General features: G+C 39.7%; 3 protein-coding genes and 1 pseudogene across 7 annotated transcripts; 2 read left to right on the forward strand and 2 right to left on the reverse strand.

Annotated features, from left to right (window-relative positions):
- Positions 1-12,062: 12,062 nt before the first annotated feature.
- Positions 12,063-14,790, forward strand: LOC306851277 (NXPE family member 3-like; the record flags this gene model as incomplete). Its single annotated transcript, XM_079387437.1, has 7 exons — positions 12,063-12,071; positions 12,229-12,633; positions 12,737-13,152; positions 13,243-13,319; positions 13,860-14,063; positions 14,161-14,498; positions 14,596-14,790. The coding sequence occupies 7 exons, from the start codon at positions 12,063-12,065 to the stop codon at positions 14,788-14,790; spliced, it is 1,644 nt and encodes a 547-aa protein (XP_079243563.1).
- A 19,542-nt stretch (positions 14,791-34,332) lies between these two features.
- LOC306851278 (NXPE family member 3-like) lies at positions 34,333-43,551 on the reverse strand (annotated as a pseudogene). Its single transcript has 8 exons — positions 43,463-43,551; positions 42,857-42,999; positions 36,191-36,540; positions 35,666-36,083; positions 35,502-35,575; positions 35,100-35,322; positions 34,631-34,968; positions 34,333-34,533 (listed from the first exon to the last, which is right to left on the reverse strand). The product of its transcript is annotated as an NXPE family member 3-like (transcript).
- A 15,244-nt stretch (positions 43,552-58,795) lies between these two features.
- On the forward strand, positions 58,796-72,221 carry LOC306851556 (ankyrin repeat domain-containing protein 13B-like; the record flags this gene model as incomplete). Its single annotated transcript, XM_079387876.1, has 13 exons — positions 58,796-58,900; positions 59,320-59,365; positions 60,108-60,251; positions 60,478-60,700; positions 60,914-60,980; positions 66,522-66,603; positions 67,745-67,809; positions 67,938-68,068; positions 69,063-69,220; positions 70,164-70,340; positions 70,624-70,787; positions 71,244-71,320; positions 72,026-72,221. Exons 1-13 carry the CDS (start codon positions 58,811-58,813, stop codon positions 72,219-72,221), a joined length of 1,620 nt encoding a protein of 539 aa, XP_079244002.1. The 5' UTR covers positions 58,796-58,810.
- Positions 72,222-75,778: 3,557 nt separating this feature from the next.
- On the reverse strand, positions 75,779-102,934 carry LOC306851547 (protein phosphatase Slingshot homolog 2-like). 4 transcript variants are annotated; one of them, XM_079387852.1, is made up of 16 exons: positions 102,742-102,931; positions 98,802-98,843; positions 98,651-98,694; positions 84,278-84,390; positions 83,102-83,166; positions 82,909-83,030; positions 82,588-82,653; positions 82,426-82,491; positions 82,146-82,340; positions 80,642-80,735; positions 80,380-80,508; positions 80,030-80,076; positions 79,786-79,932; positions 79,504-79,704; positions 78,151-79,021; positions 75,779-77,462 (listed from the first exon to the last, which is right to left on the reverse strand). In XM_079387852.1, exons 1-16 carry the CDS (start codon positions 102,802-102,804, stop codon positions 76,188-76,190), a joined length of 3,540 nt encoding a protein of 1,179 aa, XP_079243978.1. In that variant the 5' UTR covers positions 102,805-102,931; the 3' UTR covers positions 75,779-76,187. The 4 variants fall into 4 exon arrangements, with proteins under 4 accessions (XP_079243978.1, XP_079243980.1, XP_079243981.1 ...); XM_079387854.1 differs by lacking the exon at positions 98,802-98,843 and having other exon boundaries at positions 102,742-102,934; XM_079387855.1 differs by lacking the exons at positions 98,651-98,694; positions 98,802-98,843; positions 102,742-102,931 and adding exons at positions 85,055-85,179; positions 91,913-92,411.
- Between the last annotated feature and the right edge of the window lie 1,609 nt (positions 102,935-104,543).

Genomic DNA, 104,543 nt, shown 5'->3' on the forward strand with positions numbered 1-104,543 from the left:
AACAATCGTATATAGGCTATAGCCTACAACCTAAAAAATGCTGGGTTAAATACAACCCATGTCTGATATGAACAAACCCAGCGATTGGGTTGTTTTGACCCAGCAGTTGGGTTATTGCCCAGAAGGTTGGGTTAAACATTTAACCCAACTGTTGGTTGAAAACTACGACGGCGTTTTAGTGCCACGTAAGTAAAAAATAAATAAATCTAAGATTAGGCTGCGAGATTAAAGTCGTACACTGTAAAAAAATTTAAGCCAGTACAACAAAAAAAATCTTAGTACCAATTTCCTTCTGCTTTTTTTTGTTCACTCAACTTTTGTAAATAACAGTTATACTGACTAAAATTAATTTGTCAGTCATACAAAAAATATTTAATTGGGTCAACTTAAGATTGTTAGTTTTGTGGAGAGGTGCAATTATTTTTTACCAAACCTTTTTAAGTTGCGCCAATTCAACATTTTTGTAGAACTCAATGTCTGAAGTTGAGTGAACAAAAAAATCCTATTGGAAATTGGTACTAAGTAATAATATGTTACGACTGGAAACTACAATAACATTGCCCAAGTCAAAAACTGAAAACAGTGAGTCAATGTTAACAAAACATTTATTTTTGTTGGAGGCAAAAGTTGGTTGGTAAGTGTAATTTGCAACACTGCAAATTGAAATACTGCAATACAGTAAAACAGTTTTACAAAACACTGCCAATGCACATGAGAAACAAACTTTATAAATACTTATCAAATTTAAAAGAGCATCCATCTACAAAGTAATGGCGCACCTAAACATGAAACATTTAAATATCAATTGAATTAAAATATATCAAGTAAACGAATAAGCATTTGGCTTTTTACATAATTCAACCCAGTACAAGTCTTAAAAATTCAAAATATTTAAGCCAAAGCGATCAACAATGAAAATTGAAATACTGCAATACTGCAAGTAAAACTCAACACTGCTGTTAAAACAGTATTACAAAGCACTAACACTATGTTATATGTATATGAAATCTTGATAAACAGTAGCAAATGTAAACATAAGCATTTTACTTTTAGAGAATTCAAGGCTAACTTTTAAACAACACTAAAAGCATCTTAAACTGCCTATACAGTAAGTAGCTTATTCTTCAGGGACTAAACTCTGTTGGTGCACTTTTCACCCAATCCCACAAAGATGTTCTGCACTGCCTCAAATGTGTATTTTAGTCCTTTTGAATACTCAATGTTCAGTGCATAGAGAAGTCCCAAAGAGTACCATGAAAGCAGTAGGAAAGTCAGGTAGGTCCTGCATGACCACAGTTTCCTCCAGAATGATGCCGAAGTTTAGACATGTCTTTGTTGTCTGTGAGATATCGTCCTCCATGACTTCAAGGATGCAGTTTCACTCCTCTTGTGTAGGTCTCCTCCAAATCACTGTCCTAAGAATTATATAAATTTAATGAAAAATTGTTGTGCATATGTACAAATATAAAAAAATAAATCAAAGCTCAAATTCTAGCAAAAAAAAAAACATGGCACTGTGACAAGCAGGACAAGGATAAGAACCATGGGAAAAAACGCACCCTGGCTCGTGACTCACAAAAGAGGCCCGGATCACTAAAAGGATCAGCGACAACAATGCAAGACGAGTGAAGACCAGGCCTGGACTATTTTTTGGTATGTTTTATTTATGTGTGTGTTGCTGTCGTCCGTGAGGCGCTGCTGTTTCAATTTTATATGAACAAAGTTTCGTTTAAACGATCGCTGGTTTCTGACTTCTCCTTCCCTGATCCTTTAACTGTGTTGGAGCTGAACCCCAGGCAGGAGGAGGCAGGAACCCGGCAAATGTTCACAACTTTAATCAACATAATCAAAACATAATGTAAATAGTCCAAGCCTTTATCCTTCACTGTCGTCGCTCCTCCTTTTATCAATCCAAAGCTCTTCTGTGAGACAATCGAAACCGGTGCTGCACGCAGGTGAATTGCCTTATCAATCACGCCACCGGCCTTGCACCATTCTCACGGCTCTCAGCCTCGTACTGCTTGCCACAGGCACAGTACGTGTTAACCTGATGTAAATACTTGATGAAAACAAGCCACATGGAAACTGTCAGCACCTTTATTAAATATAACCACACATTTCATAAAATAACAGTGATCAATGAAAATATGACATGACCAGTCTTTGATATTGCATCGTGCTCCCTGAGGTACAAGGGGAGACCCCGTAAAGCTGTAGCGTGTCTGTGTGATAGGATGTCTGTTGTCTAGAGGGAGATAAATCATTTTAATTATGATTTACTTCTGCATGAATCCTTAAAGATCGTTTAAAGAGACTTAAAGGGATACTCCACTTTAAAATGAAAATTCTGTCATTATACTCACCCTCATGTTTCAAATCTGTATGAATTTCTTTCTTCTGCTGAACAGAAAGGAAGATATTTAAAAGAATGTCAGTAACTAGACAGTTTTTGGTACCATTGACTTCCATAGTAGGAAAAAAAATATACTATGGAAGTCAATGGTACCAAAAACTGTCTGGTTTGAAAGACTTCAGTTCAATTTTGCCTTCATTTCCTGTGTGTGTGTGTGTGTGTGTGTGTGTGTGTGTGTGTGTGTGTGTGTGTGTGTGTGTGTGTGTGTGTGTGTGTGTGTGATGAAACTAGTATTTATCAGAATTACAATAGCACGTTAAGGCAGCATAATTTCTTGAGTTCACAATATACTGCTGTGCACAATATACTATACAATATATTATAATTTATACAGTGGGCATGATTTAATTTATTAATACTATTATTCACTAATACTTTATTACCAGACTCAATAAAAAAATTATATATATATATATATATATATATATATATATATATATATATATAACTATTATTAACACTATTACATTTGGCACAATGAAGTTATTAAAAAAAATAACCAAACAACCAGTTTTCTTCAATGTCCCATAAACAAATGGTATTAGTATTTGCTGGGAGGGCAGTTCCTAACTTAACTTAATAAGTTGGCCAAATTTGTTTTGGATGAACTTGCAAAACCTTGTTCACAAAACTAAACGTTTTAAGTTTATGGAAAGAAACTTGGTTTAGGTTGAATAAATGTATTAAACATAGTTTTACTGACTTTTTCATAGAAATTTGCTGAGCCAACAAAAAAAAAAAACAGTAATTTGAACCTTTTTCGAGTTTTACAGTGTATATTTCAAGATTAAAGTTTAAATACTACGAGAATAAAGTCAAAATATTACGAGAATAAAGTTGAAATACTACGAGAATAAAGTTGAAATACTACGAGAATATTAATAATTTAAATCATAGAAATTAAAGTTACAATATTTTGAGAGTATCTTATATTGCGCATGCAAATGGCCTGGATTGGGAGCACTGGCAGAAATTGCCAGGTCACTGGAATTGATTTGAATATTGTTACATCCAAACGGCCACATTATCTTACTGGGATGAGGAAGTGTCAATTTTAAGGACTCGCAAAAACAGCTTAATATCAAGAACTTGATATTTATTAACTGACTGAACAGGAACAATTTTTTTATCTTAACACCAGCTCACACACCCAGTCGACATTCGGGCTCTCTCATTTAACCGTTTTTTTTTTTAATATACTATAAGTATATTTGGGATTATTGGCAGAAATCAAACCATAAGGGCAGGGACAGTATGCTTGCACATAATATTTCATGTCTTCCATTGCATTCGTTATTTGTAGTGCGCCAGCCACCCAATAGCAATAAGCTTTGTGCTTTTGGTGGCCTGCTTTTAATATAAAATAAATCTCTCAGCTTTCAAAATCAGTTTTATAGCGAAACACAAGCTTATGTGTTTTACAATAATGTGTTTTTCAAGCTCTTTAATGTGGTGTGACAGATCTGTATTTATGTGAATCAGTTCATTAAATTATACTGTATTCTTTGTGAAGATTCCACCACCTAATCCGCGAAAACGTCTGTGGCATCCAAACTTTCATTCCTCAAACGTAGCCTATTTAATTAAACAGCAATACAACGTTCTAAAGTTTGAAGTGGACAACTCGTTAACATAAATTATATTGTTGTCATTTCTGAGGTAGCGTTAAGTGACAAGCTGTTTTATTCATGGTATAATACAGTAAATGATTGGACATAATATTTAACGTTTTGGGTCATTCTATGGAAATGTCAATTTTTCTGTCACTAGCCTTTACAGAAATATTTCACTTGAAAAACACATTAGGGTTACAATTTCTTTAAATTTTAAAATTAAACAATATGTTATTCGAACAATTACTCCTTCTTGAGTCATCAATTTAGCAATATTTGTTTTTTAATTAATTATAAAAAATTCCAAGCACCACAAAACTGCTTGTCTCCACAGCCATGTACAGCGGGAAAGTGCTTTATTTTGAAGTCACAAACTTGATTTTCTACCATTTAAAATACAATAATGTATTCATAACTATCACATATATGATATAAATGGTATAATAAAACAAAATGCTGAATAAATATTATAAAATATATAATGAAAACAATGGTCCCCTTGAGTTGTGTCACTGGTGTTACCTTTTAACAAAACTCATTTATTTTGAAATAAAAAAAAAATCACACTGATGACATCACTTGACTTCCTCCTTAATATTTTCTAAACATCCATGAAAAAGGCCCATGTTATGTACACTGTTTCTTTTCAGTTATGAGAAATTTTCTAATTTCTCTCATGATTTCATATGAAGCTTTTAGCTGACGTCACTGGTATTACCTATTTATTATTAGGAAATTATATATATAAAAAAAAAAACAACAACTATAATATAAATAGATTAAACTACTTAATTTAGTGAGCATAACAAGATTTACAAAATGTCTGCTGCAAGGTATCAAACCACATGTTGTCAAAGGCATTTTTAGAGATGAGATGAATTAGAGAAATATTAATGTTCAAAATGAAAAGGCCCTGCAGGGCATAGAGTAGTTCAACCATGACAACCTGTCACACCTTGTAGGATCATTTGAGGGAATGCGAGCTAGCCTGCTAGACCAGTTGGCTCACCAAAAAAAATATAAGGCAACGTTTGAGGTAAATGACACTCACTTATTCAGAAAATGTCTTACATGGTCCTACAACTAAATTTAAAATACAATGGAACAAGATTTTGCTTCCGTTTCATGAACGAAGCTGGCTTCATCGTCTTGCCTGTACAAAATATACATCATCAATAAGGTGGTTACTGAATTTCGCCTTTTAATATCTGAGTTTTACTACACAATTACTTGATTCAATGTGTAAAAATAACTGGCGGTCAGTGGAGCAAAGGTAAGTTTTGCCGTCCAGGTGGATGTTCCTATAAGGGTGCGACGTCACGTGAAAACTATCGGTGCCGAAACACGGAAGAGCGCCACGAGAGCGCTAGCGGCCGAAAGAATATTGCATCCGTAGTGGTTTAGCACTACCATTGAAAATGAATGGGAAACGGTTTAAGGCCGCCGCCTATAAGCTTCCTGATCATTACAGGATGATGAACCATTCCCTTCTTTCAGCAAATCAGAGGAGTCATGTAACTAATTAATATTCATAAGCCGAGGCTTCTTAAACTCGGACAGACACAAAGAGTTCATAAGAAGCATTTAATGAAAAGACTCTTGGAATATTACTTTTACAATTAGGTGTCTTCAAAAGTATGCCTTCAAAAAATAAACCGGAGCTTGAACATCGGGAACAACACTGTAAGTTATTTATGAACACTTTAAGTCATTTTGTTAGCATAGGCTAATCTAATTATATAGAACATAGCTTATAACTTTAATTTAGCCTAATACATCTGGCCTGCCAAATTATATAAAAAATATTTATTAAATAAATATTTATTAAATAACAATCACATTGTAGAGACATTCTATTAAACGCTTAACGTGATGTTATTCACTTTATACGCTGAATGAGAGCTTGTTCTTTTGACAGCAGAAAGTATTTATCATAAGTAAAATTTGACAGAAGTTTGGTTTTTCCCCGGTCGTTGTTAAACCACGTTAAACTGTTTCCTTATAATGGACTTCTATGGGGGAGAAAGCGCTTAACATGAAATTATTCACTTTATCTGTGGAATAACAGCTCGTTCTTTTGACAGTAGTTAGTGTTTATTACAAGTAAGGTTTGACAGAAATGTGGGCTTCCCTGGTCGATGTTTAAGTAGCCTACGTTAAGCCACGTTAAGCGTTTTGAATGTCCCACAATGTAGGCTACCACGAAATATTGGACATATAGGCTATAAGGACACGATGCGCAGAAAGCACAGGATCGTAACACATTGCTGCATTAAACTGTAATTGCCTCACTAAAAAAAAAAAAAAAAAGAGAAAATAAAGACAATTATAAATCGTTTTATTGTGTCCCTTTTGGCAACATTTTCCACATTCAGCATGTTGTTGTTGTTTTCAGTTCACAAGGAAAGATCATGTTTACGGAGGTTTTTTACTGGGCTGTGTCTGCTGGTAATCATGTGTTTTCTGGTAAGTTCTTTAAAAGAAGTGTTTGTCACAGTAAATCTTTTAATATGGCAGTAGCCTAGAGTGGCGGCAGGTTGCAAATGTTCTAGGTGGGGGGCCACATCCAAAAAATTTAAGCATACAACCCGATATGATTTATCCCAGTATAACACATAGAAAAGGATTAAGACATGAAACATTTTAAATAAAGAAAATTGTTTTACCAAATTCAAGATTGACGATGATTTTCACAAAACTATATTTTCTGCAAGCTTTTCTGAAAACATTTTGTTCTTAATTTTAGCAATAAAAACATGAATTTGTTGAGTGTGGTGATCTGAAGGCAGCTCAGCATGACTGACCAGTGAACAGTTCCTCTGTCAGAGTGAATGTTGATGCCAATACACCACTGTACATAGCAAACTTCTATAAAAACACGCTTCTTCAGCGAGTGTCCATTATAAAACTATTGCCAGACATGCGATTATACCGAAATGTGCTGATAAAGCTATCAGAGAGCATGCACGGTTTGTTTATTTGCACACTGATAATAATGGACTCGCGCGCGTCTAATAATGTAAGCTACGATTCATGTATGTCACTGACTGTAATCGTCTTTACCTCCATTACAATCGTCATCCATTAAAACTTCACTGGATACTGGTTTGCTTTATTCAGCCCATACAGACTAGTCCACTCCTGACTACATATTTCTTCTTTAGCGGTTATGTAAGTAACCGAGAGCGTTCCCCTTCAATTCGGTCACTTCTACATTGCTATGGGAACGTATAAAATCCCACCGTGTGTCACAGCAATGGAGCCTGGCTCGACTAAGGATGTCAAGTTTCACATTCGGAGCCGTAATGACGATTTCCAGCCCAAAAGCTCACCAAAACCCGCCCACTTCAACAAAAACCAGCCCAAAATTTTAACTGGCAAAATTATGTGATACAATTTTATTGCCATGCCAATCAAGGTTGATAAGGACTATTTTGTATCTCCTTAAAATAAAATAATGATGACAAAATAAAATAAAAATAAATATCAATGTCACAGGAATATGAATCAAAACAGTGCAAATGCTAAAGGGAGACAGAAAATATGCTTAAAATGTCCAGAAATCTTTTCAAAGTGGCAATCAAGAAAGTAACCGATTACTTAACCCTTGGAAAAAACACATGCATCATTTTCAATGCCCAATCTGGCAACACTGAGAGCGGCAATGAACACAGCTCAGGTCTACAGGACCTAGTCGAAACCATGTAAAAGTCAGGGGATGCGCGGCAACTAGAGGATGTCGCATCACACCAGGGGCGGAGTTAACTCCGGTGAAACAGATTAGTTGAAATTGTTTAATTTCAATGAAATCATGTGTTATGATGCACGGCCCTAGCGGTGCTCAATAAGCAGAGTATGATGGTGATCAAGTTCTAAAAGACGTGGTGAACTATTGTGATAAACTGTTAGGGACAGTGGTGCGTCAATACAGGGTGTATACGACCTAGTTGAAACCACTGATACACATCTCAGATCATAGCTGAGGCTGAGTAGGCATGTGTGCTGCTCGCACTGACAGCATATGCTAGGCAAGCGATGACACATCTAGGTTATAAAACCTCGCGAAAGTGCTGGGTGACGATCAGCCTGCCGACATACAAATGTCCTGAATAGACATGCCATTTGCCCAGGCCCAGGATGACACGAGTCCGCGGGTTGAGTGGGCCCAAACCCCTATTGGACATTATTATGCCCTTAGAGCTGTAAGCCAGAGCAATTGCGTCGACGATCCAGTGTGACAGCCTTTGCTTGGATGCAGGCAGTCCTTTTGTGCGTCCACCAAAGCATACAAATAGCTGCTCCGAGAGTCTGAACTGTCTAGAGTGCTCGATATAAGTGCGCACCACACGTACAGGGCACAGCAGGAGTGTATTAAGCGGCTCCGTCCCGGTCGGTGTTTTGGGGTGGAAAGCAAATAGTGTTATGACCTGCGCATTAAATGGAGTCGAAAGCACTTTAGGCACATAACCTTTTCTAGGCTTCAAAGGGCGAGGAGGGTTCAGCCTTTTTGCTCCTTTCAAAAAACGTATGATCAGGTAATTTCTGCCGATAGGGCGATTTTCGACGTGCGCGTGAAAGGCTGCTATAGCGGCCACATACACTTTCAATGTGGATGGCATACGACCACTATCAAATCACTCTTGGAGGAAGGCAAGAATTATTGGTATTGGGCAGTTGATTGGGTCTTCGCCCCACAATACGCACCAACTTGAAAAAGTTTTAATTTACGTGCATAAAGACGCCTCGTGGAAGGAGCCCTAGCCTCAGACATATAGTGTTCAACATGTGCTGAGGAAGTGCATCGGTTACTGGCAAGTGCCTTCGAGCGGCCAGACATGAAGTCTCCATGACTCCGGATTTGGGTGCCATATCGTTCCTTGTGCTTGAGAGAGGAGGTCTCTCTTCAGTGGGATAGTCCACAGGGGGGGCTACCAGCATCTCCACCAGTTCTGGGAACCACAGCTGATTGGGCCATTTCGGTGTCACTAACAGAACAGATTACTTTTCCTCTCTGATTTTGCAAAGCACAAGAGGCAGAAGTTTCACTGGAGGAAAGGCATACTTGCGTACTTTCGGCCAGCTGTGAGCTAGTGCATCCACTCCCAGGGGAGAGTGTGTCAGAGAATAAAACAGCGGGCAGTGAGTGTTCTCCACTGATGCGAAGAGGTCAACCTCCGCCCTACCGAATACACTCCCAAATCATTTTGACTGTCAGAGGGTATAATCTCCATTCCCTGTGGATAACTCTGCCCCTCGACAGTAAATCCACGCCGTAGTTCAGGAATCCAGGGACATGTACTTGTACTGCCCGGATGGAGAGGAGGTGTTGATCTGCCCACAGAAGGAGGTCTCTTGCCAGCCGCAGCAGTGGCCGTGAGTTCACACCGACTTGGTGATTTATAAACGCTACCACTGTCATGCTGTCCGTCCTGATAAGAACGTGACGTTGAAGAATGTCTGGGAGAAAGCACTTGAGTGCTAGATGTATAGCACGGAGCTCCAGACAGATTATGTGCCATGACTTCTCCATTTTGACCATGTCCCGAAGGCTGGTCTACCATCGCATACGGCTCCCCAGCCCGTGCTCGGTGCATCTGTCGTAACATTCTTTCTCCTGATCGCTTGGCCAATACGAACAGCGATACAGAGTCATATTGCGCCAAGGGGTCAGCGTATGCAAACAGTCGCACGTCACTTGCCCGTGCGCCATGCGTTCTGTGGCACCCGGCTCTATTTTTTCCGTTCACATATGTAGGAGCCCTAGATTGCACACTGTCGAGGCAGCAGCCATCTGGCCGAGCGTCCTCTGAAAGCATTTTAGCGGGGAAGAGCGCCCTAGTTTGAAGACTTCGAGAGAGCTGATCAGTTTTTAAGAGCGCTCCTCCGACAGACGTGCTCGCATATTGATTGAGTTCAGCTCTACTCCTAAAAAGGAGAGGTTCTGGCTCGGTACCAGCATGCTCTTTTCCATATTTACAGTCAGCCCTAAGCTCTGAATATGAGCGAGGAGTCTGAGTTTGTCGCTGAGCAGCGCGCTCTCTGATTGGGCTAAGACTAGCCAGTCGTCTAAATAGTTCAGGATGCGCATTCTGCTCTGCTTCAGAGGAGAGAGAGCAGCGTCCATGCATTTCGTAAATGTACGAGGGGCCAGACATAAGCCGAAGGGGAGGACCGTGAATTGGTACGCAATCCCCTCGAATGCAAATCTCAGGAAGCGCCTGTGGCGGGGGGCTACTTGAATGTGAAAATAAGCATCCTTTAAATCCACGGAGATAAACCAATCTCCCGTTCTGATTTGTGAGAGGATTTGTCTCAGCGTAATCATTTTGAACGAGCGATTTGAAAGTGCGCGATTCAGCGGTCTCAGGTCCAAGATTGGGCGGAGTCCGCCGTCTTTCTTTGGCACTAGAAAATAACGACCGTAGAAGCCCTCTCGAGTTTTGTATGTTTTTCGACTTTATTGCACTGCATAGTGGAACAGTCAAAACACAAACATGACAATTGTTCTCGCCACCAGCAACAGGCATGGGGGCATGAGCACACACAGCGGAGCGAGCGGACTTCTTCAGTGGCTCGTCTTCGGCGCTGGATGAAGCTTTCCTCCTCCGAGAGACAGCATCAGGAACGCAGCTTTGATTCCGGTGCCAGTAGTCCGCCATTCCCGTCAGGGCGGGGTCTCTCACCCTTCGATACCTGATGGCACTTCTGCCATCAGATGGGCAGCGACGGCTTCTTCCCCGGGGGTGGGGGGAGTTTGACATACCCCACTTGGTCAGCTCCGTCCACAGAAGACAGGAGGGAGGATCCCGGATTATGCACCTGACTGGTGAGCGGTGCGTTCCATGACTTTTTTATTTTGTCGTGCACCTCGGGGAAAAAGGGGCCGGGTCTCCGTGGGGTGTCTTTTTCGGCCACGATCCGACTGGAGGTACCACTCATCCAGACGGCTTCTGGCCGGCTCGTCGGGAGGCGCCCACTCCAAACCGAGCTCATCCACTGCTTTGGACAGGACGCTTAGGAGCTCAACATCACTGTGATGGAGTTCCTCTCTCGCAGATGCTGCCACCGAAATGGCATCATCCTGCTCGTCAGCACCCACCATGGCACCGAAAGACACCACATCTTGAGTGTTGGGGGAGGGGCGGAGATCAGCGGTCATGAAGCGCACTGGAAGGGGACCTGCAGAAGGGGGGTGAGGAGCGCGTGGGCACTGATCCGGCGTGGGCTCATCACCTGATCCTTACAGATCCGCATCAGAAACTCGTGGCACTTCCTCCTTGGCTCGAAAGAGGCTGCAGAGGAAGAGCGCGACAGAGTTAGTTGGGCGAGTTCAACACCTTGGACGATGGCCACACGGAGCCTGAGAGTCCGGAGACTCATATCCCCGCAGTGGGGGCAATCCGAGTTCCTAAGCGCCGCCTCTGCGTGGGCGCAACCCAGGCAGAAGACGCACAATTCGTAGCCATCAGAGAGTTCGATTGGCTCCGCGCAGGAGAGGCAATCGCGAGTCATCCTTGATTCCGAAGCTCACCGGAACACAGCAGGGGAAGAGAAGGCATGTCCGCTGCAGCGTGTAGATCACGGTAAGTAGTCTTGTTGATAGGCTTCTTGCTTCTCGTAAAAGGTTGGCTGAAGAAAAAGATTCTGAATGGATGACGTACAAGCACTGCCTTATATAGAGTGGGATTCCCGCTCATCTTTCGCGCTTGAACGCCATTGGCCAGTTTCACTGGCGTGATTCAATAAGGCTTCAGTAGTATTCAAGGAATATGTATTTCCCATAGCAATGTACGAGTGACCGAATTGAAGGGGAACAGTATTGAAGGGTGAAAGCTATAGCGTAACACTGATTGAATGTGAAAGAAAAAAAATCCCTCATCCCTTTTAAAATAAAACTTTTTTTTATTATAATATAAAAGTAGGCTCTGTTAAAATAATTACAAATTAATAACTTGTAGCAATTGTAGGCTATGTGTAGCAAATAATTGTTATGTAGTATAGGTTGTTTGCACATGACGTCATTAATGGTATCGATAATGGCGATGGTAATGGTATCATTTTCAAAAACTTGCACTTTGAAACATGTTTTCAAAAGTTTGCAGTTTCAGGCCCCCAAATACCTCTATGGGTCTGAGAGCAATTTGAACCAAGGGGAACAAAGACAGAACTTTTGATTAATAACCATTTATTATGTATTTGTAGGTTGTATGGTCTTCTATGGGTTATGAAAGGAAGAAAAATCCTCTACCAAGCTTTCTGTCTCAGCACTCTGCAGAACTCTCTAACTCTCCGAACTCCACTTCTCCTTCAGGATTCAGTTCAGAACAGTCACCTGTAAGCTCATTTTACTCTGAATTTGGAGTCAGTTTAGATGCCTACTCCAGGTTACAGCAGGCAGTTTACTGGGCAGAGCCTGACAGATCAATCACAAAAGTGACCATGAGTACTAGTCCAGCTCACACCACATTCATCATAGAGAACCTGAAAAAAAGCTACCAAATTGGAGAGGAGCTTTTTGTTACAGTGCATGCAAAGGATTTTGATAATAAATCTAAGCGTTATGGAGGCGACTTTTTTCAAGCTAAGCTGTTCTGGTCTAAAACTAAGGTCAGTGATTGTACAAATAGTTTTAATAGAACTACTAATTGTTGTATTTAAACTCTGCACCTGGGTCAGAGAGAGTTGTACTGAGAATGTTCCTCTGTCACAGGCCAGTGTGTTTGGGGAGGTGGTGGACCTGCTCAATGGCTCCTACTCTGTGCGTTTCCTCCTGCCGTGGGTCGGTGAGGCTCAGGTGGCTGTGCGGCTAATTCACTCTAGTGAAGCTGTGCAGGTCCTGAAGCGTCACAGAAATGCTGACTCTGACAGAGTGTACTTTAATGGATTTTATGAGGGACCAGGACCAAATATGACCAGGTTGAGTGAAACAGTGATGTGTAATGTGAAGTGGGACAAGAATGGACTACAGCATATGGGAACTGGAGACTGTTGCTGTGAATACAACGATCCCCGTTCCGGAGAAACATGGCGCTGCCAGAGACCCAAATCACTGCCATGCAGTGCCCTTGTGTACCACTCTATGGGCGGTTATACAAACCGTCTGACTAATAAAGAGAAGATGCTTATGTGAGATTAAAAGATTTTTGACTTTATACTTGATTTATTCAATGCATTGCTGGAAGGCAGTATGACAGACAAACATTTTCTCTTTGGCAGGAAACAAAGTAACAAAGTTATCAATGGAGATAAGAGCATCATCAAAATTTTTCGTTTCCATGGAAATAAAACTATTGGTATGTTGGTTAATATATTAACCCAGAAGAATAGTACAGTACAGAGATGCAGGGAAATGTTTTGCACAAAAAGAGTAATTAATTTCAAAATAAAAATACAGTTTAGGCAAACTCAAACCTTTCTTAAAGAACCTTCGGCCACACTTTATATTAGGTGTCCTTATCTACTGTGTACTTACGTCAAAAAATAAGTACAATGTACTTATTGTGGTCATATTGTATTGAAAAAAACTTTTGCTGCTATTGAGGTAATGGTAAGGTTAGGGACAGGTTTGGTGGTATGGTTAGGTTTAAGGGTGGTTTAAGGTGTAAGGGATTGATCAACAGTGTAATTATGAATGTAATTACAGAAATTAATTACAGATGTAACTACATATAGGTATTTGTAAAATATAAGTACAATGTAAAAACATTATGAACAATAAATGCATTGTATCAAATGATTAATTTAAATGTAAGTACATAGTAGTTAAGGCCACCTAATATAAAGTGGGACTGAACCTTCAGTTTGCTCATCTTTTATATTTACTCATCTTCCAGATGTAAAAGAGAAATGTCGTCCAGGTTTACACACTCCAGTTCCAGCCGGCTTTTACCTGAATGATGTGTGGATGTCTTTTATCTGTAGCACCCACCATTTTACAACCCAAACGACAACAGAGTGCCTGAAAGACAAACACATCTACATGATGGGAGACTCTACTATGAGACAGTGGTTTGATTTCTTTGTGAAAGCAGTACCAAGTAAGAAAGGAGCTGCTTATTGGTTAATCATATATTATATATAATGTATGCAGTAATTGTGGGGTCATATTTATTGGTGTCACTGACTGTTTTTCAGCCCTGAAGCAGATGAACCTGCATGTCCAATATCAGTCAGGGCCGCTCCTAGCAGTGGATGTGAATAACAACATTGACTTACACTGGAGGGCTCACGGCGTTCCTCTGCGCAGTCGAAAATCAGCAGTTGCTAATCTGCACTACATCAGTAATGAGATTGATGACCTGGCTGGAGGACCCCACACAGTCATTATATTCAATCTGGGGCCCCATTTCACCACGTACCCCCTGGATTTCTTCACCCATAGAGTGTTGAGAATCCGCAAAGCTGTTCTAGCATTGTTACAGCGGGCGCCTGACACTACCGTTATAATCAAGACTGTAAACACTGGCTATAAGGTAAGCTTATATACAGTACCATGTGTTCAAATACAAAGAGGCCACACTGTGATGGCAAATTTAGAGTTGATGTTGGGTTTCTCTGTCTTTATAATAGGATATTTTTGGCAGTGACTGGTATTCTCTACAGTTGGACAAAATTCTGCGATGGGCTTTTCAGGATGTTGGTGTTTATATTCTGGATGTGTGGCAAATGACAGCCTGTCACTACAACAAAGAGAACATTCATCCAGGCCCTGTAATCATCAAAAATGAGATTGACATTTTACTCTCTTTTATTTGTCCTGAATGAATTTAATTGATCTTGACAAGTGAACATTCAGGTTACTATAATTATTCAATTATAATATTATAATTATTATTAAATTATAATAATGGTCATAGTTGATTTACCAATTTAGGTTATCACAAACACAAATAAAGTGGACCATAATTTGATTAGCTTTCCCTGCATAAGTACTTAAGTATTTAAACTGAATTAGCTCAAAATTAAATCACATAAAAAAATAAAAGCAATGCCATGGCCAGCTAGAAGTGGTTAATTCAGTCAAAATCTTTTGAATGCAGTTCAAAACTATAGCAACGGTTAACGGTTAATAAATAAATATACAAAATAATTATAATAATAATAACAGTCTAATGGAGAGGCAAGGTATCCAAGTCATAATATCTAACTTCTGGGGTGCCTCAGGGTTCAGTTCTTGGACCAATTCTCTTCTCTGTCTACATGGCATCACTAGGTTCTGTCATTCAAAAACATGGCTTTTCATATCACTGCTATGCTGATGACACTCAACTCTACCTCTCATTCCATCCCGATGATCCGATTATAGCTGCTTATTTATTATACAATTAAAAAAAGCAAAAAAAGGCCATGTGGGCAACACTATACCTTGCTCTATTCTTTTTCTGTTCTATCTGTTTTCTTTATTATATAATAAAAAAAACTAAAAAAAAACTTGCTATGTGTACTGCGTTAAGCGGAGACTTGTTACTTGTTTTCACTTGCATATCATTGCTCTTTTGTTGATTTTGATTGCTTCTATTGTCCTCATTTGTAAGTCGCTTTGGAAAAAAGCGTCTGCTGAATGACTAAATGTAAATGTAATGTAATGTAAATGTTAACCTTGTTAGTTGCTTGTGTATATCAGGGGCGTAGATTACGTGGGGGACGTGCCCCCCCCCCCCCCCCCACTTTTTATAAAAAGTAAATTCGTCCCGCACTTTTTCATTGGACAGTTGTGTTCTCGACATGTTGAGGTTTAAATGGAGCAATGTATATAAATGCAGAATGATTTAAAATTCAGAGACAAGACGTTTACGTTTCCATGGCAATCAGTCACTCAGTTTGTGACGTCACGACATGCCCAGGCTCGCGACCGCGGTCCCGCGCTGTATCCATCATTCATTAGAGGTCGAGATGAGTTCAAAGCGGCAAGAAACTCTTCACTCCTTTTTTACGAAGAAGTCAAGCAGCGTAAGTTGTCATGTGGGATCCGAATAGTTTTGCACAATGTTGAGTGACTCTGCCTATTGCTCTTGTTGAATAATTAGCAAGTTTTGATGTTCATTATATGGAGAAATAAAAAGCTGCCTGGACAAACATGTACTTATTTTCAGTGTATTTTTCCGTAACTCTTTTGTGACGTCTTTTATTTTAACACGTATGTATGTTATCAGAACCCTTCAAATAAGAATAAAGATAATGTTGAACTGAGATTTTACAGCGTTTGCAGCATTGTGACATGTTTAACTCAAATCTACATGATGTATTTCAATCAAGTATGCAAGCACTGATCTGATACAGGATCGATCTTCATTTAGGGGTGCTCTGTCATTATTGCACTAATTTGACGTTTTTATGTGTTGTCAAGAATGAACAAGAAACAGTCAGCCTAGGTTTGTTAGGGCAGAATCAGGACGACACGCAAGAAATACAAACTTCACAGCTGAGAAGAACTGATAGAGTGGCTTTTAACACCTGGCTGTTTTTATATTGTATAAAATCTATTAATACACAATCGTTTGTAGGATTATATATGGACCAATCATAGAAAACACATAATTAGTCAAATATAGAAAAATAAAAAATAACATTAGTATGATGAACAACTTCCCAGACAGCAAGCAGTGTCGGCCCAGATCCGGCCCACATCTGGCCCGCATGGATTTCACACCTGCCAGATGTGGACCGGATCTGGGCCAACACTATGTTGCTGTCTGGGTTCTCAGCTATCATTTTTAAATACAGTAGGTAATTATTAGCTTGCATATTGGTTGTTTATTAGCACTTAAGCACATATTAATTCTGTATTCTTCATGACCATATTCTGCATCCCATAATCCTAAACTTAACAACTACAACGACTACCTTACAAGCTATTAATAAGCAGTAAATGAAGAGTTTATTGAGGCACAAGTCATAGTTAATAGTGAATATGTGTTCCCCATTCTAAAGTGTTAAAAAATAATTTAGGATACAAATGACTGGTTATTGTCCAGCAGTGTACTTAATTAGTTATTTTCTTCTGTATGTCACTATTCCCTGTTTGTACATGTTTCAAACACTACTTTATTTGCTGTAGACAGAGGCAGAAGTGAATTCAGAGTTGAGAGTGAATGAGGCAGAAAGTTTCAGTGAGGCTTCAGAGGTAAAGATTATTTACAGCATTGTCTATTGTAGCAGGGTGGTTGAATCCATCTATGGGAATGTCATACACCTGCGCTTAGTTTAATTCCCCTCCCCTTTTTCGTTGGATATAAGGGATATGTTATGGCCACTTGGCACGCGTCTCGGTACTGCCCTTGTGACGTCATCCGTAGTTGCTGCAGGTATGTGACTCGTTCGGGGGTGAACCGGTGCTTCTCGGGCTGTACAGGCGGTTGATGAGAATTTCTTTCGCTGTTAGGTTTAGACGGTAAGCTGGTTTCCCCGCGCCTGCTGCGTGCTGGCTCCCGACTCCTCACAGGTATGAGTATCCGTTTTTTTATATAACCAGGAGAAATTGACCACGGTTGGTTATTTACTATTTGTTTCGTTTTGGTGGCATTGATAGTATGTCACTTATGTTCCTGACTGAGCTGCTGTATTGCAATATGGTGCGCGACTATGAAGTGGTTTGTGTGCAGTGAGCATCCCGCGGTATGTAGGATCGTAATTTTGTGTGTTAGTAACTTGTTTTCTCTTTTTAACACATTATCTTTGTGCTCGGCAGGTTCCCCTGCATAACTGAGGGTCTCTTGGGCTATTTGTGGGAATTGAGCGTCAACATTGAACTGTGACTGTGTATAATTGCGACTATGTCGTTGTTTTGCCTCGACTTTTATTATGACCGCAACCATTAACTGCTATGGTTTTGTCGCACGTTGCTATCGAGGATTGTGCCTTCGTCTGACTGTACGGGCTGGCAGACTAACGTTACCTTCTTTGGCCGCCGCCTGTTTGAATGCCGTTGGTCCGTAAGCATCTTGTATGTTTAATTTTGGGTAACGTTTTGTTTGATTATTTGGTTTTCTTTTGTTCATTTTCTGTTTAATGTTTTGTCACTGCAAACCTGAGTGAAGTTGGTTTATTTCAATGTTAACTTGTCTTCATGTGGTATTGAGAGTCCTAATTTTGTTAAGTAGTTTAGATCCTTAAATTATTTAATATTATTTCTGCTTCGATTTAGATTTATGTGTTTTGTGTTCTTTTTTCCCTTTCTTTTGTTGCAGGAGCTGTGGGGGTTTCTGGAGGGTGAAGGCAACGCTGCCATTCGTGTGGTGTTCACACCTAGTGCTGTGTGTCTTCTGGCATCTAACCTTCACGTGTGTGTTTTAGTAGTTGTAGTGGTTTATTCAGGGGGGGGTTTTCCAATGTGGCAGCTGGCCCGTCCCTCCAGATACCTCTGCTCTTGGATGATTTGTTTCCTTTAAATTTGAGTTTGTTATTCACTGTTTCCTTTAATTTTGAGTTTGTTTACTTATTGTGTGTATGAATAGATGCAAATTGATGGTGTTCCCCATTACTAAAATGTTAATGTAGGAGGTTTTAACTTTGAATCTTTTTTTAGTTATATATTTGACATTGATTAAAATAACCTTTTTTTTCTATTTATACGTATACGACTCATGTTTCCTCACCCACTCACTCACAACGAATCTGTGTGCCCTTAGGGCTATCATTTCCCTGTTTTTCCAGGGTGGCGTAGTCGATCATATATTGCCATTTCTGGCGTCTCTAGTTGAGAATGAGGTATCCACCCCTCAATTTCCTCTACTCTTTGGTACCACAACGCTACATTTTGGCGTAGTCGGCAGGGTCCTTTGTTTTGTGTGTGTTTGGGTGAGGACGTGGGTATGTATGTTTAGAAAAAAAAAAAAAACGTTGTTGCACAATCCAGTATAGGTGTTTGTCTGTATTTTGTTTTTTGTTTGAGGCAAAACAGCGACGTAGCTGGTGTGTGTCGGATCTCCCCTGTCAGTTGGCTTCCCTCTACGATTGGTAAGTGCACTTATTATGGAGGAGGAATTGCAACAGTTAAGGGAGTTGGTGGCGCAGCTAAAGGCTGATAATGAGAAATTGCATCAGGAGCGTACTGCTGAATTGCCGGGCCCAAGTACAGCATTTAGTGCTCCAGTAATAACTGTAGGGGCACCTGTACCTTTGGGTACGGGGGCCGCTCAGCCTGAAAGATTTGTTTTCGTACCTCGGGATCGAAAATGCTCAAAGTTTAATGGCCGGACTGGCATCAGCATTGAGGATTGGATCGAGGAAGTACAGGCGTGTATGCAATTGCGTCACCTCTCTGTGACTGATAGAGCATTTTTTTTGTTTGATCATTTGGAGGGGGAAGCACGGGAAGAGATTCGGCACCGTTCTACGGTTGAAAAAGGGGACCCGGATAAAATTATTTCTGCATTGCGAGAGTTATATGGGTGCTCACAGTCATATGTGGCCTTGCAGGAGGCCTTTTTCTCACGAAAGCAGCGGGAAGGAGAGACTCTGCTAGAGTTTTCCCTTGCGCTACTGAGCCTCCTTGAGGGCGTTAAGCAACAGGCACCATATGTCATGTCGAATTCTGAGACCCTTTTACGCGATCAATTTGTGGAACATGTAGTGGATAGTTCTTTGCGTCGTGAACTTAAGCAGCTAGTTCGCCGCCAACCTACTTTTAGTTTGCTAGAGGTTCGTAGAGAGGCAATACGATGGGAGCGGGAGGGAATGCCAGGTGGTGTACGTGGGCGGAGTCAGTCCGTTCCATTAGCTCCTTTGATTCAATATGGGGTGCAGGGGGGACCGTCGTTGAGTACTGCTAGTGTAATGCCAAGCTCTGAATTAAGTGAGTTGAGAGAGATGTTAAAATCTCAACAGGTACAGCTGGACAAGCTTACTAAGGGTTTGGCATTACTACAGGGTCATGCTCCTGCTGCTCGGAGTCAATCTCCTCATTCACATGGTTATCCTGCATACCCACGGAATAAATTTTCTCATACTAGTCCGGTAATATGTAGAAGATGTCAACAGCCTGGTCATTTTGCCAGGGATTGTGATGGGGAACGTATTCCCCTTCACCCTCAATCTCCTTTTGCGGCTCCTCGTGCAGGGGGGAGTGGGCAGCCTCGTCTCCAGCGGCCGGCGGAAAACTAGTTCCCACCGAGCTGCAGAGCCACAGCTCGGTTGGGAAAAAGAATGGCTTAGACGTTTGTCAGAATATTAGTCCGGTATCTCGTTTGATGTCGTCATGTCCGCACTTGGTTGTTCTTATTGGTGGGGTTCAGGTGCCCTGCCTGTTAGACACTGGCTCTATGGTGTCCACCATTACTGAGAGTTGCTTTGTACAGCATTTCGAGCCATGGGGTCAAGATCGCCTTCGTTCGTGCCAATGGTTGCAGTTGCGGGCTGCCAATGGTCTGGACATCCCTTATATCGGTTATGTAGAGTTGGATGTCGAGCTCTGTGGCAGGTTGGTGTCAAATTGTGGGGTGCTTGTTGTCAGAGATCCCCCTGGCGGCTTATGCACTAAAGTACCAGGGATTGTGGGAATGAATATCCTTAGCCGTTGTTACCGGGAGCTCTTTGGGCAGCATGGCCCTGCTCTTTTTGAACTGCCCTCATTACTGCAGGCCCCCAATTTTGTAACTCAGGCATTTCAGCACTGTCACGAGGTGGGTGCTCGTTTAGGTGCCGATCGGGTGAGTCAGGTTAGAATACGAGGCCGTCGAGCATGGCGTATTCCAGGCGGTACATTAAAATTAGTGCTGGCAACGTGTTCTGAGCAATTCTCAAAGGAGACTGTGCTATTTGAGCCCACAGAGTTGGGCTTACCAGCTGGACTATTAGCTTCATCATCGTTGGTGCGGGTGACCCGGGGAACGGTCTCCGTACCAGTGGTAAACGTAGGGACTACGGATGTAATGTTATATCCTCGGACCCTCCTGGGCACTCTCACAAGCGTTTATGTGGTGAGTCTGCCCAGGGGGGTTACTGAGGTTAATTCGGTCATTGCTGCTATTGGTTCCCATAGTGCGCAGGATGCCTCCCCGGTGGAGGAACAAATTAATTCTATTGACCTGTCTGTTTTGTCCGCACAAGATCAGGATCATGTTAGGGCCTTATTACAGGAGTATCGGTGTGTGTTCTCTGCTCATGAGGGAGACTTGGGGTGCACTGGTCTACTGTCGCATGACATCCCTTTATTGGATGACACCCCTGTCCGGCAGCGTTATCGCCGTATACCACCCTCAGAGTATGAGCTAGTGAAGGCCCACATTGATGCACTGTTGGAGTCACAGGTTATACGGGAAAGTTGCAGTCCTTATGCATCCCCAATAGTCTTGGTTAAAAAGAAGGACGGTAGTCTACGCATGTGTGTGGACTACCGCCAACTGAATTCCAAGACTAGGAAGGATGCTTTCCCCCTTCCAAGAATCGAGGAGTCCTTGGATGCACTGACAGGTGCCCGCTGGTTTTCCACCATGGATTTAGCCAGCGGGTATAACCAGGTTCCTGTTAGTGAAAGCGATAAATCCAAGACTGCTTTTTGCACCCCATTCGGGCTGTTCGAGTGGAACAGGATGCCGTTTGGGCTGTGTAATGCCCCGGGTACATTTCAACGCCTAATGCAGCGATTGTTCGGTGATCAACAGTGCCAGTCATTACTACTGTATTTAGATGACATTGTCATCTTTTCTTCCTCAGTGATACAGCACCTGGAGCGCTTGGAGGTTGTCCTGGGTAGGCTGAAGCGTGAGGGCCTTAAAGCAAGGTTGGAAAAGTGTTCATTTTTTCGCCCAGAGGTAGTATATCTTGGTCACGTAATATCAGCTGATGGGGTGTCGACTGACCCAAGAAAGATTGAGGCGGTGGCTCGGTGGCCAAGGCCCACCAGTGTTTCCGAGCTCCGCTCCTTTTTGGGCTTCGCCAGTTATTACCGCCGCTTTGTGGAGGGGTTTGCGAAGATAGCGGCCCCTCTGCATAGGCTGGTTGCGGAGTGTGGAGGTGTGAAGCCCAGGAAGCGAGCGGAGCAGAGTTTTGCTGACGTTTGGACCATTCAGTGCCAAAATAGCTTTGATGAGTTAAAGGGAATGTTTATCAGGGCCCCGGTGCTTGCCTACGCGGACTTCTCCCTTCCATTCATCTTGGATGTAGATGCCAGCCTGAGTGGGTTGGGGGCGGTCCTCTCACAGGAGCAAGGTGGGAAGGTGAGGCCGGTTGCGTATGCGAGTCGTGGTCTTAGGCCCACTGAGCGGAACATGCTAAATTATAGTTCTATGAAACTTGAGTTCTTAGCGCTCAAGTGGGCCATGACCGAAAAATTCAGGGAGTACTTGTTGGGAAATAAATGTGTGGTTTTCACGGATAATAATCCTCTCAGCCACCTTATGACGGCAAAGCTTGGCGCCACTGAGCAACGATGGGCGGCACAGTTGGCATGTTTCGATTTCGAGGTCAAGTATCGACCAGGCAGGGTCAACAAAAATGCTGACGCCTTATCGAGATGCCAGCCACCAGTCTCAGGGGTGACTGATGGCATGCTGCCAGGAATGGCAGTCCCAAACTCTATACAGCATGCTGAGAAATCAAGGTCAGTCCCTTTGGTTAGTCAAGCTGCTGTGGCTGCCTTGCCGGGGCATTCCTCCGCTGATTTGAGTTTGCTACAAGAGGCCGACCCTGTAATCGGGGAGGTTTTATGGTTTTTCAGGGAGGGTAAGTTCCCTGGGCCTCATGAGCGTCGGCAGCTTTCTAGGGATGCACTAACTTTACTCCGTCAGTGGGATCGATTGATGGAGTCACAGGGGGTATTATACCGCCGTATTTTTCGCTCTGATGGTGGCGAAGAGATTTTGCAATTGGTACTACCTTCTGCTTTGCAGGTGGAGGTTTTAACCGGGTTGCACCAAGAGCATGGGCACCAGGGTATCGAACGCACCACGGAGTTGGTACGCCAGCGCTGTTATTGGCCAGGCATGTCAGCCATGGTGGCGAAATGGTGTCAGGCCAAGGACTTACAGCCAGGTGCCCGTAGCTTTATGGGTCATTTGTTGGCTTCTCGACCAAATGAAATTGTGGCCATTGATTTCACCCAGCTCGAAGCATCTTGTTCAGGGTTGGAAAACGTTTTAGTAATGACGGATGTCTTTACAAAGTACACCTTGGCGGTTCCTACCCGAGATCAACGAGCCGAGACGGTAGCTCAGGTGTTGGTCACTGAGTGGTTCTACAGGTTTGGGGTGCCTGGGCGAATCCATTCCGACCAGGGCCGTAGTTTTGAATCATTCTTGATCCAGCAACTTTGTAAATTGTACGGGGTTGAGAAATCTCGCACGACTCCTTACCACCCTGCTGGTAACGGGCAGTGTGAGAGGTTCAATAGAACATTGCACAACTTATTGCGCACCTTACCGGTTTCACGTAAGCGGGACTGGGCGTCCTGTCTTCCTCAGGTGCTCTTTTCCTACAATACCACCCCGCATCAAGCCACTGGTGAGTCTCCCTATTTTTTAATGTTTGGCCAGGAGCCACGACTCCCCATTGACTTTTTGCTCGGTAGAGTTCAAGAGCCTGTGGCTGGGGAAGTACATGAATGGGTGGTGGAACATCAGACAAGGTTGCACGTGGCGTTTGAGGGAGCACGAGAACGGCTGAGACTGACTGCTGATCGACGTAAAACACAGTTTGATCAACATGTTCGAGACACACCACTGGAAGAGGGGCAGTTGGTTTACCTCCGCGATTATGGCGTTAGAGGGCGCCACAAAATCCAGGACCTGTGGAGTCCAGTGGTGTATAAGGTGGTAGAGGCTCCTAGATCTGGGGGTGCAGTGTATAGCATTGCACCAATACATGAGGAGGGCAAAGTGAAGCGAGTTCATCGGTCTCTATTAAAGGCTAGGATCCAAAGGGACCCTGCTCCTGCTCTTTCTGATGGGCCGGTGGTGGAGCTCGAACGGGAACCGGAGGAGGGGGTGGATGAGGTGGACGAGGTGGACTTGTGGGTAGTGAGGCCTGAAGGTCCTCAACTCGTATCGGATCTTGTCGATTCCGCTCCTCCAGTACCCGAGCTTCGATTGCCAGGTGAGCAAAATCAATCTGGTAGTATAGGGCTTGGCCCGGTGGTATCACCAGGTACCTCAGCCGTGGAGCAGCCTCCTGTTGTTGAGGTTGTCCCAGGGAGATCGAGGCGGGCCACAGCTGGCCAGCATTCTAATATTCACCGTTTGCCCAGGGCTGCGGGTGAAATGGCAGCTGTTGCTGTACCCCCGAGCCTAATGTCTAATGCAATGCTTGCGTTTTTCAGACCTTGGGACTAATGGCGGGGTAAGTGAGTTCATCGTCGGGGCGACGATGTGTAACTGGGGGGTAGACTGTAGCAGGGTGGTTGAATCCATCTATGGGAATGTCATACACCTGCGCTTAGTTTAATTCCCCTCCCCTTTTTCGTTGGATATAAGGGATATGTTATGGCCACTTGGCACGCGTCTCGGTACTGCCCTTGTGACGTCATCCGTAGTTGCTGCAGGTATGTGACTCGTTCGGGGGTGAACCGGTGCTTCTCGGGCTGTACAGGCGGTTGATGAGAATTTCTTTCGCTGTTAGGTTTAGACGGTAAGCTGGTTTCCCCGCGCCTGCTGCGTGCTGGCTCCCGACTCCTCACAGGTATGAGTATCCGTTTTTTTATATAACCAGGAGAAATTGACCACGGTTGGTTATTTACTATTTGTTTCGTTTTGGTGGCATTGATAGTATGTCACTTATGTTCCTGACTGAGCTGCTGTATTGCAATATGGTGCGCGACTATGAAGTGGTTTGTGTGCAGTGAGCATCCCGCGGTATGTAGGATCGTAATTTTGTGTGTTAGTAACTTGTTTTCTCTTTTTAACACATTATCTTTGTGCTCGGCAGGTTCCCCTGCATAACTGAGGGTCTCTTGGGCTATTTGTGGGAATTGAGCGTCAACATTGAACTGTGACTGTGTATAATTGCGACTATGTCGTTGTTTTGCCTCGACTTTTATTATGACCGCAACCATTAACTGCTATGGTTTTGTCGCACGTTGCTATCGAGGATTGTGCCTTCGTCTGACTGTACGGGCTGGCAGACTAACGTTACCTTCTTTGGCCGCCGCCTGTTTGAATGCCGTTGGTCCGTAAGCATCTTGTATGTTTAATTTTGGGTAACGTTTTGTTTGATTATTTGGTTTTCTTTTGTTCATTTTCTGTTTAATGTTTTGTCACTGCAAACCTGAGTGAAGTTGGTTTATTTCAATGTTAACTTGTCTTCATGTGGTATTGAGAGTCCTAATTTTGTTAAGTAGTTTAGATCCTTAAATTATTTAATATTATTTCTGCTTCGATTTAGATTTATGTGTTTTGTGCTCTTTTTTCCCTTTCTTTTGTTGCAGGAGCTGTGGGGGTTTCTGGAGGGTGAAGGCAACGCTGCCATTCGTGTGGTGTTCACACCTAGTGCTGTGTGTCTTCTGGCATCTAACCTTCACGTGTGTGTTTTGGTAGTTGTAGTGGTTTATTCAGGGGGGGGTTTTCCAATGTGGCAGCTGGCCCGTCCCTCCAGATACCTCTGCTCTTGGATAATTTGTTTCCTTTAATTTTGAGTTTGTTTACTTATTGTGTGTATGAATAGATGCAAATTGATGGTGTTCCCCATTACTAAAATGTTAATGTAGGAGGTTTTAACTTTGAATCTTTTTTTAGTTATATATTTGACATTGATTAAAATAACCTTTTTTTTCTATTTATACGTATACGACTCATGTTTCCTCACCCACTCACTCACAACGAATCTGTGTGCCCTTAGGGCTATCATTTCCCTGGTTTTCCAGGGTGGCGTAGTCGATCATATATTGCCATTTCTGGCGTCTCTAGTTGAGAATGAGGTATCCACCCCTCAATTTCCTCTACTCTTTGGTACCACAACGCTACATCTATGATAAGATATTTATTTTAACATAGACTAATCAGACTAATGTATAATAGAACAGAACAGAATAAAGATGTATGTGAATGTGCAAGTATCCATTACTGTGTGCCATGTACTGTACATACAATACACACAAAATACAATTTGAAATATGTAAATGTGGCAGTTTGCTCTCTTAGGCGCAATACAATACCAATTATGGCACAAAATAGACTACGCCACCCCGGAAAATGTGCCGGGGACCCGCTTGTACATCAAGTTCAAAGCACACAGATACGCGGTGGCTGGGTCAGATAACAGACAACAAGGAACGTTCGAATCGTTTTTTAAATACAAATAGGAAAAATACCAAACGGCATAATACAAACACACAGTAGAATAAATGTCAACCATAGCACTTATCCATTTCATAATTGGGGATTCAACTCGCCTGCCCAGTAAACGCTGCAACTATTAGTGCTCTCACCGCACAGCACCCAATCACCCTCTGTGAACACTGCAAGGGATAAGCACACCACCACCACACCAGAGGACGTGGGCGTTGAGCTGGCACCCCAACTCTGGATAAAGGGAAGAGAGGACAAATTAAGACATAAACAACCCTACACATACACACACACAACGCACTTTCCACGGAATAGTCTTTTGGTTGAACCCTTATCACATGTGGACAGATGGAATCAGTTGTTTACACAAAAAAAAGATAAAAGCAACCACTCACTGGCCAACGCTCATTAATAGCTTTCCAACACTGCGTCGCCGGATGATTACAGTATTTTCAAAAGTATACCCTTCTCCGGTCAGATTTAGAAATACATATAAAACATTCAAAAAACAGACAATAACCATTTTACAAACGTAACTATACTTTAAGTGACAATGTTTCTGCTAAAAGAGCGAGTAGAAATGACAACCCAGTTATTCGCCGCTGTACTCCAGCCCAAGGATCAGCACTGAATTTGCTAGATTCGAAATGCGTCACTACGGCCGAAAATGCGCCATTGTTCCGGCCGTCTCAAGACGGATGAGAGATAAGAGAAAGTATTAGTCAGATGATCACAACAAATACGTGGTTCCAGTAATAGTCTTTTAAGAAATGGTCGAGGAGTTTCTGGCAAGGGGGAGACACAATCCAATCGGTCGTCACTAAGCCCAGCTACTCCCACCAAGCCGGTAAATAGTGAATCACACCGCTCAGTGCACTCAATAGGGTGCAAATTACGGGCTTGCCGTAACAGATACGTTATCAATGAGTTTACAGTCTTCCTCAGTCGCACTCCCGAACGTAAACACTGGCGTGCCAGGATCGCCAGGAACGCTCGCTTAGGCACCATTCCCATCCCTTTTTATATCTGCCGCGCATACCCGGTCTGCCCCTAATCATTATCATGATGGAGCGCATCACCACAACACACCCCCCCATTGATCATCGTAGTCCCGACGATGGACACTCTACTGATCCCAAGGCCTAAACCAGAGACACAGAATTTTGATTAGCCGCACCACCTATGGTTCGTGGTAAGTGATGTCTGTTGGAATGCTGACCTGCCCAGACCCGTCCAGTTCGCCTGGGGGCCCTTTCAGATCGAGTGGGTGATTCAAAACCGACTAATCCCGGCCCTGCCTGTGAGCTCGTACCATCCCTACTCCCTCTCGCTAAGGACCTACTGGCCGACCCCACAAATCCTGAAGCCGGACTAGCCCTTACCTCGGAAGGGGGTCTACTCCCCTCTGCACCTCCTTGCTGGGCCTGGGGGCCCTCTACCACTACATAGGCTAAGTCCCCTTCCTCAATCTCATCCTCCATCACCAGTGGTGGTGGCCGCTCAGCCTGACTCCCATAAGACTCCGTTAGTACCGTATTATCTTGAATACGGGGTTTTATGGATGTCCGATGCACTTGACGGACCTTCCCCAGGTCATGTACTGGTGCCACAGTGTACACCGACCCACCATTTTGCGGAGCCCGAACTACCTGGTATACCGTGGAGCTCCATAGGTCTTGGATCTTATGCCGTCCCACAGACCCATGTTCTCGCAGGTAGACCAATTGGCCCTCAGTCAGGGGCTTCTCCCTTACCCCTTGATCATGTTTGGCCTTTCGATATTGGGCTGCTACCTGCAGCCGCTCCCGGGCACCATCAAAAGCCACTTGGAGCCGAGCTTGATGCTCTTCCATCCAGTGATGGATTCTACCAGCCACTGGCTCCTGCACCCGACCAAGCAGGAAATCCACTGGCAGCCTAGGTTCTTGCCCAAACATCAAGTAATAAGGGGCTTCCCCGGTAGCTTGATGAGGGGTAGTGTTATAGCAAAATAACACCTGAGACAAACAAGAGGCCCAGTCCCTCTTCCTCCCAGTGGGCAATGTCCGCAGCAAATTGTGCAAGGTCCGGTTAAATCGCTCGCACTGGCCATTACCGGCTGGATGGTACGGAGTGGTGCGGGATTTACCCACCTGGTAAAAGCTACACAACTGCTGAATAAGACGGGATTTTAAATTATGGCCCTGGTCGGAATGAATCCGTCCAGGGACCCCAAACTTAAAGAACCACTCTTCTACCAAGACACGGGCTACCGTTTCTGCCTGTTGGTCCCGAGTAGGGATTGCCACAGTGAATTTACTAAAGACATCTGTCAGTACCAGCACATTTTCTTGCCCAGAATGAGAAGGCTCCAAGATTGTAAAGTCAATGACCACTATCTCATTCGGGCGAGAGGCCAGCAGATGAGCCATATAACTTCGAGCAACTGGTGCAGCCCCCTTAGCCTGCTGGCACCGCTCACATTGCTGTACCCAATGGGCTACATTGGCTGACATCCCTGGCCAGTAGCACCGTTGTCACACCAACTCCAGGGTGCGTTCAGTGCCTTGATGCCCATGGTACTGATGCAATTGGGTCAGCACCTCAGGCTGTAAAACCGCAGGCAGCACCAGCTGTAACACCCCCTCGCCCCCATCGGGACGACAGACCCTTCGATATAGCAACCCCTCCCGTTCCTCCAGCCGGTCCCACTGCCGAAGCAAAACCAACCCGAGCTTGGGCAGTAATTGTCGCTCCTGAGGCCCTGGACCTCGCCCTTGGCGCCAATATTTAAGGACTGCACAGATAATGGGATCTTCCTCCTGCAGCACCACCAGTTCTGGCCCAGATCGACTTGGCATGGCCTGTATTGCTCTCACAGTAGTGGGTTCCATCAGATCTCCCACAGGCACCCGCCTCAGTAGTTCAGGCACAACCGTTCCAGACTGACCATTCTCCTCCCTGGGTGGTCCCGCAGAAAACGCATCCGCATTCTGGTTAGACCTGCCGGACCGATACTGAACCTCGAAATCGAAGGCGGCCGCTGTTCTGTGGCACCCAATTTTGCTGTAGCCAAATGACTCAGTGGATTATTATCTGTGCGCACAATGCATCGATGCCCCAGCAGGTACTCGCGAAATTTTTCGGCCATGGCCCACTTTAAGGCCGGAAACTCAAGCCGCATTGAACTGTATGTGGCAGTATTACGCTCTGCCGGCCGAAGACCTCGGCTAGCGTAAGCCACTGGCCTACGACCACTTGAGAGAGCACTGCCCCTAGCCCTACGTGGCTGGCATCAATTTCCAAAATAAATGGAAGCTTAAAGTCAGCATAGGCAAGGACAGGCGCCGTAGTCAGTTTTTGCTTCAGAACCTGAAAGGCTTGTTCGCACTGCTCAGACCACAGCGCCGCCAATTCTGGTCTCCGGCTGTTCACCTTTCCCCCACCTGCCTTGGTCACTAACTGATGTAAGGGAGCTGCTATCTGGGCAAACCCCTCTACAAAACGCCTGTAGTAGCTAACGAAGCCCAGAAAAGTCCGCAGCTCTGACACGGTCTTAGGGCATGGCCACTGGGCTACAGTCTCGACCTTACCCGGATCTGTCGCCACCCCCTGGGAAGATATTACATGCCCCAGGTACTGCACTTTCTCCCTAAAAAATGCACATTTTTCTAACTTCACCTTGAGACCAGCGGCTTGTAGGCGACCCAGTACCATTCTCAGTCTCTGTAGATGGTGCTGCACCGATGAGAAATGCACGATAATGTCGTCCAGATACAACAGGACAGACTGGTGTCGCTGGTCACCGAAGAGCCGCTCCATCAGCCGTTGGAAAGTGCCTGGTGCATTGCACAGCCCGAAGGGCATACGATTCCACTCGTATAGCCCAAAGGGGGTACAAAAAGCTGTTCTATGACGATCAGACTCAACTACTGGGACTTGATTGTACCCGCTGGCCAAATCTAACGTGGTAAACCAGCGGGCCCCCGTTAGGGAATCCAATGTCTCCTCAATGCGGGGCAACGGGAACGAATCTCTTCGGGTCTTTGCGTTAAGCTGACGGTAGTCTACGCACATGCGGAGGCTACCGTCCTTCTTCTTAACCAATACCAGTGGGGAAGCGTATGGGCTACAACTTTACCGAATCACCTGGGCATCTAAGAGCTGACTAATGTGAGTCTTGACTAACTCATATTCAGATGGGGGGATACGTCTATAACGCTGACGAACTGGAGTCTCATCCATTAAGGGAATTTCATGAGACAGAATGTCAGTGCAACCCAGATCTCCCTCACCAGTAGAAAACACGCTCTGGAATTCCCTAAGGAGAGCCCTTACCTGCTCCTGCTCCTCGTCAGACAACCCTTCGAGTTCTACACTTTCGACGTGCCCTACCCCCGATGCAACAATCCCCTCGCAGACTGCCATTCGAGTATTTGCGACCGGACCCTCGGTCAGTCCGGAAGGGGAATCTACCAGAAACACCTCCCGCAGTTTCCCGAGAATCGTTGTAGGGTATAAGACAGCGTCGAGCACACCAACGTTAACGATGGGCACACGGACAGTACCGCTACCCACATGCACTAGAGACGGGGAGGCTAATAAGCCAACAGGTAAACCCGTCTCAAGGGGCTCGAATAATACGGTCTTACCACTAAAAATGGATGAACACGTTACGGTCACGAATTTCAAAGAGCCACCTGGAACACGGCACACTCGACGCCCACAGACTTTTACATTACCTCCGCGTGTAAGGACACCATCCACCCTTTGACAGGTTTGAAAGGCCTGAGACAATTCCGCCTCCTGCGTCATGAGTGGTAGCTCGAATAAGGTGGACCCATACTGACCGAAAAGCTCACGGTAACAGCGACTAAGAACGTTCATTCCAAGGATGCCAGGAGTTCTGGAAGTGACGTCACTTCCAGAACGAGAATGACGCGCTCGCTTAGGCTCCATTCCCGTCCCTTTTTTTATATCTGCCGTGCATACCCAGTCCGCCCCTAATCATTATCATGATGGAGCGCATCACCACATAAACAATAGTACCCTTATAAAGACATCTTTATAACTTATACTCAAAAAGGTGCACATATAGAGTTACCTATATGTACCGTAATGTACAACTATGAAACTTTTTGGGGTAAATAAGGTACAAAGATATCCTTTTAATGGTTGTTGTATTTCTTTCTTTCTTTTTCTTCCCTTACAGAAAAAACACATGAATTTCACGTTATCACATGTTTTGAACATGTGATCACGTGTGACCTCATGTCACCACATGTGAACAACATGTCACATGTGAACATAATGGAGCACATGGCACATGTGGAAAACATGTTACTATAGGTTATAATATGGAGCACATGTGAAATATATTTGAACATGTTTTAATAGGTTTTAAAAAGAACCGGTATAACATTAGACATTCCGTCCCCCCCACTTTTAAAATGATGGCTACGCCCCTGATAAAGCCCTCCCTACTACACCTACCCTAACCCTACCCAATACTTTTATTTTCAACTTTTGATTATTTCCTTAATTGTTATTGAAAATAAATGCTTTTCCGATGCGATATGAGATATGGAAAGGGAGAAAAAAAAGTTCGACAAAAGGTAGCTTCGAACTCCTGAATTGAACTGAAACTGATATTGGCCATGTCCCAAACGGAAGGCTGCATCCTTCGGAGGTTGCATTTGTAGGCTGCATACGTCATAAAGAAGATCTCATTTTAGAATATTAACAGTTATAAATTTGACCATTATTCTTAGTTAAGCGTAAATTGTTGTATTATGCTATGACTCACGAATATAATGCTCAGTTAACTGAAATAAACCAGGCTTGATGATGTATGCAGCCTGCAAATGTGACCTCCGGAGGATGCAGCCTTCCATTTGAGAAATGGCCATTAGGTGTGTTCAACTTGAAGCAGTGTTCTGTCGATTTGTGCTACCCTGTCAGATTTTCCTACCTCCCATTAAAACAAAAAATGCTACCTGTTAAATTATGATTTATTAATGTCTACACCTACCACAACCCTAAACCTACCCTTACAGTAATGCAAATACAGTAATTATATTTTATATTCGCGGTTGTGGCTAGAAGGGATACAGCTACTGGAAACCAACAATAAATAATTTTTTCTACCTATTAGATTGTGTTTTATTAACGTCTACACCTACCCCAACCCTAAACCTACCTCTTACAGCAATGCAGATGCATTAAATATTGTTGTTGAGCATGAGAAAGAGGACGAAATATGGATGTTCGCATGTGCAGTAAGCCCAGGTAGGAAAATCTGACGGGTAGGATAAAATATCAGGACACCGGCACTGCGCAGAATGATCAGTGTATGACATCAAAGTACTGCGAGAGTGATTCGAAAGCATAAGGATCCACCTGCTCTCTTATCTGCTCTCTTAACGCAGTCACAGGTTGGTGGGCAGAGTTAGTGTAAATAGCCTTTGCAAACAAGACGGACTATTTGCACTTAGTATAGATGCACGATATTGGATTTTTGCCGATATCCGATATGTCGATATTTTTCAACTCATTTTGGCCAATACCTATATATTTCCTTTTGTTTGGAAACAACACCAAGTCTCTCCTGTGCAGAAATGATCAACAACATTTTAATTTTGGTTAGTTTTTAACAAGAACTTATTTGTTAGAATTAAATAAAAAATAATACATATTTGTTTTTTTTACAGTACATTGAAGCTTTGAAAATAACTATAAGTAAACTATATATCAATTGCTGCATTTTTTCCCCAAAAAGATGCAGTTAACCCTAACATTTTATTTTAAGATTTAACATTTGTAGATGGTCTAAAGCAAAAGTTGTAAACATTCTGAAAATCTTTTAGAGCTTATGATTTGTGAAACGTATCACACATGAATAAAATAAATCAGAATATATCAAATTATTTAATTTCCAGGTGTTATGTTTGTGATTAATTTTTTCATGTAAGCTATAGCTTCTGACCATTAAATCAAAACATACTCATTATTTTATGACAACAATTGCTGCTTTATTTAATCAGAAACACAGTCTAAATGTTATTTGTGTAGGCTATTTTACTTTTAATTTAATTAGAAGCAGGCCAACAGCGCCCCCTACAGATTAAAACGTCTTATTGAACGGGCGTTAGGACCCGGGGCTGTAAATGCAGAGATCCAAAAGAGTCAATCTAATCATCATTCAGGCAAAACTTTGCTTCAAGAATGAGCCACACTGCTGACATGGTCTAATCTCTAGCATACCCTGAGCACATGTGAGTTAATGTATTCCTCTTATCGGCAAGACATATCAGCATAATTTTTCATATCGGGCCGATGCCGACATTTACATGTAAAGCCTTTATCGACCGATTCCGATATCACTTCGATAATATCGTGCATCCCTAGCACTTAGTGTAAATAGACACTCCGTTTTTTAAATACCTTACTTATCCAATTTCTGGTCCACTTTACTTAAAGATATTTGAGTATGCACTGTATGTGTTTTTGAAAACCTAAAGTATACCTATAGTAGACAAGCATCAGGACTGACAAATCCATGTGGGTGCAGGAAAACTACTGCAATTAATCTTAGTGTGTATGTAACCCGTTTATATTAAACATTTACATTTAGTCATTTAGCAGCCATAAAAATTCTAATGTAAATAAATGGGATTGAAATATGAACAAACCTCTCTGTAAAAAATGGGAACGAGAAAAAAAAAGAATTAAAAACAGCCTTTATAGAAACGTACTGTAATTGTTACTTTTCTTCCCACTAGTTGTGTTATGGAAGCAAAATAGCCCAAAATCTCCAAATTGACCAGTGCATGTAAGAAGCATAATATTTAATTTGGCTTAAAAAAGAGGTTTTTCTTTAGGTGGTGCTGCCTAAGGAAATGCTCTGAAATTTAAATATTGTTTACAAGTGATATTACAGTTGTGTGGGAGGACAAAATGGTCAACTCTATTCACACTGGGGTTGATGACAGTGAAGACTCCATCACCCACTTTTAAAACATGTACACATTTGTTTTAAACACTGTCACACAGGAAGGGTAGGGTAGTTTTTAACATATGATCTGAATTTTCATCTTTAGTAAAAAAAAAATATTTAAATTAATTCAGGGCAAATAAAAGAGAGTAAAATGTCAATCTCATTTTTGATGATTACAAGGCCTGGATGAATGTTCTCTTTGTTGTAGTGACAGGCTGTCATTTGCCACACATCCAGAATATAAACACCAACATCCTGAAAAGCCCATCGCAGAATTTTGTCCAACTGTAGAGAATACCAGTCACTGCCAAAAATATCCTATTATAAAGACAGAGAAACCCAACATCAACTCTAAATTTGCCATCACAGTGTGGCCTCTTTGTATTTGAACACATGGTACTGTATATAAGCTTACCTTACAGCCAGTGTTTACAGTCTTGATTATAACGGTAGTGTCAGGCGCCCGCTGTAACAATGCTAGAACAGCTTTGCGGATTCTCAACACTCTATGGGTGAAGAAATCCAGGGGGTACTTGGTGAAATGGGGCTCCAGATTGAACATAACGACCGTGTGAGGTCCTCCAGCCAGGTCATCAATCTCATTACTGATGTAGTGCAGATTAGCAACTGCTGTTTTCAGACTGCGCAGAGGAACACCATGAGCCCTCCAGTGTAAGTCAATGTTGTTATTCACATCCACTGCTAGGAGCGGCCCTGACTGATATTCGACGTGCAGGTTCATCTGCTTCAAGGCTGAAAAAAAGTAACACCAACAAATATGATTCCATTTATTCCACATATAACAATTTTATATGCATATATATATATATATATATATATATATATATATATATAAACAAACAATAAGCAGCCATTCTTCTCACTTGGTACTGCTTTCACAAAGAACTCAAACCACTGTCTCATAGTAGAGTCTCCCATCATGTAGATGTGTTTGTCTTTCAGGCACTCTGTTGTCGTTTGGGTTATAAAATGTAACAGATGTAACAGAGAAATGTCGTCCACAGACAAAAGACGTCCACACATCATTCAGGTAAAAGCCTGCTGGAACTGGAGCGTGTAAACCTAGACGACATTTCTCTGTTACATCTGCAGGACGAGTAAAGGAAACAGTAAGTTGTGTTACAACGTTTTCCCAAAATTGATCTAAACTGGTTATTTTAACTTGCAGTGTTAGAATACTAATTCCTGCTTTTTTAAACACATTTCCCAGCATCTGGTGCATGCCTGTACTGTACTATTCTGGGTTAAACTATTGACCAACATACCAATAGTTTCATTTTGATAAGGAAAAATGTTGATGATGATCTTATCTCCATTGATATCTTTATTAGTTTGTGTCCTGCCAAAGAGAACATGTTTGTCTGTCATACTGCCTCCCATCAGTGCATTAAATAAAGTATAAAGTTAATCGAGAATCTTTTAATCTCACATAAGCATCTTCTCTTTATCAGTCAGACGGTTTGTATAACCGCACATAGAGTGGTACACAAGGGCACTGCATGGCAGTGATTTGGGTCTCTGGCAGTGCCATGTTTCTCCGGAACGGGGATCGTTGTATTCACAGCCATTTAGTCTCCGGTTCCCATACTCTCTAGTCCATTATTGTCCCACTTCACATTACAGGTCACCATTTCACTCAACCTGGTCTTATTTGGTCCTGGTCCCTGATAATATCCATTAAAGTACACTCTGTCAGAGTCAGTATGTCTGTGATGCTTCAGGACCTCCACAGCTTCACTAGAGTGAATTAGACGCACAGCCACCTGAGCCTCACCGACCCACGGCAGGAGGAAACGCACAGAGTAGGAGCCGTTGAGCAGGTCCACCACCTCCCCAAACACACTGGCCTGTGACAGAGGAACATTCTCAGTACAACGCTCTCTTGGACCCAGATACACAGTTGATATACAGCAGGTTAGTAGTTCTAGTAAAATCAATGTTTACAGTCACTGACCTTAGTTTTAGACCAGAACAGCTTGGCTTGAAAAAAGTCACCTCCATAACTCTTAGATTTATTATAAGAATCCTTGGCATGCACTGTAATAAAAAGCTCCTCTCCAATTTGGTAGCTCTCTTTCCAGTTCTCTATGATGAATGTGGTGTGAGCTGGACTAGTACTGGACACATTTGTGATTGAGCTGTCAGGCTCTGCCCAGTAAACTGCCTGCTGTAACCTGGAGTAGGCATCTAAACTGACTCCAAATTCAGAGTAAAAAGAGCTTATCTGAGACTGAGACTTATTAGTTACTGAGACCTCTGAATTGATTGCTGTAGGAGAGCCGGAGTTTGAAGATTTATGGCGTTCTGCACAGTGCGGAGACAAAAAGCTGGGTGAAGGGCGTTTCTTTCTTTCATTTCCGATATAAGACCATATAACCTACGAATACACAATAGTCAGTTATTTTTTTTTTATTACTAATTTTACTATTATTAAACAGCCAGTCATTATTTGATTCTAGATAAAATTTACATAGGGCATTTTGTAAGGAATCTGTTTTTTTTAGACAAAGACTTCAGACACTTATCTAATCATGCAAAGACCTACATGCATTTTTCAATATAAAAGCTCATTAATCAAAATGTCATCTAGCTATGACTGTGTGGGTGGACCTGAACCTCACAGACAGCTTGAACCCCAGGCAACCGTTCACACAACTTTATAGTGAAATCAAAAGACAGTAAAAGCTGCACAATTATATTTTTTGATAAAATGGTGAATTGGCCCCTTGCATTCATATTTCTAAAGAACTGAAACAGTAGCACAAATTAAATGTGATATAAACGATAAGAGAAATAACACTTATCAGCATACTAAATAATAATAATAACACTAATGAAACGTATTAAATGCATGTAATAATCAGTGGCGGCTGGTGGCAAATTTTATAGGTGGGGCACCACATCCAAACATTTTAGCATACATCCCGATATGATTTATCCCAGTATAACAAAAGGAAAAGTATTAAGACATGAAACATTTTAAATAAAGAAAATTGTTTTACCAAATTCAAGATTGAGGAAGATTGAACTATATGAACTATATATCCTGAACTATATTTTCTGTAAGCTTTTTCAAGAAAAATGAAAACTTTTTTAAAAATTTTAATAATAATTCACAATTTATGTATACAGTGCAACAGCAAAATCTGTGAGAAAAATAAATATGTGTTATATAATGTTAATAACTACAAGTCAAGCTGCAGTGCCAAGCAGGACCACACGGAGACGCCAACAGACCGCTATACCAGTTGCTTTAAAGTTATATAAATATAAACGGATCTTTTTTCAGAATTATTAAACAGAGTAAAACACAAATTAAAAATAAATAAATAAAAACATTATGAATTTCTTGTGAGTTTATTGAGTGATCTGAAGGCAGCTCAGCATGACTGACCAGTGAACAGTTCCTCTGTCAGAGTGAATGTTGATGCCAATACACCACTGTACATAGCAAACTTCTATAAAAACACGCTTCTTCAGCGAGTGTCCATTATAAAACTATTGCCAGATGCGATTATACCGAAATGTGCTGATAAAGCTATCAGAGAGCACATACACATTTTGTTTATTTGCACACTGATAATAATGGACTCGCGCGCGTCTAATAATGTAAGCTACGATTCATGTATGTCACTGACTGTAATCGTCTTTATCTCCATTACAATCGTCATCCACCAAAACTTCACTGGATACTGGTTTGCTTTATTCAGCCCATACAGACTAGTCCTGACTTCATATTTCTTCTTATTAGCGGTATGTTTGTTCTGACCAATTGCTGCACAAGTTAAGGTCACGCATGATGACGAAAGCACGTTAGTGCTAGCCAGTCTAGTTTTAGTAGTGAGTACACTGTGGGTGCTTCTCAATATCCCTCATCGTCTCCTCTCTCCTCCGTCCTCCATCCTATGACCCGGAAACCGATCGAGCTCAGCCATCTTGAAGGACATCTCAATTCTCTAATTGCACCGCGAGGAGGCGAGGATCGAGGAGGAAGGAGGCTTCATGAGGAGCGATCAGCGGCTGTGTCCAAATTCAGGGTCTGCATCCTCCTTAGGATCCTTCCTACCCGGTTAAGGAGGAGGGATCCTCCGACGTCCGCAAAACCCGGAAGTCGGTGTTTGTGAATTTGGACAGCCTACCCTTCTTTCAGTTCCCTCCCTTACCCGTTGCTCATATCCTGTCGCCTAGCAACCGTGACAGCACCAAGCAAGAAGCGGGAAAATGGACAAACAGAGTTATTCTCCTCATTTTAATTCTTTTGGAAGAAATAAAGCAATTAAATAAATTAAATACGTTCTTTGCTCGTTGTCGGAGAGTTTTTTATATCAGACTACAAGACAGTCACATCCAGGTAAGCCATTATAGCCTATTTTTATTTGTTTTTAAGTATTCTACTAATTTCTCCTACAAATTCATTGAGCCGAAGCATAAACTTTAGCTTGTTTTGTCAGAGAAACTCCTCTCCCACTCCGCTACCGCTCGCTTCGTCCGCCATTACGCTCTGCCGAAAAGAATTATGGGATAGGTAGGACGGGAAAGGATCCACCACACCCATCCTTCCAATTCGGGGAAAAGGAGGACGTATTTGTGGGCCGCATTTGAAGGATACTACGAATTTGGACAGCCTTCGTCGCGGCGCTGTGACGTAACATCCTTCAAATGAGTACTCCGAAGGATGCAGACCCTGAATTTGGACACAGCCAGCGAGGATACACAGGTGTATCCTATGCGGAAGTCTTTTATCGACTTAACGTGACGCACGTATAAATTCTCCTCCCCCAGCTGTCAATCTAGAACTAGTCAAGTCAAGTCAAGTCACCTTTATTTATATAGCGCTTTTTACAATGCAAATTGTGTCAAAGCACTGCACAATATCAAAAAAGGAAAATAATGTGTCAATAAGTTTAAATAGTGTCTTGCAATCAGGTCGACGATATCGCTGGAAATGAAGCGTCCCCAACTAAGCAAGCCAGAGGCGACAGCGGCAAGGAACCAAAACTCCATCGGTGACAGAATGGAGAAAAAACCTTGGGAGAAACCAGGCTCAGTCGGGGGGCCAATTCTCCTCTGGCCAAACAAACCAGCAGTTCAGTTCCAAACTGCAGCAAGTCAGATTGAATGGGCTCAGCTGGTTCCAGTGGTCTTTTCCGATGGCTGTCTAAGTGGCGGGGTCCTCAATGGGGATCTGTCTCTGGCGTTCATCCAGGTGTCTGGCCTCTGCCTACGATCAGGGACACATACGTCATCTCCCGGCGCTGATCCTCCATCTCAGGTGTTCGGTCATCTCAGATCATGTAATGTTTGGATCCAGACTGAAGTTCTGTAATTCCTAGCTACGGAACTCCTAGAAACGGAGAGACAAGCAGAGACATGATTAGCGTAGCTGCTGTTCCATCTAAGCAAAAATAAATTGTTCAACCCAAGCTAAGGAATAATAATAATGTACATCTGATCAGATATAACTGCAGTACAAGATTATAACTAGTGGACCAATGGTGACGCTGAAGCCCGCCCTGATTTACATGAAACTCTAACTGCAACATTTGGAAACGCAAGGGCAGAACATGGAAATAAGAGCGAAGGGGAAAAGACCATAAGCACACAAAAAATAAAAATATGAGCGGGAAACCTGATTTTGTTTTCGATTTGGAAAACTTTGAATTCATGTTTCAGTTTTGTGCAATATATTTTTTAATGTGTTTACATTTTTTATTCACGCTTATTATTTTTCGATACGTGACCGCGTTGTTTGCTATTCTGAAAAACTTTGCATTTGTTTTTCGATTTTGTGCGGTATTATTTTACACCTGTTTTAAAATTTTTGATTTACGCTTATTATTTTTTTATCCGTGACCGCAATACTTTAGGCGGGAATCTGATCCCATACCTGCCTCAGCCTCCGCGAGCGGGCGTGCGTGAGCGCGTTTGAGTGTGTGAGGAGAGAGGAGAGGGAGATGAGACTATGAGGAGTGGAGAACAGAACGGAGAGCATTCGGCACACAGCTTTAAAATTGCCTTCAACACAGCCACACTGAATGCCAAGCTACTATGCAAAAGGCGATGTTGGATACGAAAAGGGAGAGAATGCCCTTAGCGGTCGTTTCAGCAATAATAATAATAATATAGTACACGCCCTTTATAAAAGTAACTGATTTCGTACAAAAGCAGGGAAACGGAACGGGAGAGAGAGCAGCGGCGAACTATGCACCGAGGATGATTTCTGCCAGAAAAACTCCGGAGAAGAGTCGTTACCATCTGCATTATCTGGTGTGGCATAACAAACACCGGCCGCTGGAGAAAGAGCTCTCAGCGCGCGAGCAGGTAAGATTTCCGCGTCTCGCGGTGGATGATGCTGTGGAGCAGCGGGCCGTGCGTTTGTCTGAGGAAACTCATTTGGGTACTTCATTCGGCTTGTAATCTGTGCTGAATGGGCGAAAAGTGATTCTTCATCGTCTGCTGGTTCACTAATAACACATCTATGCAGTTAATTAAGTGCTTATTTACTTGCTAATATGTTTACTACAAACAGAAATGCGTGTCAAAAAACCCTCACACCCTGGCTGTGTCTTAAAACCTAGTGAGTTGCCTACCTAGTCCGCATTTTTGGGCGTATAACGTTCGAACGCGTAAAAATACTGTCTTTTTAGGTAGCTCACTAGGTTTCGACACACAGTCTCTATTCTCCAAACCTGCTCATGTTCCGCGTCTGGCGGAAACATGATCACAAATGCATTTTTATTTCGAACTGAGATGTAAAACACAGAGAGGCTGCAGAATAAAGTGGCATTGCATACAAAGGCTGTGGGTGAATGATGCTTACAGATCAGCCGTTCACCACTCACAGTTCCTGAGGATAGATGGTGTGTCAGGAGAGGAGGGTGTGTTTGTCTTTCAGATCAGCTTTCTTCAAAAGAATTATTAATGCAGTACATTATTCCATGAATCATTGTGGAATTAGTCTGTAATTAATTAGAATGTGAGATTACTGTGCAGCACCATATATAGGCCAAATACATTGAATGGTTGATTTGAATGCGTGGGAAGTAAATTAATAAATAAATTGCAAATACACCAAGCAAACAGACAGATTACAACATGGCTGGTTTAGTTGTTTTATTCAGCTCCTCAAAGCATAAGTTCAACTGATTTGATCATATTGCAATCATAGTATAAGGAACACATTGTACAGTATCATATAATTTAAAAAATCTGTTCTGTTCTATTATCTGTTTAATAGAATATAATTATAATATAATAGAATTTATATTCTGTTCATAAACCAGTTTCAACATCCTATTTTATCATATTTTATGTGAGAAATGTACAAACATGAATAAAACTCCACTTTATTCATTTTATTGCAATGTCTATGAGATATTAAGTAATATTAAGACACAGATGGCAGCATTAGATGCTCTCTCTCCCATGGCGCTGTGAGCAGCATCAGCATGTATGACAAAATCACTGATTACACACTGAAGTTCAGCTCATATATAGGTTGATTTTGTCAGGGAAGAAGACTGGTTCTTTATGATCAACCCTCAAAGAATTATTGTTTATTGAAGTTGGCATGACATGGAAAATCACTCTATTTATTTCCTAAATGCATGTTACTGATCTTATTGAGAACGATTCATCCATGCATACATTTTTTTTTTTTTTTAAACTAGTTTTTAATTAAGATGCCATAATTCAGTCATCCTAGTGATACAACAGACTTTTCTCTGATGATGTATGCCAAACTTCTTCAATCATTAAGTTCGCGAAAAACCACCAATTTCTTTCAAGCTCCCATTCAGATCTACCTCCATCAACAAACAATGGATAGAACCAAGTCCCACTCTACATATTTAGTTTTTTTCAATAATCCATTTTACTCTGATGTACGTCACAATACAGAAGAAAAGATCTGTTGCTACTTCCATTACATCACAATTTTAATGCAACATTAATTTACAGGTTCGTAGTCCAAATTATTGTGACATCGTCAGAAATTATAGACAAAATAAACCAGCAGACACATAATAAAAAAAGCAGTGGAAAAATAAACAAAGAAAAAAGAAAAAAATAGACGTATTAAAACATTGCTTTTTAATGTAATCCCGGTTTAATTTAAAATATTTTATATTATACGATAGTTTCATTAAATAATACTAATTTTTTTGTTGACACACGTCAGGTTACTTATATTATAAAGTTAAAGAGCTACATCATAATGGAAGAAAGCCAGATGAAACTGAATGCGTTTTTCTGTAACAAACTGAGGTTTATGTAAGAAGAATAATTGAGTCGAATCAAATGCCCATTTCAGGTAACTTCAAGGCCTGTGTGCTCTAGTTCACTATTCTGATTTAACTCTCTGCTTTATGAGTAAATAATTTCAACTCATTTGAGCGAAGTCTTCCATCTCAGTTACAGCAGCCATTCTTGATTCCATCTCTGCAAACCCCAAACAAACTAACTCATTCCAAAACCAGCCATCTTGTTCCTGTGCCGGGTTTTATTTCTGAGGCTGATGGTAATAATTCAGACCCCTAACCCTCTCGATGATCACTGCGATATAAAGCACTTCCAGTTTAGTTGATTTACAGGCCGCTGACAGGATAATCTAGCTACGTACGTTTGGCACGGTAGGGTGTCGCTCGATGAGTCAAACCGGGTCCCTCCGGGGATGGCACTAGGCATGAAGGGAGGTCAATGCTGTCTCGATCATTCCTCTCCAGTGAATGAGGCACGTAGCCACCCTGACAAGGGGAAAAGTTGCTGCACCAGCACACAAGATTATGGGATAGCTGTTAGGTGTCAGTGAAAGAACAAAGGGGGGAAACTTAAGCTATTAGGACAGAGGAGAGCAAGGGACGGGAATAGCAAAGAGATCGGGTGCTGGTGGAGGAGGAAGAGGAGGGCTAAGGAAGTTATCGAAGGGAAAAGAAGCTCAATTTGCAGTTTGCCTTGACAGTGCCATAAAACAGTCACGGGAGAGGAAGTGGACTGATGACAGCTTGGAGGAGAGAGGCAGGAAATTGAAAAAGAGCGAATGGGTGATTGAATGAGCAAACCAGAGGGAAGAGCCATTGCCGGCTGATGCATCTACAGAACCGAGTCCAAAAATAAGAGAAATTGTCGAGCGGCATGTGGATTTGTGTTTCTTTGAGTGAAGTCAGCAGTGCCTCAGCAAATACGCAATAACACGGCAATTTCTTTACTCGCGGCCCTCCATCAGCACATTTGCTGTTGTCCACACATCTGTTCAGTTTTCCCATTTGATATACTGCCTCTCTTCTTCAACACTCGCCCCTCCTGCTCTCCACCCATAACCCAACACTAATTGCGACAGAGCGTTGTCACAGGGGACGAGCGTTGGGCGGCTGGGAGGGGGTTGCTGAGATTTAGTTAACTTATGGGAAGCTTTTAACAGACTGACAAGGACAGTGGCAGACAGAGCTCGTAAAAGGCCAGCGAATTTGGTTGTTGAATTGAAAATATGGAAATGATAGGTGCAATTGTTTGTAATTTGATTAGAGTTTATGATCTGAATTTACCGTAAAATTAATAAGTAGCAACAACAGTCGCACACACATATAAATCTATCAATTGTACAAGACCTGAGTAGGTGAGCTGTGCTGCATTTGCCTACTGGAGAATACTACAAGGCTCTATTTCATAAGCACTACTCATCGCTATGATTTACATAGACGTATGTTTTTCCAGTAAACATTCCCCTATTCTAATTTGGATATGCAAATGTAACCTCAAGCCATAATGCGTGAGAACCGTAGGAAGTATAACATCTACGTCAGTATTCTCCTTTTAAAGGGATGGTTCACAAAAAAAATAATTTTCGATAATTTAAAGGAAGCTGAAATAAAATATAATTATTAGATGGAAAACCTCAATAAAAAAAATGAAAATGAGAAACTGAAATCAAATAAATTCAAGTTGACGCAGTACAGGTACATCTCAAAAAATTAGAATATCGTGAAAAAGTTAATTTTTTTCTTGTAACTTATTATTCTTATTCTTAATATATAAGATTCATTACATGTAAAGTAAAACATTTCAAAAAAAATTTTGTTTTAATTTTGATGATTAGAGCTTACAGCTCATGAAAGTCAAAAATCAGTATCTCAAAATATTAGAATATTTACATTTGCGTTTCAATTAATGACCATCCCTCCAGTATAAATTTGGGGTATCTTTTGTTCAGTGGTCCAAAGTCCTCTTTTCAGATGAAAGTAAATTTTGCATTTCATTTGGAAATCAAGGTCCCAGAGTCTGGAGAAAGAGTGGAGAGGCACAGAATCCATGTTGCTTGAAGTCCAGTGTGAAGTTTCCACAGTCAGTGATGATTTGGGCTGCCATGTCATCTGCTGGTGTTGGTCCACTGTTTTCTGAAGTCCACAGTCAACGCAGCCATCTACCAGGAAATTTTAGAACACTTCATGCTTCCTTCTGCTGACAAGCTTTATGGAGATGCTGATTTCATTTTCCAGCAGGACTTGGCACCTGCCCACACTGCCAAAGGTACCAAAAGCTGGTTCAATGACCATGGTGTTACTGAGCTTGATTGGCCAGCAAACTCGCCTAACCTGAACCCCATAGAGAATCTGAGATGTACCTGTAAATGTACTAAAAATAAAAATGAAATAGAAATATAGCCTATCAACACAAGAACTATAATAAAAATCACAAAGGTAAATAATTAAATTACATTATTTTTAACTAAAAATATAATAAAAACTGAAATTTAATTCAAAGTATTTATAAATGCTTGAAACAAAAAAAATTATTTAAAATAACACTTGTATCTCCAAACTAGAATGGCATTCTTTCTGAATAACACAAAAGATAACATTTTGAAACAGTTTGTGTTTTTGGATCCCAATGACTTTCATTGAATGGACAAAAGCAGTCGAAATATTCTTCAATATATAATATAAATATAAAAAATATGAAATATAGTCAAATATTATCTAAAACAAAATATGACATAAAATATTGTATTTAAAAATATATAATATTTTAATATTATTTTTGAGTGAACTATCACTTTTAACTTCGAAAGGGTTCCAGTATGACCTCTCTCACTTCGTCTTCCTCTTATCCCAACCCAGCAGCTCTGTGGCATTTACCGGAGTAAAGCAAAGGACATGTCATCACCGGCACAGTCAGATTGCTTGGATTTCCAGAATGGACTCTAAACTGGCCATATCCGAAACATTTTTGAATGTGAAATGGAGCTGAATGTCTTTTATACAGTCTTGTTGTCCCATTGTGACGTTCCTGTATATTTTTACATTGACGTTTAGTTAAAAAGTGATGGCTGTAGTATTGTGTTTTGGTGAAGCTCTGTTGGTTTCTGCCTCCCACACTGTGAGGCGGTTGCCTCAGCCCTTATCCCTGAGCCCTGGATGTCGATCTTGAGAATATGAACCGCACCGTGGGTGTGTGTCAACCTTCTGTGACACAATAGTGCATAAAAAGTCGAACAAGGGCCCATATTTCTCCCTCTCTCCCTTCCTCGCAATATGTCTGTCTGCCTAGACTTATTTAAAGAATCTGTAAGTTCTTGTTCACCTCTCTCCCAGGTTGCATCCTTGTCAATGCAATTCATTCTTCTGCCATATCACAGCCTTTAAGTGCTTCTGTGCGTTGATGTTCTCTCTTCAAATAAAAGCCGATTTAAGTGTAAATCTATGCATGTATGCACATTTTTATGCATAAGGCCACACAAGAGAGCCTGTGCAAAGTCTTCAGCTGAATCTATCACATGCTGTGATATGCACCCCACACACACACATATGATTTTCTTCTGCCTGCCTCCCACATGCACAGTTTGGACTTCCAATGAAAGATTGATGTTGGTTTAAGTAGCTGCCAGAGAACATTAGCCAAGGCAGAATGAGTGCAAGAGCAGATGCACCAGCCAGAGATGACTATCAATAATGCATATAATTCCTCTATCTCACAACTGAGATAGAGGAAGAAGAGATGGGATGGACAGCTATGTGGGAGAGCATCCATGTAAAAATATGAGGTTGGACCCTAGATGATTGTCACTTTCAGTGTAGTGGGGATTAGTAATTAACATGAATTTGAGTTAGTGCACTTGTGTCTGATGCAGTGCATGCATGTCAGCAGGAAAGTGTGCTTGCTTGTTACAGGGCTGTCAGAAAGATGCAGTGTAGGTGGGTTAGACGAGTTCTGGTCAGAGCAGGAGAACTGTAACGTGTAGGTGTTTCAGGTAGGATTTCTATTATTTTTATTATTCTGTATGCCGACCCTCACCGCTTAAGAAGCCTTACAAAGATTTACCATGGTAACTGTAGTTTCCACCAAATGCCACAGTTATGTCAAAAAACAAATGTTCTTTTTCAGTTATACATATGAAGACAAGACAGACAAACAGATAGATAGATAGATAGATAGATAGATAGATAGATAGATAGATAGATAGATAGACAGATAGATAGATAGATAGATAGATAGATAGATAGATAGATAGATAGATAGATAGATAGATAGATAGATAGATAGATAGATAGATAGATAGATAGATATAGATATGCAAACACTATTGTTCAAATGTCTTTAACTTAAATGAAAAAAAATATACAGTGGTGTGAAAAAGTGTTGGCCCCCTTCCTGATTTTTTATTTTTTTGCATGTTTGTCACACTTTAATGTTTCAGATCAAACAAATTTAAATATTAATCAAAGATAACACAAGTAAACACAACATGCAGTTTTTGAATGAAGGTTTTTTTTTATGAAGGGAAAACAAAATCCAAACCCACATGGCCCTGTGTGAAAGAGTGTTTGCCCCCCCCCCCCCCCGTTAAAACATAACTGTGATTTATCATACCTGAGTTCAGTTTCTCTAGCCACACCCAGGCCTGATTACTGCCACTACCTGACAAAGTAAAGTAGACCAAAAGATCCTCAAAAGCTACACATCATGTTGAGATCCAAAGAAATTCAGGAACAAATGAGAAAGTAAGTAATTGAGATCTATCAGTCTGGATAAGGTTATAAAGCCATTTCTAAAGCTTTGGGACTCCAGCGAACCACAGTGAGAGCCATTATCCACAAATGGCGAAAACATGGAACAGTGGTGAACCTTCCCAGGAGTGGCCGGTCGACCAAAATTAATCCAAGAGCGCAGCGACGACTCATCCAAGAGGTCACAAAAGACCCCACAACAACATCTAAAGAACTGCAGGCCTCACTTGCCTCAGTTAAGGTCAGTGTTCATGACTCCACCATAAGAAAGAGACTGGGCAAAAATGGCCTGCATGGCAGAGTTCCAAGACGAAAACCACTGCTGAGCAAAAGAGCATAAAGGGTCGTCTCAGTTTTGCCAGAAAACATCTTGATGATCCCCAAGACTTTTGGGAAAATACTCTGTGGACGGACGAGACAAAAGTTGAACTTTTTGGAAGGTGTGTGTCCCATTACATCTGGCGTAAAAGTAACAGCATTTCAGAAAAAGAACATCATACCAACAGTAAAATATGGTGGTGGTAGTGTGATGGTCTGGGGCTGTTTTGCTGCTTCAGGACCTGGAAGACTTGCTGTGATAAATGGAACCACAGGGCTCCAAACTGCGACTAAAATGGTCGCATTTGCGACCAAAAATATTAATTTGCGAGTGAAGTTTTTGCTGAGGTCGCCACTGGCGACTATATATAATTTGCATGAAAGGACTTTTTTCCAGATTGTTTTGCGCTCACATCTTTTGTTATGTTCACGTATTAAACTTACATAAGACGATGCGCATCAAAGTTTTACTGGAAAAGAGTTTCAAACAGTCCTCGTCTCTGCCGCACACAGTCTGCTGAACGCAGTGAGAGAGACCTGAAAGGTGATAATATAAACACCAGTACCCCGCGTCCACACGGTCCGTGTATGCGTCCGGATCGCGCGAGCGGAGAGTATCGCACTTAATGCTCAGGCGCGATCTCTTTAGCACCTCAGTTAAAGCAGCAAGTGAACCCATTATATATTTCGATTTACTACTATAGTATGCAACAGGGACGTGCACAGGGGGGTTGCTCAGGTTGCCCTGGCAACTGCCCATATGCCCTTTTCGACTCACGTTGCCCTTCCGAGGAAAAAAAACAACAACATCGTACAATGGATGCAGATTTTCACGTAGGCCTAGATTAATAATAATAATAATTAAAAAAAAAATCGAAAAGCCTCATTCACTTCTATTCGGGCACCGAAAGTGAAAGTCAGTAGGGGAAGGGCAAACTCTGTTTATGTGACTGCTGCAGCGCTGCACGTGACCGGCACCTGAGCTGAGCCTGCATGAGCGGGCGCGAGATTGTCGCGGTTGTCGGGTGAGGCGTCTCATATGGAGCGATTTTTGTGCCGATATTTATCAAACAAATCCAGTGTTTTGCAAATAAACACAATCTGCTTTGCAAAGAAAAACTCAACTTTCAAACAAACGCAAAGTGATTTTCAAATACAAAACTCTATTTGAGAGAAAATGCAGAGGTGTGGACAAATATATGTATTGTGTGTTACAACTGTGAGACTCATTTGCCTTTTTATGAGGAAACTTGGCTTGATTTTCTCACAAATGCGACAGGCTGATTTTCTCACACGTGTGCCGGCAGATTTTCTCACATGTGCAATTGAGCAAATTTCTTTTCCAAAACAGCAGATGGCGCTGTCGGTCAATTTACGCTAGTCTCCCGAGACCTGAAACAACTCTTTACCTTTTCAGACCAATATGAGTTTCTGTCTTACTAGATCTATAATTAACCATTTAGATTTAGATTTTCACAAAGTGACCCTACTACAGTGTCAGTGAAATTCACAACAAGTGCTGTAAAGTTGTTAACATGATTGATTAGCTCAAAAATCAGAGGAGGCACATAGGGCAGGTAGGCCTAAGTGATGATCACCAAATATGAGATGAGAGGACCATGCTAGAAAGTATAGGGTTAAAGAGCTGCATGCTAAATAATTGTAATCTAAAAAAACAATGGCTATTTTAGAGGTCATTTCAAAGATCTTGCCTGAGCAGAACATAATGACTTGATAGGATATTGATAGGGATATTGATGTAGGGATTTTCATGACTCAAGTCATGTTTTTCTGTGTTATTATTAGTAGTAGTTAAGGTGATTGAGTGCTGTATTTCAGTGTTTTACTTCTTTGTGTATATATATTTTAATAAAGACCCTGTTATTCTCAGTCCTTCATATAGCCCGCGAGTTGTTTTTTTTGGTGGGGGGGGGGGGGGGCTTTTTTCAGGTCAGAGCAACCGCCCCTCAAAATTCCTGTGCACGTCCCTGGTATGCAATGAACATGATCAAAAGGTAGGCAATAAGAAAGCCTATAGTACAACTTACTGAAATGTTTTATGTAAAAGCTCATTCAGTGTTTCAAACTGAGGAAATGTATAAAGCTTGTAAACATTGCATTGTAATACATTTACCTCAGAATAACCACTCAGTGTCCATAAACTCATCAGTCAGCTAGAAAAATAACTATAAAGGGGAGCGTTTTGCTATATTTATGCGCATTTGCATATTAATATTTTTACTTATTGCGTTGTACATGATTCAACTCCTCCTATAAAATTGCATTTTACTAATGAAGAAAAACAGACTGAATGTGTGAAAGACGTGACAACATTTATAGGATGCACTGCACTCAGTTGCCAAGTCATGCTTATGGTCCATGATATTGGTACAGATTCTGTGTAACGAACAATTCTTTGTGACTGTATATTTCAAGTTGTAAAAGACATTTAATTCACACTTTAAGTGAACCTTAGTTCCCCGGTCGACCTGATCATCTACAAGATGGATTAAAATGCTGATAAAGCCTAGAAAAGATAAGACATAAACACATGACAAAATGATTGAAATGTTAAAATAGAGGGGAAAAATAAAATGATAATAATAAAATAAACCACTTTTATTCTGTGGCACCTAAAAAAATAATTTGGCGCCTAAGTTTTTCTTTTATAGGAGCCAATGGCTCCTTACTTGATTTTTTTGTCTGGAGCCCTGAACCATGAATTCAGCTGTCTACCAAAAAATCCTGAAGGACAATGTCCAGCCATCTGTTCGTGACCTCAAGCTGAAGCGAACTTGGGTTCAGCAGCAGGACAATGATCCAAAACACACCAGCAAATCCACCTCTGAATGGCTGAAGAAAAACAAAATGAAGACTTTGGAGTGGCCTAGTCAAAGTCCTGACCTGAATCCTATTGAGATGCTGTGGCATGACCTTAAAAAGTTCATGCTTGAAAACCCTCCAATGTAGCTGAATTACAACAATTCTGCCAAGATGAGTGGGCCAAAATTCCTCCACAGCGCTGTAACAGACTCATTGCAAGTTATCACAAACGCTTGATTGCAGTTGTTGCTGCTAAGGGTGGCCCAACCAGTTATTAGGTTTAGGGGGCAAGCACTTTTTCACACAGGGCCATGTGGGTTTGCATTTTGTTTCCCCTTCATAATAAAAAACTGCATGTTGTGTTTACTTGTGTTATCTTTGATTAATATTTAAATTTGTTTGATCTGAAACATTAAAGTGTGACAAACATGCAAAAAAATAAAAAATCAGGAAGGGGGCCAACACTTTTTCACACCACTGTATATATATATAATACAAATTTTAACATGATAGATAACTCATATATACATATATCAAATATTAGTAAGTACAAAACAACCTTTACAAAAAAAACTTTTGTAACATTATAAATGTCTTTACTGCCACAAAAAGACTTACAGTTTTTCTCGATTGCTTAAACATTTCTTGAAACAATGCCTCGCATTCTCAAAACAGTAAACACGAATCCATAACTTCTAACTCAATTCCCCAAACTTCCTATATTCAGGTCAAAATGAAGCTGTCCACTCAAAACAACTCAATCCTGCTGAAAAACCAAACTTTGCTCTCAGACATGACACACAAACAGTCAAAAACACACACACTACAACACAGTTTTACACACTGAGGAGATAAATTCAAAACAATACTACAAAAACCGGTAATAAGTGTTGCTTGTGGTACTCCCCAAATGTTTTATTCCTCAATTTAATGTACTGTAGAGTACAGTACAATACAGCAAACAACAAAAATAATTATTCTGCCCCAGTATCCCGTCTTTGGTCTGGGACAGGCCAAAGAACCTCTTCAACATCACAGGCTATACTGGCTCTGGCCAGGCAGCGGGGGTAAAATCCTCTGGCATGCCTTATGTCCTTGTGTCATTGTTCACAAACGAGCTAGGCAAAATGCTTAGTCATGTTGTCAATATAACAGTGCACTCTGTTAGTATTACCGTAAACTATGGCAACAGTTTGGATGACAGTTACTGTACTGAAATACAAAAGGCTGCACTTCTTCTGTATGTCATATTTCCTTTCAAAAGAACAAATGTACACATTACTGTATGAGGGATATTGATTGAAGAAGACCGGATATAATTCACAGTTACACTTTTACTAGTGGTCTGACCACTACATGACTACATTACTATTGTGAATAGAATAGAAAAAGAAATATGTGCACAAAGGCGAAAATAAAAATGAGAAAATCCACTGTCAGAATTTGTAAGTCTTGTGTTGTCCTCGTTCTATATATGCTTTCCAATTGATGGTTCATGAGATGCACCTTTCAGCTATTTCAGAGAACTGGTTTTTCATTGGTTGATCTATATTCTCTTCATTAGTGAAAGTCAAGATTAATTTGAACAATTCATGGCAAATTTATAAAAATTCTAATAGAAATGTGTAGAAAATATGCTTGACAGTTTGACAATTAGATCAACTATTTTGCATTTACCGTAATGATTTATACGATGAACTAATGACTTGAGGTTTTGAGGGGTAAGTCTATAGCACAGAGAACTATACATTTTGAGCAACGTGACATTAGCAACTGATAATGTAGGAAACCACGGACAAATGTACATAACCAGTTGCATGAATGTACCAAAGCAATCGCAACTCGTTCAAAAGAATGATAAACATTTTATGAAGTGCACAAGTGACTAGATGATGTGGAGGTTGAACGAGTAGTTTTGAGAATTTAATTTCTGATTCGAGAAATGCACCAAAGCCTCTGAGAAACACTGTAAGATGACTTTGGCCCTTTTATCTATCCATCGAATGTTCTGATTGGTGTGTGATACATTTTCACTAGTACTAGTAGCCTATAGTATAGTAGTATTAGTTTTATTAAGGAATACAATTTTTATTAACAGTTTTATTAATGAAAACAAAAATGATCAAATATATTATTAATGAATTAATTAAGCCATATTAACTTTGTTTTTACAGTGTTAACAGTAGAAATAGAAAATAAGAAAATATGAGTTTCCCCATGCAAACCTTACCACCATCATGCTGAGGTGTTGTGGATGGTTACTGGAATGTTGCTATGTGGTTAGCAAGAAAAAACTCCTAAGTGTATATTCTGATTCCTAAATATGGCTTTTCACTTAAAGTCTGCAGGTGTTCATGCTCGTTTTATTGTGCGTCCATTCGCATAAAAATTGCTTGCTTTGAAGGTAAAAGCACAGCTCCAGTCGAAGAAAAAAACAACAAAAAAAACAGCTTTGCACCAGCCATTTGCTTACTGATGTAAAACTACAATAAATTAACATTTATTTAATTAATTAATTAATGCAATTTATATAAATTTAGTTATTTAACATTTTAAAATCCATAAAAAGTTAATCAAACCAATGTAAATGAATACTGTAGTAAATTAGCTCCAAAAAATGATCTGCATAGTTTAAAATGTCATTTATGTCCCTCACCACAAATAATGAGACAAAATTCAAAAGTGTTAAATTTAATAGAGGTTTGTTTTGGTGGATACCGTGGTAAATCTTTGTTGTTTGTCTATTTGTATGTGGCTGTGTGATCAGATGAGATAAGGGACTGTTTGTGTTTGTGCTATTGTGTGTGTGTGTTGTCTAGTGTGTCTCAGAGGGGTATATATAGCAGTATTTCAGGTCACCAGACGGCCAGTCTGTAACAACTGATGTTTCCCGAACCCTCCTTTGTTCAGTCCTCCTCTCACAGCTGCTAATCTGTCTAACCGAGTTACACGTTTCTCTCCATCTCTCCCTGAAGCTCTCAGAACCAGTTCTCAATCTCATTCAGCCCCTCACTCACCGGCTCAAGCATGTACACCTCCTGACAGTTATCCTTCTCTTTTTCCCTCTCTGTCAGTCATCTGAGCTATCTCTAGTGTCAGGGTTGATCGGAGATCCCCAGAGGACCGATGCGAGAGCCATCATTCACTCAAAACTGTAGTTTTCACTTGCGTCTCCTATTTGTACTCCTCATCCAGGGTTACCATAGCAACTGATCCACACCCTTTTTCTCGTGGCACTCATCTCACTCCGGGGACCAGGCTGCTGTTTTTCTAGCTAGAGGCTCCCACGGGCCGCCGGGGCTCTGTTGTTGCTGGTAAGTGCCGTCATGATGTTGCGAAAGGGGCCGGCTAATTATGGAGCATATTTTAGCATGTTGCAAGGCAGTTTCAAGTAGGGTTTCTTTTATTGGTCAAAGTTAAAAGAGCCCACCCTCAAATCTCTGGCTCTGTGGGAATTCTTTACCTATTTTATGACTGACCAGGGAAAAATCACAAATCTGAACACTTAGAGAAGTTAGCTGAGCTATGTGCTTAAGTTTAATACTTAAAATAATTTAGGTTTAATCATGAGCAACTGTAATAGCCATACTAGCAATAACTATCAATAAATAATGCACTATACACACATAGGCACAGAAAAAAAAAACCACAAGAACTCAAACATGCACCTTGAGCGAAGTGTGCATAAGTGCACCAAGCTAATCAGTACAGTACAGAACTCCAAAGCAGCTCTCGCAGCACGAGTTAAGACCTTGGGTTATAATATGTTTCTATTGCCACTAGGGCTGGGTATCGAGTTCCATACTTTTTAGGCACCGACCGAATTGCCTCGATACCACCGAGTATCGAAAAACGTCTTGTCGTTCGGTACCAAATTTCGATACCTAAGGGGTTAATCTCATTAACGTCAGTGAGCCAATAAGCCTGCAGCACTAGGTGTGTTTGACTAGAAGTGACGCGGTGCTGATTGATCAGTGTTTGACATCCGCGAGAGCAATTCGAAAGCGTAGGGAGCAGTCTGCTCTCTATATCGCGCAGTTTCGCTTACTTGACACAGACTGAAGCTCGCGTGACATTTCAGCGTCTGCCGTCTCACTAAATGATGACATCAACACATGAACAGCTCTAGAACTGCTCTGAGAGTCACTTCATGAGCATTTTACCATTTGATTTGAGTAAAACTTTCGTCATATCATATACACACAGAACTGTAAAGGTATTCCCGGAAACCCGTCAAAATAAAAGTTCGGTTTAACTTGGAAGACACTGCGGCAGAAATAAATGAATATTGTTCAGCAGAGTCTACATACTGCTACTACTAGGCTACTATTAAAATTATTAAAACTCTTATTTTTTAATTAATGATCACACAACATTTCTTCCATGTTTTAATTTTAATAGTAAAATTTTGTTTGCCAAAATAAATAAATAAAGTTTTATTTTCAATAATTTAAAAGAAAAATGAAATGAATGTTTTATGCCTTCATTTGAAAACCAGATACAGAACACAGAATTTCTGAGGAAAAAGAGAACATTTCATAAGGCTGTTTTAAGAATAAATTTGAATAAACTAAGTAGTTTTTATGCATTCAAATAATTAGACATACTACAACATAGAATTTAATAACAATAAAACATATGGTGAAAGAAAATAAAACATCCACTTATGAAAGTGGATAAAGATTTTACATTTCTTGAAGTCTTTAACAACCTAGAATAAATGAATAGAAATGATGATTCTGTCTGAGCTATGCGTTTTAAAACGAGCACGCACTAGTGTAAACTGAAAACTATTTGAGCTTTATTAAAATTATTTGTACTGATTTATTGTGTTGGCTATATTTTGTTCCTTTGTGCAGTGGCTCAGGAGATGAGTCTTTGAGTCTGTATACATGTCAACAAGCTGAAAAAAATAAAACCAAAGTTTTTTTAGATAATGTAATCTTGTTAAAACTGTTTTCATAAAATTGGTATCGAAAAAAGTGTCATTCAGGAACCGGTATCGAACTCAAGGTATCGGCATCGGTATCGATATCGAACATTTTTGAACGATACCCAGCCCTAATTGCCACACAGCCAATCCAAATGCTTCATTAAAAACAGCAAACATGGTTCACATACAAGTCTCTAAATAAAGCTGTCCTGACTCTCATTTCTGCTCCACATACACGATTCAACATGTACCGTCTGTCATGACCTTGCTTTCGGAGGGTACGCTTATAAATATGGCCAATACAACCACGGCCAACCAACTCATCAAATAATGATTAATGGGTCATCCTGCATCTATAAACATAAGCATATTTACTGAAATGTGTGGTAGTGCGTGGAGGTGAATGAATTGTGTTTACGTTTAGATGACAGTGAGCGATAAACTCTTTTGAAACTCTCAAGACTGTCAGTGACATAGTTGACTGGCTCAAAGGGGCCGAGAGACTGAGAGGGATCACTCGGATGAGAAGCTGGAGGAACAGTATGGCACGCCGCTGCATTTCACAAGAGCGGAATCACAGTTTGCTTAGTGCGGATCTCAGTTTGAGTGTGGAAGTATTTCTCACCGTGGCTGTCGGGTGTCATGTGAGCGCGCTCTGTGTCATGTTTGGGTGTGATGCCTTATTATCGCCTGTCACTTCTCTTTTCCATTGCACTCTTTCACTTCTGCCTTCTTTTCCTTTTACTTGTGATTCTTTCTGCATAGCAGGTGGCCAGAATGATGCCCGTTCTTTCCTTCTTTCTGAAGGCTTTCTCAGGATACTCATATACTGCAAGATTATCATTTACTTCAAGATATTCTCATATCTCCAAAATCTTCATGACTTTCTTTTTCAGTAGAACACAAACTAGGATATTTTGAAAGCAAATGGGGTCCAAAACAGCACTGGACCCCACTGAATTTAACTGTGTAGACAATGACGCATAGACATTCTTCTAAATATATTTATGATCCACAAAGGAAATTCATACAACATGAAGGTGAGAAAATAACATAATTGTCATTTTTTGTTGAACTATACTTTAAAGACCTTATTTTTTAATCTTATCTGCATGTCTTTCCCTTTCCAGTTGTTTAGAATAGCATACTAGTCATTCGTTTCATAATCGATGAACTCTGCAGCATCAACACTGTTATTAAACTGAACTGAATCAACACTGACTTGAGCTGAATAACAACGCTATTACCTTCTGTAGAGCTTCATATAGCTGAATTAAGCTCATAATTTGATGAACTTTGCCCTATTGTTGAATTGAACTGAATCAACACTGAACTGACTTGAGCTGAATAATGCATTATTATCTTAGAACTGTTTTATAGTTGAACTGAATTCATTCAACATTCATTGAACACACTGTGAACCAAACTGAATCAACACTGAACTAAAATGAGCTGAGAAAGACACTGTCTTTTAAGAGCTGCTTCATAGCTGCAATTGAATTCTTTTCATAATTGAAAAGATTTGCAACATTAATACTGTTATTTTCTTGCTTATTACTGTGAAGCTCCTTTGAAACAATCTGTATTGTATAAAGTGCTATATAAATGAATATGACTTAATTTGACTACAGTTTGCAGTATATTGCAACAAAATGGTAATAAATCAGAATGAAGTGTCACGATCTGACACATACATTTAAAGAAACAAACATGACAGCACCGATGAAAATAATGCAGTAAACAGTAAACAAGTGAGGTGGTAATTTGCATAATTGATTCATGTTGTGGTGCATGCTGGGAATCCAGAATCCAGCACTAATGAAGTTACAACTTTAATGAGGCACAGCGAGGAAAATTAAATAAGTGGGGGGGGGGGGGGGGGGGGAGTAAAATAAATACAATTAAAATAAAAAATATAAACTGTTTTTAACTGAACTTCTAAACATTGATTAACAGAATGGCAGAAATGAATAGTTTTGAGGTCATAGAGGGGGAATGCAATGGGACACAATTCAGATGTTTTTCAAACCTGCATTTGAGCACACTATTTGGCATCTCTGGAGAACGTGTCAACTACTGGGCCACAGCTCTGACAGATCTCTGTTTCAGGGCAGAAACAGAAAATTGTGTTTGTGAAATATTTTACTGCATGAAAGTTCTCAATAAAACAAATCTCTCTGTGTTTTTCAGGTTGATTTAGAAGTGTTGGACCCACGGGGTCGGACTCCTTTGCACCTGGCCGTGACGCTGGGCCATTTAGAGTGCGCCCGTCTGTTAGTCCAGCATGGAGCCGATGTTAGCAAAGAAAACAGAAATGGCTGGACAGGTAATACAACGAAAAAGCCTTTGCATTTTGGGAAGGGATGCAGTAATTCTGGCCAATATGATAAACTGTTAATTATTAACTGATAGTTATTAAGCGATTAACTGATAATTAATGTTTGGGGTCGGTACGATTTGTTTATTTATGAAAAGATGCATTAAACTGATCAAAAGTGACAGTGAGAACATTTAAATGATACTAGGAATCGTAAAGAAATATTACAGTTTCTTTGAATATTGATAATAATAATAAATGTTTCTTGGGCAGCAAATCAGTATATTAGAATGAATTCTGAAGGATTATGTGACACTGAAGACTGGCGTAATGATGCTGAAAATTCAGCTTTGCCATTACAGAAATAAATTGCATTTTAAAATATATTAACACAGAGAACAGTTCTTTTAATTGGCAATAATATTTCAATATTGACAGTTGATAACTGATAATTAAAGTTCTATTATTTTGTCTAAATAAATTCCAAAAACTAAAATCAGTCATTTTACTACACTGAATTTGTCACGGTTGCTGTCCAGGAAGACAGGAGAATGAGGAGTTCCAAAATATAGTATCCTTTAATAAAGTGAACTGAATGAAACAGCGGATATACAGCTTAAAAACGTAACTTTAAGACAAGACAGGGATAAAGACTAAACTGAATGCTTATAAAGGAAACGGAAACAATGGAGCAAACTAGATAATTAATTAACACAGGTGACAGGACTAAAATGATGATTACGAATTAACTAAATCAGAACAGGAACTACCAAATAAGGTCAAAACGGAACTGAACAGAAACAGACACGTAACAGAATTGTTGTAGAAATTATTTTCACTCAGAAATTGTTAGTAAATTTCACAAATTCATTGATTAAATGTGAAATAAAATGCAGAAATAGTATTTTCTTGTAAAACATACTCCAATTATCTTTTTTATTTACAACGTAGTTACAGTATGCAGGTAAATTTCAGCATCCTAACATTATAGTGCATTGTATGAAATTATTATTATTTTTTTCATTTATTCATTTATCGGTATTTAGCTCTTTAAGTGAGCATTAGATGACGACAAAGCAATTCTAAATGTAAATATATCACACATCCCTAATTTCAGTATCAATTTAACCTTTACCTTCTGTTCCAGTGTTGCAGGAGGCCATCAGCTCACGTAACCCAGAAATGGTGCGGCTGGTGCTGCGTTACCGTGACTACCAGCGCACCACCAAGCGACTGGCAGGGATTCCACGCCTGCTAGAGAGACTCCGACAGGTCAGCCCCAGATGTGCCTTAATAAACCCCGAACCTGCTAATGACAAAACAACAAGTCACCAGCTTAACAAACAGCATCTTAACAACCACCTGCTGCCTGCACACCTGAGCCCTTCATTCCAGTAGATTCATGCATACACATACACAAGCAAACAGGTTTACAGGAAACTGCTGGGTCTACGGCATTGCTTGTTTTGCGAGACCCCTCTTTTCCCAGGTTTCTTAAACCCTGGGCACCCTGTAGCTCTTTTCCTTTTGTTTATGATGGATGTGTGAGCTCTCTTGTTCTCCCCGTTCCTCATCTCTCAGGGAGTTTTATTATTCATGTGTTTCGCTGCAGAGCGATCTGTCTTGCGCTTTCGGCCTCCCGCTATACACTCACATTCATTCTAACCTTCTCTGTCCCTCTTGTCTTTCAGGCACAGGACTTTTACGTGGAAATGAAATGGGAGTTTACGAGTTGGGGTAGGTGCCGCATGTACGCATATGATGGTATCAAATTTTCATGTTGCGATAATTGCTGAAGCTTTTATCGTGGTATACAGTCTTATTACGATATTGGAAAAAAGTTACAAAAAGTGTTGTCATAACAGGTTTAATAACTTTTTTTAATATAACAAAATTAACTGCACTTTTAAATTATGTATATATAAACACACACACATACAATATATATTTTGAAAATATTTACATGTATATATTTATATTCATATAATTTATATTATATATAAATATTTAATATATATAAACGTAACATATATTCCTAAATATATACATGCATGGGTGTGTATTTATATGTACATAATAAATATACACAGTACACACACAGTTACTATTCTTACAGATGTTCATGTTAGTTCAGGTTCATTAAATAGTACATTTACAACTTTTGATTTTAATAACGTTATTACATGTTGAAATGAACTAAGATTAATAAAGGCTATAGAAGAATCTTTCATTGGCAGTTTATGTTAACTAATGAATTAACTAATGTTAAATAATGGAGACTTAATGTAAAGTGTGACTGAACAATAAAGAATCAAAACAATTTAAAAAAATATCAAGGGCATTGTGTCGTGATATATCGTATTACTGAATATTGGCACATGTCTAGCCATAACGATGTGTAAATGGCATGTTTGGACAGTGACTTCCTCTGTCCACATCCTCATGTCCTGCTATTGTTGAACTCTCCCTCAATTTCCAGTTCCGCTCGTGTCTCGTATCTGTCCGAGTGACACATATCGGGTATGGAAGAGCGGCCAGTGTGTGCGGGTGGACACGACGCTCATGGGATTTGAGCAAATGACCTGGCAAAGAGGCAATCGCAGCTTCATATTCAGGGGTCAAGGTGCGTGCGATGGCTTTTTCCCTGCACTGAACGACCTTTATTTTTCTCCGCCTGCTGCCTTCATATCAGATTTGGGTTTGATCTCTGCTTTTGTTCTCGATGCCACTTCTCGCTTAGTGTTCTTTCAAACAAGCAGTCATTGGCATGGAAACAACCTCAGTCTCTCTTTGCCACAGTCTCTAATTGGCTTCCACCCGTTCGGTCTCTCTCTCCACCTGTCATTCAGACTCTAGCGCCATGGTAATGGAAGTCGATCATGACAGACAGCTGGTGTTTTGTGAGACGCTGCCGTGCCTCTCTTCCTCTCCTGCCTCGCCCTCCACCAGGCCGTGCACAAACGCTTTGAGCGTTCTGGGGGCGCTGCAGCCCAGCGACGAACAGGTGGCGGCCCGTCTATCCGCTCCCGTGGTGGCGACACAGCTGGACACAAGGAACATCTCCTTTGAGAGGTGAGCACTTAATAACAATTGGCAAGTCATTGTCGCAAATTAAAATGTTTAAGAGCAAGGGCATCGTAACCCTTTATTGATGCTTTACTGTGAAGCCGAGAGTGTGAGCAAGCATGTTTGGGCTAAGCATCATCATAAAATGTGTGATATTGTACTCACCTCCGTTTGTACGGCATGTTGGCAACCTGGTTACGTGCCCGAATGTCTCTGCAGGAATAAAACGGGCATTCTTGGCTGGCGTAGTGAGAAAACGGAGGTGGTGAATGGGTACGAAGCAAAGGTACGGCTTATGTCACAATACAACAGTCAGTAGAGTCCAAACGTCTGAGACCATATTGAAAATTTGGGTTTAAAACTTTTCACTAAAAGTTATGCAGATAATACAATTTATAATGAGATATATTAAATAAGAAGAATGCAAAATAGATGGATTTTCAGACTTTTTAATGGTTTAAAATCGCTTTAATGTTCAAATTGGCAAGGTGTACAGTCGTGGTCAGAATTATTGGCACCCTTGGTAAATATGATCAAAGAAGGATGTGAAAATTAATCTGCATTGTTAATCCTTTTGATCTTTTATTTAAAAAATTCACAAAAATCTAACTTTTCATTGGAGAATAAGAATTTAAAATGGGAGGAAATATCATTATGAAATAAATGTTTTTCTCTAATACACATTGGCCACAATTAACGGCACCCTTTTATTCAATACTTTTTGAAACCTCCATTTGCCAGTTTAACAGCTCTAAATTTTCTCCTATTATGCCTGATGAGGTTAGAGAACACCTGACAAGAGATCAGGGACCGTTCCTTTATCCAGAATCACTCCAGATCCTTCAGTTTCACAGCTCCATGACGGTGCTTCTTCTCTTCAGTTCACCTCACTCATTTTCTACAGGGTTCAGGTCAGAGGACTGCAAATGGCCATAGCAGAAGCTTGGTTTTGTGCCCAGTGACCCATTTTTGTGTTGTTTTTGAGGTTTGTGTTTGGATTATTGTCCGGTTGGAAGATCCAAACATGGCCCATTATAAGATTTCTAACAGAGTCAGTCACTTGTTGATTTTTTATATTTGATAGAATCCATGATGCCATGTGTCTAAACAAGATGTCCAGGACCTCCAGCAGAAATATAGGCCCACAACATAAAAAATACAGCAGTATATTTCATTGTACACATGGGGTACTTTTTTATCCCTGTGTGCACCGAACCCATTTTGAGTGTTTGCTGCTAAAAAGCAAATTTTTTTTGTTTCATCTGAACATAGAAGCTAGTCCCATTTGAAGTTCCAGTCGTGTCTGATAACTGAATATGCTGGAGTTTGTTTTTGGATGAGAGAGGAGAATTTTTCTTGAAACCATCCCGAACAACATGTGGTGATGTAAGGGCTGTTTGACAATTTTTTTTTAAGGTTTTCTGACCCCGAAACTCAAACTTTCTCTACAATTCTCCAGCTGTGGTCCTTGAAGTGTCTTTGGCCACTCAAGTTCTCCTCCTCACCATGCATTAGGACGATATAGACAAACGTCCTCTTCCAGGCAGATTCATAACATTTTCTGTTGATTTGAAAATATTAATGATTGCCCTGATGGTGGAAATGGGAATTTTCACTGCTCTAGCTCTTTTCTTAACGCCACTTCACTAATTTGTGAAGCTCAATTATCTTTTTCCCTCCTATTTGTATTTTTGTGAAACAGGAAGCCATGGCTGGATAATTTCATGTTCATAATCCCCCTGGAGTGCTCAAAATTGTAAATATGAATGGGAATATACTTCAGAGATGTTTTACTCATAAGAATTTCTAGGGGTACCAATAATTGTGTCCAATGTGTATTTGAGAAAAACATTTATTTCATAACGAGATTTTCCCCCATTTTCAATTGTTTTAATTCAATGAAAGGTTAGATTTTTTGTGATTTTTTTAAATAATAGATCAAAAGGATTAATAATGCAGGTTTATTTTCAGAGCCTTCTTTGATCATATTTACCAAGGGTCCCAATAATTCAGACCAGGACTGTATTTGTCTGTTCAAGAGCAAGAAGAAGCAAAATAGAACTTAATTCTGGGCTTGCGTGTTATATACACAGAACCTAGCTTGTGAGTACTGAACTGAGTTCTTTTGCGTCTTCTTGCACTTGAAAGCTTTAAAATCGCTTGAATGTTTAAACTGGACAGGACTTTAATACATGTGCAAATGATAAACATTTGTCACAACATGCAGCAATGACCGATCGGGCAGTCCATCAACTGTCCCATGCATATTTCATGCTGGCCCCGTTCAGCAGGTTAAAATCGCTGCGGCCCCCCAACAGCCTTGGACCCCCATAATCGTCACCACCTTTCACCCCACTATCTACGGCCCTGCCTACTTTACCTGCATACATACAGCACACTCACGTAAGGCAATATATAATATTTAGCAAATCTCTGTTGTGTGATTCTTTAGGCCTATATCGGCGCAAAATGTAAGCTGTATTATCACACAGCTTTATATATAAAGTTGGATTTATATTACATTCAACTTTATCCACATATACACCGTGCACTCATGTAAAGTGATATAGTATATATATAGCAAATATCAACTGCTTATTTTTTTGTCTCAATATGTAACTACACTCACCTAAAGGATTATTAGGAACACCATACTAATACTGTGTTTGACCCCCTTTCGCCTTCAGAACTGCCTTAATTCTACGTGGCATTGATTCAACAAGGTGCTGAAAGCATTCTTTAGAAATGTTGGCCCATATTGATAGGATAGCATCTTGCAGTTGATGGAGATTTGTGGGATGCACATCCAGGGCACGAAGCTCCCGTTTCACCACATCCCAAAGATGCTCTATTGGGTTGAGATCTGGTGACTGTGGGGGCCATTTTAGTACAGTGAACTCATTGTCATGTTCAAGAAACCAATTTGAAATGATTCGAGCTTTGTGACATGGTGCATTATCCTGCTGGAAGTAGCCATCAAAGGATGGGTACATGGTGGTCATAAAGGGATGGACATGGTCAGAAACAATGCTCAGGTAGGCCGTGGCATTTAAACGATGCCCAATTGGCACTAAGGGGCCTAAAGTGTGCCAAGAAAACATCCCCCACACCATTACACCACCACCACCAGCCTGCACAGTGGTAACAAGGCATGATGGATCCATGTTCTCATTCTGTTTACGCCAAATTCTGACTCTACCATCTGAATGTCTCAACAGAAATCGAGACTCATCAGACCAGGCAACATTTTTCCAGTCTTCAACCGTCCAATTTTGGTGAGCTCGTGCAAATTGTAGCCTCTTTTTCCTATTTGTAGTGGAGATGAGTGGTACCCAGTGGGGTCTTCTGCTGTTGTAGCCCATCCGCCTCAAGGTTGTGCGTGTTGTGGCTTCACAAATGCTTTGCTGCATACCTCGGTTGTAACGAGTGGTTATTTCAGTCAAAGTTGCTCTTCTATCAGCTTGAATCAGTCGGCCCATTCTCCTCTGACCTCTAGCATCAACAAGGCATTTTCGCCCACAGGACTGCCGCATACTGGATGTTTTTCCCTTTTCACACCATTCTTTGTAAACCCTAGAAATGGTTGTGCGTGAAAATCCCAGTAACTGAGCAGATTGTGAAATACTCAGACCGGCCCGTCTGGCACCAACAACCATGCCACGCTCAAAATTGCTTAAATCCTTTCTTTCCCATTCTGACATTCAGTTTGGAGTTCAGGAGATTGTCTTGACCAGGACCACACCCCTAAATGCATTGAAGCAACTGCCATGTGATTGGTTGATTAGATAATTGCATTAATGAGAAATTGAACAGGTGTTCCTAATAATCCTTTAGGTGAGTGTATGTTATCGCACAGCTCTTTATATAATGTTGGATATATGTCCATCCTTATCCTCATACTTGCATGGAGCGATATATACTATATAGCATATCTCAACTGCTTGATATCTTGCATTATTGCAAAATGTAAACTATATTATCACCCAGCTCTAATCTATAAGGCATTGAGATATTAAAGGGGTCATATGATGCGATTTCAAGTTTTCCTTTCTCTTTGGAGTGTTACAAGCTGATTGTGCATAGATAAGATCCATGAAGTTGCAAAGACTAAAGTCTCAAAACCAAAGAGATATTCTTTATCAAAGTTAAGACTCTGCCACGCCCCCCTAAAATGGCTCGTTCAAACACGCCCCCACATCTTGACGTCAAGATGTGGAAATATTTGCATAATGCAGCCCAAATGTTCACGCAAAGAAAGAAGGCGTGGTTTCAGTAACCGCAGTAGTGTTGATGAAGTCATGACAGGGAGACACAGTGTGTTTCTAGGTGAAAGCAAAAGCACTTTATTTGTAGATGCATTTAGGAATCATTAAGATTACTTACAACAGAACAGCAACACATTTTATGGACGACCGTTTCGTGAACCTAAGAAAGGAGGTAATTCTGACTTTGCTATGACAATCTGGCGCTTCTGAATCAGCGCCATAATCTGTTTTGTTATTAGTTTAAGTATTTACTATTGACTGTTTAAATGCGGAATTTTGCGCGTCGTGTGTGTGTGTGTGTGTGAGAGAGGGAGAAATGGTCACACAATCGTGGCTTGTGTGCAAACACATACGAGCATCATCACTGTGTCTGTCACGCGACTCTGTTCTCCTCATGGGCTTGAACTGATGGTAAAACTAAGGACATTATTTACTGTCTTTACTATAATTTTGAAAGCTGAAGCTCGCGATTATGGAAAGGGGTGTTACATTTCCGACACGGCTTGTGATGTTTGGCCAATCACAATGCACTGTGTCAACTGGCCAATCAAAGCAGACTGCACTTGTCGGAAGGAGGAACTTTGTAGAAAATGATGCGTTTGAGAGAGGCGGGGCATAGAGGACCTACAATAATGTACAGTATTTGAAAAATAATGTTTTTTGAACATTAAAACATGTCAACATATTCTATTACACCAAATACACAAAATAATGATATTTAAAAAAGCATCATATGACACCTTTAAGATATTATAAACATTAACATCACAATTTTCTATAAAGCTGCTTTGAAACAATATGTATTGTGAAACGCACTCTACAAATGAATTTGATTTCACTTTTATATGTACGAACAGGCATGGAAGAATTAAATTAAGAATCACTTCAGAATTCTGTAAAAGATGCACTGATGCATGACAAAGGAAATTAAACACAGATGATAAAGCTTTTTCAAGTTGAATGTCTTTATTTATCTTGACAGTTATCCTTGGCTAATAGGAAGGCTGTTAAAGTATGTGTTAATTAGCTGGCAAATTGACAAATCCAACTATGGGTAAAGGCTTGGCTCATGAATATTAATTAAGATACTTAACTGGACACTCCTGGAAGGTTACCAAGCAACGACTCTGTGACCCAATTAATATTCATGCACTTATGCCTTGATTTGCACAGTGTTACACAGTTGCACACTTTTTCATCTGTTTACCTGATTGGAAAGGAACCAATTGCTGTGAAATAATTTTCGGTTACATCTGTTATATACTGGAAGAGAGGCGACATGACAACACTAGACCGCTCCCGTTTCAACCGGCTAAACTGTCTACAACAATCATGTAGAGGGAGTTTTAGATGCAATATGAGCATTTCACTGTAATGCTCAGAAAATTCTAACACTGCTTTAAGGTTCTCCATAATTTGAAATGTCAAGAAGACATGAACAGCATTTCTCGTGTGGGATGAGTGAGTGTTGTATTTCTATCAGGGATATAATGTGGCAGAGTAACAAACAAATTATAAAAACAAGAGTGAACTAAACTCACGTTCTCATGTCTTTGCTTCAGGTTTTCTGTGCTTCTAACGTTGAGCTGATCACACGAACACGTACTGACCATCTCACTGACCAGCACAAAACAAAACCCAAAGGTACGGTTCACTGATGGACTGACCAGTTTGTGTCTCAAATCAAAATCTTTACATGCTCACATTGACATTGAGATATATTTTTTTTAAGTTTCAATCGCACATTGAAAATTATAATTTAAAAAATAAATATTATATGCAGATTTGGTAAGTCTTACTGGCTATTGAAATAAGGCAAAGATTGTACTATTACTATAATTAAGGTCCTATTACTTTTTAACATAATATTGTAAGAATACATTGTCATTGTTTTTTATTATTTTTAAATTTTTATTAATTTATTTTTATTATTATTATTAATTTGGCTAATGTACCTAATTGTTGTGTATATTTACTCTTAGAATTTCGGTACAATTTATCTGTAAGCAAATGCTGAAACTAATGCAATAAACTCTAAATATAAAAAAAGACAATTATTTTCTTAAATCAAAACACTACTGTGCAAATATTTGGGGTCAATAAGATATTTTAAAAATATATTACTACTTTTATCCAGAAAGAATACATTAAATTGATTAAAAGTGACATTAAAGACATGTATTATGTTACAAAAGATTCTTATTTCCAATAAATCTTCTCAATATTCTATAGAATGTTTAAACTTTCATCAAAGAACCCTGAAAAAAGTGCGTCATGGATTCCACAAACATATTAATCAGCACAACAACAGTTTTCAACACTGATAATAATAAGAAATGTTTCTGAGGGATCATTTGACACTAATTTTAGACTAATGGCAGCTGAAAATTCAGCTTTGCATCACAGATTTAAAATATATTCAAATAGAAAACAGTTATTTTAAATTGTAATGATATCTAATGATATTACTGTTTTTAGTGCTTTTTATCAAATAAATGCAGCATAAGGATTAAAACAATGCAGATTTAAGGACAAAAATACAGATAAATAAATTTTTAAAACTCATGTGCTATTTATTTATTTATTTTCAAAAAAACAATGAGCGTGTGTATTGGTGGGCATGCCGTAGTGAATATGATGATTCAGTATTTCTATGCCCACTCAAATTATTCCCAAATAAACAGCGTCTTTGTCTTGTCTATGGTTACTGTGATGTAATACAAATCCTAGGGATTGTGCACATCTTCTGTAATGTGACCTGCTGTGTGTTGTGCTTTTGTCTCAGGCGGCAAGACTCCTCTGCAATCCTTCCTGGGTATCGCTGAACAGCACATGGGGCCTAACAACGGAGTGAGTGAACGGAGCCTGTCAAGAATTTGTTCTTTTATCATTAAGACATCTAAAGTGCTTTTCTAGTATTTTGTCACTTCTGTAGCCTCAAAATAAAGTGTGTGTATATGTTTATATGCGTTTTATAGCACACTATGGTGACTCAGATATCATGCCCTGCAACAAACCCTTTGGCCGTGACAGCAGAGGAGTACTTTAATCCCAACATGACTCAGAGAGACGTTGGTCATCCCTGTCACCTCACCACCAAAACACAAAGGTAGTGTATCAGTCTAACACTGCTTTCATTTTCATTTTGAGACACATTTGAAATAAAATGGTTCTTTCATATTTCTATGCAGTTTGTATCACGTGCTGAGTGGCTGCTTATTGTAAAAAGAGTTCACAATCTGAATTATGACCTTTCCCGTCCCATTTCACTCTCCCCTCTCTATTCGTTTCTTGTTTCTCCTCAAAGAGTCTTATCAAAATAAATAATAACCATGTAACCAAATAATAATGGTACTTAACCATAAAAAAACATTAATGATGAGATGTGTTGTGCTGCTCTTCAAATAGTTTTCTGATGCTACCTTCAAGTGCACCTGGGAAGTTTTCAAGTAAGAAACATAACACGGATGTAGCCTAAAGAAAAAAAATTATATTGTGAATGATAAATCCAAATAACTATATCTGAATTTAATATTATGAAAATGTATACGTGGTATCAAAACTAAATGTTTATCACTTAAATAAGACTTTGCTTTGTCATTATGTGCAGAACTCGTATTATTTTCAACTCTAGTGTTGTTATATCGTTAACTAAAACTGTTAAAACCGTTTTCAGTAATTGAAATAAAGCTGACATAAAATATAAATATTAGATTAGATTAAATGAAAATTGCTTTGGCAGCCAACTGAAGTAAATAAGCTGAAATATTAAAATTATTCAGATGAAAAACTATAGAAATATATCTATATACAGAAATATATTACATATCATACAAACTAATAAAAATGACAAAAGCACTTTACAAATGTACTTAAAAATTAAAATGAAAACTGAGAATATACAAATAAAAGCTAATTCAAAATATACATAAATACTATAATAGTATACAAAAAATACTACATAAAAACACAGCTCCACTTGAAAGGCATAAGAGATTACGTTGCTTTTTTTCTGGACACCAATTGGCATGTGAAACAAAACTGCTAAGACTGTATGAGGTCAAACAGGTGTCTTATTTGTACAGTATGTTTTTTTTCCCCAGGTTCAAAGCCAAGCTGTGGTTGTGTGAATCACATCCTTTATCTCTGTCGGAGCAGGTGGCTCCTATCATTGACCTCATGGCCATCTCCAACGCACTGTTCGCCAAGCTTAGGGACTTCATCACCTTGCGCTTGCCTCCTGGCTTCCCCATCAAAATAGGTAAGAGAGGAAAAGAAACTACTGAGAAGGAACATACTATGTGTTTAAAAAATGTTAAATTGCCAGATTTAACATTTTTCAGTAAATTTGTCTCCAAAGTATGGCTAGATTACAGCCACACAGATTTTTAAAAGAAAAGTTCACCCAAAAATCACCCTCAGGCCATCCAAGATGTAGATGATTTTGTTTCTCCATCAGAACAGATTTGGAGAAATTTAGCATTATATCACTTGCTCACCAATGGATCCTCTGCAGTCAATGGGTGCCATCAGAATGAGAGTCCAAACAGCTGATAAAAACTTGACAGTAATTCACATGACTCCAGTGCATCAATAAATGATTTGTGAAATGAAAAGCTGCATGTTTGTTAGAACAAATCCATTATTAAGTGTTTCTTTTGGTTAAAATATGAATCCTCTATCGATAATATTGCTTTGAAAAAGTTGCCTCATCTGAATCAGGAGAGAAATATGCACAGATCAAGCACTGTTTACAAGCAAAATCAGTCCAAAACAGTTCTAAACAAATACGTGGGAGGATTTTGATGTGAAAGGATGTGAGATGGACTTTTTCACTGGAAGTGTTACTATGGATTATGGACTAGTATTTTGACCAAAAGCAAAGTTAAAATGCCTTAATGATGGATTTGTTTTTTATAAACAGCTTTTCACTTCACAAGACATTAATTGATGGACTGGAGTTGTATGGATTACTGTGATGTTTTTATCAGCTGTTTGGACTCTCATTCCGACGGCACCCAATCACTGCAGAGGATCCATTGGTGAGCAATCAATGCTATATTTCTCAAACATGTTCTGATGAAGAAACAAACCCATCTACATCTTGGATGGCCTGAAGGTGAGTAATTTGTCAGCAATTTTTTTTTTTTTTGTGAACTATTCCTTAACTATCGGGCTAATGCAACAATACCATCTCACCACAGAAATTCCCATCTACCACATCCTTAATGCTCGCATCACCTTTGGGAACCTAAATGGTTGTGAAGAGGGTGGTTTGCCCCGAGTGGATGGAGAAGGGGACGGACAGAAGGACAGCCCCAGGACGGAGACACCATCTCCAGGCAGTGACTCTTCCAGCATGTCCAGCTCCAGCTCCACAAGTAAGAATCAACCTGCCTTTAACCTGCAGGGAAATGTAACTGTTAGAAACTATTTAAGATGATGATCAGCTTGAAAAATATGGCGTTACAAAGTAATACAGTGTTCAGACAAAGCACTTGCCATTTTTAATGGCCAGAGAGGAATTGATTGGATAAATGTTTAATAATCGCATTCCTTATAGCATTGCCTGTAGTACAGATGTAACTCAGATCTGTTGATCAATACATTTGACTACAGTAATCTGCACTGGGCTTCATGAATGTGTGTTTGTGTATAAATCAGACTCGTGCCGCGGAGGAGAGATCCCACCTTGTGTGTTTGAGGCTCCGCGAGGCTACAGCATTTTAGGAGGAAACCAGAGGGAGAACATTAGAGAAGAGGAAGATGATCTGCTACAGTACGCCATCCAGCAGAGCCTGATAGAGGCTGGATCAGAATATGACCAGGTGTGAGATGCAGTCACACACTTGCATGTTAACAGATACACATCGGTGACGACAAACTACAGAAACATATCTTATTACACCATGTCCTTACCAAGCATGAAACCACATGGCATCAAATAATTTTTCCATCCTTACTGAATCCAAAAATGCTGCATGACATCACAAAATTAGTCAGTCTGAGAATATTTGATACTTAATATGCATAATATATTCAAAGTCCCTATAAGGCAAATTAATAAAAAAATGTCCTACAAAAATACATCGTCCCTGCAGTACCCTACAGCAGCCATATTTCGTGTTATGACAGCTAAGATGCTCCTGGTTAGGACAAAAACCCAGATTAACATGAAAGAGATACAATTAAAATCATTTGTTGTTTTAATGTGTCTCATCTAGTGCATGGAACATGGTCTAAGACTTTTTTACTCATACCTGATCTCTCTGCTTCCCTCACAGGTGACGATCTGGGAGGCTTTGACCAACAGTAAGCCAGGAACACACTCTCTGTCCTGTGACCCCAGCCGTCACGAAAGGTCTGCAGTCAGTATTTCCGCTTCTACCATCTCCTGTAGTCACATCTCAACCACAATAGGCAAAGACAGCGTCATACTCTCATCACATTTACTGGAGCTATTGACACAGGCTTGACTGTCAATACACAGCCTCAGTGAAGCACATAGAAATTCACTAGGGTTTTCATCTCTCTCTCCACACCTTCGTTTGCTCTTCATGGAGTTTTAAAGCAGGCTAAGATGCGCTGTCTGTGGCAGCCGAGATGAATCCAAAACAGTCTTTTTTCACGTCATTATTCTTTAAGGTTTCAGTTTTAGCACAGGACAACCGCATCGATAATCTCTAGTTTGCAAGTGACAAAGACATTAATAATGATAAAAACAAATTCTATTTCAAACTTCATTTGCATCAAAGAAACCACAAAGTTTCCCACAAAAATATTAAGCAGAACAATTGATAAGAAGAAGAAATGTTTCTTGAGAAGAAATTCAGCACATTAGAATGATTTCTGAAGGATCATGTGACACTGAAGCCTGGAGTAATGATGCTGAAAATGTAGCTTTGGCATCACAGAAATGAATTACATTTTAAAATAGATTAAAATGAAAAACAGATATTTTAAATGGTAATAAATCCACACCTAAATTGCTGGTTTTACTGTTGTCAAAAAGTCAATGTTCTGTTAGCAGAGGTCTCAGTCACTGCTTTTCTTCTCCATTACCCAGAACCCCACAGCACAAACCCAGCCCTGTGGAGAGCCCTCGAAGCACACCGACCAATAAGCCACCGCGCAGCTATGACAAGCAGCTGCGTCTAGCCATGGCGCTGTCTGCCCGTGAACAGGAAGAGGCGGAGCTACGTCAAAGACGAGAGGAAGAAGAACTGCAGCGTATCATTCAGCTGTCACTCATGGAGAAGTGACGGGGTTGGTGGGAAGGGGTGGGAGAGCATGTCTAGGGTTCTGGAACCAACTACGTTGGCCATTCCCAAATGCCCCACCCTCTTCTTTCCAAAGAACTGGATAAAATGGGCCGATCTGTGGTCCAGTCTTGAATGAGTCGTTCAGAATCACAGAGAAACCTGTCTCCACTGCAAGTTTACAAACACAAACTACTAAACTCATGGCAATCCACTGACTAATCGGCACCGTTCTGGTCTCTTTAACGTGTGAATGTGCATTTATGACTGAGACAGTCCATACTGCGTACCTTGGCGTAATTTCTAAAAACCATCATCCGAGCACTCGCCCAGAGTTCTTGCATACTCACCAGTAGGTGCGAGTTCTGGGGAAATCTTGCCACTTTTTTACATTATGGAGAACATTAATTTTATTTGCTAATACACATCAGATTCACTGCACTTGGACTGAGGAGCCATGATGTCTCCTAACAGAATGTGTAAGGGCCTTTACACACAAGAGTTCATGCTGCAGCTCCATCGTTCTTGATGGGGATGCTGCATTCACAAAAACAGAAGAAAAACGTAAAGATTTGTGAAAGTGACACTTACATTATACAACCAAAGTTGCTTAATAACACAACTTTTGGTTAATGTTATTTCGTTAATCGCTAAACTTTGAGGATCTCATACAGGAGGGTTTTAAAAAATGTTTTCTGATTTGATTTCAAAGACCAAATTCAGTCCGAGATTCGCAAGCAATTTGTCTCTTCAGACCAATACAAAAAAATGTTTTATTTTCTTTCTGAAAGTAGGTGGAGAATATGCAAAAGTATGGTACAGTAGATTACATACAAAGTCAACGCAAAGACGAGAGGGGGGCGGAATCGGGAAAGGTCCACGAGCCGGGATTCAAACTTGGGACGCCTCTAGTGCAACAGTTCTATTATTTTTATTTGCGTAAGTGATGCAGAAACATCCCGCGAATAATCTAGAGCAAGTAACGCGATGCAAATGTTCACTTTGGTTTTGGTGTGCATACTATTAGAGAAGGTGCACGCTGCAGAGCCAATGGGTGGAGCTTGGCATCCAGCTCCACCTCCCTGGACATAATAGGTGGAGCTTAAAGGTCCAACCACACCCTAACTATAACCCTATCCCTAAACATAACTTGGTCAAGCTCCACCCATTAGGACCACAGAGATGGAGCTGGACTAGGTCATGCTTCACCCATTTGACCCTGCAGTGAGCACCACGTGGCGTTTTATACAACATAGCAGCTCCAGGCACATTACCAAAAGTGTGAATTTTGGTTGGCATATAGTAGCGTGATGGAAAAGAGATTAAAATATCTCTGTTGTATGTATGTATAAATATATATATATATATATATTGCGCAATCCTGTACATAGAATCCTCCACCACACTTTTTCTAGTGTGTAAGCACCCTAAAGTGAATGCCAAACCCTGCGTTATGACAGAAGTTTGGCAGCAACACCCTGTGCACTGTCAATGACATGATTTTTAATTATTAGCCAAAATGTTAATTCAAACACTGGAGAAATTATTGTAATGGTACACTTGACAATTAAGAAGAAGATTGGGTGAAACAAGCCATTTTCAGGTACATGTCGTTTATGACTCTGAATCAAATGCTCATTGCAATATTCATAATGTTGCCCCCCCCCCCCCCATTATTCGCATACAACGCAGCGCGCACTCTACTTCAAATGGTGCTAAGTTGATATTTCATATTGACTCTTGGGTACGTTAATCAGTGTAATTGCCACGACATGCATTCATCTGCCTCTTCAATCACTCGACAACAAGGTTTCTTTCTCTGCCTCCATTCAATGCGTCCATCTACATTACCATCAGAGCTCATTGTCTCATGACTGGAACACCTGCGGTAGCTAATCAAAAATCTTAATTGTGCTTTCATAAGGGGTGCCAGTTCTGGAATAATACATGAAAGGAGGAATCACTCAGAGATAATGCCCTAAGCGAAGACGAAGCAGAAAGTTTTATTGGAGAATCTTAAAATAGATGTTTCTCCTTAGTCAGATTTATTCTGGGCCTGAGTGACGTGCCTTCAGGGTTTGATGTTATCAGGTGAATCTGAAAAACAAATTAGGAAACATGGCCATACTCAACGTCTGAAAAGCTTCAATGCTAAAGCACAAGGGATTAAGCTTCAGTTTTCAAAGGAAACGGATCTGATGAAGGTGTCTGGAGACAAGAGCTCCTAATAAGCACGTAGGTTTGATCTTATGATTGTACGACTCATGAACGCTGGGTTCAGTCTTTAAGAAATGATTGATATTACTCAACGTTTTAGTAAAAAATATTATAAAAGCATTATTTATATTTAACCTTTTTAATTTGACTTTGGTTGATGCTGTGGTTTGTGTGGAGTGCAGCTGTTGTGTTTGGATGTGACTGAAATATATGGTTCACATTTGTAACTGAAAGGCATTAGAGAATAAAGGATATCTAAATTAAAATGAATTTAAGCGTTGGGAATGAGTGTCATTAACTTTGCATATAGCATGGTATTTTCTGAAAATACCTTGAACCACCATGCCATTATTATAGTACAGCTATAGTACTGTTTCATAATACACACACAAGCTTTAATTTTTATTTTCGGATTAAACTTCAGTTAGCTTTATTTTTATTTCATGTTTAATAGCTTAGTTATCAGTGATTAGCAATGCATCACTGAAAACAAGAGACTGCTAAATGACAGAACTACATAATTGTGTTGTGTTCATCACCTAGGCCTGCTAAATATGTATCGTAACATTTAAAAAAATATATATAGGTGAAATTTTCCACCAGGAAGTTCAAACATAATTTGAAATAGATTTTTGTCATTTGCAAAAGGCTTCAAACACCTTCTTTCCCATGATTATTTTGGGACTATCGGGGGAGTGTTTTAAGCATCGCAGTGCCATTTCCAGTATGAATCAGCAGTCTAGAGAAAGCTTTGGCTTTGTGATGAGTCAACCCCAGTGAATAATATTAATCAGTCAGTCGGCGCAGGTACTATATGATGAGAATATTCAAACATAATAGCCACTGGTCCCAGTTGGAGTTAAAAATTGACTCTTGTGAAACAGACTATGCTTATTCTTTCATTACTTTCACTAATAACATCAAGCCTGTCCTCATAAGCAAACGGTCACAAAGGGATGTTACAACTTATTTTAAAAGCCTTTGACAGCTTTTGGTAAAAGGATTTCATAATATGGCATGGTTAAACATTATGAACCTCATTTCAAAATAACTTAAATTACAAGAAAAAGCTAAATGTTACAAAAATGCTTAAAGGCTCACATGTAGTGCACTTACAGCAATCCCCAAACACAACCACAGCATAATGCAGTACTGCTTCTCACCACATCGTGGCGCTAATGTTTAAACAGAACTGAAAGAGAGCAGGGTAAACCGTTCTCTTTAACCAAATTCAGATGACAGTAATAATAAAATTAATAATAATTACCATCACCATCAAAATACTGTGTAAAATTTTCAATCCTAAATGTATTAACCTGTCTACAGAATGAATAACTGACAAAAACATTTAAAAGTGCAGTTTTATTTTATAAGTTGCAGCTAAAGCACAGGATAAAAAAAGGTTCATCAAGTTTACCTTGGTCTCAAACAGAATCACGACTCCACATGCTGTCAGACAGTCAACTCTACCATTCAAGACAGTGCATTCAAATAAAAATGCTATCTAAAAAAACAATAAAAAAGAAAAACAAGAGTAAAGTGCATGTTTTAAGACACAACCCCCTTGTTTGAGTTGCTACCTGAAAGATTTTGAACAAAACTGACGTAGTCACTCACACATGCCCTCATTCACACCTACAGTAGCATACATTTTAGCAAACAAATTTAGCTTAGACTTCACTGAATGAAACTTGAATTGGTTGCGGTTTGAGTCCATAACGCCGGCTAAAACCAGCGTGTCAAAGTCCGTGGTCACATGGTGTTGTACAAAACAGTGACTGTCTTTTTCTTGTCCGACGCTTTACGGAAACGACGAACGGGGTGAGTCTTCACATGTTGTCGCGTGGACACCGAAACGGTGGGCTGGACGGGGGTGTATTCAGGGGGACTGGCTGCACCCCCTTGAGTCTGCTGTGGGCATGAGGGTGAGAGGTGGGCGGAGCCTTCCGTCCTGCCCGCCTGAATGGTGCAATCAGGGCTCTGAGGTAGAACGCGCTGCTTTTTATGGGCATCATCGTGGCTGTGGGTCTGTGGCAAGGAGTCAAAGGTGGATAAAGAGGAAGAGGATGGTTGATGAAACCCTGTGGTGGCCGGGTGGAAGTCCCAGTCACTCAAGTCATTAGTAGATAGCTCTAGCCTGTCCAGTTTAGCGAGTGAGGCAGAGCGTTTCATGAGTGAAGGAGGGGTGAGTCCGGCCTGTCTGATACGGGCCTCGATTTCCATGGCTCTCTGCCACATCATAGGTACTTTGGGCTCCAATCGCTGCTCCCCATCTATCAAGTTATGCTTGTCCTCAGGTGACTGGTTCTCCTCAACTTGTCCAGTGCACAACCCCAGTCCTCCAGCCTCATATAAAAACGCCTGGAGCTCTCGAAGAGTCTCCTGGATCTTCTGCAAGTCCTCACTGCTACAGGCCAGTCGGACATGGGGCCTCAACGGGTCGTCCACATCTGTCTCCAGCTCAGTCACACCTTCTAGCCACAACAGAGAGGAAGAACCAGAGCTGGGCTCAAGAGTGGGGTTCAAAGTTATCTGGTCGGCCTCCACTGAAACGCTCCCTTCAAGATACAACGAGAAGGAAGGATCAGGGATGATACCAGAATCCTCATCATCAAGCACTTTTGTGTCATCAAGTTTTCCATCGGGAGCCTTTTGGGGCTCAGTGCAGGTCAGAGCTGCAGTGCCCTCTGGCTTACTGGAGTGTGGCTCTGAAAAGTCCAAACATGGGGAAAGAAGAGGAGACCGAGAGGAAGGAACCTCTTGACCCTGACGTAATATAAGCTCCAACTGCTCAGTGGCCCGGCGCACGGATCCCGAAGTCCTGTCGGGGGGAGAATGAGGAACCGAAGCAGTTTCCTCATCCACCTCCTCCAGTGTAGCCGTTTGAGGCGAGTTGCATGCCAGCGGTGGACTGCAGGTGTGTGATATGGATTCCAGTTCAGTAACTATATGACGCACACACACGCTGTTGTCATTGAGAGGGAGGTGGGGCACTGTATCACTATTGGTCTCTGAGTGGGCGTGGCACTAGGAAGGAGAAATGCAAAAAATTGGATCACAAGAGGTAATTGCATTGTTTCATTGCACTCTCAATAAAGAGAGCTTACCACATTAACGTAAATGTTACCACATTAAAGGAACAGTTCACCTTAAAATGAAAATACGTTTCATTGTCATCATATAAGTACCCTTGATTTGTCTCAAATTCAACTTAATCTTCCATGGTGGTACACAAACAATAAATGCCCACAGCACCCTTTTTTTCAAAATAGCTTTCAGAAAATTATCAGAAATTAAAGATCTTTAAAACAGACCAAAAGATCCGTTTTAAATTCCTAGTCTTCTGAATCTACAGTAGAATGGACATTTTTCGCCATGTATTTCACCATACCATCTCAAAATTTGGTTCAATCCTCAAAGTTTTTGGGGGTTTTTAGCCCAAATTTTGTCCTTGTGTGTTCCACAGAACTCAGTCTTTTTGTTATGAGGGCGAGTAAATGTCAAAATTCGATTTTTAGGTGAACTGTCCCTTTAAATGCAATTCTAGATTAGACCATCAGAAGGCAGTGTTGTACTGGTGTCGCTTGCCCATACTTCCTTTATCATTTACTGTTAGATTAATAAATGAGTCGTTCCCATTTGTGTTTTATCATTTATCTTTAAGCATTACAAATCAGGAAGTGCAATGATCTCTGAAGTGATGGCCAACTCTTACCTCATCAGCTTCCTCACTGGAATCATCCAAGGGTGGGGTGCATCTGGATTGAGGTGACCAGACAGTGGTTGTTTCAGAAAACGAGCGAGGCTGACTATCCTGGCACAGGCAGAAGAATTTCTCTCTGGCACTAAAGAAGTCAATGGTATCTGTGCTGAGGCAGGATGCACTAGCATCCACAAAATTGTCTGCTGTTCCCAGATCTGCAGTGTTGGGGCTGTTATCATCATCACTGAAGTCCAGCCCGGGCGCCACAGGGGCTCCTGAGGGGCTGTCAGCCTCAGGCGTGCTTGGAGAAGGCAGATTCCCTTCATCTTTACTGACAGCACTTTCCAGATGTAGTTCTAAAGGTTGTGACACTTGATAAGAGTCATTTTGATCAGGTGTATTTGGGGATAACTTAACACAGTCTGTTTTTGGCTCATGCACATGTTGAGATGACTGGGCGCCGAGGTCTGAAGTTGTATTGCCCTCTCCCTCCTCTGGTGAAAGGACATGTAGAGAGGGAGGAGGATGGGGACGAGCAACAGGCTCGCTCACCGTGAGGTTCAAATGAGAGTTCCTCGCCATATTATGCTCAGGTACTACTGTGGCCGCTCGTTGCCTGGGACGAGGTGGGAGAACGGGGTCTTCATGTGCCAGCTTAGAGGCCGACTCACCCAGTTTCGTATGAGTGTTGCCCAAAGCAGACTGTGGATTGATAAGGGACTCTATCAAAGCAATGCCCAGCATCTGCTGAATGGAAGGAGAACCGTTGTTGTTGTGAGGGTCTGAGCGGTCCAGCGAGCGTGGTGCCTTGCACAGCGGCTCGTGAGCCTCCGACAGATCACTGTCTGAGTGGGAACGCCACAGCTTGTTATGCCTCTGTTTGCTGAAAACATTAGCAAGCAAAAGAGAAAGAAAGAGACAAGTTTCAGATGAGCATCTTTCATTAATGTGATGGAAACATTTTTACCATCACATTAATGAAGGTCGGCTGAATCACTGAGGGTGGTGACTGATCTTTTAAACATACAAAATCGTTCAGGGTGTGTAAATGGGAATACAAACACGAAGGCAAGTATGACAGTAAAATCTGCACAACAAAAGGAATGTGGAGAGACCTGCATAATACACTTGCATTAGATCACAATGGCAACGAAACTCAACGCCATTAATTCAAAAGAGCATTTCCTCAATGGAAACTCCAGCCTTGCTCTTTGCTGACCTTCTTTTTAGAGAAAATGTATTGCATGAAATCCTAAGGTCAATGTGTCAGCAAGTCTATTCTTTGGCTCTTTATTCAAAAGGCAAGGGTGTGTGAGATGAAGCGAAATTCATTCTGACCTAAGGCTCTATGTGTGTGGCCCATACCTGGCTAGCAGGATACCCTGGTACTCCTCAAGCTGCTTCATGAAGGATGGGTTTGGTTTGGTGACAGAGCGCCGTTCCTTCACATGGTCAAAGGCTCTCTCCAGGTCCCAGCCGTACTCCTTCATAGCGTATGCGATTACGGTGGAGGCAGAACGGCTCACCCCCATCTTACAGTGCACCAGACACTTCACCCCAGCTTTCCTGGGTGACAAGAGTTCCATTAAAGCACACTTCCATGGGATGGATTGGAATGTCAAAAGCAGCAGTCGTCTTTCTACATACTTGGCTTTGGAAATGAACTTGTAGGTGTCATTCCAATACTCCAAGAGGTTTGTGGCCTCCTCATCATACACTCGGATGTTGTGGTACTCGAAAAGCCCGGGGAAGAAATTGTCAATCTCTCGCGTCACATTCAGGATGTAGCGAACTCTGAGGAAGTGGGGGTGGTAAAATTAACAATGACTGCATGCAGCCGAGCGGATGTATTTGTTTAAAAAGATAGGCCTGGAATAATAACGTCACCTACCCACTGTTCTGGAGCTCCTCAAGATTTGAAGCATTCCACTCAGAACCCTGGAAACACAAACAGAAATTGAACATTATAGTTGATACTCCTGAAGCAGGGGTGTCCAAAATTGCTCTGTGAGGGCCAGTGTCCTGGAGAGATTAGCTCCAACTTGCCCCAACACACCTGCCTAAATGTTCCTAGTATGCCTGAAGACCTTGATTACCTGGTTCAGCTATGTTTAATTGGGGTTAACTAAACTTTGCAGGCTAGTGGCCCTCCAAGAGCAGGACTGGACAACCTTGTCTTAAAGTCCATAGTAGATTAGTTCTCTTCAGTGAAGAGTATAGACAACTGGGTGGGAGACCAACCAAATAGACGTGGTCAAAGATCTCTGTGGGGCTGTCCATCTGGCCCAGGATGACAATCATCTCATTATCGATGAACTCCTTGAACTCCCTCAGGTTGCAAACCATCTGCATCTCCAGCTCTGTGCGAATCTGAACGGAAAAGTTATCCAATACGTTACCAATTTTTGATGTGAACCTCAAGATCGACTGGTATTATTTAAAACATCAAGAATTTTTGGAGTTTTACTTGGTTGCATACAATATGCACAATGGGTATTTGTACCTCTTTCGAAGTGACGTTCTCCAGGTCTTTCTGCATCATGATCTCTCTCAAACGGGTCTTAATCAGTCTCTCTGTGCGCTCTCTCTCAGTTGGCCTGTATACAGGAAACAGAATCATAAATCATCCAGTTTGGTCGCAATGTGAGGTGTGTCTCACCTCGTATGATTCTTTGTTTGTCTGTGTGGTATTGTTTGAGTACAGCGTCACAAAAACCAAAGACCTCAAAACAAAGCTTTTGTTTGATTTGTACAAACAATTTTAAATCAAATCCCAGCTCGTTGTAGTACGTGCAAATGGTAAATGTGCGTCATCCCTAGGCCTCTGGTGTTGGGTTCACCATGGGACAAGTCTCTTCACTGATAGCACTACAAGCACTGATTGGCTCCCAAGGGACTGAACTGTTTTCTTAATCACTACCAGTAACCTTAAAAACACTGCTAATGTAGGTCAACACCATCAGCTGGTGGCTGTGCATGAGGGCAATGTGTTTGACAATCTGAGTGGCAAAAAGCCCTATGTGGGAAAGTTAAACATGTTTACACATGCCAGTTTGATTGACCTTTCAAGAAAAGAGTGACAGTGTAGAGTTACAATCCCAACATATTCCCATGTAAAGCACCCATATTGAGTTATGATCACACTACCTTAGCTGTGTCAGTTAATCTAATTCAAATGCATTCAATGGGCACCATTCCACAGGATGTCTAAAAGGAATAGATCAGTTCCCTGACCTCTCGAGGAAAACATTCTCTATGGCTCAACCTCGTTGCCCTGTGTCAGGATCAGAAAGTATCTACTAGATCGACAATTTTCACTCCCCTGCTCAAGTCACCTGTTTCCATCCATCCGCCCCTCTACCTATCTATCCCGGCCATTTTTCCGACTGTAAATCAATCTCAGTGTGGAGCTATAAAAAGCAAGCAGCCGCAGTAAAGCATTTTAAAAACACATGCACGTGGAAATGCCTCCAACTGTGGGGAAATTCCCCCCTACAGTCCTACAGGCAACGAAGGATTACACCATCAGGCCACTGTGCATCTAAGAAGTTAGAGTTCATCTCATCAGTTTGGCAATAACATGTCGATCTATTCAGGGAAAGCCATGCCGCCTTATCTTGCGCTGATGCAAACTTGCCCTCTTGGGCTATAAAGACTGAACTTTGAGCTTGCATCAGCCAGCCGCTTGACCGTGTGTGCCCGCACATGTCTCACTTTTCCAAAAACAAGGATTGATTTACAAACCAAACACTGCAATTCACCACTATTGATTATTGGAGAACTCGAGTTTTGTAAACATTAACCTGGCCCCAAATATGGAAAGCACAATAACAATACCCTTGCTTAACACCAGACCAAAACAAAAAAGTGAGAACTACTCAGTCATTCAAAGGTTTTGGGTTGGTAAGTTTTTTTAAGTTAACCAAGGCAGCATTTATTTGATCAAAAATACAATACATTTCACTAAGCAAAAGCTAGCATATCTGGCATAGGTGTGTGTTACTCACAAGTCAGTGAACAGCACGGGCGAGTCTGCGCGGTGAGACTGCACGTCTTGCATGGCTTTCCACTCATTGATGCAGTGTTGGTCGGAGGTCACACGGCTCTGATAGTAACTGACCCAGGTCAGGAATAGACTCCCAGGGTAGTAGTTATGACTTCTGGCCACTTCGCAAACCTTATGCAGGGATTGCAAGGCTGACCTGCGAGTATGTACGAGAGAGAAAATCCATCAACACGGTTTAAAAAAGTATGAAATTGAAAAAAGCTGTCTTTATAGGCACTCACCACATGGCCTGCACCGAGACCGGTTTGAAGACATGGACTCGGTTAACGGTGGACACACTGAAGCCCCTAATAAGAGGAATACAGCATGTTCAGTCTGAACACTTTGTAAAAGTTGTGTTTAAAAATGCAGAACTTGGTTTGTGTGTGAAGGTTATGCCTCACCCGTCTCCATCCAAGTGTATAAGTGTATCGCTCCACAAGGGTAAAACCAGCCCAACTGTGCAAGTGCTACAGGAAACACATGATCACATGTTATGAGCACCACCTTTTTGTTTTGTTTTTTCCTCTCTTATATGTTTGATCTATGGGGTTCTGTATTTGGTACATGCAAACCTTGTCACATTCTTTACTTGCATAATAAAAAAAAACAACAACAACAATACATTCCACTGAACCCACTGTTTAAAAAAAAAAAAAAAGAGCACCACCTTCTAGAGCAGCAAATGCAAAACGAATGTATTAGAGCATCTGCTTTATTATGACCTGTCTGAATTGCCAAAGTCCATTCCCAGAACCACACTTTCTTCAGTGTCCTGTCTACCGTTTGTGGAGACGATGACCATGTACCGTGTACGCAGGGCGTAGGCGCTCTCTAACCGAACAGCCTGTGATAGAGACACGATCAGCATTCTGTTGCCTGTGTTTTGATGAATAAAGTCTGAATGGTGGTAGTTACCAGGCGGATGGTGTCCTCTGGGCGCAGCAGGGTGAACATAGTTTGCAAATGCTGCTGAAGGTCACCTGCGAATGAACCATTAACAACTATAAACCTCCCAGATAATAACGCTGTGACATTTGCATACTACACCATTTACACAGCCTCATTTCGTTCCAAACCTGTATGAGTTTCTTTCTTATATTGAATAGATAAGAAGATATTCTGAAGAATGCCGGTAATCAAAAAGTTGATGGTCCCCATTGACTTTCATAGTGTTTCCCTACTATGAAAGTCAATCAGGACTGACAACTGTTTTGTTCTTCAAAATTATTCAAAATATCTTCTTTTATGTTTAACATAAGAAAGAAACTCATACAGGTTTGAAACGACATGAGGGCGAGTAAATTATGACTGTTCCTTTAAATTACTCGTAGTCAATTTCACTTCCTCCCATATGAGACATATGTTCTTTGTCAGGCTGGAGATGATTAGCTCGAGTTTGTAAATCGTGAATAGAAATATTAACCCAACTTGAGAGTTAAAAACGAGAAACGTTAATGAGAGTTGCTTAAAGTGAACTCAAACAGTTTTTGCACCTTATAATCAGCATGAAATGGAAACGGCAATCATCTTATCTTATCAATTCCAACGTATATCGAAATAGCAGTTTCTGAGCCATTTTAACAGCTTGTTTTATTTATTTTTTAAATACATACTACATAATTTGATATTTTGCCATCTAATGTAATATAATTTAAGTGTGGCAAAAATGCCAAAGATGGTTTTTTTTGGGAACACTGTATATCATTACATACTTTTGTTATTAAAAAGGTTAAAGACTGAAGAATAGAATGGATTAATAAAATGTACTACTGCATACTGTATTATATAATGACAGACATTTACTAGTGCCCTTTCATAATGCATTCCTGTAAGCTAATGGGTCTCATAATGAAATCAATACTGTCTATCTGCATGCACAGTGGTATGTCTATCAACATGAATGCAAATGCATGCACAAAAATATTATTCAGTGACAAAATGTCCTTCATCTCCAGGGTCTTACATATTGCCATATGGTACAGCTCAAATCAAAACTGACAACAACAAATACAGGTTCCATATAATTATTATATTGAGCTGCATCTGACAGCTGGAGAACCACACAATGAATGTGTCAAGAGAACTTCATACCTGTGTGTTTGTTCCGCCGCTGTGTAATGCGGGGTGCTGAAGAAAGGGAGGAGCCATTTCCCCGCGGGAGGAAGAGGGCGGCACCTTTGACAGTTAGGAAGTTCTCGCTGATACTGATGACAAAAACAGCGATAAAGAGATTATTATTATACATATGACACTAAAATAGAAAATATGGTCAACATTTAGATTTTAAATGGTACAGATATTTGTACCACAGTGATGCAAAAAAAAAAAAAAAAAAAAAAAAAAAAAAAAAAAAAAGCACGCCCACCCACCAAACATTCACATCTGCATTTGCGCTATAAGAGACCTCAAAGTAACATTGTGAAATAAGTGAAGGGGCTCATGCTGAGTGCGAGAGAGATTGTTTCCAGAAATCATCTTTTCCATAGAAATCACTATGGAGACACTGTTGTTTATCAGTTTGACTGTGGCCTCTGCCCGACAGAGGCTCGGTAACAGAGCGGGGCGACGTTTGACCCGTAACAGCTGTCATTATGAAGCAACACCTTCAACTCAACACTTACAGTGACCCGAGGTCACGCTCATAAACTGCTGCTCCTGTTTCACATGCCACAGGCTCTGGACTTTCCATGTCTGACTCTGAAAAGTACCCTTGGAGTAACTTCCGAGGAATCTGGGAAATTCTGTGGAAACTAGCTCTCGGTCTCAGAATTTTGGGGAAGGAAGGATTGTAGAATAGAGTGAATGTGAGAAGCCACGGGCAGTCACACCCCAAATAAAAACAAAAAGGAAAAAAACATCAGACTCAACTGAGCTCATTTCCCACATCCCAGTCACCGCTGACCCAGCTGTTTCCTCCCTTCTCTAGTCTCAGCTTTTTGTCTCCTGTCTATCTCATGGCCTCTCTCTTTTATAGTTGGCTCCAGGGTCCAAAGCTTAAGCACAAAATGCAAACAAAAATTATTTTAACTTTATTAGGAAACAAAACATGTTATAAAGCAAATTATAAAAAAGATAGTTTTACACTTACTGATGTAAGTGAGAAAAACATACAAAATATACAAACATTAAATGAAAAATATTTGGTATTGTTTATTACCAAAAATAAACAAAAAATATACCAAAAATATTTGGTATTTGGTAATGTTTTTGTAATAAAATCTTACTGATCCTTTACTTTTGGGCCTTATTTCAAAGAAAACTAATTATTTAGCAAAGGATGACTTAGGGGTGGGCGATATGGGAAAAATATCATATCACGATTTTTTATAGAAATATCACGATTCACGATTTTTATCCCGATTCTTTGTTAGTTTTACTATTTTGGTTTTACAAGTTGTCTGAGCATTACAGCCAAACTAGAAAGACAAAGATGCATGGCAGATATTTAGGCCAAAGTGGGTGAAGATAAAAAATCTTTGTCATTATTTTATTTTTCTTATTAAAAAATAAGAACAAAGATACACATTACAAATACACATAATATACAAATAAAACAAACAGTGCTTTATTTCCAGGTACAATAGGTGTATTTAGCAGAGCATTCAATGAAATTGAATGAACAAATATAAAAATAAAACACTAGATAGACTGATTCCTAAAGCAACTGTATTAAAATTTTTCAGTCAAGAATAGGGAGTGATTTTTCTCTTTGTGTTTTGTTGTTTTGTTAACGTTAAATGAATAGTTCCCCCACAAATTAATATTCTGTCATCTGTCTGTCAATTCTGTCATAATGTTGTATTTTTATACCATCATTTACTCAAAAGTTGTTTTAAACCGGAATGAGTTTCTTTCTTGTGCTGAACATTTATAAATGCTATTTTGAAGAAGGTGGAAAACCAAACAGTTGCTGGTCCTCAGTGACTTCCATAGGATTTTTCTTTCCTACTATCAAAGTCAATGTAGACCAGCAACTGTTTGGTTTTCCACTGAGTAAATAATGACAGAAATTCAATTTTAGGGTGAACTATCCCTTTAATGACAGTCGACAGCACGTTTAGTGTCCTGTCCCTTTAAGAGCTGCACGCATCTAATATACAGTACAGGCAGGCATCCGTTTCTCTCTTAACTATTTACTTTCATTTTAGAGATAACCAACTCAGTCTGTATGTAAACCTTGTGTGTTTTGACAGTATTAGCGCAAAATATAACTTAGTTGAGTAATCAGGCGCTGTTAGACAGGCGTTTTAGTGCGCGAGCTTCAGGTGTATGCGCTCAGAACAAGCGCACGTCAGACCAGCGCGCGAATTAAACATTTAACCAGCAAGGCTTGTATGCAAATAATGTACTTTTGCGATCGCGAATAAGTGCAGTGTCCTGTCTGAGTAACTCTACTGCTGTATGTCGTGTTGTACAGTATATAGAGACGGAGGCGCCAGAACTGTATTTGACAATGTGCGCGGTAGCGCGATACTACGATATTTCTTCAAAAGCAGATCGTGGAGACATTTTTATCGTCCACGATCAAAAATCGTCATATCGCACACCCCTAGGATGACTGATGATAAGTGACAGTTTGACAGACACTTCCACTATCAAAATACATTTATAATATACAAAAATTCAATTTGAAATAAATGCGGTTCTTTTAAACTTTCTATTCCCCATGTGAAATGTTTCTTGAGCACCAAATCAGCATATTAGAATGATTTCTGAAGGAGTAATGGCTGCTGAAAATTCAGCTTTGCCTTCACAGGAAAAAAAAAAAAAAAAAAAAAAAAAAAAAAAAAAAAAAAATCACATTTGAAACTCCTATTTTTAACTTTATTAAAAAAAGCACAGACTTCAAACTTTTGAACAGTAGTTTATATTTTAATAAAAATATAAAACACAGTTTGATGGCCAGTACATGAGGCACACTTGCCATTGGCAGGTGATAAAGTGTTCATTTCGGACCCTGGCTGCCACTAATATTGCTAAGAGATGCTTTGTGAAATACTTTTAAAAGGAAGCTCTTGTAGATATGTGTAAAAACAGAGCAAGACAGACAGACAGACAGACAGACAGACAAGAAAGTGAGAGTTTAGTGCAGTCTCTCTTCATGCTCTGCACTTTGCACTTTCATGCTTTGGGCATCATCTATCAGCACATGAGGGGATATGGGCTGCAGACTGGGGTAGTGGCTAATTTTACAAACCTAAAAATAAATGACAGAGTGAATGAATGCTGATGGACTTTTACAGTGTTGGTAGCTACTGTATATCATCTCAAGTAACCAAACACGACAGCTGAAAGAGAGCTTGGGATGAAACTTTGAAAGTTTGTGCAGAAAGCATGCAAACTGCATGATTACAAGATCAGGGTGTGCTAAAGATTATTGACTGTCTAGAAGTTTGCAAAAAAATTTAAAATATAAAATTAATATTCAAGCCAATTTTCTTTTTGTTTTCACCATTTTTAATAAAATTTTGGTCCTGTGGTGTGCCAAGTTAATTTTCAAAAAGTAAAAATACTCCATGTAATCTATCAATTAATGCATATTCATAAAATCTTCATGCTTAATAAACAAACAAAAAATAAAAACTGTAAAATGGTTTGAGATGGAGTATATTTAACAAAAGTATTTCAGGTTAATTACCAACATACAGAGTACAAATTGCAGTCTACTAAACTCCAAAAGCTTTGATATGACACCATTTCAGTGACATGTCAAGAATACGACCTGGGAAACTACACTGGCCTGGTTTTCGCAGAACAAGTCACGCAGTATCCATGTGCAGGGAGCGGAGAGGGCACTGGGGCCATGTGATGCAATTTCCACCCACTGGCATTTCACCGAGGCAGACATGTAAGGGTATACACATCCACGTCGACACACAGGAGAAAAAAAGAAGAGAATTTAGATGGGTCAGACAGAGGAAATAGATGACCTGGCTGCATTCATCTACACACAGCTTAGGGAGAGAGAATAAAAGAGGGAGGGAGGGTCATCTTTTGGCATGAAGCACTAGACAGTACGTGTTAGGGCACAGACACAATCATCACTATGTAAGGGGCCGTTGAGAGCCACGCAACAAGCTGCAGATGCCTGACCCCACCTGGCCCTGGCCATATTAGTCACTCTCCCACTAGGGTAGGGATAAATATAGGCCCGGGCTGAAGGCCTTATGAGTTCAGGCCTGATAGAGATTCAGAGCGAGAACAGGAGATGACATTCTGTCACCTTCTGAGATAGAAATTAGGCCCCTTGCCACTAATAAAGAGACATAAATAGACAAAAAGAGAGATATGTAAAGATAGAGGAAGGTTTGGAAAACACGAATGAGGACAATCAAACACTAGAGTAAAACTTTGAATACAGGCCTAATTTTTTAAATTAAATGAGACATTATTAGGCACTATTCTGGTTCACAGTCCTGCTTTCTGATTGGTGCACATGGGTGACCAACTGAAGTCACACTGACTATACTGAGGAAGAGAGGAGGGGGTTCTGGTGGAGGGTCAATCCAGAAAATAAATGTCTGTGAATGAGGCCAAAGAAGCCACTATTTGTACTATGAAATGAATTTAAACATTTTGGCGTGTAAGATTCTATTTTAAGTTTAAGCAATATATTTATGAAAAAAAAAAAGTGTTTATGCACTTCACAAGAAGAGTACAAAATAAGATTGGGTTAGCAGAAATTAAGTCAATTTGGTTAAAAGAGTTGCTTTTTCTGAGGTTAAATTAAATACAAGCCTGTTAATTATTTTATTTGACCTTATAACCCTGTTATCGAAATTTGAACTTAAAACTAAAACTATTACAACTCATTTCCGGCAACTGCAATAAAGCTGAAATAATAAAATAAACATATTAGATTAACTTAAGACTGGTTTTGTGGTCCAGGTCACATTTTAAGTTAAGTCTCTGGGGTATATTTGTAGCAATAGCCAAAAATACATTGTATGGGTCAAAATTATTGATTTTTCTTTTATGCCAAAAATCATTAGGATATTAAGTAAAGATCATGTTCCATGAAGATATTTTGTAAATTTCTAACCATAACAAAACTTAATTTTTGATTAGTAATATGCATTGCTAAGAGCTTAATTTGGACAACTTTAAAAGGTGATTTTCTCAATATTTAGATTTTTTTGCACCCTCAGATTCCAGATTTTCAAATAGTTGTATCTCGGCCAAATATAGTTCGATCCTAACAAACCATACATCAATGGAAAGCTAATTTATTTAGCTTTCAGATGATGTATAAATCTCAATTTCAAAAAATTGACACTTAAGACTTAAGTTTTGTGGTCCAGGGTCACAAATGTTTCCTTGGCAGCTAACTGAAATTAATAAGTTTACTAAAATTACTAAAACTATATAGCATATAAATAATGCTAAAATAACACTGACATAAATGCAGTTTAAAATTCTGATTTGTGTTTTCACATAGAATTTCTAGCTATAAACAATGGATGTGTTTAAAACAATTTATGTTATGCCATTTTTAAAATGTTAGATAACACTCTCAAAGAGCATGGAACTTAGTATTTTATTGATAAATTTTTTTTTTTTTTACATATTTAGCATCATCTCAGCTGGGTTTTGATGATTCAACACCATTTTTAAGAGTTAGGAGGAAGCAATTTTACAAAACCAATTACGCCCCATATATTTCAACAAACCATATCAGACTTCCCCATAACAATGCCACCCTTAAGCCTATCAAGTGCATATTTAACTTTACTTGGAAGTTGTTCAGCTCCTCTACGTCACAGTGTTTTAAGCCAAGGCAAGTACAGCAATTCTGTTTCTCACTGCAAGTTTCAACACACTACTCAACTTCCTTCCAGTTCATCACACCTGTAATTTCCCAAGTTAATCACTAAAGCTCACTGATCAACACAGACCTAATCTTAGCTCTGTTTGCCTTGGCAGTGTATGAGGAGTATTGGAGGTTTTTATATGCTTCAATATCAGCATGGTAATTCCCATCAGGTATCATCTGCCCTATCTGAAAGATCAAATCAAATTAACAATGTGGATTAAGGTTCACTGAAAATTAAATTCCTCATATCTATTGTTTGCAAGATAAAACAGAACTCCACCCCAGTGGTCAAGTCTTTCCTACTAACACAATATAAGTAAAACGGATGATGCCATAACACTACTGACAAATGTCAGGTGACTGCTTAGTCTAAAAACAAAGCCATATATCTCTGCTCTATGAAACACTGAATAATGACTGAATAAAACACTGAAACATAAAAGAAACCAATCGACTGTAGTTTAGGCCTAACTCTAAAGATTTCACAGTCTGCTGGGGTGTACAGCAATTGGATTTAGTACACGATGTTCATTTTGAGGTTTCATGCTGTCTGGGGTCTTGGACATATGCAAAAGCTGTGGCCGAAACTACAGTGTTATGAGAGTGATAAAGCAAAAACAAACAACATATGCAAACATGAAGAAAAATCTCATTCAAATCAAATTCAACGACTGACGTAAGAGCTCAGTTTAGCTACAGTTAGGTTTGTTGTGAGATCCACCAACATGTTTTCATAATTAATGCTGGCATCTTGCCAGAGCAAAAAAGAAAAAAAAAGAAAGTCATTACAAATATTTCACTTCATATATTTACATATGGTCATTTCATGCATCTTGATTGCTATATGATGGGGTACATACTGTACATCACATTTACAAAACAGATACATGTCATCAACAATCCCCACGCAATATGCAAATTTAACTGAGTTCACTTTTTTTATATAATAGTGCAAATGCTGAACGGCAAAATTTTGCAGAACTTGACCCAGCTCACCATGTTCTGCAAAATTAAATGTATCGATACTAAAGGCTACAGTTGTTATGCACCTCATTTTGTATGGAGTTCCTGAACTTCTGTATAGCCTGAATAATTTCATGCATTTACACTTTGCCAACTCACATCTTTTGCATGGGTCTCAATCCACTTCCTGTATCGCATTGATATCCATCAGAACTTGAAAGCAGTTTGGAGAACATTTACACTTGATCTTTGCATCAAAAACCACATGATCTGATCTCTATTCTGATACATTAAAAATTAACAAATCAAAAAGTATATGAAATAACTTTGGACTGCCTTATGTTCATATATTTTTTTCAATATGAGAAGCTACCAAATAACACTGACATCTACATTTTTCATTAAACTGCAATTAAAAATGATACACTATTTTAGGGTCAGTAAGATTTTTCTTTAATACTTATTCTTTTTTTTTTTTTTTAAATCGACCCACAAACTTAAACTAGTTAACACTAGTGTTTATATTTTAATTTAATTGTACACCCTGTACAATTAAAACATGCCATTATAGATCGCCTCTATTTATGTTGGTTTCCTGAAAAAGTACTAGAGACACCATCACAATATATTCATGATTTATATGGTTATGGTAAAACGCTGTGGCAGTCATCATTTGACCTACAGGTTGTTAAATCACATCTCTCTACTGTCATCTTTCACAACACACACAGTTACGTCACAAAGGCTTGAGAAACATCCACTTCTGCTTCCAGATGTGATGAGAAGTATTTCGCAGTGTATTATTTACCGTAACCAGTTGCATTCGTGAGAAAAGTTCGAGACTTGATTATCAGCGTCAGTGCAGTGATAAAAACAAACAACACTAATAAAGACTTCAGTGCGTAATGTTTGACGACTGAGCTTGTAAATGAGTTTATAAGTTTACTTACAGCTGGTTGATCTGGTTTTGAGAAGCGACCGCGTTGTCGGAGAAGTACGGCATGATTTTTGCCCCGCAGCAGGAGCAGAATCCCCGGGCAGGGGAGCTCTCCGTGATCGCCACACTCTCCAGGGTCATGACGGAGGACCAGAGAGCCGGATATCCTCAGAAAGACCCCCCTACAGTCATTATTCTCCCCCGAGTAATAAAAAGCTACCCAAAATAAATAAATCGGGTGATAAATGCTTTGTCCAGTCAGCTAAAATAGTATTAAAATAACCCGTCCATAAGGCCTTAAAAGGACACCGACGTGGCCTGAAAATAGCGTAATGGTAAATAAAAACAAACAAAACAGTCCCAAAAAGTTCACCGTTTCTTTAAACCCGGTAAACACAGCCCCTAAAGAGGCATAAAACAACAAATGAGAACGTATACAACTACAAAACAAAATCTACATGTGTATTTGCTTTAGCAAGAGCCGGCGAGCCGCTTCAATCACACACACACACTGTCTGCAAGAACTGCGGTGCGGCGCACTAATGCTTGAACAGAGGGAAGGAGGAGCTGCTGACATGTGCTTCAGGAAGGTCCACTGCAGGACTCCACAGACGGCCGACACTTTAGACACCCGCGCAACGACACAGCGCAGAGCGGGAATAGGACCTCAGATGCGAAATCACGTGCCTGGAGTGCGTCCTTCAGATCAGACAGTTGTTTTCCACGGCAGTCAAGTGGCTCTATGAATAGCTCAGGTTTAAAAACAACGTTGGAACAGGGGGAAATAAATAAGTTTAGCAGGCAACGCATTTACATTTATGGGTGGTTGTTTATGGGTAAATCTTACAAAACATATCTAGGTCAAATTTAACACCAAAATCGAAAGGTTTGTTTATTTATTGGCTTTATTGCTTTATAAAAAAGTACATTTCTAATTAATAGTGTCTCTGGGCAATTTATATACATATTTTAAATTTAAACCATAAATACCAAGATGCAAAAATATAAATTTACATAAAAACGTGGCCTTTATTTATTTATTTATTTTGAGGTTAAAAGAAACACCCCAGCAATGTATCTTTACAGGTTTTTGAAATTCACCCTTATGCTCTTTTAAGACACTTAACACTTAAACAATGTTGTAATCAAAGGCTTTGGTCAATTGAGGTCTGAGTGATAGACTTCTCAGATAGGAGAGAGACAATATAGCTTCACACAGGTGAAAGTATTCAGTCTCTAGATTATTTAGTCTATAGTCTGTTTTATATAAGCGAACACAAACCAAACAATGCCTTTGTTGTCATACGAAGTGGGAAAGGCACATAAATAGCAGGCTTTGAAGAAAAAATCATATCATATCATAAGGACTCAAACGTCAGCAAATACTTTAGGTTTGATTCTGATTGGAGGACCACAGACATTCATAAAAAAAAAAAAAAAAAAAGTGACTTGGACTGCCACCAATTCTGGCAGTAAGGAACTAAATTCGTCAAATACATCATTGATCACATTTACTTCCCGATTCGTTAGAAGGAAAAGATAATTCTTTGCAAACCACATATTTGGCCTGTCACATGATTCGGTCTATTTTTTCTGTGTGTCCTTGTCAAAGGCAATGACCTAACTCAGACCTATGGGAAAATCAGTCCCAACACGACAAACACTGTAAATCTCTCATCTAAATATCTGGGTGCGTTCTTACGCACGACAGGTTAGTCTGTCATATTATTTGATTCAAAGATATTTTTCATCATCTTTGGAGACTTAAAAGCAATGTGCTCTGTACACCAAACACACACCACTGCAATTCCGATGTAGATGTCTCAATAAAAGCCTTAAGTAGACGACTCAACTTCATTCAGAGATTTGCATGATGGCTTGAAAGAGGAACCTGGCTAGTTTGCCTCAGTGCAGTACCCAGATGTCTGGGTTTGATAGATAAACATCAGTCATTACAGAGACCACCTGCAAATTAAAGTCGGATAGCTGGGAATCAATATTGAGATATTAGTCAATTGTTCCCTCAAAGTCATTAAGACTGTTTTTTTAGAGCTCTGTATTCTACATGCCTAAGTGTATTTTATGTAAATGCACTTAAAACTAAAATCAAAGACAGATCTGCCACACATGTGAATGCATGACGTAGGTTCTCTGTGTTTAAAGCTGAAGGCATCACAAGATGGTTTAAACACCCATCTGCTTACGTTACAATACATCACATTCCACGTTCCACCGCATTTGCTCTTCTGACAGCACATAACATCTGAAGCCTTATCAAAAAAACACCTCTGGCCTGTTAGCACACTCAGGGTTGTGTAAGCTACTTTGTTTATATCAAAGTTTTCCCATTTGACTTTCTTGGCTGGTAATATGAGATGTTGCTGTTGTCATGTCATGTTTACAAAATTATAAGTCCCTGTTGTGCAACGGCTGTATCTTGCATGCAATGTCCTGGAAAAGGTCACTAATGCTTCCAAGATTATGGATGCTCCCTTGATTACCCCCATTTCCTGACCACAGTGTTCTTAAGCAGTGAGCCAGCTGTTTCCTAAACTTGGAGCTGGGAATGTGTCTGATACCAATTCCTACTCCATAAAAAAATGGTCAGCCACATGGGAAATCCTGTGGGCGGTACGACCAAAATCATATACTGTGGTATGAGTAATTTTATTAGAGTAACAGTAAGTATTTTTCACAACTCATTTGTAATTTTTAGTTCATGAATTATCCACAAAGTTTTAATTGTCCCTTAGCAAAGCAGTGTTAATTTTGGCAAGCATTTTTGATTTAGTCTTAGTCTTTATCTTGAGACGAAAATGCTTAATAGTCTTAGTCACATTTTAGTCATTTGAGTCTTTCATTGTTTTAGTCTAGTTTTAGTCGACGAAAAGTCATTGCATTTTTGTCAACTTTTAGTCATTACTTTTAGTCAAACTGCAGTTACCAACATTTATTTTGGTAGCTATTTTATAGTATTCAAACAAAAATAGTCATTAATTCTTCTCTCTTTAGACCAAATCAATTAAGCTTAGTTATGAGAAATTTGAATCAAGGATTGAATTTGGAAAATTCAATATCTTTTTTGGTAGAGATATAAATTAAACTCATTTTTCAGATACAGTAGGTTTACTTAACAAGTATACATTTATTTAACATCCTTTGTTGGTTAACATTTATGACAGATAATTAGGAATGCTGTCCATTTAAGACGGAAGGTATGTATGTAATAGCCTACTGACATACATTCAGTTTTCACCCACCTGTTTAAGCTCACTTAAACCATAACGGACTGTATTTCCATGAGATACTCTACATGAGAGACATTTGGACTGCTGTGTGTGTATTTGAGCACTGAGAACTGATCGCGCGCTGTATGAGAACTGAAGAAGTGGAGCGCGCGCGAGAGAGAGCACTTCTATCAGTGCGTTTCCGCCTATCGCACCTTCACCGACTTTAAGTTAATCGACAATGAATTGTGACTTAAAATTGAAAAACGGGACGTCTGGTCACCCACTCCCTAACCCTTCGGGTGCTGAGGCCATTGTTTCAGATCGCTAGTTCGCGTTTTGGTAGCCTATCCGTCCACCGCGGCTGCCATGCAAACGCACCTTATCCAATGACAGAGACGCACATTTTGAAAGACAAGACAGTTAACTTAGCCTATAGGATGTATTTTGAATGTCAGGTAGTCCTCAAATAACATTTTAGTTCCGTCTCGTCTTGTTAAGACGCGCGTAAATTTCGTCATAGTTTTTATCATCAGATATTAGTTTTAGCTCGTCAACGTCTTGTCTTAGTCACAGAAAAAATGTTAGTTGACGAATATTTTTCGTCGTCGTCTTCGTCAACGAAATTAACACTGTAGCAAAGCAAAAATTACCTACAATTCATATTGGACGTGGGGCATCTCAATGCGTCAAAACCACATTTTTAACTACATTTTTAACAATGCTATCTACACTGAAGCCAGCCATCTGCAATCAATTATGCAGGAGAAATACAACATTATAAACAGTATGGCAGTATAGCTCTACCGGTTGATTTACACCTGACCTGGTAAGAAATCTAGGTGAAATGAGAGAAACTCAGGCATGAATTAACTTGCTTTGCCCAGCCCTGTGAGAAACCGTCATCAAACCAAATTCATTTACACACACACACACACATAAATATATATTTGTGGTCCAGAAAAACCTGTTGGGCCACAATGCTTTGATTCTGCAGGGCCTTATTTTCTCTATATGCTGGATCTATTTTTCTATTCTGTTTCCTGGTGCCTGTATTTCCTGCTTTCTCTCTTAACCACCCCCTTCTCCAGCCCCAAAGACTAATTTGAGCTGCTGGAATGAGGCCAGTGCACAAAGCAAATGTATTGCAGGCCGGCTAAGACTAAATAGTCCCATAAAAAAAAAACAATGCAAACGTTGATGATGACGGTTCGGCTAATATGTACCACAATCCAGATACGCAGATTCAAAAATCTCTTTAGCAGCTACAACTTTTGCTATATATTTTAATACATATGATTTGTTTTAACCATGTTTTTATTCACTAAACGCATCCTTCTCTGACCACATTGGGTTTTACAAGCACCAAGTCCAGTTTAAAATGCAGCCAAGATTCAGACCACATTTTGTAGTTTACAAGTAATTGTGAATCATTTTAGTCTCAAAAGTGATATGATACCCATTTTTGAGATGTAAATTTATAACAAGTGGCAGACAAAATGTTATGTTGACGTACACTACTGTTCAAGAGTTTTTTGTTTTTTTAATGAAAGAAATTAATAAAGCGACAGTAAAATACTTAGCAACACAACTGTTTTTAACATTAATAAGTGGAAATGTTTCTTGAGCACCAAATCAGCATATTAGAACGATTAAGAATCATCTTCAGACACTGAAGATTGGAGTAATAGCTGTTTAAAATTCAGCTTTGTCATCATAGAAATAAATTACAGCTCAAAACATATTCAAATAGAAAACAGTTATTATATCATCTCACAATATGACTGTATTTTTAATCAAAGATCAAAAATTTTACAGATCCAAAACCTTTGAATTTTAATGTACATGGCAGCATTAAAAAGCATTTAGTTTATATTGTGTTCCTGAGAGTGCTGCAGGTCCCCTCTGCACCCCTTGAAATCTTATGTGATTGTGCACTGCAAAATATACTTTTAATGCAGGCCAAATGTTATGTAATCCAGGGTCAGGTTGTTGCATGGGGGTGCCAGTGGGAAAAGGCAAATGAAAACACACACAAAGCTCAGAGATATGAGAATATTGCAAAGAAATGACATCATACTCATCATAGGATTACCTAACATGGCGTGTAATTGAGGACATGTGTGGCACAGCATTAAGAGTGCCAAGTTTTGGGGTGTCTTGTAAGTTTGACCTGAGGGTTCTAGTTTTTGTCTTGGATACTACACAAACAAAAGGCTGATGTCATGCAAGACCCTCCCAGACGATTCCAACAAGCCAAACAGCGTTGCATAACTAAGCTTGAATAGTTATCGGTCCACCAGGATTCTTATGATTCAAATTAGATCGGAGTCTGAACCCTGTCCAGACCCTCTAATGAAAGCACTACGCTGTCAACCATGTGCTGCAGACCTTCACAATTATCTACTTTTGCAAATGGATAATATATAATATAGATAGATAGATAGATAGATAGATAGATAGATAGATAGATAGATAGATAGATAGATAGATAGATAGATAGATAGATAGATAGATAGATAGATAGATGCAAATATGTGTATGTATATATAATTGCTATAGTTGATATTAACAAAAAATACAGATACATATAGTCTAAACTTAATTAATTACAAATATAACTGAATGAGCTATGTTCAAAGTCAAATATAAGCCGATAGTTTCCCCAATTTTGGGGGGGAAATGGAGTTCAGAGTATTACAATTTTAACAAAATGTAGAGATCAGAGTATTACAATTTTATTAGCTTTTATTAGCATCATTAAATTAGCCAAAATATTTAAATAAATGAACATGCAGTGTAGAAAATGCATAGATTTTTGAACGATGCCATTTAAATTCTGCAGATATCAGATTTCGCCTGGGAATCTATGTATAGATTTGGATTTGACGTCCAATTTAGCATAAAACACAACGGTGATAGCGTGAAAGAAAGGGTAAATCCAAAACAAGACACAGAGGCAAAACAAACAGGTCTGATGTCACTTACATACGCGTGTACTCTAAAATACACAAATATTGCTGACCTCAGATACAGAAAACTGATATTCATGCAAATATTCTAGTGTACTGGATTGCAGAGTCACGTACACATTGTAGTCACAGGTCACCATCTTCCTGGTTTCACTTATATAATACCTAACTAATATCAAAGTTTTGGATTCTTTTTTAGTAAAAGATATTGATTGTGACATCATATGAAATCTTATTTTAGTTTGATTTCTTCACCAAGCCTATATCTGGCCAAAACAGGCAGATCAAACAACATGGTTCCCTATTCTGAACTTGAAACAAACATTAAAGCTCAAAAGGTGGCAGGGTTTGAATATTAAAGTCATGTCCTGCTAATTAGTCATGTACTGTTAGAATACTCCCCCTGGTGGAGATACTGCATATCATAAACTGAATTTAAAAAAAGCAATATGAATGCTTTCCTCAAAAACCAAGGCAATGGTTCATTAATATGAGAGACATAAATGTGGATTTTAGCATTCTGATGCATGAGATGAGGTAAGATGCAGGTACCTCCTGGGCTGAGAGCGTCGGTCATCTTCAGCACTGCCTGCCTCCTGCAGAAAGAGACAGAGAAAGAAAGAAAGAGATACTGTGGTCAGACCAAGAGCACGTTCACTTAGATTATGATGGTCCAGCATGAAATTCAACCCACTCAACTTACTGTAACTGTACTCCTGCCAGTACCATTTTCTGCATCGTCAGGCTGATAAACCAATATAATTTTCCATTAAACTTTAGCAGCAATTTAGCGAGTGACAGCAAACAACAGAAATTACACAAAAATGTATCCTCCATTTAAAACATGCCTTTCCACTTTTTGACAGATTTTGAATGATTATTCCAATAATAATAATTATAATATTGAATGTTTTTCAAGTTTAGTAAAAACAAACTGTGAACTGCAGCATGAACAGCAACACACCTTCCCACTATGGCTAGAAAACCAGATAGCATAATATTCCTCAATTGGCACTATAAACAAGCAACAATTCATTTATATTTAATTGTTCATTTTCATATCATTGTATAGCTTATTTATCAACAAATTAAGAAACAAACCATATACACGACTGTTGACCAAGGCTGCATTATTTGATCAAAAAAACAGCAATATTGTTAAATATTAATACAATTTCAAATATTTTTATTTTTATATACATTTCAAAATGTAATTTTATTCCTGTGATGGCAGACCTGAATTTTCAGTAGTCATTATTTTACATGATCATTCTAATATGCTCATTTGGTTCAAGAAACATTTATCAATATTATCAATGTTAAAAACAGTTGCTGCTTAATATTTTTGTAAAAATCATGATTTTTTTCAGGAAAGTTCAAAAGATCAGCATTTATTTGAATTATAAACCTTTTGTAGCATTTGTAATATGTTTTTACTGTCACTTTCGATCAATTTAATGCATTCTTGTTGAATAGAAGTATTAATTTCTTACATAATAATTAGTGCTGTCCAATGATTAATCGCGATTGATCGCATCCAAAATAAAAGTTTGTTTACATGTGTGTATACTGTGTATATTTAATATGTATATATACATACAAACACATGCATGTATATATTTAAGAAAAAAAATTATGTTTATATATTAAATATATTTAATAAAATATAAGAATATAAATATACAATGTATATACATAATTGTATATGCATACATAAATATACCGTATGTGTGTATTATATATATATATACACATAAATATACACAATACACATATTATGTAAACAAAAACTTATTTTGGATGCGATTAATCGTTTGACAGCACTAATAATAATAATAATTTTAAAAAACAATGTAGTGACTCCAAACTTTTGAATGGTAGTATACTTAACTGTGAATAAAATCAGCATAGGTGAGGGCCATAATAAAGATGAGGACAGGCACTCCACAAACACCTCATTACCCAACAAAATAGAGGGGGATGTTTATTCAAAACGCTGCATCTGCAGTCTCATTATGGAGGAGAATCTTTTGTCTACTTACTAATGACGAGTCAAGCCTGCTTATCGTGCAAGCAGCTCGCACATCCCCATCTTCCAGTGATTGTCATCTTGCAAAACTAAACCTTTTCACTCATATTTCCTAGCTAAGCCAGACAAACACACACACACAATTCACAAGTAGAGTGAATCTTCAGGCTTCCTCTGCTCACAAAGGCCCTAGGTTTAATCCATGCTGCCTGTCTCAGTAATACCAAACCCAGTGTACTTTTTCTCCGGGATCAGGGAGCCAACCCAATGCTTCAACAACTCTGCTTACAGTAAATAAGACATAGCAGGCACAAGTCAGACTATAATCACCATATGCTATTGACAGAAATATGCTGAGACAGCAAACAACAGTGTGACATAAGCTGCACTGCAGAGCCATGAACTCAAGGTGTCTGTGACAAAGTATACTGCTTTAGTAATATGAAAATGTACAACAATGTAACTCTTTCCATTTATTTGAGAAATTGGCTAATTTGATAAGCAAATATCAGCTATGTAAAGTTTGCATGCTGACACGCATCACAACCGACGTCAAGATTGGCATACTAATAAGGCCCGCTGGGATAGGTTCACTGAGGACTTTGTCTAGAAAATCTTGAGGCATCTCACAAGATGACTCACATGGATGCTTCAATGGGGTCACATGATGGGTAGCTGGTAATGGGGGGAAAGTAGCTCATTTCACTCACATAACCTAATTTTCCTATTTGGTTGCGGCCTTTACATGGTCTGGTGCTAACCCAGATATACACTTAAGATTTTAGGTCAGCCTATCTTAAGGTGAATTTGTTGAGGCAGGTTGTCTCAATTTTAGGACTCAAAGCAAACAATAAAACACTTGATTGAATTTATCACAGCTTTCAGTTGACAGCATGAATAACCATATAACTACAATATTATATGTAATTGCATCAGTATACAGTATCCTGTGCATAATATGGATTTATCATGGGGTTTACTTAATCAAAATGTCATTTCAAAATAGCACTCATACCATTTTTACAGTATGTATCCTACCAAATATCAACCATGATTACAACCTCATCTGACTGGTTCAGAAACTGCACCATATTTGGGAGAATTTCATGCATGTAGTTGGCTATACTGTTGTAAAGATCAAATTTATTTACATTACACACTATCAAAATTTCATCATACTTTTTGGCTATATATATATATATATATATAAGCAACTAAACCAAACTGAAGAGCTATTTTTTTGTATAGTTTGGCCCTCTAAATAAAACTGAGGTGTTTTTTTCTTTTCAAGTATGAGCTTTATATTCTCTCACCATATCATAGTCATAAAAGCTTGATGTATAAAATATGATACTTAAGAAAAACATATATGCAAAGAACATTATTTCACGTCAGACTTAATAAAAAGACAAGAATTTATTAAAAAATAAAGCTTTTATTTCTAAGATGATAACTGTACAACACTCACCGGATTATGCCATTTAAAATTATCAATTGACAACATTGTAGCAAACTTATATTTTAAGTTTTTATTGCAGCATTTTATACTGCTTTATTTAGCCACTATATGAAGAAGTATATGTAGTGTACAGTATATCTGCACAGTAACTAATCTTAAAGATAATAATAATAAAAAAAGAACTTGGTCCCATATCTAAATTGAAAAGGACAATTTGGGGTGCAGAACTAGGCTGCAGGGCTTACAGATCAAAATCTAACAATTTTTACAATCACTTTATCAAAACTTTACTGATAGAACTCTCAAAGCGCAAGTCATTTTTGCATAAAAGCTCATTATACTGCATATCTTTGAGTTGTCAACTGGCACAAGCAAAAAGTGTGGTAACTCATGGTCAGTCTGTGCAACACAGACAAACATTACATGTTTATGACACGTTTGTTGCATCACAAATCTTGTGATTATAGTGAGTTTGTGAGAAAACCTTGCCGCATTTCAGAGAAATTAGGAAGTGGTATGAAGCCATAGGGCTGGGCTACTTTATCGGATTGCAGCAGCTGTTGAGAAAAAATGTCTGCGTTACTGGATCAGGCCAAAGCATCCACACATTTGTACAAAAAGTACAAACTTTAACCTCAACTGAGGCACCCAGTGAAGTGACATGTCCCAGATATTTCTGTGAAGTTTTAGGAATGTAACATAAAATCTATGAATTGTGTGTGCTTTCACCATATTTCTGGTTTAACTAAGAAACGTCCCCATTATTTAATAATCATTTTACTATATTAATCAAATGCAACAGAATGACAGTGCAGTACAGATGTCACTGAATATGTACTGCTGCAGATCAGCAGCTAGCAACTAGCTAACAAAACTATCTTACCAAACTACAAAAAACGACCGCTTTTCCTACCTAATAACTCGCCGACTTTAAAGGAGGAAAGTTTTAGTGATTTTAAAATAACATTCAAAATGTCAAGCGTTAAACTACGAACGCTTAAACAGCGGCTAGTTGCCTGTTAACCACCGATAAGCTCAGTACTGTTTTAGCGCATGCGCAGACCGAGTGAACACCCTAGCTGCCGCTATAGCTCGGTCATGAATAAACTCATTTAATAAGTAGAAACAAACTGGTGAAACGAATAAGAAACTCACCGACACGCATGGACTAGAGGTTGTACTAGGGGTTGGCGACCGCTGTACGGTGACCAGCGCCATTCAAGGTTCAGGAACACAAGATGTAAGAGAAGGTAGCGGCGAAACTCGCATCATTTGGTGCCGTCGCAAATAGGAAGATGTGCGGCGTCTTCGAGGTCGCTAGCTTGTGTTTGCCCTGCGCATGCGCGATGCGTACCAGCGGTCAAACATTAACTTAATAAAGGGGTGAGGCGTCACACCTCTCCTGTTAGCTGTAAATGTTGCGTTGCCATGGAAATAACGTCATAATTGTTTTTTTTTAAACAATTTTCTCTTTATTATTTTATAATTACTGTAATGGGGAACAGGGAGTGTTGTAAAAATGGAGTTGTAACATCATCAGCTAAAAAAGCTTTACAAGTCAAACAAATTAAGTAAGAAAGTAGCCTATATTATATATTATTTATTTATGTACTCAAAGTTTATACATAATTCATGCACTTTGCTTTTATTGTTTCAACCCACCCCAGTATGTATTTCTATGCACTTTTATTTATTTCTGAGCTACATTACTTCATAGCAGATAAACATGAGAAATATTTGATAACAGTTTGAGACATGCAGCTTTTATTTTCTTAAATATACATTTTCCCTTATATAACTATGAACCTAAAATACGTTCTTGATTCTGATTGGCTGAGCCAATTACACTTTATTTGCTCTGTTTTATTTTGTGAAACCGTTTTTTAAAAGTAATAAGCCCCGTGAAGCCAGTGAATTTATAACATCTAAGGGGGTTTTAGGCAACAACCTTAGCTCCCCTAAATTCACTGTAAACCACAGCTTCTTGGGGCTTATTGCTTTAACCTAAAACTGTCATGTCCATATTATTGGTCAACTGATCTCAAACAGAATACCTTCATCTAATCTAATAATCTCATTTGAACACTATTCACAGCTTCATTTAAAACCTTTGGACTCTAAGTGATGCATGATTACCTTCTTCAGCTGTGTTCAAGGTGACGGTAAACAATCTGCTCCTAGATGGCTGATGCTAAGGTCATGTTTCTGAGGTCAGTCAGTCCCTAATCATCCTCATTAAGAAGGGAAACCTGTTCCCCAGTCAAGACAACTGATGATGACACACTAAAAACACCACACATTTGTGTCAGTCAAATAAGAGGAAGGCTGTTTATCAGCTGCCAGTCTTTCACAGTCTGCTGGGTTCCACATGGCAACTCCACAAATAATGAATTCAAATAAAACTGCAGTTAACTGAAAGTGAGTTTGACATTCAAATTCAGACATATAAGGTGTTGATGAAGGAGAATTTAACTGAGCTGATATTTATTTATTTAGCTGATTATTGTTCTCAAATGACTAAAATAATACAGAATAAAAAATATTAAAATAACACCAGCCATAATAAATAATTTTTGTACCTGCTTATTTTTTGTCAGTGTGCTGCACAAATTAAGGAGTAAATAAGAAAGGCCATTTATTTTTAGCTGAAAGATTGTTTTCAAATGTCTAAAATAATATACAAAATTACAAATAAAAACAATAATGTAACAAAATAACTAAATCATTTTATTTATTTTAAATTTTTTGTCAATATGATGTACAAATAAAGGGGTAAATAAGAAATATATTTCACCTGTTTATTTATTTTAAATGTATTTATTTTCTGCTGATGAAAAACAGTTCTCAAACATCTAAAATAATATAAAAATACAGAAAAAATAAAAATAACAATGATAATAACTCATTTTCGTTTATTTTGGTAAGTGTGCTGCATAACTTCAAAAATAAATAAGAAA

Source organism: Barbus barbus, assembly GCF_936440315.1.
Source record: "Barbus barbus genome assembly, chromosome: 31".
In the NCBI taxonomy this organism is placed as follows: domain Eukaryota; kingdom Metazoa; phylum Chordata; class Actinopteri; order Cypriniformes; family Cyprinidae; genus Barbus; species Barbus barbus.

What these genes read in the sequence shown, in the direction of transcription:
- LOC306851547 (XM_079387852.1), bottom strand. Translation starts at nt 102,804, where the DNA reads ATGGCGCTGGTCACCGTACAGCGGTCGCCAACCCCTAGTACAACCTCT. An exon ending in ATACACTTGGATGGAGACGG is followed by an intron (nt 82,492 to 82,587) that starts GTGAGGCATAAC and finishes TCCTCTTATTAG; the next exon opens with GGGCTTCAGTGTGTCCACCG. An exon ending in CAGGGTATCCTGCTAGCCAG is followed by an intron (nt 79,022 to 79,503) that starts GTATGGGCCACA and finishes TAATGTTTTCAG; the next exon opens with CAAACAGAGGCATAACAAGC.